The sequence below is a fragment of the Sinohyriopsis cumingii genome, chromosome 1, assembly GCF_028554795.1.
Source record: "Sinohyriopsis cumingii isolate HCF-2022 chromosome 1, ASM2855479v2, whole genome shotgun sequence".
Lineage (NCBI taxonomy): Eukaryota > Metazoa > Mollusca > Bivalvia > Unionida > Unionidae > Sinohyriopsis > Sinohyriopsis cumingii.
Window position 1 is genome coordinate 107063338 of NC_142961.1, and position 118707 is coordinate 107182044.

The 118707-nt window shown below is 37.3% G+C and overlaps 2 protein-coding genes across 5 annotated transcripts; one reads left to right on the forward strand and one right to left on the reverse strand.

The window, feature by feature from the left end:
- The first annotated feature begins 20412 nt into the window (after window positions 1–20412).
- Window positions 20413–115965, forward strand: LOC149807526 (proteasome assembly chaperone 4-like). 4 transcript variants are annotated; one of them, XM_089967442.1, is made up of 2 exons: window positions 20413–20507; window positions 114840–115965. In XM_089967442.1, the coding sequence occupies exons 1-2, from the start codon at window positions 20471–20473 to the stop codon at window positions 115241–115243; spliced, it is 441 nt and encodes a 146-aa protein (XP_089823568.1). In that variant the 5' UTR covers window positions 20413–20470; the 3' UTR covers window positions 115244–115965. The 4 variants fall into 4 exon arrangements, with proteins under 4 accessions (XP_089823568.1, XP_089823572.1, XP_089823577.1 ...); XM_089967446.1 differs by lacking the exon at window positions 20413–20507 and adding an exon at window positions 108116–108209; XM_089967451.1 differs by lacking the exon at window positions 20413–20507 and adding an exon at window positions 108128–108264.
- On the reverse strand, window positions 24555–72663 carry LOC149807527 (protein wntless-like). The gene is made up of 13 exons (XM_089967407.1): window positions 72288–72663; window positions 66566–66856; window positions 64326–64456; window positions 60821–60976; window positions 60160–60296; window positions 58087–58127; window positions 56359–56486; window positions 53994–54091; window positions 49039–49102; window positions 43561–43704; window positions 41954–42107; window positions 36326–36409; window positions 24555–32502 (listed from the first exon to the last, which is right to left on the reverse strand). The coding sequence occupies exons 1-13, from the start codon at window positions 72391–72393 to the stop codon at window positions 32408–32410; spliced, it is 1629 nt and encodes a 542-aa protein (XP_089823533.1). The 5' UTR covers window positions 72394–72663; the 3' UTR covers window positions 24555–32407.
- Window positions 115966–118707: the final 2742 nt, after the last annotated feature.

Below are 118707 nucleotides of genomic sequence, written 5' to 3' on the forward strand. Positions count from 1 at the left end.
ACCGTATGCAGGATTATTGCTGGATGGCTTTGTAAAACATTGGTATGCCTCTCATTACCCTACTTCCATCTCGATATTTAGATATTCACCTCTGTAACACACATAAATAAATATGTGAATCAAATTGGCTGTTCATTTTGCAACGAAAGTCAAGAATTTTATCTTCCTTTCTGGATTAAGTGTGAAAGGAACTCACCATAGATGACAATCCAATTTCAAGCCTAAGTCAAATAAATGTGAGCAAAATTACATAATGAACACCCTGGTGAATTTACAAGCATATGAACAATGTCCTCTGCCTTACAAATTACGCGGGACGGGGGTTGAAATAATTGGGGTAGGGAGGGGTATGAACCTATAAAGTGGGACCTAAGTTACACAATCTCGTATAAGAAGTTACATTGCCGATAAGAATGTTGCAACCATACGAGTCATAATCTTACAACCTATTACGAAATCAAGGAGAAAGATGTTCCATTCAGTATGAAAAGAATTCTCTACGGAGATTCACCGACATAATTATTTTTTTTTTCGGTCGTGATTGCTGCCGGTAACGCTGATGGACATATTAACTATTAACGAGTAATCATACCCCCGACACATTCGCACCTAACCTGTGTATGTGCCACTCGAAGATACCCTTTTAACTATGACACGTAGGTAGGTAAGACCCAACTCAATGTAAGCATGCCCCTAATTGTAAACGCATATCTGAAAGGTTGAAAGAAATTCGTATTCAAATAAGGTTTTTCCAGATGACAAACTTCCTGTCTGAATGGAAAATACCTATACATGATGATGATTCATTCAAATTAAAAAAGAAACAACATTGACCTTAAACAATTTTGATTGGTCTGCAGCAATTTAAAAATTCCATGACTGTCTGGTGAAACATCAAGAGCAAAAACAAGTACGTGATCGATAATGATTCTGAAGAACATACAAATTTAAGCGAACGTTAATGGAAATCTACGTCAGCTGTTTTATTGATCGCTTACAAGCGTAAATATAAGAATGGAGTAGGTACTATTGAATCCTAGAAAACATTGTCAAGGATTAATTATATAACGTTGCTTCGGAACAGCAAGTCTCATTTGGTAGGGGCGTCAGCTGACAAAGAAGGAGCTAAAGACTTGACATACTTGTCTCTCTTGGGCAATATTGGCCTGACATCAGAGAAAATATCTAGTGTAAATAGAAGCATCAGGTCATACATAATCTGCGTCTTGTGAGCTCAGTGAATAATTTTGTATCTTTAAGAGGAAGTTCGTCACTTTGGATTTTTATTTGGTGCTAATCATAAAGTATACTCTCATCTTGTCTTACCTGCTGGTCAAATGTTGCATTTGTGTCTATTGTTTACAGCTCTAAGTCCTTGGATATTTGTACTAGTTGTCTGATAGTAACTGATGGCTCAATGTAATATTCTCTTTTAGAGACGTAACTTAAGTAAGGGTGTGTATTTGCTGTTTCTTACATGATATTAGTCAGACTCTGATCTAGCGTCCATAAATCATCATCTTCAGAATTATCATGTAACCTTTACTTCAGAATGTTTATCTCCTTTGGGTAATGTTCAGTTATTTAAACAGCAATGAAACGGATAAGTCCCATTTTGCAAATAACTGGGATTTACCGGACACAACAATAGTTCCATTTATTCTGGAATCGTACAAGAAGCAGTCAATGAAACCTGAAAATGAAGACAACAAAACTGTTAATGAATAATAATAATAATAATAATAATGAGGACTTTGTATAGCGCCTAATCTTTAGAAGCTCTAAGCGCTTTACAACATTAGACAACACCTATAAGATAAAAAAATATAACGATATGATTACAAAACAAACACCATGAAATTAGTAAACATTAAAAAACATGCTGAGAATATTTAAGATAGGAAACATTATTAGGTCTTTAAGTTTGTTCTTGCAGTCGAAATAAGTGAGTTTTGAGAGCCCTCTTGAATGTTATCACTGTGTATACAATTGTCAGAAGAGGAGCGTAAGTATCTTGCTGGTGTGTACATATGGGTGAGGTCGGATAGGTATGTTGGTCTAGAGTCCGACAGTGAAACGTAGCACCGAGAACAAAGTTTGTGTTTGATTCTGGATCAAATGGATAGCCAGTGTAGGGTACAGAGCAGTGGGGAGGTGTGCTCTGATCGTGGTACTTTAAGTATGATCCGAGCAGCTGTGTTTTGAACTTTTTGAAGTTTCTGGAGCAGATATTGAGATGAACCAGACATAATTGAGTTACAATAGTCAAGTCTTGAAAGTACTAATGAACACACAAGTGTTTTAGTGGCATCAACTGAAAGATATTTGCGAATGGAGCTGATGCGTCTCAGCCCAAGATATGCAGCCATGCATATGTTCATGACATGTTGGTGCAATGTGAGAGTATTCTCCAGAGTAACACCTAGGTTTCGTACTGATTGTGTGAATTCAATGTTACTGTTGCTGATATTTATTGCTTGTGGTAAAGAATGTGAATGAGAAAGTCTTTGTGTTGTGATCAGAATGGCCTCAGTTTTATCATCATTCATCTGCAGCTTGTTACATGTCATCCATGATTTCACATCAGAAATGCATCTCTCTACACCTTGGATGGTAGCATCAACTTCAGTTGTATGGCTAGATTTGTATATTTGGATGTCATCAGCGTACAATTGGTGAGACACTGGATGATGATCTATGACACTTGAGAGCGACTGAGTGTACAGAATGATAAGAACAGGTCCAAGAACAGACCCCTGTGCAACACCACAACATAGATCAACTGGGCTGGAGTGTATTCCATTTGCAGATACAATTTGTGTCCTGTTGACCAAGTAGGACTTGAACCACAGTAAGGCTGTATCATGAATGCCAAATACATGCTAGAGACGGTGAAGTAATATATCATGGCCTATTGTGTCAAATGCTGCAGGCAAATCAAGGAGGGTGAGAACTGTAATCTTTCTGCTATCCAACGCGGAGAGAATGTCAATAACTACTTTTAGAACAGTAGTTTCAGTACTGTGGCAAGGGCGATATGTAGATTGTACATTGCTAAAAAGACTGTTTGAATTTAGATGAGATACAAGCTGGGATAAAACAACCTTTTCTAAGATTTTTTTATATGAATGGGAGATTAGAAACTGGACGGTAGTTCTTTAAATCGTTATGGTCTAGTGTTGGTTTCTTCAGCAGAGGCTTTACAATGGCAGTTTTGAAAAATGATGGGAATTCCCCGGATGAGAGAGAGAGGTATTAATAACATCAGTTAGTGAAGGCAATACTGGATCTAAGCACTCAAGCAGCAGTGACGTTGGAATTGGATCAAGTTCACATGACTTTGGTGCACTCTTCATCTGGATTGTACGTACAAAATCCATAGAGACAGGTTCAAATGCTGCTAATGGTTGCCGCTCAAATTCTGTATCCCAGCTGTATGGTGACGACGAGTCAATTGAAATTGTGGTGTCAAGCTTATCTCTAATGGTTTGTACTTTGTCACGGAATAAATTTGCAAACATGTCCGGAAGGTCGACTGGAGAGAAGGTAGTTGGAAGTGGTGTAGATTTGTTCCTTGACATTAGCTTATTAGTAATCTCGAAGAGCTCTTTGCAGCTTGAATTTTCCATGATCTTAGTAGTATAGTGGGCTGATTTCGCTGCATGGACTATATTTGTAACATTCTTCTTAGCAGCTTCATATATTTGCTTATGAATAGTGAGTCTGGTGGAAAGCCAAAGCCTCTTTGTTTTACGGTGGTCTCTTTTAGCAATGCGAAGCTGGTCCCTAACACTGCTATACCATGGAGAACACTTTTGAATTGATACTCTGCACTTGGTAGCTGGGGCATGTTTGTCAAGCAATGAACGCAGGCAGTTATCAAGTTGTTCTGCGGTAGGAGGTAAGCAAGTTGTTAGGTTAGCTTGGATGTCGTGCATTAGTTTGGTTCTATTTATCATAAGGAGATTTCTCTTAGTAGCAGATAAAGGTGGAGGGTTAGGGACTGATACATCAAGATGGCATATAATGCAGAGGTGATCTGATGCAAGGTCATTGGATACCAGGGAGGATCGTAGAATGTTATCATCAGGTCTATGAAGAATCCAGTCTAAAATGTGACCATGTTTATGGGTGGGTTGGTTAACTGATTGTTTGAGGTTGAAAACATTAATGGAATCTATGAGTTTTGATGTATTTGGGTTTCCGGGACAGTCAAAGTGAAAGTTGAAATCTCCAAGAATAATCAGGTTGCCACCTATCGAATTTCCATAGTCCAGGAGATTCGGAAACTGCTCCAAAAAGAGAGAGTCAGCCAGCTTGTTTTTTCTACCAAGAGGAGAGCGGTATAGGCAGAAAAAATGGACTGACCTTTGCTCCACAGTGTGAGTGTGGTTTGGACTAGTTAAAACGATCTGTGGTCGAAAATGAATGTTGTGGTGTGGTTAAGACGTTTTATCATGGAGTTCTTTGTGATGACAGCAGTTCCACCTCCGCGAGAATTACGGGGCAACGACTTGATGGAGTAACCAGTGGGTGTTAGATCCACACACTTGGGCTGATCGCCTGATGTTTTTAGCCATGTTTCTGTCAGGAAAAAGATGTCAATATTCTAGTCGTTGATAAAATTAACTATTTCTGTGCGCTTTTCCGGTGGTCCTACTGAATGGGCATTGAATAATGCAAGACGCAGAGGTATCTCTTGGATAGTTGGCACAAAGGTTGACGAATTAATTGGGATTTGAATTAGGTTATCTAAATTAACGGTCTAGCTTTTGTTAAATAGTTGAGCCGAAATAAGGGAGATAACTAGAATTCTTCTTCCTGTTCTACGCCGGCCAGCTTTGAAACAACGTTTCTTTTTCCGCTTCTGTTTACATTTAGGTAATGATAAATGTAGTCCTAGTTCGTTTAGTCTAGAGCACAATGTAGTGTGCAGAGCCAAGGAGTGATCATTTAAAGCAATTAATGAGGGTCCATCGTAACATAAACGAGTTGACTGGCGAGTATCACGTGATGGCGGTTTGTTCAAAAACAGTCGAGCAAAACAGCTGAGAAAAAGTCTAATTGTTCTCATTTCCAAAACAAGGTGATGAAGAAACACATACGAATTTAACAGTCAATACATAATGAACACAATAACGTAGATGAAAATAGGCAACAAGCACAAATATCGTGAAAACGGCACTAAAAAACGGAACAGCAGCTTCAAGCCGGTTAAGCGAAAGCGGCCATCTTGTTCATCTTTCCAGGGTAATATGAACTGAAACACACAGAGACAAGAGGTATACACTTGAAAGAAGAATAAGCAAACGGCAACACGGATTAAGACCTTTAAAACTATGTTCATTGGTGTTTGTCAAGCAGTTGCTATGGCTTTCTGCAAATCTTGCGTGAATATTTCCTAGCTACCATTTGATCTTATATCTTAAAACAGAGCAAACAGAACTGTTGTCCAAGACAACAAAGATGACTGTAGTTAATATATAGTACCTAAAGAGTGTTTTGTTTTTCAGAAGGTTTGGCTAATGATAAAGGTCTTAAGCCTACATCATGTAGATTATATTTATATGTTTACGCTAACCATGGTTTGTCCACTATGACAGATAACACGAGAGAATTGCGGTAATTCGCGTACTAAATAAGGTGTGATATGACCTATTTTTCTATTCCACGATACGTTGTCCAATGCATGCCATATTTACTACCATCTGGTTGATCTTTGCAAATACGGCAGCTATGTCCTTAGGTTGCAAGGTAACGTTTCGTAAATTGACCCTTGATAAATTTCTTCACTTAAGGGTATGGTTTGACTTTTTCAGCTGTTATTGTTTACTAATTAAAGATATGGATATATTTGTGAACTAGGTGTTTCGGGCTTGTGTTGTTCTTGAAATTGTCACGCACGTACACCTTCCATAGTTACTCTGCAGTATGTTGATAGTGAATACCAATAGTCGGCTAGGAATAAGAGCTAGCCTCCCATAGCAGTAAACACATGAGTTTGAGGTCAGTAGAACATCTATTTAAGAAAACGGCTTGGATGACAACTATTTTAATTGCATCAGCCTATTTAGTACACACTATTGTGCAGAAATGTCATTTAGGAAAAGGGCTTGTGTTGCACTGTGAGCATCACATGGTGTCAAAAATGACCTTCGGACATGAAAATTGCGTGTATAAATTTGGGATTGGGGTACATAAACTTCTTTTGCTATGAACTGCCTTTGACTTATCTGGTCAAATGGATACTATTCTTATGCTTTTTTAATATAGGTATCCAAAAATATTGACTCTTTTGACCTCACTTGTGTATTTGATTTGTTTTATAGATTTTTTTAAATACTAGTTCGCTGATTGATGTATTAAATTTATTCATAAAACTGCTCCCTGCCTCCTTAAAGAAAACCGATAATTTGTATTGGCGCAGTCAGCCACATCTATTATACTTTTCTGTTTCTTCGTGCATATTTAAATAATATCTATGCGTTAGCTTCATTATATTTCCTTCCTTTTTCCATATATCATTTAGTGTTTTTAGTAACACTCTTTGGAGAGGGAGGTAATTGTGTTTTATAACTCATTTTGAGACCTGTTTACATCATGACAAAGTAGCCTATTTTGGACTTAACTTACTAAATATGGGAACAAAATGGTGACCTTAATGTATTGTCTTTCTATTTCTGTAGCTGTCAAGGTTTGCACCCCTATTATTATGAATATTATTCACATTTCTATACTGACACACAAAAACAATTGCATAACATGTCACCATGCATTCTTAAAAGTAATTTAACTCTACATACTGTTGTGAATGCTGAATGTCACCAGTGGAATGGTCTTAGAAATAATGATGCATTGGCATATTGCTTGCTATATTTTGGTGAGAAGAATGAAAGTTTTAGCACACCGACATAGTTTCTCTCTTCACCACTGTGAAGTTGACATTTGACATAGTTTCTATCTTCACCACCGTGAAGTTGACCTTCATATCACACACTTGGGTGATAATAGGAAATGTTCATTGCTATGTATATATCTTGAAATTTCTAGATTCAGGTAACACAGGAGGAAAAGCTTTAATAAAGTGGCAGGTGCATGCATTTGATAATACGCATACAGTTTCTCCTCTGAAATTCTTATGTTTTCACTGAATGTTAAAAGAATATCAGTATCACTTGTTTCTTTTCTTTTTGCAGGTCTCAGTTTGCATGGTAAAAAATTAGGTTTAATGGGTTAGTCATGCTGAAAGAAACAATAGGTTCAGTCTCATCCAGATATTCATTCTGATCTAAGTGCACATGAGAGTGACTTTGACTGCCAGATTTAGCTTCCACAGGAGTTGTTTTATCGTACGTGCTTATTAAAAGCCAATCAGGTGAAATGCTTTTTACTTTGAGCTTAATTTTCCACGGTAAATATTTGTTCTGTCTTATTATTTACTATGATTTTTTAAACAACATAAATCATGAAAATCAGCTGTAAGTGAATTGGTGTCTGAGAAGAAATTTCTCTGTTAAATTGTATTGAGTAATTGCATATGTATGGTCAGTTTCAGTGGCTATGTATCAATGAATTTATATGATATGTCACTTTATAAGTTTAACAGGGTCCCACACATCAGTATATCAATATTCCAGCATGGACTAATGTTAATTGATTAAACTTTGATCCTCCGAATTTGCCAGACTGTTGTTGTGATTACACACACGCCCCAACACATACCCAATCAATATTGATGCTGCTATTAGCATTTCCAAAATGATAATGAAAGGTTAGGTACTGCATGTTTTATATCAGTCTAATAGTACTTCTGAAGCACATTATCGACCTAAATGTGTGATTTCTTTAAGTTTGCTAGAAGAGTTTATAGAAACTTTTCACTTCTGTCACTGACAACTAACATAGCATTTCTGTCATTCTTAAAATTTGTAACTTCCAAATATTTTCTTGACATTCATGAAACAATGTAAAGGAATTTTTGTTCTGTCGTGATGGTATGATGGTAAACAGAGACCAAAATCAGTGTAGGTTGGAAACAATTTGAAATATTTCCAGAAATGCAGTCAGGCACGACTCATAATGTAAATAGTGCAGTGCTTCTTGCCTCAAAGTTGTCACTTTTCTTAAAGCGTAATACCATTTTTAGTTTTGAACACTTAAACTTTTCCTTTGTACCATTTTACTAATATCTAAATACGTGATATGCACATAACTTTTGACATAAACCATTATCAACCACATTCTTAAGGTGGTAGGGTACAGTTTCTTAAATTGGCCCCGGCACATTTCTTAAGGCTGTGGTGTTACTTATTCAGCTATTATTGTTCACTGATTATATATATATATATATATATATATATATATATATATATATATATATATATATATATATATATATATTTGTGAACTGGGTGTTTCGGGCTTGTATTGTTCTTGAAATTGATGTCTGCAATATGTTAATAGTGAAATATCAATAGTCGGCTAGGAAAAGAGCTAGCCTTCCATGCAGTAAACACATGGGTTTGAGACAAGTAGAATATCTATAAAAAATGGCAAGGATGACAACTATTTTCGATTGCACCAGATTGGTTAGTACACTCTATTGTACAGAGTTGTCATCTAGGAGAAGGGCTTGTGTTTGCACTGTGAATATCACATGGTGTCATAAATGACTTTCGGACATGAAAATTGCTGGTATAAATCTGAGGGAAGATTGCTGGTATAAATTTGAGGCTGGGGTGCATAAACGTCTTTTGCTATTAACTGCCATTTACTTCTTTGGTCAAGTGGATAATAGTCTTACGCTTTGTGTTAATATAGGTACCCAAAAATAGGTCCTTTTTTACCTCACCTGTGTATTTGATTTTTTTATGATATTTTATACTAGCTTGCTGATTGCGGCATTAAATTTGTACATAAAACTGGCCCCCAGCCCCTTAGGGAAAATAAATTGTAAACGGAAGTAGATATTAGCTGAACTAATATGGCGGACGATTAGGACGAAAATATTGGATAAGAAAGATAAATAATATTTCACATATATTTCAACTCTAGTAATGAGCAATTCTTGTATTAAATCGAGGACATTTTATTTCAGAATATGTAAGAAACATGTTCAATTTATTTTTTCTAGTAGCCTGAAAACTGTACTAGTTGCGAATCACTGCCGGGGGCGTCTTTGATATACATAGGTTCATGTTAGTACTCTGTCCATGAAGTTGGTGTTGTAATAGTGGCAATAAATATTTCCCTCTATGTGTGTGCATGTGTGCATTAGTTTATAGATACTACGAGAAAAGATCACTGTTACAAGAAATACTGGGACATAAATTTGGGTATATAAAGTATAACTTTAAGGAGACCATCCATCCATCCATCCACAACGAACACTAAGTTAAATTCCAAGAAATGAATAAATGTGGGTGTATAAAGTATAACTTTAAGGAGACCATCCATCCATCCATCCACAACGAACACTAAGTTAAATTCCAAGAAATGAATGAATGCATGAATAAGCTTAAAAGAATAGGATTGTATAGATCGGATACCGAAATACATGTATACCAATGTCCGTGTACATAAATAGGTTTTTGTTTCATACGAAGCAAGTCTTTCGCAAAAGGATGACTTTGATATAAAAAGAATGTAGTTGTGAAGAGACTCTTTTCTTTCATGCAGATTGAGTTAGCTGTTACAATGTATATCTTTATGAATAAGTTACCGCATTCTTTTATAGTGAAAAAGTGTGCACCCTGTCACGAAAACATTGAAAATAGCGACTTTCTGAATGAAGAGTGGTACATTTTTCGTGCAACAAAGAGAAATAGTGCGTCCTAAAAACAAGCTTGCTTCGTCGCGAACAAGAACGTTTACGCGAGAAAAATTGCATTTTTACGTAAAGGTGACTTTCATAAAAAATTTCACCTTTTCGTGACATTTTAACAATTTTTTTAAACGTTTACATCGATGTTTAAAGAACTCTTCTCGTAAGGACAGTAAAATTATTAATAATCGTTAACTGTTTTCACGAAAGGGTATTTTTGCCCTTGAAAATGTAATCTTTATGAAATAATATCACTTTCTTGAGGAGATGGTGCCTTCGCAGGACGATGCAATCCAGTCAACAAATGTAACTCGGTCAACGGTTTTCCCAAAAGTGCATTTTAATGAAGGAAATGTATTATTTACGATATACTGGAATTACACACTCGAGCAATTTAATAAATGTGTTACCTTCATGAAGAAAATCATGACGGTGCAAGCCTTCCATGAAAACAAGTTACTTTTATTAACTTTTCATAAATGAAGTGCAAGTTTCATGAAGAATGTTACTTTCTTCACGATACAAGAAGCCATTAAGCGTCCAGGGAATTCCGAACGTGTGTGTGTGTGTGTGTGTGTGTGTGCGTGTGTATGTGTGTGTGTGATTTGGATTTGTAACGTAGCTTTAACAATTTTTCAGCCATATCGCTACGATGTCTGCAGTGTGGCAGTTTATAGCGATGTCTAGCATTGGGGCATCATGCCGCAGGCATGTAGCATGATGTCCCACCCAGTCACATTATCCTGACACCAGGTCGACCAGTCCTAACACTAACCTGTCAATGCTGAGCGCCAAGAGAGGCAGCTGTTAGCAGCATTTTTGTAAGTGTTTGATATAGCTCAGCTGGAATTTGAGCCCTCTACCTCCTGCATCTGAAGCGGACGCTCTAACCACTTGGCCACCAGAGCGATTTCAGAATGTGTCACGTTTCCGAAAGTTTTACTTCACCTACGAAAAGCCTGCATGTTCTATTCAATATAAAGATTTTCATTGAAGAAAATTAAGATTTAAGTTTGATAAACATATACATTTCACGAAAATCTGACGTTTCCTCACAAAATACTGAATTCTTTGCAACAAAATTAGCGATTTCATTAAAATATTTCCCGTGAAACATCACTGAGTTAATATCATGAAAGGACATTCAAAATATGATTCTGATATTGCCCTTAATTTGACGACAATTATACACGAATTCGTGTAAATTACTTTCCTTTCTCTCATGAACGATCGAAAATTAGACCATATCTTTAGGAGCCATGGAGTTTTGTTACCTGGAGACTGATATTAGCGCGGTAAGATGTCAGAATCCGATTAGCTTAAAAATGCTCTTCCTCTGATCTGTGTAAGAAATCATTAAAACTATCCATGATATTAATTTTAAAGCAAAATTATATTCAGATACAAAAACAGTCAACTTTCCAGGTTGGAAAGATATCGCCAGGTCCTCTTCACGAAGAGGAAATGGTTGGTCCCTAACATTCATATTCTAAATTCTCACTGGACAATATCTTTATTACTTTTCATTGGAATGATTACAAAATGACGAGAAATGAGAATAATTCTACATTAAACCGAAATATAATACTTGAACAATGGACCTTTGGGTGAGAGACATGTTTTCAACATTCTGATGAAGGTATTAAGGGTAATGCATTGCACAACTTACAGCTTGACTACTGTGCTGACACTACACCCAAACTCTCTTTTACAGTGTTTGTTTCGAACAGACAATGGAATTTTGAATCTTTGCCATTGACAATGGAGACGGAAGTAGGGACAATACGGGTCGTATGCATGATTATTACTGGACGTTTCTATAGCACATCGGTTTGCCCTTCATTACCCAACTTCCATCTCGATTTTGCGATATTCACTACTGTAACAGAGATTTTTAAAAAAAATGTAAATGAAAATTGGCTGTTCATTGTGGAACCGACTGTCAATAATTTGATCTTCTTTTCTAGTTTAAGTGTGACAGGAACTCACCAAAGAGGACAATTCAGTTTCAAGCCTGTCAAATAAATGGGAGCAAAATTACATAACGAATATCTGGATAAATTTTAAAAAATTAGACAAATGCCCTCTGCCTTACAGATTACTTGGGATGACGATTGAAACAGGTTGGATTAGGGTACGAACCTATAAAGTGGGACCTAAGTTGCACAATCTCATATAAGCAGTTACATTGCTGATATAAATGTTGCAACCATACGAGTAACACTCGTACAAACTAGTACGAAATCACGGAGAAATATGTTCGAATCAGTATAGAATGAATTCTCTGCGGAGATTTACGGACTTATTTTTTTTTTCTTTTGGTCGTGATTGCTGCCAATGTGACTGATGGACATAATAACTTTTAACGATCAATCAGTTCCCCGCCCCATTCGCATCGGATACTCGGAACTACCTATATAAGCATGACACGCAAGAAGATAAGACCCAGCTCTATTTAATCGTGCCCGAATTTGTAAAAGCATATCCAAAAGATCGAAAGAAATTTCTATTCAAGTGTCGTTTGTTTGTTTTTTTCTCCAGATGACAAACTTTCTGTCTGAATGGAAAATACCTATACATGATGATGACGCATTCAAATAAAAAAAAACAACATTGACCTCAAACAATTTAGTTTGAGATGCAGCAATTCCATGACCGTATGTAGAACATCACGGGCAAAAACAAGTATACATGCTGGTCAAATGTTTGATTTGTGCCTATTGTTTACATCTTTAACTCCTTGAATATTTGAAGGAGTTGTCTGATGGTAACTGATGATTCAGTGCAATAAATATTCTGTTTCAGATACGTAACTCAAGTATCGGTGTGTATTATTTGTTTCTTACATGATATTAAGTTGTCGCTGATCTGGGGTTCAGAAATCAGCATCATCAGGATTATCTTGGAACCTTCACTTCAGAATATTTATCACCTTAATAACTGTTGAAGTTAAGAAGTGAAATCATGGTTTTAAGATTTTAATTAAAATATTAGATGTCATTTCTTCTAGAGCTAATAGTTTGTATACTGAACGGACACTATATCCATACCCTCTTTTACATTTTAATTTCAAATGGTCAGCTACAATACGAGTATTATATTATTACGGGATTTTAGGCATGTATGTTCTGATAACACTTTGGTATTCCTGGTCATGACCTCTCAACCATCTCAATCTTGAGATATTCATCTCTGCAGCAGACATAAAAGACTTGTAAATCATGGCTGTTTGATTTGGAGCCGAAGTCAAGCATTTGATCTTCTATTCTAGTTTGACTGTGAAAGAAAGATCAATCCATTTTCAAGCCTTAATAAAATAAATGTGAGCATAATTACATATTTAATATCTGGGACAATTTAAAAACACTAGGCAATTACCACCTGCCTTAAAAGTAAAGAGGAGGAGGAGGGAAGTGGGTCTGGGTTGGGGGTGGGTGGGTGGCAAAGTACGAACCTGTCCACTGAGACCTAAATTGTATCTTTTCAATATAGTAAAGTAATTTTGTTGATACAAATATTGTAATCATAAACTTCCAACGCAAAATGAATCATGCAAGACTCAGTATGCCAACAAGTCTTTAGTGAGATTCACCTTCTGATAGTTTGCATCGAACCTGATTGCTGTCTTTAATGCTCATCAAAGTATTGACTAGATCAGGCAATCAGTCACATTCCCCATTCTCCTATGCCAGACAATGATGCATTCAAATCGAATAACAAGAACATTAACCTCAAAGAATTTAGTTTGATCTGCCGCAATTTCAAAATTCAACTATAGGATGACTAGCGAAATATCAAGGGCAAAAACAAGTTCATGATCGATAATGAGTCAAAGGAAGATACAGTAGTACGCGAAGGTTTAGGAAAATATACATCCACTGATATTGACCCATTACAAGCGTAAATATGAGGCAGGTACTGTTGAGTGCTGTATTAGTGTTAGAGGATGAATTTTATACCATTGCTACTGAAGGACAAGTCTCGTCTCGTAGGGACGTCAGCTGAGAAGGGAGGGAACTAAAGACTAGACATACTTGTTTCTGCAAGACAGCAATGGCCTGACAGCTGAGAACATGTTTAGACTGAATAAAATCATCAGGTCATACGTAATGTGCATCTTGGGTGTTTTGTGAAAAATCTTTTCTCTTCAGGTGGAAGTTCGTCTCTTTGGGTTTGTATTGGTGGCATAGTCTCTACTTGTCTTACATGCTGGTCAAATGTTTCATTTGTGTCTATTGTTTGCATCTCAGAATCCTAGGATATTTATACTACTTGTTTACAGTGTATTCAATGTAATATTGTCTTTCAGAGACGTTACACAAGCAAGACTGTGTATGTGTTGTTTCTTACAGCACATGAATCAGTCTCTGATCTAGCGTACACAAAGCACCATCTTCCGGAATATCAAATATTGGGACAAATTTTATTGGGATTTATCGAAGGGCATAATAACAATACATAGAGCCTGAAACTGGTGCCAACAAAAGGATTTGAAAGTAGGAATAACAAATGAAACACGCAAAGATATAACAGGGACAAGCTTGAAGGAAGAAATAAAAAAAGAAACATGGACTTAGAATATTACGTGGTGAAGGCAAAAATCTGGTGTAAAATGGAAGATAACTATTAGTTACTACATTATTTCTGTACAACTTGAGCAGATAATGTTCCCGTGTACGTTAGGAAGTAGATACTGTGAGAAAAGATCAGTTACACAAAATACTAGAAGTTAAAGCTGGGCGCAAAATGTAGACCTTTAATACATGAACTGAATGAATGAATTAAAAAAGAAAAATTAAAACTAAGAAACTGCTGAAGATATTGGGATTCGAACTCAGGGTCTTTCACATGCATAGCACATGCTCTACTACTAAGCTGCAGCCCGAAAATTCTAAACAACGATTGAGTTAACAAGACTATTTTGAAATACTCCATGTCATGTATATTCCTTAAAATAATCAATTTTTTATGTTAAAGTATGATCATTCGAGCGATTTTGTTCTTCTGTGTATAAATACAGGTCTTTATCGGATTATATAGATCGGGGACCCAATGATATCAATAGCCGTTGATGTAATCATGTTTCCTTTTTGTACGTCATTAACGAAAATAAGGATTTTTATCTCATAAAACGTGTTCTCGTGAAGAGATTATTTTCTGTCATGTTGATTTATTAGCTATTACAATCTAATTCTTCATATGTAAGTGATCACATTCGGTTGAACTAAAACAAATGTGTGCACCCTGTCACGATGACACTTAAAATATCACCATTTTTGTAAAGAATATTCTTCCTTTATCATGCAAAATCAAGTTTTCATGAAGATTGTACCATTTTAATGAAGAAAAACATTTCTTCCTTAAGCACACATTTGCGTTCTTAGTTTACAGACACTGGTGAAAAAATTGCTTTTCTTATTAAAGTTAAGTTTTTCAAGCACACATAATCTTTTTGTAAAATTTGTAACTTTTCATTAGGGGTTTTATCGACGTTTAAAAAAAACAACTCTTCTCGTAAAGAATGTGACATTATTCATAATTGTTATACTATTTTCATGAAACAGGACTTTCCAAAGCATAATTTGCATTAAGAATGGTACTTTCTTCACGAGCAAACTGCCCTTGCTTGACGATTAAAGTTTCTCGAAAAAATGCAGCGTGACTAACTGTTTTCGGAAAAGTTAAATTATAACGAAGAAAGTTAATTCCTTCATGATAAAGTACATGTCTAGGCAATTTGTATTACCTTCGTAAAGAATGTGAAGACATTCAAGTCTTTCACGAAAACAAGTTACGTTGTAAACTTTTGTAAAAGTGGAATTTTAATGAAGAACTTTGCTCTCTTGATAAAAAAAGGCCATTATAGGTTAAGACGATTTAAACATGTTCATACAAAAAAGTCATTTTCTCCACGAAAATCGTGCATTTTCAGGTCAATATCAAGGTTTTCACTGAATAAAGTGACAGTATTACTTTGAAAAATTTTCAATATTCCAGACGTAAACATTTCACTAAAATCGGACATTTCCGTGAAGAGGACACTTTGCTTGCGAACAAAATCGCCGTTGTCTTGAAAGTATTGCGCACGAAAGACCACTACGTTAATGACATGAACGGCCATTTACAATACGATCCTGATTTCGGTCATAGTTACTGAGAGACATACATGACCCCATAGAAATTACCTCCCTTTCTCTCATGAACGCTCAACAATTAAAACATATCTTAAACGAACAATGTGGTTTCGTTGCCTGGAGAGTGATATTTATGTGGGAAAATATGAAATCCCGATTGTCTTCAAAATAATGCTTTGGTTTTGAATTGTGTAGATTATTACTAACATTATCTGTCATATCAGTTTGAAAACAAATTATAGTCAGATACAAAGCAACCAACTTTCCATGTTGGAAAATAATCCCGGGTCCTCTTCACAACGAGTAAATGGTCGGTCCATAATATGCATGTGCTAAGGTCTCACTGGACAATGTTTATCCTACATTTGCATTGGACGATTACAGATAGAAGAAAAATGAGAATAATTCTACATTAAGGTTCAAACTAATAAGTAAACAATAAACTTTTGGTGAAAGACATGCTTTCTAACATTTTGATGGCGGTATTAGGGTAATTGTTTTCCAATCGATTTCTTGTATACTAAGTCAACACTATCTCCATCCACTTTTTTACAGTGTTAATTTTTAAAAAATGACATTTTGAATATATTACTTTGACAAGGCGGTTTTTAACTATTAAAAACAACAATACGGTCTTATGAATGATTAAAGCTGAATGTTTTTATAACACATTGACACGTCTCTTATTACCCATCAATCATCTTGAAACAGTCACCTCTGCAGCAGAGACACATAATCACCTAAACCAAGCTGGCATTTAATTTGGAGCCGAAGTTAAGCATTTGATCTCCTGTGATTTTCTAGCAGTGTACGGCAGTCGCCAAACAGGTTTATCCATTTTCACGCCCAAATAAAATAAATTTAAGCGAATTGATCGGTTTAATTTCCGTGAATTTGAATTCTAGGCGAAAGACAGTCACCTTAAAAATTACGGGGTGGGGTGGGCCACGATAAGCAGGTTGGGTAAGGGACAGTGACACCGAAGCTGTAAATTCTCCTACAATGTTTATTATTGTTCTTTCTGCTTGTTGTGCTGATACGAACCTAGGAATAGACTTCCAACCTTTTACTAAATCACGAAGAATGATGTAAGAATCAGCATGCTAACAAGTCTCTACTGAGATTCGCATGCTTAATTGTACTTCGATCGTGACTGCTGAAGCTGTTGCTTGTTGACAATTTTAACGAGATCTGCCACTCGAGGCAATTTCTTTTAGTATGACATGCAGGTAGATAAGACCCACCTCAATTTAATCGAGCCCAATTTTGCAACTATAGGACGTCAACATACAATGAAGGAGTTGAAGATTGGAAATGCATGCTCGTGAAAGACAGCAATCTCCTGACGGATAAGAAATTGTGTAGACTGAATCAAAGTATCAGATCATGCTTAAACCTATATATCGTGTGCACAGAAACAGAACATCTGTTGCGACACTTTCTGGAAGTTTAACTGAATTGATAGAGCCAGTAATTCCAATACAACAATGTTACAACTCAGAAGAACAAAACATGGTACGATTCTAATTGTACATAACACAATGAAAAGTGAAATTGGACTATATTGTTGGAGAGGACGGTGTATTTTTGTTACCGAGTGACATTGTTATGTGAATAGATAGCATAGCTGGATACAACAATATTTGAAAAAGTCATTCACTCTTTTAAGCTGGGGCAAAAACCTACCATTGAAAAAGATGTAACCAGGAAATGTATTCACAAAAGGCCGATAAACTAGTAACAGTTAGACAAAATACTGCACATAAAAGAAAACATAAGGGGCTTATTATGTACTGAAGACGTCTGATGTAGTGATTTTTGCAGATTGCATCTGCTATGCCTGCGAAGCTCTCCAAAGTACATACAGACAAATAGTAATTTAGAAACGCCGACAAAACAGTATCGGTCATGAAATAAACACACAACCAAATCGATTATGTTGATATTCATGGTTCTAACAGCAGCTGTGATTTACCTTTCGAACTTTTTTGCTAACCTTTAACTCCTCTAGTTATTTTGTTTATTCCCGGATCAAATGTGCTAGCAACAAACCAACTAATGAAAAAACAAGTAACACAGCGTGTTCAGCAAGGAACTGGCGTCAATACTCACTTATAAGTCAAGTCGAACTGCAAACAACAAAGATCCTGATCTGCTATAGCATAATGCGCATGCAGATTGGTATGTGTTGCTTGTTTTACTCATTACCCCTGAAAAAGTGCACAGACACAGATATGCCGGCGTATTATGCTACGTCAGATCTCGGTCTGTGCAGGTTGCAGTTAGATTCAACTTATTAGCGAATACACATGGTAAACAATTTTGTTAAGAACACCTAAGCAAGTAGTTAATCACACTGTCAGTAATTCATGTAATACGATGATTTCGCTCCTTCGGTTAAAGAAACGAATCATTAGGCAACAAGCCTTCGTTGATCATTCCCATCAATGATTGGTCTGAAGTAGACGGAATTGGGGTAGAGGAAGTACGTGGACTGAAATAAAAAGAGCAAAATTCATAAAATGTGTGTATCTTACATGTTTTGTTATTGCAATTGCTCTATCTATTGTTACAATAGGTCTAATTTCTTTGAACAGCTGTTTAAACCTTTCACTTAATGGTAAATTCCCCTCGTCTTAAATTGATTTTTCATTTGTTTTGGGTTTGTTTTTTCAGTCCAGTCGTTGGGTTTGTTTACTGTGCATATTTGTCAACTCTTCTGGTAATACAACTGTTTAGTTTGGATAATTTCCCTCGGATATCTCGTCAATCTGTTTTTCATACGTTTCAGTATAAATTTTCATTAACTCTGCTTTTGATTTGACAGAGTCTACAGCATTGATTGATACCCTTAATTGTCTTTTCTCTTTTGTAGTGAATAATTTGTTTTCCTCTTCAGGTGGAAGGTGTTCTTGAACAGTTTTATTTGGTGATAATCATAAAGTATAGCATCTACTTGTCTTTCTTGCTGGTAGAATGTTTCATTTGTGTTTAGTATGTACATCTCTAACTCATTGGATAGTTGTACCAGTTATTTGATAGACACTGATGATTCAACATTATATTTTCTTTCAAAAACGCTACACAATTTAGGTTGTTTTGAGGGTTTTTTTTTAGCTGTCTCTTCTGTGTCTTTGAGCCTGATGAATCGATCCTGAAATTCGTCATTCTAGAGCTGGAGTTTCCATTTTTCCCAATTTTACAGATCCTCATTTTATCTAATTCTATTTCGTCTCATCAGAAATTCATATTCATTCGCTGAAGCAGGATCTAGAAACCGCTGTGCTAATTCACTATCTTTTCACTCGCTGAAAAAGCAGATCCACTGTAATCTCATGCAACCGTATTTGTTTTCATATAGGTTTTGTCTATGCATAATTTGTTGGTATCTTCCATATTTTCTAGTCAAAAAGCGGTACAAACTTTGACGGCAGTCAGCTTATGAGAACAGGAGATGTAGATATTCCGTGACTTATCTCATTCCCTAAAGTTACATCCATGAAATGGACGATAGATAAAAGATCATTTTAGAAACTGTTTATTTTCAGAATAAATCCCTTTGCTACCTAATATATATTATTAAAAAAATGCAATGTCACAGACTATGTTTCTCACCTGCGTGTATTTTCCACAAACATTTTGTTAACATTGCCTTTATACTGATAGAGTATAATTCTAAATTTGATTATATATATATATATATATATATATATATATATATATATATATATATATATATATATATATGTGTGTGTGTGTGTGTGTGTGTGTGTGTGTGTGTGTGTGTGAAATGACGAATACTAATGAACAATGACAGGTAGCTACTTGAGGATGTATGTCTAACATAAATAGAACATAGATTTTCTTGGCCCATTAATTGGTTATATTTTTTTCCAAAGTAAAATAAAGTTACTTCGATTGCTAATATCGCAAATTCGCATTGTTCACTTAGCATCTTTCTTATCCCACCTTTTGTTGAACCTCTTTGTTTTGCGTTCCAGCTTTTCATGGTCTCCGTGAGTAGTGGGGTGGGAGGGGCCCTTATGGGGCTTTAAATGAGCACGCTCAGGTTCTGGGACGTTGATCTACCTGACTTTATCTGCAAAGCCACATCTGAAGCTCACACGATATGATTCAACCAGGTAGATGGAACTTCTTATTTTTGGGGTGTGGTAGGGTTGATGTATAACTGGAACATGAGTTGGCTCACTATGGGGACATTTTTTGGTGGTTCTGGTTTGGTGTTGCACAGCAGCAGAAGTAGGTTGTTTAGTGCCGAGGCAATTGGAGAGTAAGTGCCTTGCTTAAGGTCACACCACACTAGCCTGCCTGGGCGGACAAAATTGGAAGGGGGAAGCATCAACTTTTGCTTCAAAGAAGCAATTATAATACGGTTTCGTATTTATGTCACAAATGTTTTCCTAATGTAATAGTATCAAACAACAGGACTACCTTCGGCAGTCCGTTGCTGCTGATACACATCCAATAAACAGGAGATCCCTGGAAGAGACTGATGCTCTACTGGCGAAAAGAATTTCTAGGAATTAAAGGTACGACTATTTATTCCTTTCAACTGTTGAGTGCTTAAACCATCTTTGATAGATTTCATGATAAAAAGATTTTCAAATTTGATGCTGTGGCACACATCCAGGATATCAACTTGGCACCATTTTTATTTAGAACAAAATAAACACAATAAGAAATCTTTTAGTGTTGACCTCATGTCATAATGATCAACCAGTTAGGGATGTACTGACAACAAGACTTTTAAGACAATCATCGTGGCAACCATATTGGTTCTACGAATGCCACCATTTTCGATTCGGATTTGGTGAGAACCCCGTATTAGTGATAATTCATTCCAGAAATAATGACAATATTTTCAAGACAACCATTGTGCCAACTATATTGGATGCATGATTGGCACCAACCAGGTAACGTAAACAAATCTCTTGGTAATACTGTAGGTTGATATAACTATCCATTTGGAGAGAAGTACAGATAACAATATTTCTAAGATCTGGCTTTCCATTCCGGAGAAGTAACAATAACAAGATTTTCATGATGACTGCTGTGGTGGCCATATTGGACGTCAGATGGGCGCCTTTTTCATATAAGACCAACTGGATATCGTAATAAGTCTTTTGACGAAAACCTCACGTCAGTATGACTTTTTACTCAGGTAGTCTTGAGATAAGATTTTCAAGATGTATACTTTGGCGGCCATATTGGATTTCAGATCGATACCATTTTTATTTAGGACTAACTAGATATCATAAGAAGTCTTATAGTGAAAACCCATGCTGTTATTCTTCTATTATTCTTGTTATTGTTGTTGTTGTTGTTGCTGCTAATCATCTTTTTGCTGCAACATTGAGGCTAAGTATGGCTCTATCTTTCTCACATTCCAAGATGTGTATGATCATGTCTTCTGGTGTGGAACACGGGAAAGGACAGTTCTATCCTGCCTCACACGTGACCTTTATCCTGACAATGTTGACCTTCTACTGCTAGCACAGTGTACACAGAGTAGCAAAAACGTCCCAATTTCAACCATCACTTAAACATTCTTTCACAGTAATCACAATAAATAATAAGTTCAACACATATATGTACTAAAACAAGTGGCTGAAGTTAATTGTTCCAAAAACAGGCTGTTTTGCCATGATGACCTAGCTACATGCATGTCTTTAGTCCATTTCTAGATGAAAAAGCCGATGTTGTTAATGTTACATTAAAAGAAACTATAATCTAATTATTTTCTTCGAAGGGTAAATCAATTCTAGATCAAAGTTTAATCAAAGAATAGATCTATATTATTTTGCTTCTGAATCAGCCTTATCGATAAAAGTGAATTTTATATTTTACACGTCCACATTTGCATCATTGCGCAAGCTATTCGCAGTACAACATTCAGACGCTGTATATTAGCATTACCATGGCAATTACAAGCACAGTTTTTACCCTATAGCTTAGGGTAAGCAAATTGTGAAAGGATACTCTTCCGCTTGAAAGTTACAGTAGTATTCACAATAGGTCGTTTTCACTACGGCCCTAGTTTTAAGTTTAGAAATGTGAGAAAAAATAATCCATCATTACGCTTCAGTGTAAGATAAGAAACTTCCACATTCTGGATCAAAATTTTGCATCAGACACGCAGGACAGCCTTGTGTCTGGCGCAGAATTCTGACCCTTGTGTGTAATTTGCCTGTCTTACATCCAAGTATGTGACGGATCCCATTAATATATCCTTATCTTGAATTATCCACATTAATATATTAATACTGCTAACCTCATTATAGTACCAGTTTTGTCTGTGGATATATATATATATATATGTTTGTGTGTGTGTGTGTGTAATTTTGATATAACCATTCTGAAGCAGACGGCAATAAAACATAAAACTACAGTTCAGTACGATCTTCATACCATGTAATGTCAAAACATAAAACGTGATACAAGTAATTTCAATCACTTAAGTTTTTTAACATACAATTTTATCTTCTGATTTAAAAAAAAATATATTAAAGGATTTCTATCACAATTAAGTACCTTGTTTTGACATAAACAATTTGCCACACAATCTAGCTCTGTAATCAGTATCTACATCATATTTGAAAATGATATACTGGTGTAACATGACCCATTCGATAAAAGGGGCACAGGGTAACTTAAATTTGGCTCTGATTGCATAACCCAAGATTATACATCAAAGTCAATATCAAGTGGAAATACAACTACTGCACTTCATTTAAGTGCTTACTTGAAAAAGCAAACCAAAATGTTCAATTATGTGACTTATCATGAAAACTTATGCCCTTCCCATCAGTTATACATATATAACCATGATTATTTCACTTACTCTGATGACTGCAAAAGAGCCTTTTCCCTACTTTTCACTGTGTACTACTTCGGGTTTGTCAATTAATTAGCCATACTAACTTATTGACTTACAAATTAAGAAAGAGTTACTAGTAAGATCTCAGTAATGTGGCCAGTAAAATTTCCTATTTACAATGATTCTTTTATTTTGAAAAACTCTGCACAACTTTAGTACTGATAGAGGTAAAAAACAACAAGATGATAAAAAAATTATTTCTAGCTAATTTTTAGATATAATTCTTTCCACCCGCCAATGCTAAATATATCATTTTATTCATAATATTTACATGTGCATATGTAACTTAAGCCTGAGAATCAATTAGATTTTTCCAGTAAAATGCAAGAATGATAAATGTGTGTAATATATATATATATATATATATATATATATATATATATATATATATATATATATATATAACACGAGACATGTTAATTTCCACTTGCCCACTATGTTAAGCTTTCATTGAACCTTGTTTCATCCTACTATTTGTTTAGATACTGCCTAGAGTTTGTTGGGGGACTGTGTCATGAGAGCTAGTATGGTCAATAGGTACAAATCTCATGGCCCTGGTCTAACTATTGGGGGTACTGGGTCATGAGAGCTAGTATGGTCAATAGGTACAAATCTCATGGCCCTGGTCTAACTATTGGGGGTACTGAGTCATGAGAGCTAGTATGGTCAATAGGTACAACTCTCATGGCCCTGGTCTAACTATTGGGGGGACTGGGTCATGAGAGCTAGTATGGTCAATAGGTACAACTCTCATGGCCCTGGTCTAACTATTGGGGGACTGGGTCATGAGAGCTAGGATGGTCAATAGGTACAACTCTCATGGCCCTGGTCTAACTATTGGGGGCACTGGGTCATGAGAGCTAGCATGGTCAATAGGTACAACTCTCATGGCCCTGGTCTAACTTTTGAGGGACTGGGTCATGAGAGCTATTATGGTCAATAGGTACAACTCTCATAACTTTGGTCTAACTCCAACTTGGAATAGTAAATCTCTAACCTGTTTGCTTATATTTGTTTTAATATACACTATTATAACATAGTAAATATAATTACCAAATGTTAAAATATCCCTTTATGTGATTCTGATTGGTCCTATATGTAAATATGGATAGTCAACAGTATGGGTGGTGCATAAAACAATGCGACATCAGACACACAGTTGACTTTCGTTGTTGAAAATTGTCTTTGTGTAAAATGTTATGTTTATCTGGATGGTTGCTTGATCTTTGATTTATAGTTTGTAAGAAAAGTATAATCTACTTTTAAATGTCAATACTAGTTAAACTTTGGTTGGGGCTATTTTTTATGTACAACAAATGAAAGGTGCAACGTCTTTCAGAATTAACAAAATTGTTCGTTCTTCTTTCTATCTAAATGATTTCCACTGAAATGAACACTATGTGATAAAAAGAATCTCACATGGGTAATGATCTAATATTAACACTGATCGATTATGCTGAATGCAAGGAAAGATAACTCTATTTTCAGAAGATAAATCTGAAGCACACCAGACCTGCACCCTTCAAGAATGAAATCAACAAGAATTAACAATAAGAAGTAACCTAGGATAACACAATTTTGTTGATTATTTTGTCTTGAATATAAACTTTACATAGAAAATATATATAAATGTAAATAAATTAATATGAATGAGTGTTGTTCATTGGCAATTTAAAAAATGAAGACAAAATTAGAAAAATACTGTTCCAGGAGAAATTTATTTAAATATATGAACAAGACACAAAATTATCAAAATATAACACATTGAATAAAGAAAAAAATATACCACATTAAATAAAGACAAATATGTAAAAATCTACACTTATTACTTCAGGGAACTACACATTTTTGCTTGAAAGACGTCTCAGCAAATATTCAAGTTAAATACATCTAAAGTTATCATTACAAATAAAATTGCTCAAACAAATAATAATGTATTTTCTTTAAGGTCATAACTTAAAGACTTATAAATATGAAAGCTCACAAGAATGCCAAAATATTTGATTGCAATACAGATGCATGAAAATACATGTATGACTCATATGAAGAAGTGTAAGGATTAATGAAATGGAATACCATATATATATACTCTCTAATAAGTCATGTCCAATTACAAGCAAAATATACTCTGATCTGCTGTCCCATAATGAACTGGTAGATCTGGGTCTATGTTGTTTGTTCTACTGATTACTCCATACAAACTGCATGGTGCAGTTTGCAGTGGGACTCAGCTCTGAGTACATATGGTATACAACACTTAACTGTCAAAATATAACAATTAATTAAAACATTCATCTGAGTCTGAAAGCTTTTAAGCTGAACAAATCCTGGACTGTGTGACTTAGCATGTATGTGTTTTGGAATTTCTTAGTTTTCAACCCGCTGCATGTCTTAGTGGTAAAGGCTTTGGACTCATAATAAGCAGATGACTGCATGTTTGCTGATCCCCCCACCACCACCCACACATACAAATGGATCAGTCCAGCTTTGCTACCATTACCTGTTTTTAGGCAGACTGAAATTCATTGCCTCACTTGAACATAACATGCATGTCTTTCATTGCTAACATAAAAAAATACAAACCTAATTCAATGCTATAGAATATAATATCTGGTTGAACAGAAAATCATTTGTTGAAAATCAAAGAAATCAAAAGCAAGCAATATTGTCCTATGGGTCAATCATTCCCTCCCTCCCACCCACCAACTCCAACTCTGAATTTCTTTCCTGTTGTTTACTCTCAATGTGTAACCTCACATAACTCTTACTTTAAAATGCACAAGGTACAAGTAGTTTCTAAATTGGATGCTGCACCAAGCTGAAGAGTCAACTCTATTTGGTTTTTATATTCTCATGTGGGCAAATAAAACTGCAGTGGTTACATATACTTTTGTGTGAATAAAATTATGAATAATGTTAGCAACTGAGACCACTAAAGTGGAGATGTGGAGAGAGAGAGACAGAGACAGAGACTCCTGGAATGTGTGTTTTAAATGAGATTAGTTTGCTATTTGCTAGCAGCAGTGCCAAAATTACCATTCCATACTCTGTAAGATCAAATAAGCCATCAGCCAAAATTAATACAACAAAACAACCAACAAAATGGAGAGCTGTGTGAGACCATCAGTAAATAGATCTGATGCAACATATGGATTCTGCACAAATGTAAATATTTATTTACATGGACCGGCCCAGAGATAGAGTAGTCTGATTGAAACATATGCTAACATTGCACCAGGCAGTAATTCTAAGCTACACACCACTCAAGTTTATTAACCTTCCATACACAAAGTGCACTGTTTTGTGTGATAGAATGCAACCCAAGTCCCCAGTTCATGTAAACCTGGAAACACTCATGTTAAAAATAGTGTGCCATCAAATCTGCATAGGACTTCAAGTGCTGTCATGTTTCAATGTGAAATTGTGGTGTGATGTCACAGAGTGAACACCATCATCATGTGTCATGAATACTGATGGTACAACCTGAAGGAGCGATTGCCATACAAAATTAGGACATAACTGGAGTGCAATATGAATGAGAATAAGTCTTCATATCACAGGAACATCATGTACCTGGCCCCAGATTTACCAAACATTTTTTCCCTCAAATTTAAATTTCTGATTATCGTTTACACTGCTGAGTTAGCAACAATTAATCTTTCACTGAACATTTAGCAGGCATTAGTAATTAAAAATATTCACAATACATTAATTTTCACACAAGAGTCTTGTCTGAATGTTCTTTTGAAGAAGATTTAGGGATTTCCAAAATATTTTAAAATTTCTCAAATCTTTTAATCAAGAATATAATGATTTCCAGGAGTGCAATTTTTAGAGTAAAGAGATATTTTTTTGCCCATCCCATAATTTTCCAAAACAGGGTGTACAATGGATGCAGTGGTATCACTACGGTTGGTGTCACCCAGTGCGGTAACTCATGGTGTCACCCCCATGGACCTCCTTTGTGCACAAAAATTAATTTTTTTTAAAGACAGTCATTTTGGTGTCACCCAACTGATGGTGACACCCACCCCCCGTGGCATCACTGAATGGATGCCCAAACATTCAAACAAAAGGTGCACTATTTCTTGAGATCCAGGGACACAAAACAAAGTACATAATACACAGGGAGGAAGCATCATTTGAGATCATATAAATATTTCAAATTTAAATGAACTGGATAAATCTAATTAAAACATAAAAGATAAAATCCAAACTTGCACCAAAAAGTGTCTTGCATTTTTTCTGGGACTTTATTCAGGAGTAGGGGTAGGAATAGTAAAATCAACAAGCGTAATGAAACTGTATTTATACCATGAAGTGATTTGGTTATGGAAACTTGTAAAGAAGAAACTTTAACCAGAATGTACCTCCATTATAATTCATTACCCCATGACCCCACCCAAGGGAAGGAGAAATATTATGGAAAGTGGAGCCTGTGATGATTTTTAAATACCATATATGAAGTGAATTGCGTATTAAGAGGAAACGAAAATGTAAGTGATGTTAAAACCACAACCAAAATGTGTCCTTAATATAATTCTTTACCCCACCCAGGGACATGTATGGCATATAGAGAAAAAAGGTATTACAAATAAGACATGAATCAGGTAAGGGATTGGTGAGCTATAAGTGTAGGAATAAACATTAACAAAAGCTGTCCACATACGCACACACATATGCACAAACAGATAACCCAAATGCTACATGCTCTCATCTCATTGGCAAAATGGTACAGTGAAATGTGGGCCTGTGAACATTCATCTTAAGTAGTGTATTAGGTCTGGTTGGGAAAGTGAATACAGTTGTAAAAGATAGATCAATACATTTCATATATATCATATCATAGTAGATATTTTGGTAATAAATAATGTTACTGGCAAAAACTCCCAAAACAAAGAGATATACACTTAATGTTACTGAGGAAATATCTAAAAGACAGAAGACTAAGTAATCAACTTTCCTGAGTAAGAAGTATATTTTTGAGTCCATGCAACTAAAATGATGTACATCAACATTATATAATAAGAAATTGACTGGACCAAGATATTTTTATAAATTATCAGATCTTACACGTTATGATATGTAATGCAAATAACAACCTTGTGAATCCGAAAATGTGTCACTAAAACATATGTATTGCACAAACTCAGCTTTCACGTACATGTAATAAAGTGCACTTCTATCAAATTAATTAAATTCAACCAAATAAATTCAAGAATACAACCTGGAAAAAATGGCATGTTATTGATAGTTTCATCCTATTAATACATAGGACTATAATGAAAGTAAAATCTAAATGAAATTTGGGAAATATAATAATTGATCCAACTGCCCGAACATTTCCGCAGCTAAACCGATGCTATCACATGATCAAAACAAGCATTCTATTCAAACACAAAAGTAACATGTCTTAAGATGTATGGGCAGTAAAATGAAATTGATTACCAAGGAGTCCATCGGACAAAAATAAGGGTGGTCAGTCATTTGATACAAAATTCTACAGTCTCTACTCAATAACATTTACATTGTTAAACATGAAGTAGATGAAAGGAGGTTTGTGAAGGTGTCTGAAACAGATGTAGGACTGGGCCAAACTGATATCAATGGATTTTCAATACAATAAATAAGGACAGGTTAACCAATGCCAAATCAATATAATGCTTTCCATTTTTATTATTGGAAAACCCTGTACTTCACATACATTTAACTGAATTACCATGCAAAATAAATATTTGCACAAAAAACTGTTTTTATAATTAGTATCAAAAAACAAAAACAAAGCATGCTACACTGATTTGGTTGCGCTGGTGTGCTGGTTGATCTCTTTGAAACAAAATGCTCCAAAGAATGTGATGTTAACATGATGATATTCTATGGCCTACTTCAGGCAAAACATTTATCAAGTTTTGTTACAAAGTAGACCTAATTCCTACATACTTTGAACAATGAAACAGTCTGTTCTAAGGAAGCTAAAAACACAGTACCTTGAGAAACTTGCATACTAATAATTTAATAATGTAGGTAATCAGGAAATGAATGTACACTGGACCGTTCTATACAAAAATATTTATACAATTCAAACACTGATGAAAATATTTCATTTTGCACCAGTGAAAACATAGTTATAAATGTAATAAAAAGATCACTTCCCTTTATTATATATGCCGCATGTGATTTCCTTTGCAGATGCATTGTATGGGATGATTCAGTATATTTTTTTTATATCGGGATGTTGTCAAGCACTTATTTGGTGGTGTTAAGTAGATATGATATTCCACAAGTTTGTTGATACATAACATGATGTAACAATAGGTCAATCATGATGCAACAGTATGTGAACACAGACATATTAAAAATTGTATTTAACACCATTTAATTGTATATCTTAGGAAGCCACAGTAGCTCAGTTGGTACAGCAATGGAGTGTCATAATCCAAGGGTTGCAGGTTTAAAACCTGCCTAGGCCAGCATCCTCACCCCAGGGCAACCTACGTTCATCCTTGAGAAAAGACACTTAATTCCCATTTCCATGCTATCATACAGTCAATAATGTTAACAGTACCCTTAAAACCAACAAAATAATATTGTACACGATAATTTAAGCAATCTTTTTGGTTTCAATATTTGTTTTCTTTTAATTTTGAGAAGCAGTTTTATTACAATTTTATATTTAAGAAATGGGGGTATATGTTTGCATTGTTACATACTGTGGACTATCCCAAGGTACATGAGGCCTGTACGCTGCCCCTGTTGCTCTTTGGTTTGCTAACACTATCCATTAAAACAAACACTATAATCCTTAATTATACAATATTATTATATCTGAAGAAATAAACAGCCATTTGAAGAAAAAAATGTAACAATAAACAAGTCTAGACTGTTTCCATTCAAAGCAAAAAAAGACCTGAATTTAAAATTGTTCAAATTATGTTAGGGTTTCTTTTGTGAAAAATCTGACATTATCTCAAATTAAAACAAATATAATTGCCTTTGAACTGGATAGGATTTTACCCTGAACCAATTATGAATATAAAAAAGTATATAACGAAAACTGGCCCAAATAAATGACTTAATCTCATTCGTTTTTATATCTTTAATCCAGCTACTCTTATATGCTTTATACTGGACTGGTTTATTAAATGTTGACTTGCAGACAGTCACAACAGGAAAATGTAGACTTGTGTCATGGTATTCAATGTTATATTCATGTGTATGATCTTCAAAAACCATTACCAAAGAACTGCACATGAAATCGTAACACTGATGATTTACATTATGAATACTGGAAAGGCATTACTAATGTGTAAGCACAACCAAGACAAAAAGCTGAATTACAACAATATATGCCTTTATGTTTGCAAATATTTGTCAGACTACAATGAAAGAGCTGGAGATGGCAGTTTTAAAGTTAAAAGTTTGTATATGGCAAACCATGTATTTTCGGAAGTCTTCCGTCATAAACTGCATAAATTATGTAGTAAATATCTACATAAAGGAAATTTTAAACAGGGAAAAGTGTCAAACACCAATGTTTGAGGAAAGGTAATTTTTTCAGAATGGCTAGAATAATGCACAATTCTAAACAAATTACAAAAGTATACAAAAATATACCAATTATCACTCTAAATTGTGACACACTGTCATCTACATCATTATTTAAAATTTCTATGACCATTTTTCTTTCAAAAATTACATAAAATAAACTTAAATCAGGATAACACAACAGCATTAAACTTCTTCATCCTTAAATTAACAAAAGACATACCATATGTAAAGATATTGTTAACCACAAATGCACAACCTTTGCAAATTATATATCACTCTCAACAAGCTAACAAAACTAATTTTAACTAGCCTAAGTACCTCTGACTCTCACCAAATCTCTAGTAAAGGCAATTACTGAGAGAAAAACAAGTCAAACAATCAATACAAAAGAACTGAATTTACATAGCTTTCCATGACTGTATGTCTATTGGAAGTGTTGCTTTAAAACTTTTAGATCTTTCACCTTAACGACTTAAAATTTAAAACCAACTATGCTGACATATTTTCATCAAAGTCCACGCCAATTAAATACCAAGAAGGTTTCATTTATCCCAAAGTTCAAGCCAATAAAATATCAACTTAGTTTAAACTTATCAGCTAGTAAGGCACAACATTTATGTTTTCAATCAACACTTCCTTTAGACATCCAATCATATAATTCAGCAATTTCCTTTGTGTTTACTGTTTTTCTTATTTGTAATTGCGTCTGATAAAAATTCATGGACTCTTGGACAGTCTAAAGCACTCAATGAGAGTCTAAAGCACTCAATGATAGTCTAAAGTACTCATTGAGAGTCTAAAGCACTTATACTAGTCAAAAAGTTATTTTTTTGCACTTTTAATTGCAGAGCCTTTACATTTATCTAACACTTTCACTGTGATGTGATTCTTTATGGATCTAGTCAACCTGAAAAGGACATTGACTTGGTGTGTGTGTGTATATATATATATATATATATATATATATACTGGAAATCCTTGTATATGCAAGACATCTCGAATGGTAGCATTATTCTGACTGATTTAAAACAATTTGTGTCAGACATATGTAGCTCTGAATGTATCTCTGATTCTTTTTCTTATATTTAATTTCATAACTATTCAGTAAAATAATTTAAAACCCTGTATCTGTCAAAACCAGTAAGGGATGGCAAAACTCTGCATGACAGGTGACAGTGTGCCTCATGTATCAGTCATAATTACTTCCTAATCCTGGCTTGAATGCTTATTCTCTAAAAATAACTCAATAACATTTAGTATAGATACTGAGTGTTCTTAACTTTTTAGTTGTTTTATATGAAAGAAATGTCAAAGTAAAGTGGATGCAGTTATCTCCACTTCCAGCTTTTCCCATCAAATTATTACACAGTTGTTTATGATTTATGTTAGCCATGTTTTAGTTTTATAACAGTCTGAAATGATTTTACGTATATATGACTGAACAGTTGCCAGAAACTTTAATATGACCCACAAATTCTTCTACCCACTACAATGCTGTCACCAAAGCCAAAGATCTCACATCCAAAAACATAAAAGAAAGGCTCTTCATCTGTAAGATCTATATAACGACCAACTCAACAGGTAAACATATCCAATCCAGAGTATGTTGTAAATTGTAAATGGATAGAACATTATGATTACAACTGTAAATTTAAATGCCATGAGATATGCAGACAAGTAGGTAGCAATCAGAATATGGGTACCATTAAATAACACCATTGTGAATATATAAAACAGTGTGAAGCATGTCTATATATACAAATTAAACAACAGTACCATCTATATGCTTAAAATTAATTTTAGCCTGCTTCCTCCATTTCCATGCCTTATCAAGTATAAACAACTGAAGATAGAAAACTTAATACCAGTCTGCAATTTGCTGAAAAATGCAACAATAATAAGCATTTGCAACATTTTTAAATAAAAGTATTGATTTACAATATACTCTGTGATGTTTACTTTTAATCACTGAATATATTCCCATGTGGAGCAAGGGAGATATCTCTAGTCAGCTGCAGCTTTTGCAGCAAATGCCTGCACTGCTGAGGTTTCGGATGGAAGATGGGTCAACTGAACTTCTTCTTCATTGCTTGTTTCATCTGTAAGTAAAAATATCAAACATTGACATAATCATCTAAAATAATAATGCCTACACTGCCCCCCGATTCATCCACTTATTGTAAAGGTTCCTACTGAAAGTAATCTATGGTCCACCGAGTTAAATTTTTATACTACCCATTGGTCCAGCACTCTCTGCTTAATGACTCCTAACCAAACAGTTTTACCATAATGTAGAATGAATGCAAATGCAATGCATAGTGAAAGCAAATAAAATAATGAAATCATCTGAAAAAAGGGCAGACAGCACAGATGCAAAACCTAGAATGTAAAATGATGGATACATGAAAACTGTACCAAATGCAATTGCATTTCAGGTATGGTTTGAAAACTAAATATTTTCAAAATGCTGCTAAATTTCCGGTTAAAAGCCTTTTTTGCATGATAATCTGCGATCAGATCCTTGAACTCCCTATCCCTCAATGCTGCATTTGCTTTCCACAAGATAGTATCCTTGTTCTGGGCTCTGTGACATCATTACAGTTCAAGACAGACCAAAGTGGATAGTATAAAAGCAATAGAGAATGAAAGATATAGCTTTACAATGATATCAAATAATGCAGACTTTCTCCATACATTAAAAACCTAACTGAAAGGTGGGAAATTTTGATATTCTTTTCAGGCCAAAAATTCCTGGATCCAGAATTAGAGCTAAGTGTCCAGGTTTTAGATTCCCTGTTGCCAGATCTAATTCATTCTGATCCAAATGATACATTAATTGTGAGATATAGAGCAAAAAAAAAAGAGGTCTAAAGGTGAAATTATGAGTCCAATAAGCACAATGAAAACAGACAGAAAAATCTTCATCTGCTCATGTGCAAGTAAAATAGACAAACAAAATGAAATTTTTTGACGTATCAATGTATCTATTGATACAAAAGTCTCTCAGTATCACATACACCTGCATTTATTCCAAAATAACAAGAAACTTTGCCACAATAGCCAACCTGCCACAGCTTCAGACTTGTAATCTGAGGGTCACAGGTCTGATATCCATCCAGGCAAGACTTGATTGGCTGCCTCAGTGTGTCATTTGGACAAGCACTTTGACTGGCTGCCTCAGTGTGTCACTGGGACAAGCACATGGCTTCAATTTCTTTGGTATGATAGAGTGAATAATATGTTCAAAGCGCAGTGAAAACCAAGAAAAACAAACAAAACAACAACAACAAAAAGCCAAACTCTATTTGAGACGAAAGTGAAAAAGAATCTTCCCGACAGAATGAGCGAAACTATAAGACAAATTCATACCCATAAAAAACAATGGCAGTGATCTTGTCAGGGCAGACAAACACAACTATATCTGATGTGATGACTTCATCACTGTAGTTGTGGATGTACCTTTTTCATTTGAATTAAATAAAATATGAAATGGTATCTGCTGACAAATGCCCTAGAACATATTTGTTTACATACATCTAGTAATTTGTTAAATCACACTTTTTAAAACAACAGCTGAAAGCAATAAATCTCTCCCTTTAACACTCTTGAAAACCCACCCCCAAAAAGAGAAGAACAAAACCAACTTTGGAAATACAAAATCATTTCATTCCAACTGAGTGATAATAAGAGGAATCAATGAATGGAAGTGATAGGCTGTTCTTTGAGTGAAGCATCATCCTGGACAAGTCACAGCCAGTCTGACTTCCTGTGACTGATGGAGTTTCTCAGGGCTGCATCCTCTACCCAATCCTTTTCCTTAACATCACTGACCAGATCATGAAGACAGCAATCAGACCCAGAGGAATCCAATTTAGTCTATTTTCCATTCTGAAGAATCTGGATTTTGCTGAAAATCTGGCAGTTTTCATCTCTGCACACTGACATGCTGGAGAAAGTGAATACTCTGTGTGAATCCTCTGAAGAAAAGTCAGAAGACACAAGTATCCCAAGTTCCCACAACCATCAACAACCAGGCAGCAGAGAATGCTGTGAATAGCACAGTCAGGTAGCAATGTGGCACAAGTAAGGACATTAAGTATGGAAAGAAAGAGCTTGAAATGCTTGATATAGAATGCGACCCATCTGGAAACCTCAAAATTATGACCTAAAAACCTAGTAGGTAAAACTCTACTATGCCTACATCAAATCTGTCCTCCCATATGGATTGGAATAATGAAGCATCACAAATGATGACATTCTGCTTTCCACAACAGCTGTCTTCACAGATTATTCCACATCTTCTGGAAGAACAAGAATGAATATCTTCACATTAAAACCAACTCAATGGGCATCAGAATGGAAATGCAGAAGCACTGTTTAACATGGCTGAGATATGTCCTATGGATGCTTCGCAATGGCATTCCCAAATGGCAATGAGATGGACACTTCTGGATAAAAGGAGAAAAGGAATTTAAGGTTCACTTGGTGGTGCACCATGATGACTTAGCTACAAGTGATGGACCTGTCTTGAGGTGTGGCAGAGGCAGTAGCACAACACCAGGTGGGGTTGAAGAGGTGCTTCATGTTGCACAGAAACCATCATTTCCTTCTTAGACTTGCCAAGGCCATAACTTCTCACCTAGAGACACCAGAACCGTTAAGTATTTTTATTACCCCAATTCTGGACAAAGTTTGGTTAGGGAACTGACTCTAGAATAAAGATTGTTCTGAAAACTACATTTTTCTTGTAGCCCAAATAACCTTAACCTCTGAACTTTTGATCCCAAAATCAACAAGACCTTTTAATAACTTAATTGCAAGGTCGTTCAAAATCTTTAAAACGTGGGTTAGAAATGAATTTATTATGCAAAAAAATATCTTTCAGTCAGTGACCTTGACCTTTCACCTTTTGACTCCAAGATCAATATGTTTCTTACTTACATTACATGCAAGACATCCACAAACTATGATGAAGGTAAATTGTTGAGAAATTAAAGTTTTGTGCAGAAACCATTTTCCTTCTTTCAGTCACTGCAACCTCTACCATTTTTTCTTCTGATCCCAAAACTAAAATATTTTTCTTACTCCAAGTGCAAGATATCAGCAATGTTTGGTCCAAGTCTGTGATATAAAACTAATGTTATCATGTAGCAACTAGTTTCTTTTATCAGTTACAGAGACCTTGATCGTTGCCCTTTGAGCCCCAAACAAAGCAGACTCACTCCTTATTCCGGTTGCAAGCTATCCACACTGCTTGGTAAAGGTATATGATTTTTTAATTTTTTTAATGGCATCTGTCACACATTCTGGGCTATATCATGCTGAGGAAATGGGAGCCAAATGCCTTTCCCAAAACCACATGGTGGTAGCAATGCCTTTTTTTTTGCAAACAAACACTGAGACAGGTATATGGTGTAGAAATCATGTTATTGTGTGGAATCTATTTCGCTACTATCAGTCACAGTGAACCTGGCCACAAATTTAGTTTTCTAACTTCCTCAAGTGCAAATTATCCCCAAAATTTGGTTCAAGTATGTGATGTTGAACTAATGTTACTGTGCAGAAACCATTCTTTTTCTTCCTTGACCTCTGACCTCTGAACTGACAGGCTTTTTCCTTTCCCCATGTACAAGCTACCCACAAAGTCTGGCAAGGGTATGTACTGTAAAACTGAACACAGTGTGTGGAAAATGAAAAAGTTATAGGACAGACAAACAGGGCCATAGCATAACATGCTCTGCTCTTTCATGTGTATAAAACATTTCATGAATAGATGGAAAGACAAACAAACTCCCCATACCTCCAACTTTTTTAGCAGCGGGTGGGAAAAATCTACAAAGAACATTTTTGTTAAGATTTCTCTCACTCAGCTATCTTAAAATATATATTCAACTCTCACTGGGAAGATATTGCATGTCTTACCTGTTTCTATGGGTTTTTTCTTGTGTGATGGAGCATACATGCACAGCAGTCCAATAACATACACATTCCACATACCAAACACCCCTGAAAAAAATGAAAGGTACAAATCTGTAATATACAAAGAAATTTTGGATAATGCAATGAATCAAATTTAAACCTTTTAAAACAAAGCCTTGTACAGAGACATCAAGTTCTGATCCTCATGATTCTCGTAAATCCAGAACATCTACTAGGTATGTGTATGACAGGAAAGTAACAATATATAAGCTATATATAAAATGTATGTTCTAAATATATGTATTACAGGCTTTCTTTTTTCTTATGGCATATGAAAAAGAAATCTTAACAATACCTTACAAAAATAAGAAACTATGAATAACAACCATAACACTTCAAAATAATCCAATACTGACAACTTCAAAGGTACTGAAGTTATTTAAATTTTGGATATTGTTAAAAATGATTGTTAGAAAAAAAGCTAAATAGTAGTTTTCTCTATTTCATAATATGAAATCGTACTTTTATTCTGGAGGGGGGGTAATCCTTGGTTATTTAGAAAATAAAATTCTCAAATCTTCCCGTATTTGTAATCAATTTTATACTTTTTATCAAACACATGCCTAGGATATAATCCAAATCTGGTGACACAATTTTCAAACAATCAATATGGTGTCAAGATAACAAATATCTTTAATTGAACCAAATACTAAAATTCTTACAACTTAGCTAAATGGGTTGAAAATTTTAATGTCAAAAGAATGCACATTGTGACGAATCAAAACAGCAAATCCTTGTGGTTACTAGGGCCTGCTGACTCAGCAGTTGTGGACTTCAACAACAAAACTGGAGAATGTTAAATAAAAGATCCAGAATTCGGATTGCTGAAAATACAAATTCAACTTATTTGAGTTAAGCTATGTCTTAAGCATCAAGATTGACTATGAATGTATTCATGTCTAAGAGCACACTGCAGGGCAACAAAAGCTGTCTCCAACTTCTTACAACATCAGATCTATTCTACGTCCCCCAGACCACAGGGAAGTAGACTTGAATACTTATGCTGACTAAACTGGAGCCAGGATATTCAAATCCTGTCCAGTAACTGATAAAACTGGAGCCAGGATATTCAAATCCTGTCCAGTAACTGAAAGATTAACCTGCAGTGGATTGGCATCCCAATCTGGGAAAGTCATGTACCTTCAGGAGCTTCACAGAAAATATATCCAGCATTCGTATCTGCACAACTAGGTCATCACTGGCATTCAACAAATCAGAAAACACATATTGCATTTTCTTACTTAAGTGACAATATTATTACTTTTTGCTGATGATAGTTCATTAGCATTCTCCTAACAGCAACAAAATTGAACATGTGCTTAACTCTGATTTTAAAACTAATGACCAAATGGTCCAAAAAGATGGCTAGTAAGTTTTAATCCTCCAAAGACTGTACTTAATTGTTTTTCCAACAAATCAGCTTCAGTTTCAAAAGGAGCTTCTAAATTTCTTGAGCACGATAAATACCTTATTCTAAAATTCACTAACATTTGGTAGCTTTTCAAAATATACTGGTAATGTCTGCTTAAATGCATCGACAATGTTGAATGTTTTGAGGTCCATTAAATGCAATTTAATTAGGAAAACATTGCAAAGAACCTATCTTTTAAACATGCCCTCCTGGAGTATGGTGATATAATATGGGATAACTGCTCTGCTGCTGACTTATTAAGACCTGTAAGACTCCAATCTGATGTGGGAAGAATTGCAACTGGACTTACCCATAGTGCTTATAATAACAATATTTACCACGAAATCCGCTGGCTCGGAAGGAATAAAATTTCCTAAACTCTGCACCTTTACAAAATTGTATACAGTTCTTCTTCCTCTTACCTCCAACATCTTGAACTTCCATTAGTTGGACACAAAACACAACATAATGTGCAAAATATAAATAACTTTCAACATAAACATGCTAGACTAGAAAACTCCTGAAATTTCTACATAGCTTCTGTAATAAAGGATTGGAACTCTGCCAAATCATGTAAAACAAGTTATCTGATATTTAAATGTAAAATTTCTCCAACACATTATCATGTCCCACTATTTTGTTATATTGGTAACATGAAATCATTAATTATTCATATTGGGATACCAGTGATTTAAACAATGAGTATCCTTAAACCAAATATTCATTTCTGTTAGTATTAATGTCGAGCTGTGAGGATCAGACGAGTTAGCAAAGGCCCTAAACACCTGCATATTTGAAATATTCCACATTAATACCATTGATAGATAACATCCTCTTACACTGCAGTGTTTTTAGGACTAAAATATTTATCATAAATTACATGCTGACATTTATTCCTATCATATTCATATTTATTCTGAGAAATTCCAAGTTAATGAACTCGCCAATTTTTGGATAGAATACACAGTAGGATCTAGTAAATCATATTTTTTTACCAAATGCAAACAGTGCTATAGCCCTCTGATAAAATCACTTTGATTGTTTTACATATTATCATCATCATCATCATCAATCCCATAACCCAAGAGGTCGTTGGGGCACGACAGTTAACTTTACAACCAATTCTCTCTATCTTGCCATGTTCTCTACTGCCCTTTGGGAATCTTCAAATCCCATGCCTGTCCACACCTTGATGTTGTCTTCCCACCTCTTTTTCTGTCTGCCTCTTCTTCTGCACCCTTGCACTGTGCCTTGGAAGATTATTTTTGCCAGTCCAGATGATCTTGAGACATGACCGTACCACTTCAGTTTGTGCTTTTTTTACAGTGGTCAAGAGGTCTTCATAGGATATGATAGCTCGTTGGATCCTGTTGTGGACTTCTTTGTGGGTTACATGGTTAATGTATGAGATGCCCAAGATCTTGCAGTAGCATCTCATTTCGAAGGTTTGAATCCTTCTTTGTAGATCTGATGTGAGCGTCTATGTTTCACAAGCATACAGAAAGATGGATATGACAATCGAGTGCATCAGCCTTATTTTGGAACCAAAAGCAAAGTTGGCATATTTCCATATTAGTCTCAATCTTTTTACTGATGCTGTTGTCTGGGCAATCCTGCAAAGTAGTTCTGGTTTGTAGCCCTCATCTGTGATAACTGATCCCAAGTACTTGTGACTCTTTCCAGATTCTGTCCACGGACCTTTGTTTTTATACTGATGCAATTGGTGTTGTTTGTCATCAGTATTGTATTTTCGGTGCTAATCTCCATACCGTATGCTGTGGAGGCTTTGTCGAGGCGCTCAACCAAGTCAGCCAGTTCCTTAACATCTCCTGCTAAATCATCAATATCATCTGTGAAGTGAAGGTTGGTGATTGTTCTTCCTCCGATGCTGACAGTGCCCTTGTGGTCATGCAAGGCATCCTCCATGATACTTTCTAGAAAAATATTGATGAGTGTAGGTGATGGTATACATCCCTGTCTGACTCCAACTGTTGTTTGAAACCACTGATGAAGACAGCACTGGTGGCTTTGTCATAGAGGTACTCAACAACCTGCAGCTGGTTTGAGCTGATGTTGTACTTCCTCAGAGTTGCCCATAAGGCTGCATGCCATACCCTATCAAAGGCCTTTTTGAAATCTATAAAGATGTGGTATAGATTCTACTGATGCTAAGGTATTTCTCATAAAGGAGTCTGAGATTGATCATTTGTTCTGTGGCGCTCCTTCCTGCTCGGAAGCCTGCCAATTCTTCTGCAATAATTTTCTCTGCTTGAGACTTTAGTTTGTTGAGAATTATCTTCAGTTTGACATTGCTCAGGCAATTGATCAGACTGATGGTTCTGTAGTTTTGGCATAGCTGTAGGTTTCCTTTCTTGGGAAGCATGATGACCAGAGACTGAGTCCATGTGGTGGGCCATTCTCCTGTCTGCCATATATTGGTGCAGATTGATGTTTGGACTGTGACTATCTCTTCTTCTCCTGCTTTAATGAGCTCTGCTGGTATGTTGTCAACGCCAGCTGACTTTCCTTTCTTTAGTGACCTAACTGCATTTTCTACTTCTTCATGAAGAATGGGGTTGTCGTCAATTTCTTCATCCCGAAGGCAATGTAGTATTGCTGGATCTCCTTGTGTCTTACGATTGTACAATTCTGAGCAGTGTTATTTCCATCGCTTGAGAATCTCTTGATCTTCTGTGACGCATTTTCCTGATTTGTCCTGGATGGTGGTAGTTTTCCCTTGTTTATGGATTGTGAGATCTTTCACCAGTTTATATGCCATTTTGCTGTCATTTCTACTCAGTCTTCAATTTTGCAGCATTGCTTTCTATCCAGGATTCCTTTGCCTTTTTCATGCTTTTCCTGATCAAGTTGTTTATCTCTGTATTTTCTCGCTCCTTCATGATCTTTTTTTCCCTTTTTCAGGTCTCTTATTTTGTCGCATAGTTCAAGGACATCTCTTGTGAACCAAGGTTACTTTTCTCAGTGATATTTGTCAATGATCTTGCTAGCTGTGCTAGACACCGCTGTGTTGAATGTGGTTGTTAAGGACTCTAGGTCAGTCTCTTGGCTGTCAAGGGTTATCAAAGGTGCAAATTTACCACATATCATTGCTTGGAAGGCTTCTGCAACTTTTGGATCTTCCAAATTTTCAAGGTCAAATCTGATTCTTGGTTGGTTACACTTTTTGATAATTTTCAGGTGGAAGCAAAACGTTGTCATTAATAAATCATCATCACTTCCAATATCTGCTCCTTGAAAACTTGGTGTTCTGGCGATATTCAGTCCTGTGCAGAATCATTTTTTTACCATGATGTAGTCAATCTGATTGTAATGTTGTCCATCTGGACTGTGCCAGGTCCATCTTCTAAATGCTTTGTGAGGGCCGAATGTGTTGGCTAGCACAAGATTGTTGTAGGCAGTAAACTTCAAGAGCCTGAGTCATCTTTCATTTGTTTCTGCATTTAGACTGTTTATTAATTCACTTTCATGGAATTATTTTCACTTTCATGGATAACCAATTTTTGTGGTCTTTCAAAAGTTGCTTCAACATAGGGACTAAAAATTTTGAGTTTCTGGAAGGAAAGGCATGGATATCAACTAATTCCTAACATAGAATCTTGGCTTCCATAAGATAAAGTTCCCATGAACTTCATCCACTGCATTTTCCTCCAAATGCAACCTATCTGTGTACATGTCATTTAGAAATTGATTGCACCAATCTGTCGGTCGGGTGAAAGTACGTGAACACCTGCTTTACAATGAGAACTAATCAAGGGGACATTTGGAAAAGGTGATTTGATAGAGAATAATGGAGTTAAATACTGCTCTTCAACTGCAATGACACAACAATTTAATGAAATCTCACCAAGTAAAGTTAGCATAAACTTGTACAGAAATTGTGTACATTGATCACACTGTGTTACAAATAAGAGTTCACCATAATTATTTCTTTTATCAATACATTTCATTTGTAGTGGGGGGAAAAAAACCAAGAAACTTCTGACATTCCTCTGAAATATAACACAAAACTGTCCGGCAACTGACACTTGATTTCTCTCTCTCTCAGGATATATTTCACTCATCCTCCACTAAAAATAGAATGGACAGTATTGATTTCATAGTAGTATGCTAATGAAAACTCAAATTATAGATGACTGTACCTGTGAAGAAAGCACTGGTGTATTCCAAGTTGGGGTCCTGATCCATAAACTTCCACTGTCCCTCATTTAGCTGGCTGATAATGAAGAAGCACACGGTGAGGGCTGCACAGAACAGGGTGGAGATCATCAAGAACTTGAATCTATAAATCACTCCCTAAAAGACAGAAAATGTCTTTAAAAATCACATGGATTAGCACTGTTACTTCGTAAGTTGTAAATGTCCTGACCAAAACATAATAAAACTAGCAATATCATGTAGCATAGTAATTGTATAATGTAAAATATTTAAAATTATGTAAATACTGTTATTATACATTTATAATGAGATAAAAAATAAATCAGTGGGGGAAATTTGATATCACCACAGTGGCTATAACACTTTTATTACCGCAGTGGTGGTATCACTTTTGGAACTACTTTTTTTCCATATAGGAAATATATTTGCCCAAAGTATGTTATTAAAACTTCCTCTCTCTCTCACCCTTCCTATCCCTCCATCAGGATGAAAAGATCTTAAAATATGTAATGACCATAGACCTCTAGTATATATTTATGTAATCAATGAGGATTAGTCATTTAAAAAATACCTAAATACAAACTTCACACAACAGATAATAGGCTTCATATACTAACTTTAAAAAAGATAGTTTTCCACATGAATTGTGCAAGTTGTGAATGATTTAACTTCCATGGCCTGTTTTTATTTGATATTCAGTGTTGCTCATTCAGAATGATACACCTGTTACACTCAATGTCAAGTTTTTTTTGGAAAACTCTTGTTTTAATATGGTAATATAACTGTTTAAGTGGCCGTTTTAACTCTCATGACAATTATAATTGAAAATGTTGTAGAAAATGGGAACAGATCAGTGTTGATCGCAAGCTGAAATTTGGTGACAATCAAAATTTGGGTGCAGGATCTGTTATTGAACAAGACCAAAATCTTGCTGAGGCCACACAATCCATGTTTGAATGAAATTAACAAAATAAAAAACTGAAATATTTTCAGATAAGCTCACAATCATTATAATCTTTTTACTTAACTGTTTAATGCTCTCAAGGCTGTTGAATGTTTCAATCCTTTCAATAGCAATATTCACTGTATTAATCAGTGCAAGAAATGTGTTAGTGAAGACAAAATCCTCATTATTTTTGTATGAAATCAGTCATTAATCTGACAAAATAATCAGTCTGAAGCATTACATGTACAGGCTAAACTGTCACTGTCCCTGTTAAATTTAAAGCTTCTTTCAACTTATGTACTAACTGTATGATGTTAATCATATGGAACAGAATGAAAAAAAATATCCATGCAAGCAGACAGCCTTTGCCTTAAAAATATATAATAGAAAAGAAAATCTACATTTGTTTGGTGCGTATAAAGAATTGTTTCACTGGGGAAGAAGAAACATTTTGTATTGTTACAAGCAGCTTTGTAGATATCCCCTACATCTTATGCTTATATAAAATTTATTTAAAAACCTGAGTAATACAAAAGAATTCTGAAAATTTTCTTTATTTTCTACTCTGTATGAAGTAAGTTTCTATGCAAATAAGTAGCAATGCTTGTAGCTTTTAACTCAAATGGGCACTGCAGTATAACTTACCAGATAAAACTTGCGTCTTGCACTGCTCATACTAGGAAGGGTTGTTCTTTTAGCGCTGATGTTACGGAACACCAGGAAAATCATGTAGCACAGGAATAGGAAGTAGGAGCAGGCTGCAATGCCAGCCAGGATGATAAACGACAACTACATAAATAGTTAAGAAAATAAAACTTGCATCTGGGTTAGGAACTGTCATTTTCTATGTTAATAAAATGGCACAGGGAACTGATAGAAGTGCATACCCCTGTGCTAAGAGGGAACTGTGGCTCATTGGTTAAGGTACTGCACTGATGACCAGAAGGTCCTGGGTTTGATTCTCACCACTGTGGTGTGTCCTTGGTCAAGACAATTTACATTACTTGCCTCATCATGGAATAAACTTCAAAGTGTTCCAGTGCTATAAAATAAAACCAAACTAAACCACCATACCTTGGCTAAAAACAAATATGACTAGATATGTGGGTCAGGGGTTTAAAATAAGATAAAACATATGAAAACTTCTGAGACAGAATTCTTCTGAATCAGTGTTAATGCAGATTTGTAAGGATAAAATTCAAGGATCTTTTACAGTGTTTTTTTCAGACATAATAATTCTGCAGGCATGATGAGGCAGTACCCTACTTTCGAGCTCTGTAGTGTCAAAGTCATTTAAGATATACCAAAGTGGGTGGTATCACAATAAAGCATACAGATGTAGCTCTACAATGATATCAAATAATCTGGTCTTTCTACTTGTATTACAAAATACAGTGGGAAAAACATATCTTTTAAGACTCATTTTTTATATATATATAAAAATGTTGCCTGTTGTCAGAATTGGAATCTGAGTCCAGGTTTTAGACTTTTTGGCCTGTGATCTAAGGCAGACCAGTCTGAACTGCACGCAGACTGGTGAACCTTTGCAAAAAGTAGGACAAGTTGGGGACTGAGAGTAAGAAGTGGCAGGAGTCAAAAATGATGGGTCCAATAAGCAAAGAAAACCCAAAACCCTCCAATTTATACCCTTCTGCACTTGCACGAGCCAAACAGCCAATGAAAAACATTTCTAGCGCAAGTATGCATCAAAGTGAATAACTCTTAGAAGCAGATGTATTTGGTTGCATTCAAAATTAACCTCCAAAATGTGCTTCCTAACCCCAACTGAGGTGAAAATGACAAAATCAAATGTTTTCATTGTTGCGATATATTTCTGCAAAAAGCAACTTCTAAAAAGTAAATTGCTTCCTCATAATACTTACCTGATCGGGGCCCCAAGTGGCCAAGTGGTCTAAAGCTCTAAAGCGCTCTCCTTCTCACCTCTGTCTGTGTGGGTTCAAGTCTCGAATTCAGCCAATGTGGGTATGTGATAAAGCCTGCCAGTAGCTTGTCATGGGTTGGTGGTTCTTTCTGGGGTTTTCCCAGAGTTCTTCACTTTCTCCATCCAATACATTACCTGTTCACATTACATGTATATATAACAAGAAAAGGAAATGTTGAGCATCCTATTTCTACCAGTGTCTCCCAGTAGGACAATGACTGCTCTACTAAAATGATAAAATTCTCCTTATGTTAGTTATTACATGGCAATTTATTTATACATGTGTGTGGAAAATCACTGAGGGATTCCATACTTGATTACTGTTATACAATCAAAAGTTTCCCAAGCAAATCCAGCAAAAGTGGCAAATTCGTGTCTAGGTCAAAGGTTGTGTTTTAAAAAGATAGATCAGTCACTGTCTATGCAACTACCACTAATCCAACAAGAATGAGTCAAGTCCGTAGCAAGGCCATGTCATGCAAATGGAAACTAGAGAAGGCAGACAGGGCAAGATAGCTGATTTCGATATTCCATTATGTTCCAAATTAAGACATTATAATAAAGGCCAGACTAATGGAAGTCACTCATATTTAGTGAGTTGAAATCTTCATTAGTGCACCTGATTATGTGAGAGATCAGAGTACACTGATTTAATAACTACTTTTAACCAAGCAGCTAGTCATTATGGAGTTATATCTTGGATTCCCTCTTTCAGTGATAGGAATAGTTTTTCACAAAATGAACCGCTGCATTATCAGAATGACTAAACCATTCAAATGGAACTGCAAGTAGTTAGGATCTATGGATATTGTATGTAGATCTTGCACTCTCCATCCATGCTGAAGTTAGTGTTATCATAAATTGCAAGTTACGGACAAGCCATTGGTGGTGGTGGGGGGAGACAAAGACTCAAAGTTACAAGAGTTTGGTCATGTCAAGCCCCATTAGAGATTCCATTGTAAATAATGTGAGAGAGCATGGTCTGGATATGTCAGAATTGTTGCTGCCTCGTTGTGGCCAAAATCATCTCTTCTATGAAGGCTAAACATGTCTGATATGATGGAACAGTATCCCTTGAACATGATAGGGGCTAACTGTTCTTCAACAAGAACGAAGTTCACCATTGGGGAATGGGTGCTGAGAGTTGTGTCATTAACGACACTAGTCACTGACAACAAACAATTTCCTGTTGGATGCCCTCAGAGCTGAGGATTTCCAGGATCTTAGCTCCAAACTCCTTTTAAATCATTCCTGAAAGGAGCTAGAAGTGGAGGAGGATTCTATTAGGGCATGGATGGATTAGCAATAATCTCGACTGCTTGAGTGGAGTGGAAGTCACCATGCATTGTCTGGGTGTATCTGTCACTAAATAAACAGATCACTGAAATCAAAGCTATTGCAGTCCATGTCCCTCATTTTGTAACTGTTTTCACAATCAAAACTGATGGTGGGAAGGTGTAAAAGAGCATGTAGAGCCCATGCATCTGGGGTTGTGGAAAAATGAAAATGAAAAGTCAAGAATCTAATGAGCCCAAAGGATGCAGACCCAAATTCAGGTTTCTGGTGGGACAATTCTGTACGAAACAGTTGACCTCCCTTGATAACGAGTTGGCCAGGACATTGAATTGATTAGGAATGTGTCAGACCTGAATATACTGGGAGTACCCATGAAGATGTTCCTCTGCCATAAGACTAAAGTCTGGTGACTTGTTCCCTGTCCATCTTTAGAAGCATGTTACCATAACTGAACTGTCTGACACTGACAGGAATTTGTTTCTTGGATACCACATATACTCGCTTGTAAGTTGATTAGACATTAAGTCAAAGCCGCTCCCTCCCATTTTAGGGCTACCAAAAGCCAATTTCTCTTTGACCCACTTATGTGATGTGATGTGATTTGGATTTTTAACCTAGCTTTAACAATTTTTCAGTCATATCGCTACGATGTCTGCAATGTGGCAGTTTATAGCGATGTCTAGCACTGGAGCATCATGCCGCAGACATGCAGCATGACGTCCCACCCAGTCACATTATTCTGACATCAGGCCAACCAGTCCTAACACTAACCTCTTAATGCTAAGCGCCAAGCAAGGCAGCTGTTAGTACCATTTTTGTAAGTCTTTGTTATGACTCGGCCGGGGATCAAACCCACGACCTCCCGCATCAGAGGTGGAAGCTCTAACCACTAGGCCACCAGAGCGGTGAGACTGATCAATTATTCTACTGTGTTCATGGATAGAGTATGTATGTTGTGGATCTATTCTACATCTTGTAGGGGACATCTCAACATCCCCAGTGAGACTAATAAACATTTCAGATGTGAAGAGTATGTTACCATATGTTGGAGCATGCTTGTTTTTGTAAAACTTCAAAACAGAGAACAAGGTATTTTCATACATTACATGTGCGTACCAAAGGCAAATTTTATGCATAGACTTATCTCGTGCCCATACTCCATGACCTTAAATCATTTACAACTTCTTGCCATTGTTTGTCATTGTCATCTCTGTAACAAAGAAGAGGAACAAACAAGTGCATACTATATATATATATATATATATATATATAAATAATGAATTATGTGTGTGTGTGTGTGATTTGAATTTTTAACATGGCTTTAACATTTTTCAGACATATCGCTACGATGTCTGCAGTGTGGCAGTTTATAGTGATGTCTAGCACTGGGGCATCATGCCACAGACATGTAGCATAATGTGCAACCAAGTCACATTATCCTGACACCAGGCTGACAAGTCCTAACACTAACCTCTTAATGCTGACCACCAAGCGAGGCAGCTGTTACTACCATTTTTTTAAAATATATATAATACATAACGAATTGATGTAAACCACATTACTGAAATGATTTAGAAGTGTAAAAGCTGATAAGTACAGCACCTGAAAATTTCTCCTGTGAAGATTAATGTTACTAATCAAAATCACATGTGACAATAATGAATGGTTCAAAATTGCAAAAATATGAAAAAATTCACTAGAATTCAAAAGAATGTTGTATGCACCAAATAAAAAAACATTGACTTACTGCACCACTGAAAAAAAAATGTGGATTAAACCTAAGTTTAGAATTTAACTGGATTGTCTAGGGGACATCTTAGAACGTGACTAGCAAAAGCAAACACTAGTTTAGATCAGGTATAATAGCAGCCAATTAGCAGGTACAAAAGGGAGTTGACCTGTAAGAGTTGCATCCCTTTATCTCTCTCTTTCTCTCTATCTGTCGAGAGAGATAGAGAGATTTTTCCATCTTCCTGGGATGGCTGCATTTGGAGGTAGCAAATAAAGTAATTCTAATCTGATGTGATCAGGTAAAGTATTTGATGGAGAAACAAATCATGGATGGATCGTAAATGTGTTTTCCTTGCGGCACTCCAATAAGCATAGTTTCAGTGAATAAAATTGTGAACATGAATTGAAATGTTTGAGAAAATTGTGCAAATGTTATGTGACCATCTTCAAAATCTCAGTACTTTACAACATGTTTTAAGCAAATGTTAATTTTCAAACACCTTCGAGGTTCTAAGGGACCCATACAAACTCAGAGGATCGTAACATGTTTAACTAAAATCAATGCTGCAGACAATGCATGAACAATACTGTTCGCAAAGTATAACATGCTTGCAAAATGCTGTTTAACAGTATAGTTGTTTGAAATTTAGGGAAATAATATCACAAAGTGTCAAAGTAATGGTAATTTTGGGACCAATTTAAAATGAGGGAAACTCTATACACTAGACTGACATTTTAAATTTGAGTTTTTCCAGCAACCCTTTGTGAATTAGTTGGGATAAAGCAGGGGTACTTTTTTAAAAAGTAGGAGAAATACTGAATATTTTTTTAAAAACATGTAGTTCCAAATTTTTGTAAATTTTTGAAAAAATTAACCTATAATTCATTCACTTTCATAAATTTTAACAAAAGCATGATCTTCTAAACTAACTGTACCTTTAGTACAGGTAGCCTCTGTCTTCTTAAACACCTGCTCCACAGCACAGAGGCCATATCTAAATTTACTTCACTATGTTGGTTCATGCAGTGTGTAATCAATTTTTATAGTTCATGCAGTGTGTAATCAATTTTCAACATAAAACTGAAACACAGAAGGAATAGCATGAAGGAAAAAGTGGAAAATCTAGAGCTGCAAAAGACTGAACGTAGGATACGGCAAGTTTTGTCCCAACATCTGTAATCCAAATACTGAAGAAAGGATTGGTCAAGCGAACACCCCTGTTAAAAGAAAGAAAAAAAACCCCATAAGAATGGCTGATCCACTTTTCACCTGTATTACCATAAGGAAAGAAATTTATTTTACTCCATCTTTAAAGTTTTGTGATATCAGTATAACATAGTCTGACACAAATCGATTATAAATTGTACCCGACTTCCTGTCTTCAAAAGCATTCATCTGGCACAATTACATTCTTGCAGGCTAATGTACATTGTAAGGTGCATAGTTGTGACATGGATGCTTGCACAGGTAAAAAGTGACAAAATTCTCTGAATCATTAATGATGTCCTCTAAGTAGAATACAGACTTTATCATTCTTTTTCAAATTATATGCTAATTCATAATCAAGTAGCATTAAAACTGTCAGTACTTTTTGACCACATTTAAAAGAACACATAATTTCAACATTATTATTATTATTAACATTATCATAGAAGACAGAAAGAACCAAATGCATACAGAATCAAAATAACTGTGTGTGTTGTGTGAGATTTGGATTTTTAACGTAGCTTTAACAATTTTTCAGTCATATCACTACAATGTCTGGATTGTGGCAGTTTGTAGTGATGTCTAGCACTGGGGCATCACGTCGCAGACATGTAGCATGATGTCCCACCCAGTCACATTATCCTGACACCAGGCCAACCAGTCCTAACTCTAACCTGTTAATGCTGAGCGCCTAGAGGGGTAGCTGTTAGTACCATTTTTGTAAGTCTTTGGTATGACTCAGCCGGAGATCAAACCCACAACGTCCTGCATCCGAGGCAGATGCTCTAACCACTAAGCCACCTAAAGCTGTGCAGATTAATCGGCCATACTCATAATTGGACCAATTATTGGAACAATCGGTATAGCCGGTATCGGCAGAAATAATCGTTGCCAATGTAAACAAATTTCCAAAATATAAACTTAATCATAACTTTCATCTTGACATGGCTTGAATTTTAAATCAGAATTAAATAGTGGAAATTAAGGAATAAATATTTGATTTGGGGGTTAATAGCAAGGTAGTATATTCTTAAAAGTAAATACTTTTTAACACACTTGCTGTAATCTACTGTTGAATGTCTGCTCACAACAAATCATCAATACCATGCACGCATTCATCCCAATCACTGCAGACAACCAACCAATGAGGCCTCATGTCACTGTTGAACTGCCAGCATACACATTACAGGGATGATCCTGGCTTTTAAAAAGTTGTTGCCGAAAAGAACAATCACCAATCTCAATATTTTGTTGCCAATTTTCAAAAAAAATGTCGCCAAAATAAGTAGTGAATATTTTTCCAAGACTATTAATGTAACTGCCAATGAAAATTGAAAAAAGATGGGATAGTTATTACTTTATTGACAACAGCAATACAGCCACAATATTTCAAAATAAATCATTATGTGACTGGTTTGCACTACTTATTTGGTCTTTGCATTGCACATCACCATTAGTGCATAGGTCTAACTGTTGTCACCTGAAATAAATGCATTATCAAATGTAAAATATCTACTTTCCTACAGTCTCTCTTTTTTAATAGAAACATCAGGTATTAAGCAAATCTATATTATGTATTTTATTTTCCAAATATAGTTTTGTAAGAAACTTTATTTAGATCATGACATATTAGTACTAAAACCCTATAATTATACTTTGCAATCTAAGATAAGTGACATATAATGCGACTGTCAATTTCACGCATTCATGAATTAAATGGCAGCCTCCCCCTTTTATGGCTAGCTTCACAAAGTACATCTCCATCAACCAGTAGTTCAGAAATTTATTTTTGCCGCTCTTTAATGCTTTGCTTGTTAGCGAATTGCTTCCTAAATCCCAGGAATGATCACTGAATGCTGTAATTTTTTCTCAAAAAGCAAATTATGATCTCCACTTCCATCAATGAAACTTACACAAGTCAACTTGACCTGGCATTACTGTACCGTATATATAAGAAATGATTACCATCATTAAATTAAAAGAAGGAATGAAGAAATATACCACAGAGCATATGTTCCCCCCCAAAAAAAATTCGGAATAAATATGTTATTTAGCAAAGAGTTTTATCTGCATATATGAGTTAACAATAAGAAATAAGGTGGGATATAAAATATGAGAAATAGTTATCACATGTATGATAGCTTGAGACCACATTTGAACTGTTAACATAAATCTGCACCCATTTTTTTTAATAACAAAAATGGGGCATGGTTTACTTGAAAATGAAATGCTAGTGCTTTCGCCAACTGTAAAACAGGCGGTTTTTTTAAATAATCGGTCTCATAATCGGTATCGACAATTTTAATAATCAGCTATACATGGTATTGGCATAATCGGGAAAAAGTGACATCAGTACAGCTTTACGGCCACCGGAGCGGTGTTCAAAATAACTAAAATATTCAGATGACATTTGTTTTCAACACACTATTGAATGCAGATAAAAACAAAACAATACTGCAAAATAAAGGATCATCTTTTGATCATTATTTTACAATAAAAATAGTTAAATTTTGAAATCCAGAAATAATTTTAACAATTATATAATTTATAGGTCTATCTGACTTTTAATCTGATATTTAGGAATTATTTATATCATATTTACAATAATAATAATGATGATCATGTCTATGTTACATATTCTTTTCAAGAGCTAATCAAATTACTGGCATGCCAATTGCCATCCAAGAATGAAATAAACACTTCTATTCATACTGCATTATTGTGGAATGTTCAGCCTATAATATAAAAATGATACAAATCTTTAATCTACTTATATAACAGATTTATGATTTAGAACATGACAGATTTGTTTCTGAGAATTCTGACACTATTGTTTCATCCACTTAACTTTCACTTTGCCAGTTATAGTGGTTGGGATCTTGCACACTGCATATGGTATGAATGTATTTTCCTTGCATGAGCATTCACATCACAGCCATACACCTTAAGATGTGTATTAGGCCACAGCATCTACTAAAAATAGCATTTCTTGAACATACACTCACTGATTACAACTTTATATTTTCAAATCTGCACTTATTGAACACAGTTTGGTTTAAAATTTGTAAGGTATGAAGGTATTAAATAATTCTCAGTTATACTGTACTTGTGCCAAATACTTTCAAAGACAGGCGGTGGGATACAATTCATAATGGACCTGTTGAGACTATATACTTTGACGCTTTATAAGTAATTTTTCATAAGGAAGGCAGCTAGTGTCTGAGTTTGACAGCTTTCTTTGTCGGGATGCTGTCAAACCATTTTCTACCTGACCTGGTATTTATTGGTCTTTTTACTATTTTTTGCATTATAACACAAAAAATAACACCTGACATTGGAATGACAGGATGGCCAATGACCTATTACACAACCATAGAGTATCAAAAATCAAGGTAAAACCAGCTATACACTGGCTATGCTTAAAAGCATCTTTCTGAACTGGACTACTTGTATTCCTCACTGACAACTCATATTTCTGCAGACGGGCTAAGTTTAATGCCCTGTACATAAACATGAAGTCTAAGTTGTTCCCACATAGTTCACATGGCTGACATTTTCCCAATACACAAATACAAGAGCAGTCAGCAAAATCTTATTTTATGATTGACATTTCTTCAAATGCTGTTAACTGCATAAGCTATGAAAATACTATTTCAATGTTTCTCACATATTGTATACCTTCGTCCATATTTAATGGCACATCAAAATCATTTGTCAAATATTGAAAGGCCTCTATGCCAGGATGCTTGCTCTCACTGTTGGTCTAATTCGGTTGAGCTTTTGTTTTTTAGATGAATGTTGTATAAATATCTTTATAGTTTTAGCAATGACCATCATATTTAATTTGGGAATGGCATCATTTAAAAAAATATACAAGGCCTTCAAACCAGGATGCTTTGTCAATTTCTATTTGAGAAGCAGCCATTTTAAAAATTTCTATTTTTAGTAAAAGCGGCCAAGTTTGATTGTGGAGTAGCAACATCTGAACAGATTTGAATGAGTTTATTCCCATGACACTTTCTGTAAAAATTTGGTCAAATTCTGTTGAAAAGCTCTTGTGAAGAAGTCATTTAAAGGTTTTGGGAATTTAAGTAATGGTGGCTATTTTTGTAAGGTTAATATGATCAGTATACAAATTCTGGACAGATTTATGCCAGTACACTTCCTATCAAATTCGGTCCATTTCTTTTCATCAGTTCTTGTGAAGAAGTCATTTCAAGGTTTTGGGAATTTCAGTAATGGTGGCTATTTTTGTAAGGTTAATATGATCAGTATACAAATTCTGGACAGATTTATGCCAGTACACTTCCTATCAAATTCGCTCCATTTCTTTTCATCAGTTCTTGTGAAGAAGTCATTTCAAGGTTTTGGGAATTTCAGTAATGATGGTCAATCATAATTTATCCAAATTATGGACTGTTTTGTGGCAGTATGCTTTCTATCAAATTTGGTCTATTCCTCAAGATTGGTTCTTGAGTTGAAGTCATTAAAGATTTGTTTCTATTTCTGGTAATGGTGGCTATATCTAATGGCAGATTGGCATCATTTGTAGCAAATTTAGAAGTGTTTCATGCCAGGATTCTGTTAAAGTTATGAGTGTGTGTGTGTGTGTGTGCGGTTAAACAGCAGATAAGCACAATCCTGGCTATACATTTTATTTGGAAGTTAGGTAGTTAAAAGGTAAAAGTAAAATCCTACTACAATCTTCAGGAAGAAAAGCAATTAAGACTTAAAGTAAACATACACACCACTTCATGGAAGAAATACTATTTGTGACTCAAAAACCTTTAAACTGTTGATGATAACATGGCATGAACATCATGACATCATTTTCAATCCCACAAGTTACTTTTACCATTCCTAATAAACCTAGACAAAACAAGACAATCATTTCTTTGTTACCTCTCACTCAGTTCAAAGACGAAGAGACAGGAACATCCGAATATGACTGCTGCCAGGTGCTTCCAATAGTGTTTAAGTCTGTTCCTCTCCACCTGGTCCTACAATAGTCAGTGCACAATCCATTCAAATTCTAAATAAAAGTACACATGTTATTATTCTGTTTGTTTATAAAACAGCTTCACAATAAAATCCAAATTAAACAATCCTTTTTCAGTGATATCTGGTTGTGAGTCAGCTGTCAAAGTTTGGTAGCAATTCACACAACATAGTTTGCCTACGTCCTGCAACTGTACACCATCACAACTGGAACGTGTTCTATAACCCATGGTAAATTTCAAACTAACTCTGTTGTATGTTAGAATAAAATATATGCATGATGCATGTACAAAATCATGTATAATATGTATGGTTTTGGTTTGGTTTTAGATTCTACTTATAGCTCTCCTTCAGGTACAGCAGGCTTTAGTAAATGCAATTCCATTTCATTCAAAAAGAACAAAAATGAAAAGAAAAACATTAATGAAAGCAATAAACACAACATACGAATGCATTTCTGAGATGGACATTGTAGCTGAAATGCAAATGTGAATTGAATGCAAACGAAACTTCAAATGCATGTCAAATGAAAATGAAGTATAAATGAAAAATGGATTTGGTCAAATGACCAGTTCTAGGATCTGTAATTAAAAAAATGTCACGACAATATCATGTTCGTTGGCAGAAACTGGTGATATCTTACATGTTTAAAAATATTTCTACTTTATGTAACTTCAGCTGGACAAAATGTTGAATTATCACCCTTTTTTATGTAAGCTAAAGGTGTTCAATGAATGACTTTGCTTATAATATTGGTCTAATATGGTAAGGCAGTTCTGTTAGTAAGACAGTTTTTAAAAAATATTAATAAAAAAAAAACCAATGTGAGATAAATATCACTTGTATGTTTCCACCAATTTGCAATTGAATCCACTCCATTGATTCCAAAGCCACTCAGAACGTAACTTTTATAGATCATGTCCTAAGATAAAATTCTAAGTTTGTTAAAAATTGGTGCAACTTTTCAAGAGAAGTCCACCTGCTTTTAAAGAAGACATACCATTGCAACCAAAACTTAATCTTGATAGAATTTGTCCTAAGAAAAATTTCTACCAAGTTTAATCTGAACTGGCTCAGCCATTCTGATTAAGATTCTAAAATGGCATTTTCCATATGTTGCTATGGAAGCCAAACTATTGATAGGGTAGTGACAGACTATGTCCTAACATAAATTCTTATCAAGTTTGATCACAACTGTCTCCAGGAGGCAAAACACTGCTAGAAGAACCACTCTGGACAGAATTTTGATAGTGCATGTCCTAACAAACACTGCCACCAAGTTTGACTGAAACTGGCTCATCTGTTCTGGAAAAGAATTTCACACAGTTGATAAAGAAGTCGTGCAACTGCTTGGGGAGCAACCCCAAATAAAATTTTACAGAGCATGTCCTAAGAAACATTCCAACCAATTTTGAATGAAATTGGACTGGGTGTTATAGAGAAGCAGTAAAAACTAGGCTTCCAATGAATATTGCTTGGGAAGTCACCTGGATATAATAAACACTGCTCCAAAGTTTCATCTGTATTAGGTCAGACATTCTAGAAACTGAAATTTGGTTTTCCAGCTTATTGCAATGGAAGCTACACTGCTTCTAAGGGAGTCACACCAGCCAAAATTTGGAAAAGCAGTTCTAAAAAACATTCCAAACAAGTTAAAATTAACTCAGCCTGGCTGTTTGTAGAAGAACTCAAAAATATTTTGTTGTTTTTTCTAGTTGCTATGGAAGCTACACTGCTGCTAGAGGACCACTATGAATAAAACATTGGAAGAGATTGTCATGAGGAACATGCCAAGTTTGTTTTGAAAGACTGACCCTGTACTTTTTGAGAAAAGCTCAAAATTAACACAGTTGATGGATGATAAATGATGCACGATAAACGCAGGGATAAATAGTAGCTCCTTTGGTTTTACAGCCAGGTGAGCTACTGGAAATGTATTTATATGGCATAAAAATCTAACCAGGTAATTACATATGCACACAAATAGACCTAACAAATTTGTCTAAGGCAGGCATTTATGTCTTAAGCTACTCAGGTTTTCACCAAATAAAGTATTAAAAGTTCCAAAAGTATTAAAATAAAGAACTACATTAATAGCAAGAAAATCTAACAATAGTATTAAAAGATCCATTCCATCTGTCTATGTAATGTAGATTTTCTAAAATTTCATTAAAGATTTCCCTTTAATGAATAGATCACAAGATAGACAGGCCAAGATGCCCACTGCAACCAGCGGAAGTAACATAAATGAAAAACATTGCCATATTACCATGATATGTTCTCCAGCAAAGATAATCCAGAAGCAGAGCAACATGGCATAGAAGATCCCCTGTCTGATGTCATTGATCATCAGCATGAAGGGCATATCGACTGCCAAGGTGAGCCACTCCAACGGCACTAAAAACAGACAAAAATGAATACAACATTTCTTTTAAATCTAACTTTATTTATCTGACAGCAATATACAGCATGATACTAAAATACATATGAAGAACTCAAGAAAGCTAATAAATTCTGTATTTGCTACATTATCTGTACAAGATCTCTGAAGGTCATTATGCATTCTTCAATTTAGTAATTGATTATAATTGTTATTTGCCTGAAATATTTACCCATATTATGTTCTATTATATAGGGCATTGTCACTTCAATTGAAGTAAGTAATCAAGTTTAAAAAAGAAAAATATATTCACAGGTTTTGCATGGGTTACTAAATCAGAGTACTATCTTCCCCTTTAATGCCTCATTGCCCATTTCAGAATGGCCCTAAATCTGATATAAATTGACACGTTATATGTACTTGGCTAAATAAGCGGTATAAAAACTCCACAAAAAATCCTCATAACACCAAAACCCATCACTGGAGTGTGGAATTCTGCAATCCAAACAAATCACATAGAGGCAGTGACGGTATGTTGGTCGCATATAGGACATACATACCTGACTCACACATACATCGAAGTGGGTAAATCTTGATCAAAGTGTATATCCTGCCAGTGTCCACTGACAGTGGAACACATTCTTGTCAAGTGTATCAACTTCCATCCTATCAGAAAAGAACTTTTTATAAATGCGAACTTACCGTATGTGGGCCAACAAGATGATACCTTTTGACCAGAAAATCTTAGCTTTATCTTCCGAATCGATTTACATGTGAATTATGTCATCCAAGTCACTTTATCATATTTTTCGCATGGAAAATAATGCTTCTGGAGTGTGAAAAATAATGTGTAAAAATATTTCATTTTGGGGAAGAAATTGTGTATGAATAAATATAGGATCCCATATTGTGCATTTGAACAATTACATGATGATCAGTATTAAAAATTAACATAGATCAAATGTAACTGCGCTAAATCAGCATGCACCAGTAATGTATGTTGCTTTTAATGTACGTTGTTTAAATTTGATTACATATATGTGCGTCAGAATTGACAAGTTAGAAGATCAATAACCATGAGAAGGACATATTCCGTCACATTTTCTTCATGTAGCTAATGATCAAATAAAACATATGCCCCATTGAGAGAGAGAGAAAGTGAGAAAGAGAAACAAAGATGTCTTCATGATTGTAAATCTATATTGTTCACTTACGTGATGACTGATCTTACTCATGTACAAGTGCAGTACCATATTTCATTATCAATTAATACATCTAGGCAAGCAGCTCCTTCTAGATTTTGTTGCCACTTCCATTATTGAAAGAATCAAATGGCTCTGTAGTGGTACTTACATGTTAATTAAATATGCTATGGCTGTATTCAGTCATTCCAAGCTAACACCTGTTTGAGGTCAAGATTTGGCAGACCTGATCAGGTTAGTGAGGCTACCAGTAGGGAAATATACATTCATCAAATAATTGTGCAAAAGAGATATAGAAATTATCTTCTTTTCACCAACTTAAAGTCCTTTTTTATTTCAACTCTAATCAAGATCAATACTGATGCACTTATAAAAAGGTCAGGTATGTAAATGAACAATATCATATATTACTCACAGTTCAGCAGACACATAGCAATTCCAAGGGAAAACAGGGTCCTGGAAAATGAAAATGTCCTGATAAAACAAACAACACACATACTATGCTTGTGTTTAACAGTCCTCTGTAGCCACTAGTTCGATATGGTGGACTAGGAACATACTGACCAAAAGGTCTCAATGTGTTTAGGTCAAGGCATGCAGTCTTAAATTCGAGGTAAATTTTAATAAACACAGGACTCTTGACATGTTCCCATTATAAATTAGCTTGAATTTAGTGGTTTGATGTAATATATGTACTCGCTTATTGAATAAAGTGTTAATAATGTGGTTTTGTACATGATTAGATCAAATGTTATTTTTAATACTAGGTATTTGTGTGCAGTTGTTGCTTACCCTTTCATACACAGGCCTACTGTAAATTGTAATAGGTTGTGAGAGTCAAGTGATTCTTTCTGGGATATTTCTGGGTACTTCCCCATGCCAAATCTACTGGCCATCGTTTATAGCCAGTCATGTGCTAAAAGATCACATTAAACCCACAAAAAACAAACATAATGTTTTGGTCACAGAGGCCATTTTTGGTGGTAAGGTGCAGTACTAATAGAGATGCATCCAATTATCAGGCTTCAGGATTGGAACATAACTACACCCATTACATGAACTTTAACACACACATTCAACAAAGCCATTAAAAAATGAAATACTGGTCATTTGTCTTTTTGAAATTATGATGTAGAACTTAACAAGAATTATCCACTCACAAAGTTTCAGTTCTTGGTAGGATAAAAGTATGCAGATAGCTGATGGCCTAAAGATAAGATGTCAAAGTAAACTTTGCATTCACTGTAGTAAGGTGATTGGGACAGAAATAATTCTGTCTTAAATATAAAGGCTCTTGAAGAAAGCTTCATAAGGAGATTCTAATAATGGCCAAAGATTACATTAAAGGAACCATCTAGGCAATAAGAATGAGAGAATCTCAAAGTATCTGATCTGTTCTGAAAGATGAAGATCCAACCCAATGTTTCATATGGAACTTAACTGTTTTGGAAAGGGCTGTCCTATAAACATTGAGACAACATTTCTTGTTGTCTTGGCAACAGCTCCTACCAATCTCTGCAAAGATCAGTATGGAAGACGTTTATCATATGAACTTTGAGTTCCAAAGTTTCAAGAGACTTAATGGAGAGATGGGCCAAGGCCCACATCAATATCATCACATGGAGAACACTCGATTCCAAAATAGGTGGCTTAAGAATCCAAACAGGTGACAGGATCGTATACTTTATGTGGAAACCAGAAGCCAAAACATCGGGACAGACCTTCACTCTGGCATTCTGCTATCTGGCTGCCTATGTCCTTGGGACAGCTCAGTGCTAACTCAACTCCTAACCATTGCCAATGTGGAACCAACTAATGGTGCATTTTTGATTGCACTCAGAAAGCCTCTCCAAACTGGAGATGATTCTAATGAATGAAGATCCTAAGGGCTTTAACACTGAGCTGCAGGAAGGATGTTTACCACTTTGCTTAAAGTTTCAACTTCCTTCTTCACCATAACCTCACCCATAGGGTATGACAAAAAATGTGTACCTCAAAAGAGAAGGGCAGAATGCAACCAGGTTTTCTGGGAACTTACTTGCATGTGCCAAAATTGAAAGTTTCAAAGGGAGGGGAGACAATTTTAGGATGAAAACTAACAAGATTCTACTCCATTTTGTCATTGGAAATGGACTAAATTATGGCAAGGCTGACATTTCTGTTGTGGAGATGCGATGTAAGTACATGTCCAACTTACGATATTTTAACCTAGATAATCAAAAATGAAATTCTAACATAGTCCCCAAATCCAGAATGTTTGCTTCAATTAATTCATAATGTGCTATAAAAAGCGTTGATATATTAATAATTTTACCATTTTATTGTTATAAAATCTCATTCTAAGTCATAAGTAAATGCCTTCTTAGCACTGTAAGTAAGGTATGTAACTCTTACATGTATTTTGACTTCATTACTTAAACTCCTAAACATGATTTGTCAATCTGTCCACATAGAAATGGAAATTATTTATGGCAACCCAACTACCTACCTTTCAAGGAGATTGGGTGGCCTGGTCAACATCATAATTCTTCTCCAGAACCAAATCAGAACTGCCAACACAATGGGCAACATCACTGTTTTGATGGAAACCCATACCTTCGTAAACCCACCATTCTGGTGAATTGCCTGAAACAAAACAGCAAGAAAAATAGTTAATAATTTTGTAATATGCCGTATATCTGATGGCTGTCTAACACATGATCAAAGTAGGCCTCAGACCACTCAGTAAGTTTGCATGGATCAAAATTGGCTAAAGACAACAGCAACCGACTAAAAAATCGGAATGTAGAGACCTTGAACACAAGGAATCCCAATAAAATTAAAATGACATTGTTCCCTGATGCCATGAAATCCCCCCTAAAAAAAGAATGAAATTGTTCCTGCAGTTTTTGAGAGGATATGTCCAGTTATCCTCTGAGGGTGTTTCAAGTTTTTCATATCGTCAGTAATGGTAGTCATAAAAGAATGTTGATTAGTGTACAATCTGAACAAATATGAAACACCATTACATTAAAAGGCTCTCACCCAAGTAACCTGAAATTTCAGATTAAAACTTTCTTTCACACTTTTTGGAAACAACAAAGTTTAAAACTTAACTTGGATATGCTATATCAAGAACTGACTTTACATAAACAATTCCTTTGACTTACAATGACCCACATGTCCATCAGGCTTCCAATCTCCATGTTGATTCCTTTGTATGGCTCAACTGGGACTCTGACATTAATCAGGTAGTAATCATAGTGAAGACTTCCCAGTTCAAAAAATGCCAACAGGCTGCAATTATACTGGTTTCCTAACACCATCTGAAAAGAAAAGCAATCTTGTAATCAATATATTTCTGAACTGTTTTTTTTTCAGACCAGAGTTTCATATGCATTTGGGTCGGTATCAGCTTCAGAGTTTTTTTGTTTCTAATTCAAGCCATGAATCAGTTCCAGGGTATTTAGGTAGTAAGTGTAGTGGGTTTTGATAGTGTTCACTGGGTTTATGCGAGATCCTCGTTTCCCAGTCAAAACTGTATACTTTCACTCTACACAGACTGGGAAAGTTGGCCATTTTTAGGGCAAAAGAATCACCCAGTTAATTTCTAAATCAAACCAATATGGACAAAATCTTGGATCACATCTATAGTAATGAACCTAATATCTCCTTGAGGTAGGTTAAGTCTGGGACAAATACAGGAGGCTTTTGAATGTGCAAAATGTTGAGTCTGATAGAGGTAACATTTCAATTAATACATAAAGCTCAAAACAAAATTATTATAAATTGGCATTTTACTCCCTGGTTTGGAACTATGTTGGGTTTCTTAAAAATTCAAGAGGGCATTGTAAGAATGCTGTACCTGCCTTGAGAATGTGTCGAATAGATTAGTGATGAAGATTAAGTCATAGGACATTCAAATTTATGGCTTTATGTGATGAATATTCTCTGTACAATACCAGTGTTTCCCTTTACGCACATTTGAGCATCAGAAATGCACACTGGAGAAAATTGATGCACATGTTTTGTTGCTGTGCATTTTTTTTATGCAAAGGATTCGACTAATGCGATGAAGTTTTATTTAATATCCAATGCTTTGGATGATGCATGGCAACGTGTATACCTTAAGCATAGGCAATGACTGGTTCTCTGATTTGTATGCTCCCTGAGTTGCAGTCAGCTATTCGTGTAGCGGAGTGGAACACAGTGAGCATACGAAACAGGAAACCAGACTAGCTAAGGCAATATTATGATGGAGTAACTTCCCCATATCTTGCGAGCTCTCACATGATTTCCATCGAGCTCAGCAAGATGTCATCCAGATGTTTAACCTCAATGCTTGTTGCACTAGAACATGATCTCCAGATTAAAACGACGTGCACTAAGAATCATTAGCGAAGAAAATGAAAGAAACAGAACACAAAAGAATAATTGTGGATCTAACTTTAATGAAAAATGGAGAAAATAATTCCCTTGACTGGAATATGGCACATCCATTACGATTACCGACGTGACTTCTGATTGCTTGATTGCAAAGACAGCAAAAATGAATAATCCTTTTGTGACAGGGTTCAAGAAATTTAAAAAATCTGCCCTCGATCGCCACAAGATATCTGGAGAACACATTATCACCCAAGACATTCTTTCACAAAAAAGAAATCAGTAAACTTGCAGAGAAATGCATTATTTGGATTATAAAGTCAGGGGGTCATTGTAGATTTTGATGGTTTTTAACTTTGCTGCAATAAAAGAAAGATCTTAAAGTTCAAGTGTAACTTATTAGAAACAAGATGAATCTTTAGCCTCTTTGATTTTTGGATAAATGTGTTCTAGGATGAAGTACAATGAAACTGATGATAGTACACATTTTATAACAGGCAGTAAATTAACTGATATTTGGTTAAAAAGATTTTTTTGGCTGTTTGTATTGGCTTATATGTAATGTCTTGGTCTATAATATTGCTACGGGTCAGATGAAAATTTTTCACTACATTTGTGACCCCCACATTTTTTATTTTGATGCCCAGTTCTGAAAACCAAGGTTTTTTTTAACCCTCAATTTTACTATTCTGGGGGATACACTGAATACCTTCAAATATGCAAAAACATTCTAAATTTGTCCAGATCACATATTGATCAAATGCACTGTAATAAGGAAGTGAGTGTCCCTATGGTTGAAGAATAAACAGACATCTTTGGTGTAAATGCTTAAAATATAACTGCTTTGCAGATTTCTTAAAATTATTTTTCTTGCATTTGGTCAATTCATTTGCATTAAATATGTGCTGTACTGCTGTATGATGTGAATAAAACCAGAAATGTACAGCAAAGTAGGATGCATATGTACTAGACCCCCTTTCTATTACTCCAAAGGCTTTTCCAAAATCAAATTAAACATTATGACAATTATGACAAAATGACGTGAAAGCTATCTCAAATATCTGCACTTCTGTTTATAAATTGTTTGTTTTTTTAAACATTTGATCTCACACACTTTGAACTAAAACTCTCACCTAGGGCTGCATCCTGCCTTCGAAACCTTCATTGTCATCTATGCATGACTGTCATCTTTTATACTAAGTATAATTGACTCTCTGTTAAATAATCTCCTATTATCTGAATACATGGTATTATCTTAACTATTTGTCCAGTTTCGGCTAAATTTATTCTTTATTTCTTTTAATACCTATTATCTGAACTTGGATTTTTTGAGTACACCCCTCCAATCCTATTAAAACTGCAATGCATTTTTCAAAATGTGAAATTCCGCATGGGCAGTATGTTTGATTTCTTGGACCATGACACCTATTTAGTAATGATTAATCAAAAAGTAGTTTATCTTTGTTGCTTAGTGGTAGTTCAAAACTTGACTTTGTGCAAAACAAGCTGTGCCTACAACTTTCTTTAAGCATGTTGTTTAAAAATGAGAAAAACAGTTTAAGAAAAGTAAATGTCACATGAAGTGATCCACGGACTTGTCCATACTGAAACAATAACACTTATAACTTTGTCTTCGCTGTACATCATGCAGATTATTACAATGAAAACAAAGGTAGTTTTCAATATTGTTTTTGTCCTTGTTTTTAGCTGTGCCAACGAGAGACATAGTATTAAAGGAAACAGACATTAAAGAATAAATTAAATGGTACATTGTTTTATTTCTGTAGAAGACACATGTATGTAAAGTACAGGTTTCATCTAGGACATGTTAAAAATTAAAATTTCTTACCAAACAAAACCAAGAAGAGGTAAATTAAACAGCGTTATGTAGGAAAAGTAATGTATTCAACTTTATGTACACTTGCACATTCATGACCTTCGATTATTCTAACTCTGATGGTATATCCCAAACTTTTCTTCTAGCCCCTTGACTTCGGATAATCACAGGTCTACTGTATGCCCACAGTCAACCCCATTCATACGGTACTGAAGTGATTTGTGTTTTATAAGATTCTATTTAATCCGTCGATCCCATCGCTATTGCTACAACTACTTCCACTCCCTAATATCTGCGTCCAGGATCCAAAACCTTAATTGCCAGTACCTCATCCTCATGTTGAGTACTGACTGATACATACATGCACAAACACATGAACATACAGGCTTGACCAATTACAATATATCTCCAAAAGTATAGATTTAATATGTGGTCAGAGCTCGATAATCTCTCACCTTATCAGGAGCTATTTGGCAGTCCAGTTTTCTCTCTTCCAAAGAGTGTGCTAGCTCCTTCCAGTCATTGACTCCATCTTCCTTGTTTCTATAACCTATCCTGGCATCAAACTGGAAGGTAGGGTCTTTCCCTGAAAGAAGTCAAAGAAGAACATAAATTTCTGTCAATATCAACGTTATAAAGTTTAATATGAAAGAGAACTTTAATGGATCGTTAGTTTACAAATCATGTTGCATATACACTGTACGACTTGCTAATGGTTTGAAGTTATATCCCATAAGGTAACTGACCACTAATTGTAAGCCATGTATCTGTTTTATGATTTAACAGCTTGTAATACCATTGTAGCATTTTTTGTATCTTTCCTGCTATTAACTGGAATGTCAGTAATATTGTTTTACCTTTGCTGATTTTCAAAACGAATGATAGCAATACTTTGCTCTATATTTTTGGGTTTGTTTTGGATCAGTTTATGGCACCTCTATATCTATTTAAACAGTGATCACAAGTTATTGTTCCTCCATTTACATCCATAAATAGGCTCAAGTATTATGATCAAAAACTTTTCATGGAAGCCCCCGTGTCCTAGTAAAAAAAACAATGGATTTGTAATCCATGGTCATGGCTTCTAAACTTCCCCAGATTGGTTGCCTCTGTATATCCTAGGGAAAAGCAATTAGCTCCCATTTCTTCTGCATGATATATTCAATAATGTACTATAAGTGCCATTCAAATATCAGCCACATTTTTTCCTAAGATCAAATGGCTATTTTAGTATTCAAACAAAATCCAAATGGATTTTGAATTCAATATCATAAATATGTTTCAGCTAACAAAAAAGACAAGTTCTGTTCCAAATATTTTGATAACTCTTGCCAATAAAAATAATAAATTTCTACAAGTATAAATGTCATATGGGCTTTTCCTTTAAACCATAGTCACACCTGTCAATATAAAGGAACACCAGGAATATAAAGTTCTCTATGGACATGTGTTAAGAGACTCATAATCATCCTTTAATGGCATGTGTACTTGATTTGGTAAAGCCCACTATGGCTGGGTACTGGCATATTACTTCCTGTTTGATACATATCACAATATTAACAATTTCCAATACACAATATGTATTGCCACTGCACATTGATGCTATTCAGCATATTTACATTTACATTTTTGTGTTCATGTAGCATAAGTAATATAATATTGAAATGTTTCATTTACCAAGGTTATTGGTTGTTGTTGTTGTTGTTATAGGGTTTAATGCCATTTTTCAGCACAAGATAGGCTATACATGGCAGCCAGTATTAATGGTGGAGGAAGAACTGGGAGAACCCGGGAAAGAACCACCGACCCACGAGAAGCTACCGGCAAGCTTTCTCACATATCAACATTTGCCGAGCCCGAGACTCGAACCCACGCAGACAGAGGTGAGATGACAGTGATCTGTGTCATAGAGTTTTGACAATGCCATGAAGGACGGATGATATGAACACCACTGACGGTTGATATCTCTGCCATGATGCCTTTTAAAATGTGTGTCAATGACAGTTTTACATAAGTTGCATTTTACCATCTTTCCACCAGTATGAAGGAAATACAACCACACTTTTGATTTATTAGAAAATGTTCTAGCATCTCAAATATCAGCTGACATAATGTTGTAGTTAGTGGCTACAGTTGAGACACCTGGGTTTTTTGAGTATTGTTTGGTATATGATACACAGGATTCAAAAGTGGGAAAGCACTCAGCCATTCTCATCAAAATCAACATGTAAACCACAGAATTAATTTTAGTTGAAGATAAAGAAACTGTACTTATTTTCAGTCACATCATCTATTGTCCTGACAGATGCAAAGTAAAACATGTAGCTCTACAGAGTCAATTGTGTTTACTTTTTGTCATGGGTGATCAAATAGTTCATATGGAAAACAGCTGTTTTATTGAGGTTCCCCATTTACTGATAGCAATTCTGAGGACAATTTAAGTGCTTCTTGGAATTTTAAAGTTTCTTACTGAACCATTACAGTAAAGAATTATTACAGGTCATCATATCAGCATGCAATATCAATTTATACCAGTTTATTAATATACCAACCCAGCCCTAGTGTCCATTGGTTTAAAAACATGCATGCACCAAAATAGAAGGAAATAGCCATCCCAAGTTTCTTACCATATACATGTATAAACTAAAAACTACATCTCATTCTAACTTAAGACACTTATCAAAAGTCTACATACCAACGGGAAATTTAGGATTATAACTGATGTCCAGCTGCATCACTGTCAAAAGCATCTGCTGCCATCGGCTAAAATCCAGCTGCTTTCCATCCCGCATATAGGGCAACCAAAATGAAAACACGATTTGGTTGGCAGATATCCCTTCGTCAAATACCCTGTCATCATCCACACTTTTTATGGAGTCACATTTCTCATTTCCACCAAATGGGATGAACCATTCTTGCTGCATATGGCTTCCTTTGCTAAGGCACTTTGTTCCAAGTACTACCATAACATTTGAGGGATTTGGTGCTATAAGAAAAAAGAAAATAGTATCAATATAAGATATAAAATCTGTCAGTAAATTATGTTTATCCAAGAATATTTACCTGAACTCATTTACACTGAGAACATAAGCCCGCTGTTAATAATCCAGCCCACTCAAAAGAGGAAAATTTGTCTTTTGGGTCTATCGCTCACATAGACAAAGGGCAATAACTCTTATTCATTACCTTCCCTTGTGTTGCCAACTAGTACCATTTTTAAGCAGAGCAGAACACTGTGGATACTTTCAGTGTAAGGAAGATTGGTATTAAAGTATTGTGATCAGGTAAGTATTCTTGAAGAAACAATTTACTTAAAAATCTGCTTTCTCCTTCAAATAAATTTTCCGATCACATTAATATTAGGAAAATCTGTAATAGGAAAAGGAAATGTTGAGCATCCCACCTATACCTTGAGTATCCTTCGAAGAATTACCTATATGAAAGATAAACCACTCTCCTGACTTGACAGCAGCACAACAAATGGAGACATGTTTTGCATATGGGAAGAAGAAGTGAAATCTTCCCAGTGAAAGCTGCCAGCATGTGGGCCCATCAAAAAATTATAATGAAGTAACCTGGATCTGGTACTCACCTGTGCAACTAGCACTAAACCTACCAGATTCTGAGTGTGTCTATCTTATAGATAAAAACTGCACTTCCTCCATCTTTCCACCAAATAGCAACTGTGAAGCAAAGATGGTGGTCCACAGTGTCAGGGCATGATGCAAGCTTGAACAAGGTGGATCACAGGCATGTGTTTCTTACAAGGTCCAGGTTGGTAGAAAGAAGCCAATGCATTCACCATAGAAACAATGGCAGCCCTGTTAATTATCTTGGCTATCTTGGCTATTGAGTCCAATGCATAATCATTGCCAGGCTCCTGAGTGAGTTTGAGTGAGTTTGAAAATCACTTTTTTCCTTACTGGCAACAAACATACCATCTGGCAACTTTTCTGGTGACCAAATTGTTTGGCTGTTTAAACTTGTATATACAGCATCGGGTTTGGAGTGAAGAAAGTCAAATGCACCATAAAAGAAAACCACAAATGAGGATATAAAATGCACTGGAATCTACTGTTACATGAACAAATCCTTTGTTCATATTGACAAACCCATCTTAACTGTGCACTGTTACATCATAATCTGCTTATGTTGACATCTGGCCTGAGTACTGTATCCTGTGATGCACTGAAAGAGTCATGCTACCAGATTAACTAAAGTGACAAATTTCCGAAGGTGGGAACAGGAATGGCTACACTCGCCCAAAGGATGTTTTATTTTACAATAAATGTGCCAGAAAAAAGAGTTTTGCTAAAGCTTCAAGAAAACTAATCACCTATGAAGCACTGATTGTTCTGTATAAATACTAAGCATATGAGAAAAGAGTCAGTCTCAATATTCTACAATTATTTAATGTTACGGCCACAATAACAAACCTGCATTTGTTTGGTCCTCATTATTAGTATTTAGCAGTGACCTTAATAACACATACATCCTTCATCAAAGTGAGTCAACTACAATCTTCAATAAATACAAAGCACCTTTCATCAAAGGAAGTCAACAGCAAACCTAAATAAAGGCAATAGAATCCAATCAATTGTTGCATTATCCAAAGTGACTGGAACACTATTATTGTGCAGTGAAAGTTTACTTTTTGCTGGAAAAAGGTTTAAGCCTACAACTGCTTTTCAATGGTGACATAACACACAAATTAAATTTCAAATCTTTTGAAATCAGAGATATCTAGTTATCATGTTAACTGACAGTGGGACATCTTGCAAAAAGGTTATACTTTTCATTAGTGCACATTTTCATTTCCCTATGAAATGCCTCTTCTCAATGGCAGCCTCAGCAAGATGATAGCTGTCTCCATCTGACCAAAATCAAAGCCAATTTAAGTACTAATTGTTTAGTGACCTGTTTGTTGACAATGGGATATAGACCAAACAAGGATTAACATACATGTATGTGTGTGTGTGTGTGTGTCTATGTGTGTATTATTTGTGTTTTCTAACAGGATGTGAATGATATATAAATTTTCTAATGTGATTTATAGTCGAATTCATGGGTTTTTCATATACATGCTGTACATTACTTAATGCATTATGGATTCTACTAAACAACTGTAAGTTGTCAATATACAAGTGTATTTTAGACTAGTTGTTTTCAGCTAATCAGAATATCCTTTGTTTATTTTCTGTGTAAATCCTACTCACTGACAACAGATCACATCTTACAAATTTCTCTTGTGTACAAAATTTTACATTTTTAAAAAACCCAGCCAATTATCTCAACTAGAGGACTCAGAAATGCTTAATTACGCATATTTGGAAGCAATTTTTTATCTGGGACGCAGGAAATCACTTATACAGGAGTCCTCTTTGCGCACACATTTGCTGGATGGCAAATTCAAGGGCTTGCCAGTCCTGCTTCAACCATCTGCTGAGTGGGAAAATGTGTTGATCAATTCATCATTTAAGCTATGCTGATATTTACAATGACAAAAGTCAGTGGCTGAAAGACCCCCAGATGTACATGTTGTCATTGTAAGAGTACATCTGAAGAACGTGACCCAATAACTTGGTGGCAAGTTCAAAGACTTGACTAGCTGCAGAGTGGTGAGAAAACGTGTTGATGTTTACAGTGACTGAATTCAGAGACAGAAAGGTCCAGTGATGTACTTGTGTATATAAGAGTACATCCAATGAACAACTTTAGATTTCATTATTGTGTTCGTTTCCAAATGTAGCCAAATAAGTAGTGCACGTGACCTTGAAATCAATACATATTGAAAGTTAGACAAAATGCTCTTTGCAAATTTGGAGAAGTATTTTGAGGTTAAAAAGAAAATTAACAAAGATTGGAATGAGATTCAGCAGTGCGCCTGAAGTTGCTAGAACTGATATTTCACATGGAACACTATGTGTGATGCCTAGCTTAGAGCTTAGAATAAGACCTTTCCTTGGCCTGACATAATTCAATCTCACCTGAATGGACAAACAAGAGTTATGTCAGTGGTGTAAAGAAGTTAGAAAATTAATCTCAATGGCAACCATTGGTTATACTCATCTGGAAATTTAGACACTTCATATATGCACCAATATGATTCTGCTAGGGGACTGCAACTTTTGCTGGTGTGACTCAAGTTTTTCCCAAAATATAAGCCCTGAACTCCTAGTTTTAAAATCCTAGCAAGACCCATGTCAACATACACTTAAGTAGACAATAATGCCTTGGTCCCAAGGTGTCGAGATATCTGGGTAGTACTGTATTATGAAAATGGTGACATATCCTAAAATTGGTAACAATATATTGATGTTGGCAATTTTGGGGGTGACAGCTTTTTTAAAGCCATCACCATTCTTGTTTGAGGTATGTTATATAAAAGTCAGAACAAAATACTAGCATTTGTGCCTAAGTAATTTGTCTGACATCTCTGCATAAACATACCACTGAACACAATATATTATTTTCCCAAATGACCTCTGACCTTTTGCAAAGGGATATGACTCATATTCATCAAAGGGGATTCCTCCTCTTATAGCTCTGATGGGCCAACTTCAATGCCACCACAAATCTTCTGGAAACTTGCAAAAAGTCTTTTCTGATTTATCCTTGCTTTTAAAAGAATCTAACAAAAGACTCTGACACAAATAGTAAGTTTATCAATTTTTTCACAAAAATTTACTATAATAACAGAAACCATGCTTCAAATTCAGGCTAATGCCAGGGTCACTTGATCAGAGTTTTTATTTTGGTATTGTGTATAATGTCATCTGGGGATGTCACTCACATTTGCCTTCAGAGAACAAGTAGATAAGTGAATGAGCTAAAAATTTAGTTATGTGTCAATAATTTACAACTTTCTTTCATTATAAAATAGATAAAAGTTCCACATTTTTAATCATAGAATTCAATAGCTGGATAAATTAAGCCATATAAAATAATCCACAGTACAGTGCTTTTACATCAAGTTTGAGAGCTCTGCAAGGCTCTGACATCAGCAGACTCTGGGGCAGAATTTTTGGGTGGGTGGGTGGGTGGGCAAACATAGTGATAAGCTATTAGGTTTACGGATATAGACCAAAACATGTTTAGAGGTTGTCCCCTACACAAGTATACACAAGCAGACTGGTCAGCAATTTAGCACCTCTGTTAGTTCAGTGCTGTAAAATAATGTATACTATGAAACGACTAACATAGTCTTCATCTGGGACAAACATAAAATGCAATCAGAAACTGAACAAAACCAAGCAAATACAACCTATTGCTATGCAAGTAAGGTTCTCTATAGGTGGACTCGATGAAAGTGCCAGTGACTCATGGATATTACTTACTTTGTAAACCCATTTGGTCCTTTATTTCATTACTGACGTGAAAAATAAATGTAAAAAAAGTTTTGGAAAAATCTGAGGTAACACATGAATTTGTAATTTGCTAGGGAAATTTTACATGGACTTTGTTTAAGCAGCATGGCAATTTTATTAAGCAAGAAGATGAAAAAAAATAAACTTTTATACCTTCAGTTCATTGAAAATGCATTGTAACTAATCTGTAACTAGATAAATTATTTCGTTTACCCATTTTTTCATCATTTCATGACTGAAAATTAAAACTGCTTTCTAATAGAACATTATGACAGCCAACCTCAGCTGTCATCTAGGTAAGCACAGCTATATTTTTGTCGTAAAGTCAAACTCACGCCTGCTTAGACCAACAAGTAGGTCTCCACTTTTTTTCTTTCTTTCTTTTTCTGGCAGTCAGGGGGAAAAAACCGGAGACGTTCTTTTTGGTCTAACCACTGCTGTACCTTTGACTTCAAAAATCAAACCAACACCACCTGAACATCATTTGAAAAATCAGTAGGGAATGAGGTGATATACTTTATAGTAGCTTTGCAAGTTTCCAATCCCTGTCCTGTGTTATACAGCGCCGAGAAAGTACAGAACCTCGTATGGACGGCGTTCTTTTGCGTACCAGGGCCCAGCGGTGTGGAGTGGGTTGCCCACTGGATTTGGACACAAAGACAGTGATACCATTCACGAGTGCTCTCATGGGGGGGGGGGGAGCTGGTGGTGTTTCCTGCCTTAAATATTCTCTGCGTGCTTTTTGTGTTTTCTGGTGTTTGTTTTTGTAGTCATGTCGTTATGTGTTTTTTGTCTTGTGGGTGTTGTCTAATGTTGTAAAGCGCTTAGAACTTCTAAAGATTTGGCGCTCTACAAAGTCTTTATTATTATTTTTTATTATTATTAATTGCTCTGAAGAATGCACGTTAATAATTTTTTCGCAGGAAGAGAAAATGTTAAATGTCTAAATATGATGTACTCTAAGGTCTCTAAAACTGTATTATCTACCCATCTCCTTTCAACTTTTGTGTAACGTTAATAACAGTAATGTTTAAGTTTGTCGAGTCTTACCAACGAGTCCTCCTATAAGGAAAAATGACAGCAGAAGGAGAAGAAGCAATATGCCCAGCGCGATTAGTTTCTTCCAGCTTAACGTCTCTAACACAACCCCCGCCATTGTGGTGATCAATTGAATTAATGGTACTTTTCCAGACAATTTTATAGCCTTGCCGCACTCAGTTAACTCTTTCTTGCAGAATGATTAATCGGTGTAAAGATAGAATTGCTCCAACTTCTTTTTGTTCCTACATAGAATCCAAAGCCGGGTGTGGTGGTGGTGGTTTTTGTTCATCTTATATAGATAGGAGATCATCCATTTACTTCATGGGCGAAAAACTATTAGCAGACTGCTACTACTACTACAACTCTGGAATCTTCCTGTCTCAGAAAACCATTGCCAATGACCCAGGGTGCCTGCATAATAAGTTTCAGTGCGTGGGTGGCAAACATATAGTGTTCAGCCATTACGTTTTACGCGTGTGGGCCAAAACCTTGATTAGAAGTGAGATGGGGAGGGGGGCTTTCAGATACATATAGGAATGCAAAGCTAAGAAAAGCAAAGGGTCATTGGAAAACGGAAGGGACAACCATAACAAAAAAATGTGATCGGTTAAGTTTCTCGTTTTGGAGCACAGCAATTGCTATATTTCAGTTGCTCATCCTAGAGTTATATCAAAGACATAAAAAGTACTAGCGGTTGCCTCGCTTGGCGCTGCGTATTAAGAGGTTAGTTTTAGGACTGGTCGTCCTATTGTCAGGATAATGTGACTGGGTGGGACGTAATGTCCCAATGCTACACATCGCTATGAACTGCTACACTGCAGACACAACAGCGATATGACTAAACTTGTAAAACTACCTTTAAAAAAACATATATATATATATATATATATATATATATATATACACACACACACACACACACACACACGTTTATACAGTTGTCGATACAAGAATGAATACAGCTTAACTGTATCTAGCTTAACTGTATCTATAGCATACGTTTCTTGTAAATTTACGCCAGTCAGTCCCACGATTTTCTGCTATAACGCTATTATCGCCCAGAGCTCCTGCTGCAACTCTCACCAGTTCGCCAAAACTACTAAAATTCACCCAACAAAAAAATTAAAGACTTACAAATGTTATCTATTTATGTCTGACAGCATTTGCCAATCAATATCCAAATGTGTATGGGCAGTTATATGAAGTCTTGCTGCATTAATGATATCGATATACTATCAAATACAATTTATGAAAATCCTTAGCTGCTCAAAGCGAAGATCGGTGGATAATACCCTCGCCATGATAGCAATGGCATATCAGGGACCGACAATTTTAGTTTTCGGGATGAGGAGGGACCAAGTAAATAGCTTTAACAAAAATACAGTTGCTCTGTTTTGTAAAACAACGAACTAATTCACTCTCCATTATTATTAGCAGACGAAAGTTAACATTCATATATAAGAAGATTGCATTTGGAGAAAACAAATTCTAAGCCAAAATTGAAAGGTTAGCATCTATTGTAAGCTTTATTGTCCTTCGCTACGTTCCACTGGCACTTGGGAACGGAGCAAACTTCAAAATTCCCTGTGATTTTCAAAATCAGTTGCACGGGAGTAGTGAATGGGGATACATTAGCGACAATGGGAATTAGCATTACAGACCCCCCTGGGTCAGATTAGCGGCAATGGAAATTTAACATGGCGAAAAATCGTGGGTCAGATTAGCGACAAGGGAAATTAACATGGGGAATAAATCGTGGGTCACTCTAGCGACAAGGGGAATTTAACATGGAACTATAGTGTGGGTCTGTCTAGCGACAAAGGGAAATTAACATGGGGAATAGAGTTTGGGCTTTTGGGATTTTTTTTTTTTTTTTTAAATTTTTTTTAAAAAAGGGGTAGGCAATTGAATAAAGTCATTCTCTTTTCGAGAAATATGGCTGGCCCTGAAAAGGGCCTTTGGTTTCTTCTTCTTCTTCTGCTTCTAATTTCTTCTTTTTCTCCACCAACTTCTTATTTTCTCACCTACACTCTTTTTTCTTCTTTTTTTCTCCTCCTCTTCTTTCTTCTCTTCCTCCTCCTCCTCTTCTTTCTTCCTCTTCTCATTTCTTCTTCTTTTTCAATTTTTTCATTCCATTTTCTTATTCTTATCCTTTCCTCTTCATCCTCCTTCTCCTCCTTTATTTCCTTCATCACACCACTTATCATGTCCTTTGCTTTTCTTAAGTTGTTAATCTCCATTTTTACTCTATGCGGACTATAAGAATAGTGGTCTTCATTGAGTCGTACTAGCATTTGTTCTATCATGCCCAAATTGTCAAGGACGTCTTGCAATGTTTGAAATTTATCGAGGTGGTTCGAAGCCATCTTCTCTGTAGAATGGTTTGAACGACGAATACTGTGGGTTCTTATACGAAAAGCGTGGACGTGAAGGAAAACATTCCCCTAAAACATAAAATTGATATTACCTAGATCATGACCTAACATCGTGCAGACGTGAAAGAAAACATCCCTACTTTTCTCATTTCATATAATATACTATCCACATAAGTGAAGCAACAATAAACAAACCCCAAATCTACTATTTACACACGCAAATCATTAAAACAAAATCCATAATCTACTATCCACACAATCGTACGTGAGCGCTTACAAAACCCAAACTATACTCTCCACATACGCTAAGAAACAATAAACAAAATCCATAATCTACTATCCACACAATCGTACGTGAGCGCTTACAAAACCCAAACTATACTCTCCATATACGCTAAGAAACAATAAACAAAATCCATAATCTACTATCCACACAATCGTACGTGAGCGGTTACAAAACCCAAACTATACTCTTCACATACGCTAAGAAACAATAAACAAAATCCATAATCTACTATCCACACAATCGTACGTGAGCGCTTACAAAACCCAAACTATACTCTCCACATGCGCTAAGAAACAATAAACAAAATCCATAATCTACTATCCACACAATCGTACGTGAGCGCTTACAAAACCCAAACTATACTCTTCACATACGCTAAGAAACAATAAAGAAACCCATAATCTACCATTCACACAAACTTACGTGAGCAGTTACAAACACAAACACACAAACACATACCCTCGCACTATGAAAAAAGAGTTAGTGTTTATAATCACACTACTCTACCTACACACACACACACACACACACACACACACATTGGCAAATCGATAGTTATTTCTTTTCTAGAGTATTGGGTAGCCCTGAAAAGGGCTGATTTTTTTGAACTCCAGATGCAACTATCTAATGATTGCACCTTCCTGGCCTGGCGCCACACACGCATCTTCTTCCCCAGTCTCCTTTCACCTTTCTTCTGGGGAGCGAAGAGGGAGGATGATTCGCTTCAGCACCCCAATCCTCTGTCTCGGGAATATTAAACGACATCCTCTTTTCTCTTTTCTTTTCCTCCTCTTCCCTCTGTCTTCTCTCCTCCTCTTCCTTCTTTATTCTTTCTTCTTCTATTATAGCCTCCGCAGCCAGTTCATTTACCAGGGGCCTGACATATTCCAGATGTATCTGGAGTTCAAGAAGTTTGCTTATTCTGCTACTATTCATTCTTGTGTTGATCAATCAACAAGGGTAGCTAGACTGCCGAACGAGTTTCAATTTATAGTGAAAGCGCGTACGTGAAGGAAAACATCCCCCTAAAAACATAAAATTGATCTTACCTAGATCATGACCAAAAAAACAACAAAGCGGACCTAAAAGAAACACTCACTCACTTTTTTATTCTACCCATCACTATTTTAAAATTTTTTATAAATCACTTCAATTGACTATCCACATACTCAAAGCAATCCAATCTAACCCCGAAATCTACACCTCAAACACCAAATAAAGACATCATTTTAATCTACTATCCACACCAACGTACTTGATCACTTACAAACACACAAACTCACAAACACATACCCTCACATTTTTTTAAAAAGAGTTAGTGTTTATTTTCACACTACTCTACCTACACACATTGGCAAATGGATAGTTATTTCTTTTCTAGAGTATTGGGTAGCCCTGAAAAGGGCTGTTTTTTTTTTGTTGTTTGCTATGGCAATCTTTTAGTTTCTAAGAATGCGATGTCCTCTGAGGATAGACTTTCTGGCGATAGGTCTGCTTCTTCGGAAAGAGAAGAAGAACTCTTTGGTGTCGATACGACAATCGACAAAGCCTCTGTCAGCTTCAGGTTCTTGTTGCTGCTGTTGTTGTTGTTGCTGCTGTTGCTGCTGTCTCTGAAGTCTGTACTTCTCTGTCCATTCTTCTTTTTCCCTGTTCATTTCTTCTCTGAAAAGCTCTTCTATCAGGTCTTCAGTGATTTTTAACATTCTCACATTCTCTATTTCTTCTGGCTTCGGTATCAGACTGTGTCTGACCCTATGCAAATTCACGTAGGCTTCGTTGAGCTTAGCTAGTTTGGAACACATCTTCTTAGGAGGATGAGTCGACAATGGATGGTTAGACTGGAAACAAACCGGTTCTTCAAGTCAAAGCGCGGACGTGAAGGAAAACATCCCCCACACGGTTTTCGAGTCGCAATGTACAGTGAGTGTCATGAGAGGGATAGTAAGAAGTCAGAGAGCATCAATCCAACATTCTTATAGCTAAACAAAAGACAAAGGCATTTTTTTCAAAACACAACATTTTTATTCAAAAATCACTTAACTCTAACCAACAACAACTCTAACATTTTTAACAATAATCCAACACTATAACATCAAACAATTTTTTCAAATCACCAACATTTTTTTCTCAATTCACAATCTACTTTAAACAGGGCTGACAACGTTGTGAATGAAATTGTGATTTCCACTGTTGGAAATCATTAGGCCATTGATGGACACTACGTTTCCTAGCTTGAGACAAAAGATAAGCATAATGGTCACAAAACCATCGATCTACTTTCACATCATTTCTTGAAGAAGAACGAGGATCAAAATGAGTCACTAAATGTTCTAAGGAATAGCCCAGGCTTCGATGATGCAGAAAATACACGCAATATTGTCCACACACCAAGGAATCTGTGCCTTGTAATTTCACATTATTGAATCGGGTGGTCTGAGCATTTCTTCTCATAAAGTCGATGATATCGTCTTCCAAAGGGGGCAATCCGTACGAATCGAAATATTCCACACATCCTTCTTGAGGAAAGTAGACGGCTATCCAGTGGGTTCCTGGGAGATGACTGTCGTCCGTGTTGATCACGTAAGCTTGATGGTCTTGAGGTTTGCGATGAGGGAGTTCATCTTTAGCACAGACGACAGGATTCCAAGAAGCCGTATACGAACTGTGGTTCAAAAGGTAATAAAGTTCCCAGGTATCCATTGATTTGTGTGTGTTTTTTTTTTCTTCTTCTTCTTCACAGGTAATAATAAGTCGTCAATTCGATCCTGACTTTTTGCTTGAAAATGTCTGACGAATAAACGGTTATTCGTTCTGTTTCCTCACTCTGATTCAGGAGAGCTTCGATACGATGGATCTCTTGAGTGGTTAATGGTGGACAAGAATGTTTACGCAAGTCTTTATACCACTGATGCAACACGTCTTTGTTCGAGATGAGACTCCAAGCTTCGTCCAGATACTCGTCCAATTTTTCTTCTTGACTCAACATCAGGCATTTATCGTGTTGAATTTGACTGGGATGATCGTTTTGACATCCATAGCAATTTTTCTTGATCAATTCCGTCATTTTGTCGACCAAGTGTTTGGCAAAACAGGAGACTAAATGGGCTTCTTGTTCTGGCCATCTTGACTTCATCATGATCACTTCTTCTTTTTCCACGGTCTCCTCACATTTCATGTCCAAAGTTTCTCCACTAGGTAAAGAGGGATAACAGTCTTCCATGGTTTCTAGTAATCTAGGATGACTTCTCTCAAACTGTTGATTTCTATCGTATTATCGAATTCTGCATACAGGATGACGTTCACCGTTTCATCAGGGTCTCGGTCTTTAAACTGAATTTCCACACGAATCTGGCCGGATTTTATAGGGTGGAAATGTCCCTCGTCGCTGCCTTGGTCTGGAGTGAAATCGAAAGCCCACAAAGTATAGCCTCCTGCATAATCTTCGTACGTAATGCCGTGACTGGTGTTGGTTCCTAACTGGCCGGTGGCTTCGTACATGGACAAGTACGATCTCAAGTAATTCTTCTTGGTAAAGTCAGGTTCGAAAGGTCGGGTACACAAGGTTTTGCCATCGCGACTGACTTCGATTTTGGACACGCCAAAGTGTTGAAAGTAGAAAGGATTTTTTTCGGCAGCTCCGTTGAAGGCTGTATTCTCGACGATACCAACGATCAAACGTTTGGGTAACTGTCCTTGGAACAGATGATCTTCGATCATGGATCGCTGTCCCTTGGGAATGGTGAAGGTTTTCACTTCCACGCGTCGTATGGGATACTTGGCAGTCGTTCTGCTCAACGTCTGATTGATGTCGTTTCCCACTTTAGGTAACACTTCCACACGGCTTACGTAGAGTCTGGCTTCTAGGATTTTGGTTTTGTAACCGTCACTATCAGCCAATAAATGGAAAGCGGCACTGCTACGATTCAGTCTCAGGCGGACATCCACCCCGTTCAGCAAATACTTTTCTTGCAACCACATGTCCAAATGCAAACGATCCATCAGTTCTAAACTTGTGTCGACTCCCGTGATTCTCTTTCTTCGTTCTACAAATCCATCATTGTTGTCTTTCTTTTCATCAGTTTCCAATATTTCAAACTTGGTAGGTTCGTCAGCTTCCCATACCACACAGGCATTGAGATGAGTGTTCTTGGCATCTATTCTGGACGTCAAGAGATTTTCCAGGTAGGCACGATAAGGGTAAGTATCCATGCTGCTACTGACCAGTTTGTTATTCAAGTACAAGTCCACTCCACTGAACAAGGAATGCATGAAATTGTTGACGGGAGATACTGCTTCATCGTCTATAGCACCTCCAGTCTTATCTAGAATTTTGACTTTCAGGTACAAGTAACTGCTATTCAGATCGATGTAATCTTCGGGCTGTCCTTTGATTTCAAACTCGATGGGAGCGGAATCGGCCAATGAGGAGACGGGATGAAATTCCACCCACTGGGATTCTTGCATGGTCATCATCGTGGGGGGCATGGCAAACAGATCCAATTCCGTCTTGGAACAAGCGCAAGACTCTCGGTGTATCATTTTTTTTTTGTTCTTTCTCAATAATCGAAAACGTCTAAGTCTCGAACGGTTCTTCTTTTCTTGGCCTTTCTAGCTTGAAGTCTGGTGAAAGGGTGTTTTCTGCGTCGTCTCTTTCTGCCTTGTCCTTGCTGAATGCCTGACTCGGTAGCGTGCAGGGCATTTATAGGTGTTTCTCGGTGACCCAAAATGTCTTTGCCCGTTTGCAGCAAGACATTTTTGCCTGCCCTCATGAAGGCTTCTTTAGGGTTTTGTTTGTCGATGATGACATTTTGGAGAAATTCTTTGCCTTGCGTCAGTGCCGCATCTTTCAAGGCGTGCAATCCGCGTGTCACCATCGGTTTCAACACCGGGGCCACCGAACGAAAGGCCGATTTTAACATATCTCCTAAACCGTGTCCTCGCTGTCGAGCAACCCCTCGGTACACTGGATACATGACTTACGAATCGTGAGAAAACCGTTTTCGAAAATGGAGTTTCACCGTGACTTTTCCTTTGGTGAATGGAATATTTTGTCCCAAATCTCCTTTTATAGTAATGTTGACCGTGTCCAAATACGACTTACTGACAGGCAAATAGTGAGGATGTACAAATTCGCGGTGGACGTGGTAAGTGTTTCCACCTTCCTCGTCAGCGTTCGTGGCAGAATCCACTTTGAAAGGAATGACACGCAGTAACGGCACGGAGGTGTGTCCCACCACGTTGTACTCCACCACATCGGAATACACGAACATCAAATTCAGTCCTTGGTTCAGTTCTACCGGGGCACGAAATAACTTGCTAAAAGACTCGTTGTCGTAAACGATGGGTAATTCGCTTTTCTTCATCATGCTCATTCTCAGGTTCATGTCTCCGCCCAACATGTCATACAATTCAGGACAAAATAAAATGGACAGGATTTTACTCCGTTCAAATTTCATCAAGAAGCGACGAGCTGTTTTGTGGTACTCCATGGTGACACTTTTGTTAACATGCTCCAAAGCTTTCAGAAACACGACATTAAACCTGGAGGCTATGGTGCTGACCAAATGTTGACCGCTAAAATAATAGCCTGGGGAAATGAACAAGTGATAGGTGGTGTACTTTTGTGTACGGGTTTTCTTGTCATATTTGACATTGCTATCCATCCACTGTTGCAATTGTTCGTCATGAACTTCCACATCAAAACAATTTTGATTGGGAAGGACATTGAGGACTTGGGTCGGGTGAATCATTTCTACTAAAGCCACTTCCCAATGGGCTTCGTGATCTAAGGGGATGGCCTGAGGTAATTTGGCCGTGTAACAGCACAACGTGTTGTGGGGAAACACCTCCATGGAACTGTCACTGGGTAAGGTTAAGTAAAATTGGTTTTGGTGACTCATAATTCCAGAGTTCTGTGGCTGTCCGAGGGGTTACTGGACGTCAGAGGCGTGTCTCCGCCCAAAATGGGGTTCTGATTGTGGTGATTGGAGTGGTGACTGGCACTGGCACTGGACACAAGGTTCCCGTTGGAAGAGAATTTCAGTGAGGGATTGGGAAGCAGGTAACCGATGCAACTGCTCAATAAAATGGTCCACAATTGTTTGTCTCCTTGTTGCAAACTCAAATTGGCGATGGCTGCCCCGATGACACAATACACCACGAAGATTTGGCAGAAAAAGACGATTTGCGTTTTAGGCACACGTTCTCCACACCACACCCACAAGGGTTGTTTTTGTAAATCTTGCACAGAAGAACTAGGTGAAGGTGGAGTGGTCGACGTAGCTGCGTCTGCTGTGTGAAAGGGCATGATGGTCACTTCTTTTTATAGTCGATGACTTGCGAAGCGTCGATCCAAGAATCAAAACTGGGTGGATATCCTTTCCAACGTACTTTGACTTCTTTGACACGTCGTTTGCCCACTTTACGGGTTCTGCGTTCGAGAATGCTTTCGATGTCGTACACGTCGTCTTCTTTTTTCGTGACACGTTGTAACTCGGGCAAATAAAACGTTCCTTTGAGCACTTCTCCGTTCATGTCTTCCAATTTATAGACGACAGGATGACGGCCATGCACTCGTCCAGTGACGCGAAACAATTCGGTCGTCCAGTTAGGTAAGTAACCTTTGTCGAAAGTGCGTTTGGTTTTGCCAATGCGCACCCAATCTCCTACGGCCAACTCTCCACTTTTCTTGGGGACAGCCCTCGTCGGGGACGTACCAAACAGGCGCTCAAACACCAACACTTCGTTGTCGGGAGTCACGTCTTGCGGGGCACGTCCAATGCTTCGATGGTAAGATTGGTTGTACGCTTGCACCAGGTGCGGTAAGATGTCGATGTACTTCAGAGTGTGGTGATTCGTAAAATATTTCCACATGCGTTCTTTCAAAGTGCGTTGAAAACGTTCCACGATGCTGGCTTTGGTTTCGGGATTCTCGGTGGTAAAAAAATGAATGTCACGTTTCTTTAATTCTTTTTGGAAAGCTTGGTTCAGAAATTCGGTACTTTTGTCCGTTTGCCATCGAAGAGGGTGACGACCGCTTTGTTTCAACACCCGTTGCAGGGCTCGCACTAACTCGCTGCTCGATTTGGAAGTCAAGGGTACGACCCAAGCAAATTTGGAAAAGACGTCGATGACACAAAACAAATATTTGTAGCCACGATTGTAGCTGGCCAAATGAGAGACATCGGCTAAATCGGCTTGCCATTGATGATCGATGCCTTCCACTCGGGTGCGACTTCTGGCAAACTTGCGTCGAATGGGTTTGTGTAAAGTCTAGGTAGCTTGTTCTTGTAACCATCGTTGCACTTGAGGTAAACGGAGACTTTTCAGTCGCGTTTTGGCACCACGATACAATTTTTGAACTCCTGCGTAACCTGCAGGATGGGAGGGATCGTAGTAAATGCTGGCTAAGACTTTTTCCATTTTTTGTGTTGGTTGGTGTGTTAATAAGGCACCCACTCTTGGAGGATGCTACTCTTTTTCTCTTGGGGTATTTTCTTGGATTGCAATGCTTTGCGTGTGCGACCGGCAATAGGTGTTGAAGAGGAGGAGGATGTCTGAGCGGGGGATATCGGTTCTTGTTTCACTTCTGTCTTCACTTCTGTCTTCACTTTCTTTTTCTCTTGTGATGAAGAAGGGGTGGCCATCATCTTTTTAATCCATCCAATTCTGGAGGTAGGTGGTGTTGTTAACTTGCGTACTTTTTCTGGTGGACTTTGAAACCCTTCTTCTTCTTCTTCTTTTCCTTTTTCTGTCTTGGTCACTGGTACTGGTATTGGTGATGGTGCTGGACTTTTCATCAAGGTCTTAAAATCTTTCAGAGTGGGTAGAGCTGTTTCGTCTAAAGCTTTCTGGTGAAAGAGTTGCAGTCGTTGCAAGAGTTTACCGTACTTTTGCGATTTTTCTGTTTCGGACAAATCTTGGCGATCCATCAAGGACTGCAATTCGTGTTGTAACTGGGACATCTCGCTCAAATTGGGATTGGGAGGTAAATGCGGGGTGCGTTGTTCTTGCCACCGATGGTATTCCATCCATCGTTTGTAAGGCACTAAAGCTAGTTTTCGTCCTTCCATGGGGTTGTCAGGGGTCGATTGTGAGATCTTGGGACTTCCGAGGGCCTTTTTATCTTGCTCCCACCAGTCTTCCCAACATGGTTCCCAAGACTCCTTTCAGTATGGGGCCTAACAAGAGAGGTAAAATACCTCCACGTTGGACCAACATCTTCTTTTTTTGACGAATGGGAATTTTCTTTTGAACCATTTGGCGAAGAACGTGACGATGTTTGCCTAAGCATTGTTTCTGGTGTTTGGACAAAGGGATCGTGCCTTTCAAAACGTTCAAACAACATTCGCACACGGTATCGATGACCTCTTTGGAGGCTGTTTGAATGAGTTTTTTTCGTAGGGGTGGAGAAGCTTTGGACAGGACAGATAACATGTCCCCATGTTTGGCTAAACGTGGTGGCAGTCCTTTCCTTTTCTTTCCTTGGGGTTTTCTGGAGGGTGACATCTTTGAGTCTTCAGGAGCACCAAAAAAAACACTGATACCCTACTTGGTCACAGGCCTTTTTTATACTGGAACGCGCCGCCACTGATTGTCTTTACGTCGTATTAGTTTGAGGACAGGCATGACACGTCGTGCAGGGGTACGTAACGGACTAAATCGAGCCAGTTCTTGCTTGGACAAATCCAGTAAACTTTGTAACATGCCCGATCTTTCTTGGACTTTGATTTTGGGAGAAGGTACTTTGTGAGCAGCAGCCACTGCCACTAAATTGGAGGGTCCTGCCACTGGGGAAGTTCTTTTGGGGGTCATCAACGGAGAAGTTCTTGGTGTGATCAACGTCTCCAAGTACTCTTCAGTTCTGGGTGTCATTAACGGAGAAGTGGACAAACGTGAGGCTGCCGGAGACGCAGTCACCGCCGTGGCAGATCGTGGTTTGCGAGTGTAAGGTTGCGTCCTGGCCGAAGTGCCTCTCTTGCGACTAGTTTTCTGTGGACTTTTCTTTTTCTGGGGACTTTTTCTCTGTTTCTTTTTCTGGGGGCTTCTTTTCTTTTTCTGGGGTGGTGTCTGGTCAGAGGAGGGTCCTGCCACTGGAGAAGTTCTCCTTGGGGACCTGGTCTTTTTCTTCTTGGGGCTTCGTTGGACTTTTGTCTTGGGTATAACTTTGGGGTCATTAGGATCCCATCTTAAGAGTGAGTGAATGATGACCCCTCCTAGAGTACCGCTCCCTCCAGGTTTCAAAATGATTTGTTTTTTGGTTTGAGTGTCGATGCGGGGATCGGCCAGTTGGACCAAAGCGACTTTGTTTCGATCGAAAAAGCGTTTGGTTTGATGAGGAATCTGAATGATTCCTTGGAGTAATTGACGTGCCGTCACCGTGAACCATCGTAAGACTTCTTTGAGACTAGCTTCTAAGACACGAGCTCGTGTTTGTGGATCTTTTTCTCGACTGATGCCATACAAGGCACGAATCAATTTGACGGGAAGATGCGACTGAAGGGACGTCATGTTCGCACTGAGAGTGAGACAGACGAAAAAGGGTCCGAGGTTTTTATAGATTTTTTTTATGGGGAGTGAAATGAAGTCGAGGACGGAGACGTGTACAGGACAGGCCCTCCGTCTTGGCACCAGTGGTGAAACAAGTGGGTACGAAATCGCAAATCCTCGAGGGTCGTAGGTTTCAAATCGACGAGTAAATAGGCGTGTGGAGTTTGAGTGGCATCGTCGTACGCCTGAGTCAGCCAAGGCGTTCCTAACTGTTTGGCTAAGACTTGCACTTGCGATTTATCTCGAGGGCTTTTAAACAAGACCACGTAATGCGCATTGAGACTGATGGTGCGATGGGCTTTACTTTGTTGAAACAAATTTTGGGTGATGCAAACGACACTGGCATTACGGTGATGCCCTTTGCGCGTGAACCACAGTTTAATTTCTTCTTCGTCTTCTCCTAACATGTCGTCAAAAATGACCAAATGGGTTAGATGGGAGTCAGAGACGATGCCATCGTCTTCTTTAGGAATGCCTTCCACAAACACGATGGAATCGCCTTGACTTTCTCGCAAGAGGCTGTTCGCCGATTGCCACTCTTTGTAACACCACACGATTCGTTGAGGGGGTCGATCGATCAAATGATGTTTATGTTCGATCAAACGTTTGACGAATTCGGTTTTGCCTGAACCGCTAGGTCCAGCAATGAGCATGTTAAAGGGATGGCGAAGATACAAAGCCTCCCAACTGGCACGATCTAAGTGTTCGTCGATGACTTTGACAGTAGAGGAAGAGGGAGCAGAGACAGCAGAGGTAGCCATAGTGTGAGAAATGTCACTTGTGACACGAAAAGAAACAAGACAAGAGTTTATATACTTTTTTTCAGAACACGTTTATCGAATGTTTTTTTTCAAATATGAATACGAAAGACAAAAATACATAAAAGCCAAAGGCTTAAGTACAAGAATAAGAGGCACATGATAACCATGAACGTGGAATAAAAACAAGTGTCTGTACAACAACCACATGTTTTGGGTAAAGTTCTAACCAGTTCTATAGTAGGGGGTAAGGTCACACAAGTGTCCTCCCGAAAGGGTCTTTCAGGCGTGTCCACGACAGTCCTGTCCTGGGTGACGGGTTCTTCTGGCACCGTCACTAACACAGGTTGAAAAGTAACTTTTTTCCTTGAATAACTCTCGTGCATACTGGGCTACCTCTTGTGTCCAAGCCTCAAAACCCTGGTCTCGGTGATGTCCAACATTTGACTCCAAACCAATCTGGTTTCTTCTTCGTCAACGACATGGTAAGTTACTTCAATGAACAATGAACTATCGATCTTGCCTAGGGTTCCTTTTTATATACAGACCAATACCGACGTGACCGTACGGCAACGTAAAGTGATTGGGAAGTCGCACTCGCTTCTGGTATACAATTTGATAGACTTTTTCCAAGGGTCGACTGACGATGTGGTGAGTGGGTAAACGTACAATCTTGTTCGGTTGATAGGTGGTCACTTTAAAGTTTCCATCCTCTCCCGATTGCAAGGCTTCTTTCAATACCCCAAAGTTGACCACTCGACTGGTACGATAATTCAGAGTCAGTCCTTTCACTTTGCACGTCGTGTGCACTTCTCCTTGTTTGTTCCGGTATTCGTAGCCGTAATTTTTGGGGCCGCCACTGACGAAACTTAGAATCTTGTCGTCGGGATGCTCGTCTGTCCAGGCTCCTAAACGGTCTCCTTCGATGTCAGGGTGATGTTGACTCGGGTGATGGATGTAAATGCAACTGTCCGTGTCAAAGTACAGGACGCGTTCTTCTAACAGTTCTAAAGCTTCGTACAATTTTAAGCGAGCATGAGCTGTCACGTAAGCCGCAATGATGACATTTCCAAAAGGGTCGTCTTGTACAAAGTCCAGATCTTCTTCGTAATTGACCAAGATCAAATCCTCTCGAACGACGTCCACGTGTTTCATGCATTTGGTTTTGTCGTGAATCATCTGGAAGTAGCGGGAAGGTTCTGTCAAATATTCCGTCTTGGGTAAACACGGTCGTTGTGCCATTTTACCCCACAAGCAATTTAACATCACTTTGGCAAACGATCGCCTGCCTTCGTTTTTTTCGATGTGGTCTAAAGAGATGCCTTCTTGTTCGTAGTATTTCTCTTTGAATTGTATTTCGTCTTCGGGAGTGTGACACCAGGAAGGATAGCCGCTGGCTTTTTGTTTCAGTTTCAAAAAGGCATCCACGTAGTCGGCGAAAATGCCTTTCTGAGTAGGGTCACCCATGTGGTACTGTTGTGTCTTGGGAAAGTGGCAAATTTCGTACACTTCTAACAGTTCGTATCCCATGTCCAGAGCTTTGAACAATTCTACGCTGACCCAGGTTCCCGTCAAGGCCCGTTCTTCCTGGGTGTGCTGACAAGGCTGGTCTTGGTTGCACGTTTCGGCACAAGTACGGCACAAGGGAAACATCAGTTTGCCTTGACAATGGTGAGGTAAGACGGGATGGTATAGGTTCGTGGGAGGCAAAATTTTACATTTGATCAAGCCTTCGTATTGTCGAATGTTTTTCAGGTCGATGTGTTCCGTTAATAATTGCGGGTGCCCTACAGGAAAGCGACAATATTTGCACACGTAGGGATACAGCGAACACACGTCCAAGTATTTGATTTCTTCTCCTTTCTCTTCGTCGGCTTGGTACAGCAAATAGGTGGCATTGGTCCTTCCTCCGTACAAACTATCCCTCGGGTTCAGCGGGTCCATGAACTGGTAACTTTCCACGAGGCGTTTAAACTCGGGATCGGTTTTCATACGGTGATCGTACTCGTGTTCCCACATTTCCACCACTTGGTATCCTTCCTGTTCTAACTTTAGGCGCCGCTGACAAGTGTCCTGGTACAAGTCTTCCATGGTTCGTTGCAAAAACTGATTTTTAGTGCCACGGTCAGGGTAACAGACGGGACATCCATGAAATAAGCAACCGTTAAACTCGTACACGATCTTGGGGTTTTCTAAGTCCCAGCCATCGACCGAATACGTTCCGATGGTCTTTTCGCCCCCTCCGTTGCGGGCATGCTGAATCCACTTGTCTTCCTTGTCGCACAAGTAATGTAACCAACGTAGGGCTTTGACCGAGTATTGACGTTTGACATAGTTGGTCGTTTGAGGGCTGATGACAGCCACGGTGTTTTCAGGCATGAATCGTTGTCGATACACTAAGGAACACGCTTTGGCAATGGTGCAAGCTTCTTTCAAAGGATCGACCCCTCCGTGTTCTATGAACAGTTCTCGAAATTTTCCACAGCAACGTCGCAAAATGTCCACGTCGGAACGACAATACTTTAGCATTTCTTCCTGAAAGTCGAAAGGGTCCGAGGCGTGAGCCTGTTACCAAGCGTAGAAAGCTTCTCGTTGTTCGGTACGCATGTTGTCGGGGTCGTAATAGTGAGCCTCAGGTAAATGGGGTAGAACGGCATGTTGATTGGCTTCCGTATTGAAAAAGTGTGGAAAGTACCCTTTAGCCATTTCTGTCATTCCAAACGTTTTAGGCATTCGGCTCAAAGGCATGGCCAAATAGGTCATCGAATCTTTAAACTGCACTTGTCCCACTTGCATGAAAATGATTTTGGCTCCGTTCAAAGCGACTTTAGGATGCTCGGTGCCTTGTTCCGTATAGTATCTGAGAAGAAACTGTCCATCGTATCCGGAGAAATTGTGAGCCATCACTGTGGCATGACGATGACAATCTCCGTAACGTTCGATGTCCTCTTGGCTCCACGTCTTGTCGATGGGGTCTAAGACCCATCGGGCAAAATCGGCTAACGTGTTCGGTCCTCGAAAGATTTTTTCAGGTCCTCCAGGAATCTTGCTGCAGTGAGGGCAATGACTGAAGATAGGTTCTTGAAAACACTTCTCGCACCCTCGATGAGCCACGCAGAAATTAGGAATGTGAATGCCGGTCTCTTGCATGCATTCGAAATCGAAAAAGATGAAATTGCCTTTCTTCTTGTGACCGTCCTCTTTCTCTGGTGGGGGTTGGTATTTTTGCACGTAGCATTGGTGTTCCAAGTCGACGATGTGGTGACAAATGTGACATTTTGTCTTTCCTCGACATACGTGTGCCTTGGTACTGTTGGTACGTATGCCTTGTCTACACGTAGGGCACAATCTCAGGAGTTGACAAGCACATTTCTTCTGTGAACCTTGTGTTTTCAAATGTTGTTGGTAACTGGTAGGGCTGACAAACCTGCGCAGACAAGTCGAACAAGGCACTGGTTCTTCGCTCAGACAGGGTGGAGAGGCCAAACATCCTGAGCATTTCCATCCACAATGTTTGTGTTGCTCTCGATTGTTATAACCATAGTCACATTTCTCACAATAATAACCGTATCCCAGGAATCCAGTGATACTGGTAATGGTATCGAAATGTTCATCGTGATAATAGACATGAATGTATTTTCCGTCCTTAAAATCTTGGCCTCGAAACAACAGAGTTCCACGCATTTCTTGAGGGTGCACTTTCAAGGTGTAGCGTGGAGCTAGGGCATCTTGCAATTTTTGCATCTCAGGAATGCCACAGGGTGTGTCTTTGGACAGGCCAGCTTGTTGCAACAGGAGTTCTGCTTCATTTCGTTGTTTGGCTCGATCAGATCGTTGAATAGTTTTCCAGGTTCTTTTCCATTCTACCTTGTCGTTCTTTTTGGCATAGGTTCGTCCCACCACGATGGCCCTGGCTAAACACATCTGGTCTTGAGGGTTGTTAATTCGGACGAGACTCTTTTTGGTGTTGCGAAGGTCGTCCACCAATAACATCTTTTTGCATCCAGTCCCTTGAGGAGGAGAAACGTGGGCCATTTTCAGTGTGGCTTTACCATCGGTGATGTCAAACTGGTCATTAGATTGTTGTACGTGTTGAATCTTGTCCATGACTTTGGAAGGGGTTAGTTCTGCGGGTCTGCTAAACTCGATCCAAACAGGGGATTTCAAACCGTCGTGATCTATGGATAGTGTCAAGCGATCGTCTTCTTTGGCTTGACATTGTCGCTTGAGTGCGGTGAGCAAAGAATCCCACATCTCGGTGATAAACCCTTCTGCTTTCTCCAAGGGTACGTCGGACTTGAAATCTTTAAACTTCACCGTGTAGGTGTAAGCCGTGGTTCTAAATTTTCTAGAGGAGCGCTTTTCCGTCTCTCGAATGGAATAGTGTTTTTCAGGATTGACTAAGGGTGGTGAACTTGGTTTAGAGGTTTCAAATTCTGGTTCACTCATGTCCTCTTCAAAATCACTGGCATGAATTTGTGCCAAGATTTCAGCCCTGGTACGAGGCGATAGATCACGTTTCTGCCTCTTACTTTCTTCTTCTTTCTTCTCGAATGAATGGGATCGTTTCATCTTGAGGGAAAAAACGTCAAATGACTCAAGTTCAAACACCATAGACTAATTTATAGTCCTGGCAAACCAGCGTATATAAAAAGGGTGTGTGTCTTGTCCTTTCACTATTCATTTCACTCTCAAGCCGAGCACAACGATGGAAGAGACTACCCAGATGGAACGTTTCGTCAGAGCTTTGCGAGGGGTCATTAGAAAATTCTCTTCAGACCAGCCGACGGACTACTCTCCTTCCTTTCGAGATAAAAGTCAAGATACTTGCTATATCTGTCAGAAGAAAGGGCATTGGTCTTCAGAGTGTCCAGACCGTCAAAAAGGAAAAAAAACATGGGCTAAAAAAGACAAAAGTCAAGATACCTGTTATTATTGTAAAGAAAAAGGACATTGGTCTCCAGATTGCCCAAAAAAGAAACAAGAGGAGTCAGAAGAAAAGAAGGATTCTTCAGAAGAAGAGAGGGATTCTTCGGAAGAAGAGAGGGATTCGTTGAAAGAAGAGAGGGATTCTTCAGAGGAAGAAGAGGAAGAAAGAAGACAATTCTATTTAAAAGAAGCAAAGAAACAGGAGAAGAAAAGAAGAAGGGAAGAAAGAGAGGAAAAAACGGTGAAGAAATTCAAAAAACAGAGAGACTAAACAAGGAAAAAGAAGAAGTCAATGAACTTTTAATTAAAGTGTTCTGTGGTGAATTGTGAATTGGATTGTAAAAAATGGATAAAAGAATACATGAATGATATAAGGTAAGTGTCTTTGAGTTTTGATTTTAAAATAAGAAGCTACACTCACGCACTCATACACAGAGATGTACTATAAGGGTAAAATGGTTTGGTTTTTTTTTGTTGATTTTTGAGTTATTGGCAAATTGAAAGGCTATCTCTTTTCGAGAGAAGTGGGTGGCCCTGAAAAGGGCCGTTTTATTTTGGTGTAGGGGTGAGTTTAACCAATCAACTTTAACTGCCTTAAGCCTTTGCCACGGCCGAGGCCTACTTCTGATGATTGGGTTGAAATCACTAAGGGTGGTACGATAGGCTTAGTCACAGGGTTGGCGTGTTTAGCTCGGGAAGGTCGTATTCTCTTCGGTCGTGATAAAGAAGTCTGATACATTTGTTTCAGACTTCTTAACTCCGCTAAAATGTCCAACAGTACCGTAGCCGTTTGATTTTCACCCTCTTGTTTCTTTGCTGCTACTTCTTCTTGCTGTTGTTGCTGTTGTTTTTTTCTTACCTCTTCTTGTTGCTGTTGCTGTTGCTGTAGGAGAAAAGCTTGTTCCGCTTCCTTTTGTCGTTGCATAAATTTCTCCAATTCTTCTTTCTGTCTCTGTCTAAAATTCTCCACTTGCGGTAATGAAGAAGGTAACGAAGGTTCCGGAACAAATTCTTGCGAGGTAAGAAAATCCACAAAATCCCAATGTACCTCTTCTGAAAGTAAGTCCGGGTTCCCTTGGGCAGTCTCCCCTGCTGGTGCACCCCAATGGATCGTTTTCTGAGTTTCCGTCATGTTGAATCACTGTCGCATAGATTGACTGCACACAAGCGCTAACGAATCTATATAGACCACGTGACGTCACAGACTGCTCTCTTCGGATTGGATGCGGGCTGACTGAATTTTGTAACGCGTGTTTGGATAGTTTGTACGGTGGAAGGACCAATGCCACCTATTTGCTGTACCAAGCCGACGAAGAGAAAGGAGAAGAAATCAAATACTTGGACGTGTGTTCGCTGTATCCCTACGTGTGCAAATATTGTCGCTTTCCTGTAGGGCACCCGCAATTGTTCACGGAACACATCGACCTGAAAAACATTCGACAATACGAAGGCTTGATCAAGTGTAAAGTTTTGCCTCCCACGAACCTATACCATCCCGTCTTACCTCACCATTGTCAAGGCAAACTGATGTTTCCCTTGTGCCGTACTTGTGCCGAAACGTGCAACCAGGACCAACCTTGCCATCACAGCCAGGAAGAACGTGCCTTGACGGGAACCTGGGTCAGCGTGGAATTGTTCAAAGCTCTGGACATGGGATACCAACTGTTAGAAGTGTACGAAATTTGCCACTTTCCCAAGACACAACAGTACCACAAAGGTGACCCTACTCAGAAAGGCATTTTCGCCGACTACGTGGATGCCTTTTTGAAACTGAAACAAGAAGCCAGCGGCTATCCTTCCTGGTGTCACACTCCCGAAGACCAAATAAAATTCAAAGAGAAATACTACCAACAAGAAGGCATCTCTTTAGACCACATCGAAAAAAACGAAGGCAGGCGATCGTTTGCCAAAGTGATGTTAAATTGCTTGTGGGGTAAAATGGCACAACGACCGTGTTTACCCAAGACGGAATATTTGACAGAACCTTCCCGCTACTTCCAGATGATTCACGACAAAACCAAATGCATGAAACACGTGGACGTCGTTCGAGAGGATTTGATCTTGGTCAATTACGAAGAAGATCTGGACTTTGTACAAGACGACCCTTTTGGAAATGTCATCATTGCGGCTTACGTGACAGCTCATGCTCGCTTAAAATTGTACGAAGCTTTAGAACTGTTAGAAGAACGCGTCCTGTACTTTGACACGGACAGTTGCATTTACATCCATCACCCGATTCAACAGCACCCTGACATCGAAGGAGACCGTTTAGGAGCCTGGACAGACGAGCATCCCGACGACAAGATTCTAAGTTTCGTCAGTGGTGGTCCCAAAAATTACGGCTACGAATACCGGGACAAACAAGGAGAAGTGCACACGACGTGCAAAGTGAAAGGACTGACTCTGAATCATCGTACCAGTCGAGTGGTCAACTTTGGGGTATTGAAAGAAGCCTTGCAATCGGGAGAGGATGGAAACTTTAAAGTGACCACCTATCAACCGAACAAGATTGTACGTTTACCCACTCACCACATCGTCAGTCGACCCTTGGAAAAAGTCTATCAAATTGTATACCAGAAGCGAGTGCGACTTCCCAATCACTTCACCTTACCGTACGGTCACGTCGGTATTGGTCTGTATATAAAAAGGAACCCTAGGCAAGATCGATAGTTCATTGTTCATTGAAGTAACTTACCATGTCGTTGACGAAGAAGAAACCAGATTGGTTTGGAGTCAAATGTTGGACATCACCGAGACCAGGGTTTTGAGGCTTGGACACAAGAGGTAGCCCAGTATGCACGAGAGTTATTCAAGGAAAAAAGTTACTTTTCAACCTGTGTTAGTGACGGTGCCAGAAGAACCCGTCACCCAGGACAGGACTGTCGTGGACACGCCTGAAAGACCCTTTCGGGAGGACACTTGTGTGACCTTACCCCCTACTATAGAACTGGTTAGAACTTTACCCAAAACATGTGGTTGTTGTACAGACACTTGTTTTTATTCCACGTTCATGGTTATCATGTGCCTCTTATTCTTGTACTTAAGCCTTTGGCTTTTATGTATTTTTGTCTTTCGTATTCATGTTTGAAAAAAAACATTCAATAAATGTGTTCTGAAAAAAAGTATATAAACTCTTGTCTTGTTTCTTTTCGTGTCACAAGTGACATTTCTCACACCATGGCTACCTCTGCTGTCTCTGCTCCCTCTTCCTCTACTGTCAAAGTCATCGACGAACACTTAGATCGTGCCAGTTGGGAGGCTTTGTATCTTCGCCATCCCTTTAACATGCTCATTGCTGGACCTAGCGGTTCAGGCAAAACCGAATTCGTCAAATGTTTGATCGAACATAAACATCATTTGATCGATCGACCCCCTCAACGAATCGTGTGGTGTTACAAAGAGTGGCAATCGGCGTACAGCCTCTTGCGAGAAAGTCAAGGCGATTCCATCGTGTTTGTGGAAGGCATTCCTAAAGAAGACGACGGCATCGTCTCTGACTCCCGTCTAACCCATTTGGTCATTTTCGACGACATGTTAGGAGAAGACGAAGAAGAAATTAAACTGTGGTTCACGCGCAAAGGGCATCACCGTAATGCCAGTGTCGTTTACATCACCCAAAATTTGTTTCAACAAAGTAAAGCCCATCGCACCATCAGTCTCAATGCGCATTACGTGGTCTTGTTTAAAAGCCCTCGAGATAAATCGCAAGTGCTAGTCTTAGCCAAACAGTTAGGAACGCCTTGGCTGACTCAGGCGTACGACGATGCCACTCAAACTCCACACGCCTATTTACTCGTCGATTTGAAACCTACGACCCCCGAGGATTTGCGATTTCGTACCCACTTGTTTCACCACTGGTGCCAAGACGGAGGGCCTGTCCTGTACACGTCTCCGTCCTCGACTTCATTTCACTCCCCATAAAAAAATCTATAAAAACCTCAGACCCTTTTTCGTCTGTCTCACTCCAGTGCGAACATGACGTCCCTTCAGCCGCATCTTCCCGTCAAATTGATTCGTGCCTTGTATGGCATCAGTCGAGAAAAAGATCCACAAACACGAGCTCGTGTCTTAGAAGCTAGTCTCAAAGAAGTCTTACGATGGTCCACGGTGACGGCACGTCAATTACTCCAAGGAATCATTCAGATTCCTCATCAAACCAAACGCTTTTTCGATCGAAACAAAGTCGCTTTGGTCCGACTGGCCGATCCCCGCATCGACACTCAAACCAAAAAACAAATCATTTTGAAACCTGGAGGGAGCGGTACTCTAGGAGGGGTCATCATTCGCTCACTCTTAAGATGGGATCCTAATGCCCCCAAAGTTATACCCAAGACAAAAGTCCAACGAAACCCCAAGAAGAAAAAGACCAGGTCCCCAAGGAGAACTTCTCCAGTGGCAGGACCCTCCTCTGACCAGACACCACCACCACCACCCCGGAAAAAGAAAAGAAGCCCCCAGAAAAAGAAAAGTCCACAGAAAACTAGTCGCAAGAGAGACACTTCGGCCAGGACGCAACCTTACACTCGCAAACCACGACCTGCCACGGCGGTGACTGCGTCTCCGGCAGCCTCACGTTTGTCCACTTCTCCGTTAATGACACCCAGAACTGAAGAGTACTTGGAGACGTTGATCACACCAAGAACTTCTCCGTTGATGACCCCCAAAAGAACTTCCCCAGTGGCAGGGCCTTCCAATTTTGTGGCAGTGGTTGCTGCTCACAAAGTACCTTCTCCCAAAATCAAAGTTCAAGAAAGATCGGGCATGTTACAAAGTTTACTGGATTTGTCCAAGCAAGAACTGGCTCGATTTAGTCCGTTACGTACCCCTGCACGACGTGTCATGCCTGTCCTCAAACTGATACGACGTAAAGACAATCAGTGGCGACGCGTTCCAGTATAAAAAAGGCCTGTGACCAAGAAGGGTATCTGTAACAAGATAACCGGGTGGGATATTTCGGATTAACAACAGAACACGTTTTGACGACACAGATATATGGTTTAATGTGGCGATTTATATGAGTAGTGGATGATGAAGATATGTGCGTATTTATAATCCAAATATTGGATCTATTTAACAAAAAAAATCCGCACAGTTTCAAAGATGAAAAAAATGTACAAATAAATTTAGGTCAGTAACCCTAAAACACAGGATAAATGATTTCACAAATGATTCAATAATGGAAAGATGAATATAGTTCACTCAAATAGTAAACAATGTAAGCGTTTACACATAGTAAAAAAAATGTATTCGCTCAGGTAGCGAAATTATGTCACTAAACAAGAACGGATATACAATCTATCCTTCCAGTCCTGAATAATACACTGGGTCTTACTAACCCAAAATTAGCATACAGCTAAAAATACATGTGTGGAGATGCACTCCGTCACCCGTGCACCATATCCGCTCCACAGCTCCTCCGAATCAATTTCACAACCAATATAGACTCCGGACCCTCGGAATACTATGATCACTTGAAACATTAGACCCTCCGGACACTTGAAATATTAGACCCTCCGGTCCCCCTGGTCCTTTGACGGCTCTACAGCTGGGTCACCTTAGTCACTCTTGACATTCCGGACGCTAGACATTAGACGCTCCGGCACCTTAAACGCTCCGGACACACGGACGTTTCTACCCTCTGACAACACCGGACACCCCGGATATTCCTACCATCAAAAACTCAGCTGAAAATATACCCGATACAGTGTACTAAACTTGATACAGACATAACGTAAGGACGTTATACATGGTAAGTTAAAAGGATTATATTATAATGGCAATTACAAAACAGGTTCAATAGTAAACCTAACCCTGCTTGATAAGACAATAGTAAACAATTCTTTTAAAAAATGTAGCTTTACATTACCAATATAAGTCCTGCACTACGTCGCAACAAGAATAAAAAATGCACGCATTATGGTATGTAAAGAAAACTATAACAAACATGCAAAGGCAAATATAGTAATACACTAGTTATCACTTAAAACCCAAAACATTACCTACCCCTACAGCTGGAGTTGTGCGAATCCTTTAAGCAGGCCGCTTGCTGACAAAACCATTAGTATTGTAAAGGTCCTTTACATGTAGTAACCTATTTATACCTTTAGAATTTTCGTTATTCTTTATCAAAGGCACCTTGCACGTGTGGCACAGGACGAACCGTACTCACGATTTCGAAATACATAGACCATATTATAATCACCCTCGGGTATCGTTGTACAGAGAAAAAGAAACGAAACCCGAGTACATGTATTTAATTAACAACATTTACACCATTCCGTGACAGTATCAGTGTTTTTTGGTGCTCCTGAAGACTCAAAGATGTCACCCTCCAGAAAACCCCAAGGAAAGAAAAGGAAAGGACTGCCACCACGTTTAGCCAAACATGGGGACATGTTATCTGTCCTGTCCAAAGCTTCTCCACCCCTACGAAAAAAACTCATTCAAACAGCCTCCAAAGAGGTCATCGATACCGTGTGCGAATGTTGTTTGAACGTTTTGAAAGGCACGATCCCTTTGTCCAAACACCAGAAACAATGCTTAGGCAAACATCGTCACGTTCTTCGCCAAATGGTTCAAAAGAAAATTCCCATTCGTCAAAAAAAGAAGATGTTAGTGCAACGTGGAGGTATTTTACCTCTCTTGTTAGGCCCCATACTGAAAGGAGTCTTGGGAACCATGTTGGGAGGACTGGTGGGAGCAAGATAAAAAGGCCTCGGAAGTTCCAAGATCTCAGAATCGACCCCTGACAACCCAATGGAAGGACGAAAACTAGCTTTAGTGCCTTACAAACGATGGATGGAATACTATCGGTGGCAAGAACAACACACCCCGCATTTACCTCCCAATCCCCATTTGAGCGAGATGTCCCAGTTACAACACGAATTGCAGTCCTTGATGGATCGCCAAGATTTGTCCGAAACAGAAAAATCGCAAAAGTACGGTCAACTCTTGCAACGACTGCAACTCTTTCACCAGAAAGCTTTAGACGAAACAGCTCTACCCACTCTGAAAGATTTTAAGACCTTGATAAAAAGTCCAGCACTATCACCAGTACCACCAGTACCCGTGACCAAGACAGAAAAAGGAGAAGAAGAGGAAGGGTTTCAAACTCCACCAGAAAAAGTACGCAAGTTAACAACACCACCTACCTCCAGAATTGGATGGATTAAAAAGATGATGGCCACCCCTTCTTCATCACAAGAGAAAAAGAAAGTGAAGACAGAAGTGAAACAAGGACCGATATCCCCCGCTCAGACATCCTTCTCCTCTTCGACACCTATTGCTGGCCGCACACGCAAAGCATTGCAATCCAAGAAAATACCCCAAGAGAAAAAGAGTAGCATCCTCCAAGAGTGCGTGTCTTATTAACACACCAACCAACACAAAAAGATGGAAAAAGTCTTAGCCAGCATTTACTACGATCCCTCGCAACCTGTAGGTTACGCAGGAGTTCAAAAATTGTATCGTGCTGCCAAAACGCGACTGAAAAGTCTCCGTTTACCTCAAGTTCAACGATGGTTACAAGAACAAGCTACCTACACTTTACACAAACCCATTCGACGCAAGTTTGCCAGAAGTCGCACCCGAGTGGAAGGCATCGATCATCAATGGCAAGCCGATTTAGCCGATGTCTCTCATTTGGCCAGCTACAATCGTGGCTACAAATACTTGTTTTGTGTCATCGACGTCTTTTCCAAATTTGCCTGGGTCGTGCCCTTGACTTCCAAATCGAGCAGCGAGTTAGTGCGAGCCCTGCAACGGGTGTTGAAACAAAGCGGTCGTCACCCTCTTCGATGGCAAACGGACAAAGGCACAGAATTTCTGAACCAAGCTTTCCAAAAAGAATTAAAGAAACGTGACATTCATTTTTTTACCACCGAGAATCCCGAAACCAAAGCCAGCATCGTGGAACGTTTTCAACGCACTTTGAAAGAACGCATGTGGAAATATTTTACGCATCACCACACTCTGAAGTACATCGACATCTTACCGCACCTGGTGCAAGCGTACAACCAATCTTACCATCGAAGCATCGGACGTGCCCCGCAAGACGTGACTCCCGACAACGAAGTGCTGGTGTTTGAGCGTCTGTTTGGTACGTCCCCGACGAGGGCTGTCCCCGAGAAAAGTGGAATGTTGGCCGTAGGAGATTGGGTGCGCATTGGCAAAACCAAACGCACTTTCGACAAAGGTTACTTACCTAACTGGACGACCGAATTGTTTCGCGTCACTGGACGAGTGCATGGCCGTCATCCTGCCGTCTATAAATTGGAAGACATGAACGGAGAAGTGCTCAAAGGAACGTTTTATTTGCCCGAGTTACAACGTGTCACGAAAAAAGAAGACGACGTGTACGACATCGAAAGCATTCTCGAACGCAGAACCCGTAAAGTGGGCAAACGACGTGTCAAAGAAGTCAAAGTACGTTGGAAAGGATATCCACCCAGTTTCGATTCTTGGATCGACGCTTCGCAAGTCATCGACTATAAAAAGAAGTGACCATCATGCCCTTTCACACAGCAGACGCAGCTACGTCGACCACTCCTCCTTCACCCAGTTCTTCTGTGCAAGATTTACAATTGAGTTTGCAACAAGGAGACAAACAATTGTGGACCATTTTATTGAGCAGTTGCATCGGTTACCTGCTTCCTAATCCCTCCCTGAAATTCACCTCGAACGGGAACCCCGGGAACCTTGTGTCCAGTGCCAGTGCCAGTCACCACTTCAATCACAACCAGAACCCCATTTTAGACGGAGACACGCCTCTGACGTCCAGTAACCCCTCGGACAGCCACAGAACTCTGGAATTATGAGTCACCAAAACCAATTTTACTTAACCTTACCCAGTGACAGTTCCATGGAGGTGTTTCCCAACAACACGTTGTGCTGTTACACGGCCAAATTACCTCAAGCCATCCCCTTAGATCACGAAGCCCATTGGGAAGTGGCTTTAGTAGAAATGATTCACCCGACCCAAGTCCTCAATGTCCTTCCCAATCAAAATTTTTTTGATGTGGAAGTTCATGACGAACAATTTCAACAGTGGATGGATAGCAATGTCAAATATGATGTGATGTTTTACCCCAACCCCTTGTATTATACATGTATTTATAAGTCTGTAAGTGGAGCCAGGTAAGCTTTGTTTTTCCAAGTACCTAAGTTGGCTGATCCTCTTACGTAACCCAGTCTTTGTTTGAGCTCTTGAGTGGAAATCTGGCGGGAATCTTTGTACATGGGAACACGTGACGTAGACAACTTCAAAGAGCCGGAAGCCGACAATGGTAGGCTGGACAGTACATGGGGACACACAGACTGACATTTGTATGATTGACAGTTCGATCAAATGACCAGAGTCAGTCGCCATCCAATCGGGATGCGTTGTAGGTGGGACTTGATTCGAGAAACTGGCATAAGACTTGTACAAGCCTGAAATTCGTCAGTTGGTGTTTAAGAGTCGCGGTGGCACACACTCCGTTAGCCATTCGTAAAAATTGGCGGAATTTAGGAAATTCATGAAATAGCTTCGATCAGGTAAGTTTGATGTTACGTTGATTCTGCTTGATACGACTGCTGTTAATTGAAGAGAATTTGTCGTATGTATACATTTTACTTGTATTAAAGTATGAATAGTTAATTATGACCTTAATATTTTGCATTTTTTTCCATGACTTTAGCTAGTACTTTTGTTTACGATTGATTACGATGTTGATTCGTTGCATCATTATTCATAATGTTACTATGTACACCTTATTGGTGAGGCGAAAATGTTCTCTTCTTTCGCTAGTAATATGTGTACATATTATTTCGTGGATTATTACGATTACGCCCTTTTGAAAGGACGATTTGTATTTGTGAAGAATTGTATTGCTCGCTAGCCGCTATAAGAATTAATATTGTAATTCTTTGCGTAGTTATATTTTGGTAGACAAGAAATTTGTTTTTTTTGCCATTGAGTAACGGGTTGCCGTTTATCACCCTTTGAATGTGAATATTGTGGATTTGGTACGCTTGTGTAGGAAATATATATAAATATATATAAATATATAGATAGTCATATTACTAATCGTAGTAATATTTTAGTACAATCATATTTGAAATATTTTGTATGTATATACTGATAGGGCTCAGTATGTAGATATTTGAATCCTTTGTGTGATTGTGTTATGGCGCCATTTTTGTAAGCGGCGGAAGTGTATGGGAATTTCGATGTGTGCGCATGCGCGACCCAAATGTCCCGCCTTAAACTGATGGTTCATTTCAGTGACGTAGTGTGAGGGAAGATTTTTATAACCCTATGCTAATGCATTATACCTTTCAACAGGAAGCTTTCGGGGGACGAAAGAATTTCAGAGAATTTCGGGGGACGAGAGAAGTTCAGAGAATTTCGGGTGACGGTGAGAGATACCGAGTGAATTTCGGGTGACCTCAAGGGATACCGTCAAGGGTTCCGGATACTAGAAGAGGAACCGGAAGTCAAGATAACGGCAAGGAACAAGGATTATAGAAGAGGAAGCGGAAGTGGAGATCACGAAAGGAGAGACAGACAAGGGAACGAAGAGATTTAGATGAGTAGCACTCAAGAAGGGAAAAATCTCCTCACACTGTGAACTTAAATGATGATCAAAGGGATCATTGGGTGAAAGAGAGACATTGATTACTTTAAATTCTTTTAAATTTCATTTATTAAATTGTTATTGTTTAAATTTCATCTTTGTATTTCTTTTAATTTAACTGTCGGCATTGCTGACTGGGGGCTCGTAGCCATAAATATATTTAGTCAATAAATAATATAGTGTCCAGAATTAACCTTCTGAATAAGGACCAGGGGAACTTCTCATAACTCGTTAAAGGCTATAAGAAGAACCCCACCCCTAGACAACCACCCCACCCCCACATATGACAAGAAAACCCGTACACAAAAGTACACCACCTATCACTTGTTCATTTCCCCAGGCTATTATTTTAGTGGTCAACATTTGGTCAGCACCATAGCCTCCAGGTTTAATGCCGTGTTTCTGAAAGCTTTGGAGCATGTTAACAAAAGTGTCACCATGGAGTACCACAAAACAGCTCGTCGCTTCTTGATGAAATTTGAACGGAGTAAAATCCTGTCCATTTTATTTTGTCCTGAATTGTATGACATGTTGGGCGGAGACATGAACCTGAGAATGAGCATGATGAAGAAAAGCGAATTACCCATCGTTTAAGGACTTGTACCTGAAAGTCAAAATTCTAGATAAGACTGGACGTGCTATAGACGATGAAGCAGTAGCTCCCGTCAACAATTTCATGCATTCCTTGTTCAGTGGAGTGGACTTGTACTTGAATAACAAACTGGTCAGTAGCAGCATGGATACTTACCCTTATCGTGCCTACCTGGAAAATCTCTTGACGTACGGAATAGATGCCAAGAACACTCATCTCAATGCCTGTGTGGTATGGGAAGCTGACGAACCTACCAAGTTTGAAATATTGGAAACTGATGAAAAGAAAGACAACAATGATGGATTTCTAGAATGAAGAAAGAGAATCACGGGAGCCGACACAAGTTTAGAACTGATGGATCGTTTGCATTTGGACATGTGGTTGCAAGAAAAGTATTTGCTGAACGGGGTGGATGTCCGCCTGAGACTGAATCGTAGCAGTGCCGCTTTCCATTTGATGGCTGATAGTGACGGTTACAAAACCAAAATCCTAGAAGCCAGACTCTACGTAAGCCGTGTGGAAGTGTTACCTAAAGTGGGAAACGACATCAGTCAGACGTTGAGCAGAACGACTGCCAAGTATCCCATACGACGCGTGGAAGTGAAAACCTTCACCATTCCCAAGGGACAGCGATCCATGATCGAAGATCATCTGTTCCAAGGACAGTTACCCAAACGTTTGATCGTTGGTATCGTCGAGAATACAGCCTTCAACGGAGCTGCCGAAAAAAATCCTTTCTACTTTCAACACTTTGGCGTGTCCAAAATCGAAGTCAGTCGCGATGGCAAAACCTTGTGTACCCGACCGTTTGAACCTGACTTTACCAAGAAGAATTACTTGAGATCGTTCTTGTCCCTGTACGAAGCCACCGGACAGTTAGAAACCAATACCAGTCACGGTATTACGTACGAGGATTATGCAGGAGGCTACGCTTTGTGGGCTTTCGATTTCACTCCAGACCAAGGCAGCGACGAGGGACATTTCCACCCTATAAAATCCGGCCAGATTCGTGTGGAAATTCAGTTTAAAGACCGAAACCCTGATGAAACGGTGAACGTCATCCTGTATGCAGAATTCGATAATACCATATAAATCAACTGTTTGAGAGAAGTCATCCTAGATTACTAGAAACCATGGAAGACTGTTATCCCTCTTTACCTAGTGGAGAAACTTTTAGTGTTGGATTATTGTTAAAAAATGTTAGAGTTGTTGTTGTTTAGTGTTAAGTGATTTTTGAATAAAAAATGTTGTGTTTTGAAAAAATTGTTTGATGTTATATTGTTGGATTATTGTTAAAAATGTTAGAGTTGTTGTTTAGTGTTAAGTGATTTTTGAATAAAAAATGTTGTGTTTTGAAAAAAAATGCCTTTGTCTTTTGTTTAGCTATAAGAATGTTGGATTGATGCTCTTTCATTTCTTACTATCCCTCCCATAACACTCACTGAACGTTGCGGCTCGAAAACCGTGTGGGGGATGTTTTCCTTCACGTCCGCGCTTTGACTTTAAGAACCGGGGTTGTTTCCAGTCTAACCATCCATTGTCGACTCATCCTCCTAAGAAGATGTGCTCCAAACTAGCTAAGCTCAACGAAGCCTACGTGAATTTGCATAGGGTCAGACACAGTCTGATACCGAAGCCAGAAGAAATAGAGAATGTGAGAATGTTAAAAATCACTGAAGACCTGATAGAAGAGCTCTTCAGAGAAGAAATGAACAGGGAAAAAGAAGAATGGACAGAGAAGTACAGACTTCAGAGACATCAGCAACAACAACAACAAGAGCAGCAGTAGCAACCTGAAGCTGACCGAGGCTTTGTCGACTGTCGTATCGACACCAAAGAGTTCTTCTTCTCTTTCCGAAGAAGCAGACCTATCGCCAGAAAGTCTATCCTCAGAGGACATCGCATTCTTAGAAACTAAAAAGAATGCCATAGCAAACAAAAAAAAACAGCCCTTTTCAGGGCTACCCAAATACTCTAGAAAAGAAATAACGATCGATTTGCCAATGTGTGTAGGTAGAGTAGTGTGAAAATAAACACTAACTCTTTTTAAAAAATGTGAGGGTATGTGTTTGTGAGTTTGTGTGTTTGTAAGTGATCAAGTACGTTGGTGTGGATAGTAGATTAAAATGATGTCTTTATTTGGTGTTTGAGGGGTAGATTTAGGGGTTAGATTGGATTGCTTTGAGTATGTGGATAGTCAATTGAAGTGATTTATAAAAAATTTTAAAATAGTGATGGGTAGAATAAAAAAGTGAGTGAGTGTTTCTTTTAGGTCCGCGCGTTGTTGTTTTTTGGTTATGATCTAGGTAAGATCAATTTTATGTTTTTAGGGGGATGTTTTCCATCACGTCCGCGCTTTCACTATAAATTGAAACTCGCTGGGCAGTCTAGCTACCCTTGTTGATTGATCAACACAAGAATGAATAGCAGAATAAGCAAACTTCTTGAACTCCAGATACATCTGGAATATATCTGGCGCCTGTTAAATGAACTGGCCGCGGAGGCTATAGTAGAAGAGGAAAGAATGAAGAACGAAGAGGAGGAGAGAAGATAGAGGGAAGAGGAGGAAAAGAAACTAGAAGAGAGGATGTCGTACAATATTCCCGAGACAGAGGATTGGGGTGTTGAAGCGAATCATCCTCCCTCTGCGCTCCCCAGAAGAAAGGTGAAAGGAGACTGGGGAAGAAGATGCGTGTGTGGCGCCAGGCCAGGAAGGTGCAACCATTAGATAGGTGCATCTGGAGTTAAAAAAAAACAGCCCTTTTAAGGGCTACCCAATACTCTAGAAAAGAAATAACTATCGATTTGCCAATGTGTAGGTAGAGTAGTGTGAATATAAACACTAACTCTTTTTTAAGATAGTGTGAGGGTATGTGTTTGTGTGTTGGTGCTTGTAAGAGCTAAGGTATGTTTGTGTGAATAGTAGATTATGGGTTTCTTTATTGTTTCTTAGCGTAGGTGGAGAGTATAGTTAGGGTTCTGTAAGCGCTCACGTACGATTGTGTGGATAGTAGATTATGGATTTTGTTTATTGTTTCTTAGCGTATGTGAACAGTATAGTTAGGGTTCTGTAAGCGCTCACGTATGATTGTGTGGATATTAGATTATGGATTTGTTTATTGTTTCTTAGCGTATGTGAAGAGTATAGTTAGGGTTCTGTAAGCGCTCACGTACGATTGTGTGGATATTAGATTATGGATTTGTTTATTGTTCTTAGCGTATGTGGAGAGTATAGTTTGGGTTTTGTAACCGCTCACGTACGATTGTGTGGATAGTAGATTATGGATTTTGTTTATTGTTTCTTAGCGTATGTGGAGAGCATAGTTAGGGTTTTGTAAGCGCTCACGTAAGATTGTGTGGATAGTAGATTATGGATTTTGTTTTAATGATTTGCGTGTGTAAATAGTAGATTTGGGGTTTGTTTATTGTTGCTTCACTTATGTGGATAGTATATTATATGAAATGAGAAAAGTAGGGATGTTTTCTTTCACGTCTGCACGATGTTAGGTCATGATCTAGGTAATATCAATTTTATGTTTTAGGGGGATGTTTTCCTTCACGTCCGCGCTTTTCGTATAAGAACCCACAGTATTCGTCGTTCAAACCATTCTACGGAATAAGATACAAGGAAGATGGTAGCTGTAACAGAATTGTTTAACCAGTTGAAAGACATTTGGTACTGGATGGTGGATGGAGCTTATGCAGTGGAAAGGATTGAACGAGAATGGAAGTATGAAGTAACCAGGGAGTTTGTAAGAAGGCAAGTGACAAACCTAAAATTAGCCATGGATCTGGTGGCAGAGATGATAGAAGAAGAAGTAAAAAGACTAAGAGGCTTTACAGATCCAGAGTATGTAAAGATTGGTCACTTAAAGGAAGCCATGGATAATGTGATAGAAGTCAGGTGGTTTTTGGAAGACGTAATGGAATGGACAGAGTGGTCCTTTGTCAAAAAAGGCCTAGACCAGCTTAAGAAATCGGAACAACTTATGAGAAAAGTAATGGACGAAGAAGTGAAAAAGATCAAAGACAAGTGGAATAAAGAACGAAAGGAGAAAGAAAACTTAAAGAAAAAAGAGGCCTTTGACAAACTCAACAACAATTGGATCAAGATACAAGAGAAGTTCAGGGCTATGGGTCACCCAGACTGGTTACCAGAAAAAGAAAAAAGGAAGAACAAAGGAATTTTGGGAAAGATTAGGTGGTGGATGAGAAAATGGAGGAAATAGAAGAAGAAGCAGAAGAAAGCCAAAGGCCCTTTTCAGGGCCAGCCATATTTCTCGAAAAGAGATAGCCTTTCCATTGCCTACCCCTTTTTTTAAATTTAAATTTAAATTTAAATTTAAAAAAAAAATCCCATATTCAATTCCCCTTGTCCCTAGACAAACCCAAACTCTATTCCCATGTTAATTTCCCCTTGTCGCTAGACAGACCCACACTATAGTTCCATGTTAAATTCCCCTTGTCGCTAGAGTGACCCACGATTTTTCGCCATGTTAAATTTCCCTTGACGCTAATCTGACCCACGATTTTTCTCCATGTTAATTTTCCCTTGACGCTAGAGTTGCCCAAGGGGTCTTGTAATGCTAATTCCCCTTGACGGTAAAGTGGCCCACCTTACTACTATTTGGGCTAAAACACTGTTTTGGGTTTATTATGAATTGATTCAGAGATCTTCTCGATTATATCATTGTGATACATCGACATTGAAGACATTTGGTACAACAGCCCATTCCGGTCTGGAGTTCATTCGGAAGACTCTGTACTTTTGGATTTGTAATATAACTTTAAGGATTATCTGGGATTTAATTCTCAGTATTGCAAGTTCTTTTTAAATCTCCACTTCGTATTCACGGAAAATAAATTATTTGTTGAATTTTACAAAACTTCTTGACTTATTGGCTTTGCTTCTTCTGTTATATAGTTTATGGACACATAATCGAAAGTACACACACACACACACACACACACACCGCCATGTCGGCCTATTCTGCGCAACGATACGTCATTTCTGTAAAAATTTTATCACGTGCTATTTTGGGTCAAAAATCCATTTTGTATCCAGAAAGAAGAATCGTACATTATTTAGGAAAAGTGATATTCATTAAGTGTGCATAAATATCCCACATTCAGGCTCGAAATGCACATACAAGTATGATTTCTAAATGGCAAACGTAAAGACCCATTCCATGACCGTCTTGAACCTGTAACCCAGAAAATTCGATTTACTATGCATCTTTTAGAATCATACAAATAAATTCATTATATAAAAGATGGAAATGTGTACCTTAAAACAAAACTATTTTAATCCAAGTTTCCAATTTTGCAGTGTGTCGGTGGTTCTTTCCCGGGTTTTCCCAGGTTCTTCCTCCAACATTAATACTGGAAGGCATGTATAGCTTATCGTGTGCTGAAAATGACGTTAAACCCAACAACAACAACCAATTTTGCAAGAAGTTTTCCCACACGTACAAAATCGTTAGCTACCCGTAACCCAACGTGTCTAATTGCCGCTAGAACATAAAGTCTCAACAAATTCTCCGGCGTATAGTCTGTTTCTAAATTCTATAGTAATTTTTCACCATCAGCAAGACGTCGTAAACACATTACGTCCTATTCATTGTTTTTTCTCTTCCACGTAATAGCTTATTTTTCATAAAATGTTGAACTTTACTAACTTTTTACAAGATCGGTTTAGTTTGTTTAATATTTCTTGCCATTTATTGGCATTTTTACGTTGAATTTTGTAAAACTAGCTATAAACCTGACCTAATTACTCGACTGAACTGCTGACAGAAACAGTCCAAAGTAATTTATTTAATTTCAATAGCAAGATGGATAAACATTACATCTTTTCAAAGCTATGCGCAGAATAGGCCGACATATCGCTAGTCAGGAAAACGGGGGTAGTATGCCGTGTCCAAAATGAATATTATTTTGAACAGAATATTCTGGTGACTATTACATCTTTTCAAATGAAAAGCATTGGTGTATTTTATTTTTGTCGATCGCTCGATTTCACTATGCGTTTTGCTTCAATACTGGAAACGAAAAATTTAGGTGCGCAGAAATGCCCGACAGCAGTGTATATATAAGCAAAGACAATACACATCCATATATCATATATGTCAACATGGTGTTATTCAGAATCAAAGATTGATCTAAATGAGTAAATTTAGTAAGGTAAGAATGAAATACTCGAAACTAAATAAATATATAGAATAATCTGCATACACAGTGCAGACATATTTTGCGTTTGTTTCACGTTTTGAATCGATATAGATGCATTACTATAAGTATTACAATATCGTTATCAGTAAATATATGTTTAGTTTTGAGACATGGGCATTCGATGAAGAATTAAATGTTTGTAAACTTCTGATAAAAGTTAACGCATAAACTTATAGTAGATAAAGGATGAAACTCCCTTTGCACGTTTACAGATCATGGGCGCCCGCACATAAGGGTGGGGCACCTGTCTCCTGCCCGGGATTTCCCCCATTCAGTAGGCGCCCCGGTTACATATTGCATTGGTCATTGTCCCTTTTCTTGACAGTATATTTACTTCGTTCGTTTGCTAGTGACTTAATTTATTTTGATGATTTTGTTTTTTCCTGATAATTTTATCAATAGACAGGATGATATGATTCAAACGGACGAATCTGTAATGGCATAAGATGGCATCCGCACCGTTTTAAGAATAAAGCACCGTCTCAATCACCCAGGCTATCTGTGCATGAACAATTTGCACGATTAAGCTTTTCGTGAGTCTGATGTGAAAATCACACAGTTGTGTGTTTTCGAGGATAACTTCACTCAGTTCACGGTAAAATAGTTAAACTACGAAAGGAGAACATTGCTATCTGCTGTTTCCAATCAAAGTATTATAAGCTAGTGTCTCTTTTATTTGTTCTAAAACTTGTTTCACGATCCGTCCACAGGGGCTTGTTACAAAGAAAATCAAGGATGGGGGTTCTAACCTGTAGTAATATAACACTGTTATATTATTACAGGTTAGAACCCCCATCACTTGATTTTCTTTGTAACGAGCCCCTGTGGTCCGTCTAATCATTCAGTAGAGAGATTTGGGCCCAACATACATGTGCTCGGCCTATTCCGAGTCAGACCATAACAAGGTCGGCGAGTTATAGATTCGGTCCATACAAATTATGCATCCCGGACTACCCTGTTTAGACGCACTTAAGCTGTTCCCGGGTACTTTCACCTTTTCAGAAATGTACTTCTGTTACAGTTAGGGGTTAGAGCCGGCGCTCTCACCAAATATATTTTTTATAACCATTAAGACAAATAGATGTTTTGTAGTTAACGTATATGAGAACAATTTAGAAATTTTCTTTCTTAAAGCAATTGTGAACCGGAATCATCTGAGCGACAGTTTTATTTGAGAAAAATCAGTGGAGAGCATAAAGTAATGTCTTGAACAATACTACTAACTTTTTAGTTGTCTCTCTCATCCAGTGCAAATGTATGCCGTATCTGGCTCTGCACTGTACACATTCAGATTCAGAGATATTACTTTGGAAATGTTAATTATTTTAGCAAAGTTTGGGTAAGAAATGATGTTGATATATTCTCTCGTACTGTTCTTAAAGAGCTTGTTGGCGTACAATGCAAGATATCAACCCTGATATTTATTGATGTCCAAAACATACATATCAGGTTTATATCTCACATTGTAGGTTTATATATATATATATATATATATATATATATATATATATATATATATATATATATATCTTTGCTACCACCATATTCAAGGTTTTCATTAATTTTCTGCATACTGCTGCCTATTTAGTGCTTATTCTTAAATACCTGGGATGATCATAAGTTACTAGTTCTGCATTACCAGTTTTATTTCAGGAAAATGTTGGAATTGCTAATGAGTACACTATTTTAAAAATGCACCCATCAGTTACCCCATGTTCACAAATAAAATCTATATTTTCTTAAAATTGGTATGACTGTAACAAATTGGTTAACCAGTTTGTTGCCAGATAATGTCCAATGATTTTTTGCAAGAATCAGTTCGCATAATTACCATATTTGTCAAGAAGCAAGAGATCAAATCCATGGTAGCAAAAAAGAGTCAAAATATGAAAGATGTTCATGTTGTTGTTTTCTGGTAGCTTTCACATTTGACAGGTGTTGACTTAAAATCTTTCTTGTTTATGATTTATTACTTTTCATTGTAACACTTGGTTTTATTTAAACAGTCTGTGGTCAACATATACACTCATTTTCATGTTGGGGTGTGCCATTCTCACTGACAATCTCTCAGATTAGTTTCTGTTGTTGGAGGGTACAGGTGACAGAATGAGAGCCATTGAAATAAAATCTGATTTTCAAATTGATTTACAATTTGTGTGCCATATATATCAAGATCCTAACATTAGGACATGTATATGTGTTCGTAAATATATTTTTCGGTATTACCGCAATATCAGAGTAATGTCCCTTGCATAACCTGTAATCTACATGGCATCTGTTTATTGAACATTTCCCACAATCATTTGATTTAAAATGGAAATTAAATGTATGTTAAAATGAGCAAAGAACATCAAATTGACATATATAATAAGGTTAGTGTCTTTATTTACTCATTTATTGATCTCTGACTTTAAGACCTGAAATACCATAGCACTCCATTATGTATAGTGACCACTGTCCGAGTTATAACTGAACAATACCATGCACCTGCTTTTGATTCCTGTAACTTATGGCTGTACAGAGTTTGTAATATATTTATATTGCAATAATATTTTGATATTAAATATTATTCACAATGACATACATTATCTTTTGCTCAATAATTTTGTTTGTAGCTGTTTATGTGGAAAAAATACTTTTCTAAAACTTACTTGAAATCAGTCTTTGATCAAATAGAATTCAATCCTTTTGTATTGATTGTATAAATTTATAAATTGAAAGATAACTAGATTCACAGGTATCAATTGGTCAAGAAAAGGTTTTGGTTGATTATATTCAATATAAATAAAAATTATTACATTAATTTATTGGTATGTGCTGGTTTTGATATGTTTCTACTATGGAAATGGAATTAATAAATATGGCAATAAACACCATTTTCCTTTCAAGTTTGGCAGACATGGACCTAGGAATTCTGAACTGTGAGCTTGCGTTATTTTTGCTATGAAAATATAACAAATATAGTGTCTTTGCAAAATATTCTCACAATTATTCAGTAATTTGTATGAAGTTTAAAAGGAGAATTTAATTAACATCTTCACACACTTTCAGCATATTGTTTATTCTGTCTTACTGCACTAAGAAAACCTTAATTAAGGCACATGTCAATGTTGTCACGTAGGCATGTTTACTCAGATTTAGTTCTATGTTTATTGCTGTTCTGTAAGTTAATGCTACTGTATCTTTACCAAGTCAGTTTTATCCAGATTGTTGAATGCTCTGTGACTTTAATGTCATCAAAAAACATAAAGATGAAAATTATTTATCACTATAGACTTTTATAATGGTTACTAGAAACGTTCCCTCTAAGCGAATGGTAGATATGAGCGCTGCATTGTGCAAGCATTACGGTGACTTGAGCAAAATATTTTGATCTTTGTCAATTGCGATGCATGGGGTTGTCTAAGCAGATGCACGGCCATGCATGCGCACAGCATAGAGGGAACTAGGTACTATATGGGTCAAGAAATGATGTCAGGTCTACCATAACTAGCGTCAGGATATTTTTATTATTTTTATTCCTTAAAACGTATGCAACTATCGATGTGACATCATGGCACATGACATTGAATCCTGTTTTTCCTGGATAACATCTTTAGGATGACATTGTCCAAAAATATACTTTAACATTAATTTTGCCATATGTATTTCTCTGGTCATGTATATAATGATCGTCCAAGGAATATGTATCTATGAGACTTGAAATAAAGTCATTCTTCTTCATTTTAAGGTAAGTATAATCAAATTGTAGTAAATAGTTTGTACTGAATGTCTACATAATCAGTATTACTTTTACAATAACTGGATACCAAAAGTCATACACAGTTGTAGTGATCAAAAAGAAACATTCAAAGATTTTATGTAAAGAAACTATGAAATTACCATTGACAAAGGATCTTATGTCCACATTACTATTGTATACATAATGGGTTGATGGGCCATGTATCTAATGGTGAAAAGTGTTAGTGGACTGACTCTGCTATAGGTCAAGTAGTTCTGAAATCATCCATGGGGACTTTAGGTTAGTATCCAAATGCCCTGTATTGTATGTAGCATAGTCATAAAAAGTTGATATGCATATGGAGTCTTCAAAGGACAATGGTTTCCCACCTGTTCTGAAGAAGAGTATTTCAAAATAATCAGAGAATTTTTAACAATACATGTATATTCAAGTCCTGCAGTTTAAGATGTTGATCCCAATATTTATGATGGGAAATAACAATGTCATACTGCCACCACAATCGGGTACTGTGTCGTAAGGTCCTACTGCAAAATGTCCTTAGGATCTAGCAAGAACACGGCACTGGCAAGATCAACACCTTGCAATTGGAGATCAAATTTTCAGGACTATTTTACATACTGGTACTGGCAACTCGTATTGAAACTGCTGTAAAGGCTGGTGTGTAAAATGTTGTTTGAATTTTGACATTGCAGTTTTGCTAAATGAGGGTCCTTTTTATGTAATCTATGATTTGTTTATTTTGCATTTAGTCAACCTTCTAATCATATCATATTTTCAATATGTAACTGGTTTTTGCATCAGTGTGTACTTATTTGTGCTATAGGCCTTTGACCTATATAAAAAAATAATGAAATTGTAAATTATTTTACCAGTGTAGAAAATCCATGACTTTCTTGAAACTATTGCCGCTCTAAATCTCAGTGTTGTTGACATCACTCTAACCACCAAAAAGTGATCCCTACTACACATCTCACCATTCACTGGCAATACAATAACCACTTCTCATGATATATCTGGACTAAGATTTATTTAACACTTTATGCTTTTTTTAAACCTTTTTTTGTATTCTGAAAAATAAGATGCTTATGGAAGAATATATAAGTTGTAACAATGATGTCATATTTAATGCAAGAAATTGCATTACATGTATTTCAACAGTAAAGATAAAAACATGAAATAAAATAAATTCTTTGTTTGTGTGTGTATATTGTTATGACTCTATGGTCTTAAACTAAGTAACAGAAAAGAACAAAAACCATCATATTTTGTAGTTCAAGAAATAATTTATTTTCTAGAATACAAAGTGAAAATTTAAAAAGAAGTTATATTATTTTCAACTAAATCCAAGAAAGTCTTAAAAGTCGTGTTGCATGTCCAAATGCATAGAGTTCCAAAATAAATTTCAGTGGTGATCAAAATAATTCCAATTTTGAATGTGCCGATGTACTAATAGCCTCAAAGGTGGGGATGTTTTAACGGTCATGATGTATTACAATGACATAATCCAAAATGTCCTTGAATGAATTCAAGATAATCCTAGAATAGTAATTTAGTCCTACGTTCAAAGAGCACTTTGTATATCCAGGGAAGAAGTTAAATAAATATTCTCAGATATTAACTGAATGTCAAAATAAATTGATTTCACTATGTTTGATGTTAAAGTATAGAATGAAGAATTTTTGTTGACCTTTACCTTTATATGACACAGTCTGAGGGCCAGGATGAGGGTTACAAGTTCATTTCCTGAACAAATGAATGTTATAAACATTTTATATATAAATCTCCACTTGACCTTTGTCACACTAACCATTTTCTTAATGGAAATTTCTATCAAACTGTAAAAAAAAATTGATATCTGGAATCTTCTAGGGTCAGTATCAACGTTGCATCTAAATCTCAGAATCAAGTAAACATATTTACTCTGCATGACATTAGACATGTAGGTCCAACTCCTACTCTCAGTTATAAATAAAGGTCAATCAACACAATACAAACTAAAGGTATATAACATATAATCATGGACAAAAGCCATCACAAGTTAAATATACATAACAGGATATATATGACTACTTTTATGTTTATTATTGTGACATGTTGGTTTTTGAGATTTGTTCAGGTGATGCTGATTCAGTCAAAAAAGACTGCATTACTAAAGGATGAAAGTTCATGGAAATCATCATTGCATGAAGGTCTTTCAAATTCATAAATATGATGCACATTTGCATCAAATAAGGACATAATTACAAAAATGACAGAAAAAGCTTCAAATGGCTTCATCTCAAAAACTGCACAGCTGGAATTGGAAAAAGTTTATAGAAACATCATGACAAAATGTTTTCATGTTTGTTGAAGTGTCACCAGACACAGTTGCTCAGTTGGTAGAGTATCCTGCTTCACAGTTCAGGAGTTTCAGGTTTGATACCTGCTCATGCCAGCCCTGGTTGGCTGTCTCAGTGTCTCCTTGGGAAAACAATTAGCCCTCATTTCATCTGCCTACTATAGCTAATGTGTTAAAAACAACAATACCATTATTCGTTAATCCATCCATGGGCAGAACTGTTTATTGTACTAATACAGGTATATATTTAAATGTAATTTGGTACGCATATTAGTTTAATGGTGCAGCCTTTTGCTGTTCACAATTTTTCAGCTGCAATATTGTGAACATGTTCTTACATTTGTTTATCCATCCTTCACCATTCATACATGTCACTTTGGGAGATGACTCTTGTTGGATATCACATCTCTGTATACTTTGTAAATATCAACGCCTTATACTGCATTGGAAATTTTCAACCAATCCTTCTGACCTAAACGTTTGTTCAACTGAATGAAACATTGAGAAGTTTTAAAATTGGCCACAACTTTAACAGTCACACATGTTAGGATCCTTTTTGGGATTCCTACTATTTTGAATTCTTACATAAAATATTTTAAAAAAATTTAGAAAACATGGTGTTAGTCACATTTTAAATAATAAAATTTTCTTCCAGAACTTTTTCCTGTATTTTGTATTAAAATTTGAGAATTTGTACTTCACAGTTGGTTAAATGGTACTTGCAGCTGCCTCACTAGGCACTCAGCATTAAGAGGTTTGTGTTAGGACTGGTCGGCCTGGTGTCAGGATAATGTGACTGGGTCGGACATCATGCTACATGTCTGCGGCATGATGCTCCAGTGCTAGACATCACTATAAACTGCCACACTGCAGATATTATAGCGCTAAGACTTCATTTTTTTTTTAAAGCTACGTTAAAAATCCTAATAACACACACACTCACAGTTGGTCATTAAACTAAAAATATATGAAACTAAAATGAAGCTTTTTGTTTATAATAGATGACACATCTTTGTACAACAGATGCATGTATCTTTGAATATTATTTCAAGCTGCTGTTCTTAATACCACTTGTAGTCTTTAAATTAAATTTGCAACAAAAGTTATCATCAGTAATAGTCTTGATAATGTTGCTATTTTTGCAGGTGGTACAAATTTGAGGAGAACAATGACGGAAACAAAACAACCAGACAGTGGAAATATTCCTTCTCCAACCAATATTGCAATCCACACATTTTCAGAGAAGATACTGGATACTTACATGCATTTTCAAGTTTTAAAATTATCAGACAGCTTTTGGCTTTGGATTGGAAGTTCCCCAGCCAAATTTGGTGACTTTACAGTTGCAATGAATTCTGGAAAAATGCCATGCTCAACGGTACTTCTTGGAAATTCAGACTCCGGTTGTCTTGCAATGGCAACAAGATTGGCAAAACGGACTGGGAAGCAAGTTTTTATAAGTGGAGAGTTAACCTTTAATCAGATACAGTTACCACTTATTGAAAAGAGAGTTGCAGAGGAAATGAAGCAGCATCCTGACAATTTCTAATTCACAAGTAGCAGATTCCTGTACATGAAACATCAAAGTCCTTGAGTGATTCACATCGGAAGAAAGATGATCATACATTGCAAGGACAGTAAAGAGATTTGGTGCATTTAGTTTGATTGTCACTAATATTACAACTTTTCTCTTTAAATTTCTTCAGCAGGAAAAATTTGGTTAAAATTAGTTGAGTATTGTTATGTGCACCATTCAGTACTTGCATCTGAACATGCTTGTTACACAGAAAAGTATGGAGGTATGCAACTAAACTACTAAGTTGCTTTTCTAAAAATTAATTAAAAATAGTTGGAGTGAAAGACTTTTGAATTATGTGATAGAAAGTGACAAATAATTACCCATCAGATTGATTTCAAGAAAGAATTACAAACTTTAGTTGCAGTTCTTATCTCGGTTTGTTTAGATACTAAATATTTCAGTTTAGGTAAACTATTTCATGCAGTGTTTGTTGATACTAAAGGTGTATATTTGGTGTTTACCTAAATTACATGTGGTTTAAAGTTTTAGAAAATAAGCACATGGTAATATGTTCAGTATTCTTACCTCCAGGTACAGTGTAGTCAAATGACGTTTATACATGGTGTCTTAAAGTGCCTTGTTTGAAAATGGAGTTGGTCTTATTCAAGGTGATACTTTTTAAATCCTCTTTTCAGGGAGTAGAAATATAATTAAAATCCACATAATATATGGGAATAAAGCTGAACAAAATATTTTATTTTATGTTACTATTTGCTGACAGTTTTGTTTTGTTTTCAGAGAATATTGAGGGTACACAGTAATGTATTAATAACTCGCACACATATGATTCTAGATGTAGTTTGATTGTTAATTTTGATTAAACAAAAATTATGGTTTTTAGAACCGGTGGTCAATTCAGACAAGATGAAATAAAGAAGTAACCAGAAATAATATTGTAACATTTTGGTTGAAAAGAATTACCGTAGTTACCTTGGTCTTGTTTACTTGTTTTGTTGGCACTGGAAATTTTCTAAAGAGCCAGGAAGATTTAATAAATACACTTTAATGGCTATGAGTATGTATATTTTGAATTTGAAGAAAATAAATGTTACTTGTAACATTTCAATGTATACACACATACATTATATATATATGAGTGTAACTGAACTTCAGGCATCTTCAACAAATTTAAAAACTGAAAATTTTAGATATAGAACAATGAAACTGAATTAAATGATTATGTATGCTATGTGATGGTCACTATTGTAAGGACCAACATTATTTTTATTTAGTGAACCCATTATACATACTAATGAACCATTATGTGTGTGAAGTTGATTAAAAAGTAATAATACCAATAATAGGATTATTTAATAAGGATCACATATTGGTAACGAAATACCGATCTGCGATGGGATCCTGAATAAATGTACAAGATATATTATAATATTATCATATATGTTGTTCTAGGGTTTAGTGCCATATTTTCAGCACATGATAGGCTATACATGGCTGCCAGTATAACTGGTGGAGGAAGAACCCTGGAAAACCCAGGGAAGAACCACCGACCCATGAGAAGCTACTGGCAGGCTTTCCCACGTACCCACGCTAGTCGAGCCTTGGACTCGAACCCACACAGACAGAGGTGAGATGGCAGTGATCCAGAACGGTGAGTGCTTTAGACCACTTTCCCACTCGGGGCCCCTATAATCATATATACAAACTCAGATATACCAATACACATGCATACACATACAACTTCTGAATGTAAAATTAATCATACAAATAAAGACAAGGAGCAACAGTGTATTTTGTTCACCCATACAATTACATATGCATCATCTGGATACAATGCTATGATTATGTACTGATTGACTTTAAAATATTATTACAGTTGGTCAAGAAGAAATTTATTTAATAACACTATATAATATAAAACAAGGACATTTCAATTTCATATTGAAAGGGGCAGAGATTTGCAAAGGTCAGTACTCTACAGTAAAAAAGCTTTTGAACTAGTTCTTGATTATGAATCTGGAGTTTATCAGTTCTAGAGCAGTTATAGCTGTATTTATTTCCCCATATGGTACAGTAATAATCTATCAATGATTGATACATGTCCAGAAAAATTTAGGTGTCTGGGGAGGTTATTCTTTTGATGACCATGAACCATAAGTCATTGATATGTGAATTCCGGCTGAGGCCTGGATCAGTATAGCCACAACAAAAGTTTGGGTTTTTAATGTTAGACTGGCATGAGCCATACAGAGTGAGAAGTCCATGTCAGTGGATAGGTGTTGTCTTGTGCCAATTATCATATATTTCATTTTAGATGCATCAAGATAAATTCTGCATTTTTCTTAACACCAAATGGATCAATTGTTGAGGTCCTTTTTGAAGTTTTTTTTCAGTGGAGGTGAGAGCTTTACTAGATATGTGTAAATTGTAGAATTGTCAGCAATGAGATCAGTGTTAGAGTGAACTAGATACCAAAGAAGGGTCCTGGTGGGTGCACCACTAAGAATATGACCCAAGTAATACATAGTTTTATTTTTACCTACAAATAATATATAATCTGTTAGTGAGATATACCAGTATTTTGAATCAAGAAATTGGAGTTTGCTGATTCATTCTCCTCAATTCCATTCTACTTGGAAACACATATTAAAGGTTTTTTTATTTATGGCTTAAAGTTCTTTATTTTTTTAAATTGGTTGATCAGTTGTGAAAATCCTAATTTTGATTTATTTTACTAGCAATATTTCAGGATACATTTAACTTCAGACATTTTACATATGTGACAATATTTTATATATTTAACTTTTATTATAAAGCTTTGCAGAATGCCCACCTTAGATTCTGCACACTAGGCTGATTAAATAAAAACTGCACCAATAACCACTCCCAGGGGATGGCCACATTGTCAGTGTCTTTGTCTGTGATGTATAATCATGCTTTGTGTCTTGTACAGAACATAGTTATTAATGATTCTTGTATGTTAGCCACAATTAGGTTTTGTTTTTATTGTTTTCATGTTATTGGTAACATGTACATGTGACTTTGTGTAGTTTGCATGTAATAGAGCCTTCATCATACTTCTGTGTTAGTCACACAAGACACAGTTATCACATGTTTGTATTGGCATTTCTTGCTTTTATTTGCAATTTCCTTGTTTTAAACCCTACAGGGTCTTAGTTTATATTTTATTGCTGACTATATTTTGCCTTGCATTCTTAGTACCAGGTTTGTAGACAGGTGGTTCTCAGTTAGAAAAAAAGCAGCAAGCCTCTAACCACATACTTCTGCTTTGAAATATAATGCTTTCACCTTTGCACTCTCGATCTCCCTTACTAACACTAAAATTTCTTACAAACTATCATACAGTACACGCATAATTAAATATAAAAAATCCTCATGGTTGACCTTAATCCTTTCCCGTTACAGACTGGACATAGTGGTTCCATGTTGTGGTTCAGAGTGGATAGATTTAATTT

Bases quoted from the DNA above. Each gene is read 5' to 3' on its own strand.
- LOC149807527 (XM_089967407.1), bottom strand. From the start codon at position 72,393: ATGGCGGGGGTTGTGTTAGAGACGTTAAGCTGGAAGAAACTAATCGCG. The intron at 42,108-43,560 runs GTAAGTTATACT...TCTGTCTTTTAG, and splicing joins CAAGACGCAAGTTTTATCTG to GGAGTGATTTATAGATTCAA. The intron at 32,503-36,325 runs GTAAGACATGCA...TTTTACTTACAG, and splicing joins GAAAAAACCCATAGAAACAG to ATGAAACAAGCAATGAAGAA.
- LOC149807526 (XM_089967435.1), top strand. From the start codon at position 108,553: ATGCATCCCGGACTACCCTGTTTAGACGCACTTAAGCTGTTCCCGG. The intron at 108,599-114,839 runs GTACTTTCACCT...CTATTTTTGCAG, and splicing joins CGCACTTAAGCTGTTCCCGG to GTGGTACAAATTTGAGGAGA.